Source organism: Onychostruthus taczanowskii, unplaced genomic scaffold (genome assembly GCF_017590055.1).
Source record: "Onychostruthus taczanowskii isolate IOZ18803 unplaced genomic scaffold, ASM1759005v1 scaffold20, whole genome shotgun sequence".
Taxonomy (NCBI): Eukaryota; Metazoa; Chordata; class Aves; order Passeriformes; family Passeridae; genus Onychostruthus; species Onychostruthus taczanowskii.
The window spans coordinates 14,795,884-14,935,084 of NW_024499240.1; the positions used below are offsets into that span (position 1 = coordinate 14,795,884).

Consider the following 139,201-nt stretch of genomic DNA (forward strand, 5'->3'; position numbering starts at 1 on the left):
ATTTTATGCAAATATTTACTATCACACAGTGCAATTAGAAAAGCACATTGGTTACGGTAATAACATTATACAAATAGCTTATTTGCATTCTAAATGGCAATCTGTTTTTAAATAAGAATATGTCAGAATAGAGTACAGGCAAGAGAACTAAATTTCTTACTCTAAGTTAAAATCCATTAAAGCCACACTGAATGGGCTTATATAGGTATAGCTCATAAGAGCATCTGGCTGTATAGTTATTGCAGGCTCCTTTCTAAGCAACGAGCAACAGAGCACATTGGGCTAAATTTAGTATCAAATATTTAAATTTATTTCAGCTTTTATTGCAGATCAGAGAGAAAGATATGCTTGTGATAGTGTAGTTTTCACTAAAACACAATGGAAGACCTCACAAGGACATTTGAAGCTTCAGGCCTTCAAACTATCTGTATTGTATTAGAGATGTATTTAGATTTTTTTTTATGTGAAGAAGAGTTTTTCAGTTTCTTTATTGGCTGTTTTTACTTTTTTAACTTTCCTCAGCAGCACGAGAAAATGGCTGATGCAGGGTCAGTGCAGACCTGCAAGCATCACTCAGAAGGCAACAAAAAGAATCCCCTCAGGAGCTCAGAGAGTGCATCACATTCACTTGTGTAGGCTAATATATTGATTTTTTCACATCTGGGACTGGAAATACATTTCTTGTGCTACCAGAAATGTCACCTGCAAAACCTTCACCCTGCCCTGCAGCATGGGGAGCAACTCACCTTCAGGCATGTCTCTTAATTAGTGAGAACATTACAGCATGGATCAACACTGCTCTTTTGTTTCTATCTGCCAATGTTCTAGGAGAAAAATATCTGATATAAACAACCTTTTAGGCTGTTAGACCAGACTAAGAGATCTCTTAGTGAAAGAAGAGTTTAGAACATTCAGGCTAGCATCTGTACTAAGGTTTCCCATGGAGTACAGTTAAGCTTAGTATGAGACACCCCAAGAGTGAAGAGAAACCAGCGTTAAACAGAACGATGTTTACCCTATTTGCATTGCACATATCTGACATGCAAATCCAATATTTAGAGAAGTATGTAACTGAAGCCTCTATATATTTGGCACATATAGATATTCCCCACTATCTTGTTAAACACTGAGTGCTAGCTACATATTTTTCTTCTTATAAGCAGGACTTAAATTTACAGGAGTCTACTTACAATTAGGATGCAATACCTTAATGAAAATTGCAGTGCCTTTATAATAAAAAGCTTTTCTAATATAAAAAGGGGGTAGAAAAAAAGTAACTTTTAGAACATGAGTTTTTAGTTGCTGCTCTTAACGTTACAACAGAATGCCTAAGCAGGAGGAATGTTATATCTATATATATATACACTTCAAATGAGACAAAAGTCACATTAACCTTTTTATATAGCTCATATTCTTCCTATTTTGTAATGAACCCTTTAGAAAGGTTTCCTATACTTTTAGTTTGATCTTTTATCTTTTTTATCTAAAAAAATTCTGGGAAGAAGTTCAACAAGGAATGAGAACAGCTGTTGATGCTTTCTCATTCCAGATCTGTTGCACACAGTTCACTCTCATTCAGGACTCAGATTAACCCAGTTCATTTTAAACAGGAGATAATTAAAAAAATAATAAAATTAGGCATAATAAATTACATTTCATCCAAAAGGCTCTTAAAATGCTTTATAGACTCTACACACAGATCACTCCATCAGTCACTGAAAGCAAGTACCTCTGGGATGAAATGCAACAACTGTTCCACGGGGCACGGCAGAGGAGAGGAAGTGAGGAATACCAGCACATCGAATTGCAATTGCAGGGGGAATTTAGGTAGGAAGAATGTAATTACCCCGTTTGGAGCCTGGCCAGACCACGGGGGTTAACATCTTATAAAGAGCCCTCTGAGAATTTTAACAACCCCTAGTGCTCAGGACCTTTAATTTATATTAGCCCTCAGGAGCAAGGCTAACTGCTCTGCTCAACTGGGTTTGTGCGCTGCAGGAAACGGGGAAAATCAACTTCTAGCTGTTCTCTGCTTCCACCCAACTACTAAGCAGATTAATACTACTTAGGCTGCAACTTTTCATGAAAATGCAGCAGAAGGCAACAGGAATGAAAAGTGCAGAGAATCAGAGCTGTTCTTAATTGATCTTTTTAAAGCCATAGAGGAAAAAAAAAAGTTTCCTACTCCAAAACGTGCATCCTCACACACAAAGCACTCGAGATTACCTCAGATGGTATAACAATAAATAAACATTATAAAGATATACAGGTTAGGAATACAACATCAGAAACATCTATTCCCTCGCACAAATCAGCCTCTGAGAAAGAGCATGAAAATAAAGCATGTGTACAGATCAGTTAGTTTCTTAAATGAAGGGAGCAGTTGTCATCAATTTTTCTAATATGTCTGATGCATGTACATTTTCAAGTGAAAGAAAAGGCAACAATGAACATAAGAAAGATGAGTAGGTAAAAGAAATACAAGCATGCAACTCATCTTACTTTTTTGCCACTGTTACCTTAAAGCAATTAAAAAAAAAAAAACCAACAAAGTAGACTTGCTTCCAAGCATCTTCCTCTAAAATAAACTATCAAGTGAGGCTGTAATGGAGCATGGCTTTTCACTCCCATTGAATGAAAAGCATTTGGAGCAAATTCCAAGAGACTGACAAATACTCTTTGAAATAGTTTACATTATGTATCCATACCCCACAGAAGTGTCTTATTTTTCAACTAGATTACACACAATTCAGAGTAATTTAACTTTTTTATTGTAGTCTAATGTAACGTAGTGCAGATTTTTTTACTTCATTGTTTTTAAACTTCTGAATGCCCCCAGGGTTGTATTTCCTTTGCCTTTAGCTGATTTATTTTGTTCACTTCAGACGTGGCTAATAATAAAGTATCATGGTATTCTACGTTATTTTCTCTTAAAGCCCCTTATTTGTTTTATCTTATAATGAGAAACTCCAAATCAAGCAAAGCAGAGCCCTTTGGCTTGTAAATATTCCTTGGGCACAGCAGAGATGCTGTATATCACATGGACAACACTACTGCTGCAGGAGCTTTGTGATTTATGCTAATTAGAAAAGCCACCTTGACGAACAGAAAACAAAGGGCAGAACAGTTCAGTGCTGATGCAGATTTCCAACATTAGGTTTAAGTTTCACAGGAAATACCGAAGACCAGTGGTTACAGGAATCTCACAATGCTGGTACATACCTGGGAGTCCTCGCTGGAGGAACGTCAGTCAGAGGCACAAATCATGAGTGATTTGTATCATGCAGTCTTATCCCAGACTCATCAGCTCTGTGTGCCCTGGGCAGGAGTGGAGAGCCCCTGCTTTTTTAAGAGGATTCACAAACCAGGACTTTTAAATACAGAAAAACCTTTGAAAAAGCACATCCTTCACTCTTTTCTGTAAGCCCATCATGCAAGGCTGCTCCATATCCCTGCAGCTGTAAGGGAGAACTTGCCTTGCTACAGGTGTTGATGTTCAAACAGGTCTCAGCACTGGATTGGTGTGCTCCTCTTCTCCTCGCCAATCAGCTCTGGTATGTTTCTCAAGGGTTGTTCAGGAGTCCAATATTTTTCATTGAGTCTCAAGACATGATCTCTTTTGAGTCCCTAAGAACTAGATTTTGGAAAGTATTTAGGCACATGAAACTTTTCACATGTGCTCATCCCTGGCTTCTGAGCATTTAGAAAAATTCCAGTGCTGGTTTAGAATCTGTGTCCCCTTCTTATGTTCAAAGATGACCAAACCCAAAAGTGCAAGCTTTGAAAGTCCATAAAAGGCAGAAATTTGTAACTCAAGAGCTCAGAATGTATTACAGAGCACAATCTGCTCTGAGGTCTGAGTTCATTCCATGGACATAGAAACTGATATGAATAGGTATGTTACTTTTACAGATGATATGTGTTAACTTTGACCATGTAAAGAATTGTTCTAAGTTAAAAACTAATTCCTTTTCCATATCTACAATGTCGAGATCATGTCAGCTTTTTGGCAAATAAGAGCAAAAAGTAGTGACTTGAGACGTGGATTTATCCCTTTATAACAATCACACCATGCAAATTATCACGTACATTAATTAATCTCATGTTTTCAATTTTACTTGACTAAAGTATCAAAGACCATGGAGTAATATTTGTCCTCATGATTACTAGAAATGCTGTCCCTCCAACGACCTCTAAGGAGGAGACCTGTGAGCATACACATTACTTCCAAGCTATTTGTGCCTCACCTTGAACGTAGTAAATGCTACACAAGCAAACAAAGTACTTTTCTACTTAATTACAGGCAATTACAAAATGCAGAACACTCTATGCAGACAACTCCAGGCTGGATTTAGCAGTTGTTCCAATTAGGTTCCTTTGCAGCAAACAGCTAAGTGCTCCTCTGAACATGAAATGGGTCATTAAAATAAGATATACTGAAAAATGCATCAAAACTCACTCTGGCTCAAGAGGCTTAAACTCTAGAAATACCTATGCCATCAAAACATAAGTAAAATCTTTTCCAAGCAACAACAATAAAAAAAGAGCACTTATGTGATTTGCAGGGTCAGCACTGCTAATTTATAGCAAGGCCATGGTGAACTGAGTACCCTTTTTGTATTTCTGAAAATACATGCTATCCTACAGATGCAGCACACTGTGTCACAGATGCCCAATAATTAAACAACACGGACAACTTCACGTAGTTGTTTGCTATGACCTATTGAAAAACTAACAAAACCCAGCAGTTCTTAGGCTTAATACAAGGTGCAGAAAAACAAGGACTGTATTTTGCCCCATTGGTTAAGGGGAACAAAAGTGGCCATGTATCTTAACACCTGGGAAAAGTCAGGGCATGCACAGCTGGCCGTGAGCTGGTCACACATTCCTGAGGTTACAATTACAGCTAGTGTTCTCAAACCAGCCTCACTGACAAGCAGTTGCAGATGGCCAAAATGCTTATGTATGGAAAGAGCTTTACTCAGCAAAATCTTAGAAAAATAATGTATCAATAGGAGCACTTGTATCTGTATATGGAGCACTTTCCCAGTGATGTTTTCTTCAGTTAGCCCACAGGTCATGTCATAGAAATCCCCACAAAACAGGAAAACTTTTGTGTTGCACATCATATAGATCATTTGGTACCAGCATATAATTTCCCCCTAAAGTAGTGTCCCCATGTAGTTAAAATGGGGAAACTCACATCAGTGTGTTCAGCTACCCGATTTGCCAAGAGCCAGCCACACTGCCAGTCCTCTTCCCAATGCTCCAGTTTGATGAGGGGACAAAGGGGCATCATAAGGATCATTTGTGCACACAACTTCACTCCTCTGACACTTGGGTGAACAGCTAGCAACATGGTAAAAATGAAAACATGGGGTGGGGGAAAAAGTACTGTTTTCTCTCTCTTCAGCACTGACATTTTAAAAAATACACCTACATGAAGGCTTCTCTGAGGCTTATTGAAGCAATCAGAATTCAAACATGATAAAAACTGAAAAACTACCTGCTTAGATATAAGAAGAGAAAATGAAGGTTTTTGTTGTTTGCAAAACCATCCTTACAAGACACTTCTTTAAGGATGGGGTGATCATATGATTGGATGCAATTTTTTGTGATGCTGAAAGCATGGACACAATATAAAATAAACTACAGCAGTTATTACTGTGTTAAAATACAGGAAGAAAAGGATACTGAAATTGAACATCTAAGATGCTTTTAATTAGTAGTTTTCAAGCTCCTGAAGTGTCTAGCAAAATTTATACAAGAATTGTTCTAATAAAAAATTTATAATAAAAATTATTAGACTTTGTATCAAACATGGCCAAAGCCAGCAATCAGGACAGCAACTGAAATTTCAACTAGGGCATTGGTGATTATTTGCACCACTAAGTAAAAACCTTTTTCATAAGAAAGGAAGTGCTATCTTTTCCAGAACAGAATATGCAAAAATTGCATCAAGGTATAACATTTTAATTGCAAAATGTTTTCCAATTAAAAATGCAGTAGAACAAATACACAAGAGTAGTGCTTGTGCCTGCTGCTCTCTGAGCAAGAGCCCTGTTACTGTGATTAGTACAGGGCACCACATGAACATCCTTCTGCACATGATCAGCAAGACTAAAAGGTCACTATGGTTTTAATTTACTATTTGCTATAAAACTCATCTCTTAAACTGACTTTGCATATGTTTCTCAGTTATCACGCATACCTTGAAGTCAACAAATCAGAGGTTAGATTACAAATCACTCAGAGTAAACTTGTATTAATATTCTGTCCCAAACCAGCTGAGAGTAGAGGAGACCTCTCCAAAGCTGCTGGCTGTCCATTTTATTGGGCCTTACTCTCTACTCCCTGAGACAGGGATATGTCCCTCTCTGAAGGTTAGGGAATTTTGCCAGAGTAAAGAGTACAGGACCTGACCTCTTGAACAGCAGTAGCCACATAGTTCTCTTAAAACTATGAACATTTGCACACAACAAAACCTCATTATTAAAAAGATTTAAAACAAAGTAATAAGTGTGATACTCAGTTTTGTAGGTTCCTATTTGTGAAAATCCCTAAGTCTCCTAAAAGAGAATGTGTTGTGAGGTAAATTTGAACCTGAATATTCCCTTCTGCATATTGAGCTTTTCAAAGATTATTTTATTCAGCTTGTAACTACCAGCACAAATGCTGATTCTAAATATATCTGTTGAACTCTAAATGACTTCTGTTTATAGAAATAGGACATAACAAGCTATTAAATCTTCCTTACAACAAACTGCAATGCCAAAATACTTGCTCCAGATTTCTGAGCTAGAGTTAAAAGACTTAGACTGGTAACCAGAAGAAAACTGGCAAGAGAGTTATTGCACTGTATTTTGTCATTCAAACCTTTCTTAAAATTGACTTGATTTTTATTAGTTCTGCATCCACACAGGCTTAAAAAAAATAAAGTAAAAAAAAATCTCATGGTGTTTGAAACCTTCATTATTTGATATGATTAAACAATTTAACAATGCCTTGTTGCTATAGAGCATCTAAATAAACTCAGAAGACGCAAGACACAACAATAGTGAAAAGATGCATAACTTCTGATGACTTGGATTAATAGAAAAAAATTATATTGAGAACTCCACAAGAAGTTTGCAATCAGGCAAGAATGAACTACACACACCCATTAAACATTAGGTTCATGCTCATCCTAGTAAAAATACAAGTGTACATCTGAATTGCAGCATTTGGAGCCTTCACTCTTGTAAACTCTGTATCACTCTCATGGCTGACTGAGCTGTTTCTTTAACTTCCATAACCTACAAGTGGCTGGTGCACTATTAAGCATTTTCAGATTCTACATGGAAGCTCACTAAGAGTATTAAACACTATTATTGTAAAAGGTCAGTATCCATTTTACTGCTGTTACAGTTGATGCATAATCACAGTTGCTCATTTAAAAACATAGATCAAAATTGAAATTTCAAAGCCACACTTTCTAAAGGAGCTGGCAGCATTTTCAGTTCCTCAAAGGTCATTGTAAATAAAGCATAGAAGACATGGCTCTCCTAAATGGCAATGGGATCTGGGACAACCACTTTTGGAAAATGGCATTTTGAAGCTCAGTGTGAAGCCTCAGGGAAAGGTTCTGTAACTCTCTTGTGGGAGAAGTAACTGAGTGAATTCCTCTGATGAGGGAACAGTTTTCTATAGTTTGTCTTAGTGACTATTAAATGGTTCCTGTTCTAAATTATACACACCTAAGGTATCAGGGAGCATCAGAAATGTTAACTGACTAAATAATATTTCTACTCTGTCTGCTTAAGGGAAGAATAGACCTCCAACAAAACATTCCTTTGAAATAATCTATTTACCACTAGTCTGTTTTAGCAAAGTCTAACAAGAATCACACCTAGATTTGCTGCTCACAGGTTGGAATTATTAGCCTTTCAAAAACTAATTTATATGAAAAACTGAAATTATTTCACAAAGATTTTTCCTTTCCATTCTACTGCAGTGAGATGACAGGAGTCTTAAATTTACTTAATGGACATGAGAAGGTTTATCCCTACTCCCCACTTTTGTTTTTTTAACTGAGAAAATAAACTCTCTTTCCCTTCATCAGGAACATCTCTAATTTATCTAATATAAGAAGTATCAAGCTACTAAGAAGTAAGGAAGACATTCCCTTTTAATTATTTTGTATAATTTTAGACATTTTTACCTAAGCATCTTGAAATCCTCCAAAATTAGACTGCCTGACATTAGAATTAACACAGAATCTTAGTTCTACCAATGCATTCTCATTACTGCAATGACCTGATGAGCAAACACTCACACATAAACGCTTTATAAAGCATTCCTCTGTCAAAATGCTTGCCCCTTGTGAATATAGTAATTTATCAGGCATTTCAAGTGCTGAAGCAAAAAACATCAGTGATCTAAAATATGTCAAAAATGCAATGATTCAATTAATGCTGAGTTACTCCGTGCATGAATGAACAATTTGACCTGGGCTCGAACACAGTATTTTTAATAATGCAGCTGCCATATTCGTTGGTCTGTGCATTTCCTGAAAACTAATCTGCCAAACAAGTCATACAGCATGAATCTGCTGCGCTTCCGTTCTTCGAGGGTCACTTAGCAATGCTCCACCACCGCGCGCCGGGTCACTGCAACGCTGCACGCTTCACAACACTCACGCACGCTGCGATTCCAAGATTAAGACATGCATTTTCCACTTGAAGAACTCCTACTGTCACCTCTGAGCATCTAGTGGACACTAGAGGTTTTTAGGAAACTTCAGATCAGTTTAGGCGTTAGTTTGTAAATATTTTGGAATACTTGGTTTTGTTTTCTAAGTACATTACACGATACTGTGTCTGCAGTTTTTTGGTATTTCTTTCCAAGAGACTTTCAGATTCATAGCTTCTCTTTAAAACTGAGGCAGCACAACACATTTGAAAATAAATGAACTAAAACTATTTTCACACAACCAAAAAAAAAAAAAAAGAACCTCTCCTGTACCACCTAACTGGTACTATTCCAACTGCAGTGCTTAACCTGAGTACACTCTGGGAAAGCTCCACAAATAATCAACTTCACTCGGAATTAATATAAAATATGTACTAGATTTGGCCCTCCAGAGCAATTCTCCCACCCCACCCCTTATAAATATAGCTTGTTTCATTTTAGCTGAAATTTCAAATACAGAAATAACCCTTGAATAAAACCAAAACTTTGACAGAGTAGCTCAGTCCAATGAAATTAAATAAAATTACTGATGTGGAAAAACACTTAGGCTGGGCTGATGAAAGACTACAATAACTTTGGATAAACATTTACAACTTCAGATAAAAAGATTAAAAAAGTAAGTAAATATTCTTTAACTGCAGATGACAGCAGCAGTACAGTTAATATTTAATCATGACATTATGAGAATATTCAGTAGTGGAAGAGAGGATTAATATATTGCTTTAAAACATTCCATTACTTTCTGCATCTGTTTACTGATAATAAAAGAAACAGCTGTTCTAAATGTAACATTAACAGGTGTAAACCACTCATTTGAGATTTTAAAACAATAATTCTCCTCTGTTTCCTCCTTAGCTATTCTGAAATAACATTACAAACACCCCTCCTATTAGCTTACACAATTAACTCGTAATTGTTTAACCTCTCTGCATGTCCCCAAAACGTATACATGTGGAGTTAGCTTCCTTCTCCTTTTGGGCAAAAGGCTCTGTTCTCCTGCACTGCACATCCTGAACTAATGCACCAGATGTGTCCCATAAAATGGTTGGTCACACTGTTCAGCAGCTTTCCTTTAGCAACTGTTCTATATCAAATTTACTGTAAAAAAGCATCGTAATTATGAAGTAACACTGTATCAAATTCACAGACTGAATATCTCACTATGCTCGGTTAAACTATGAATGATAATTGAGCTTGAAATTGTATATTTACTTTAAATAAGTCCTCCAAATCATCTGCAACAATGTGTGCTTAATTCGAAGCCATTAACAAAAGATTTAACATTTCCACATTTATACTCTCCATAATTTCAGATATGATACTCCATACTTACAGAGAGAGGGGAAAAAAAATAAAAGCAAGTTCTGGTAGCCTTCCATTTGCAAAATTAAATGGATGTACTTGAAGTTTCTTACAATTGCTAACCCATCCTGTTAAATGCTGGGTACAAATGAAACAAAATTCTCAAAAACCCTTCAATATTCTATTGCAGCCAAAAAAATAAATTCAGAATTATAAGTTTATTTAGCAAAAGAAACCAAACTTCAATACAAAGCCAAAAACCTGACCTGCTTTATAGAAGATAAAACAAACTCTGAAGACCAAACATTACAACCCTTTCAAAAACCTAAAAAGTTGTTTGCTAAAGTTAACTTTCATTAAAGTAATACTAGTAAGTTTGCAGAAGAAAAAAAAGGAATGAAAACCTTGAGACTAGGGAATGTTTGCTTGTATAACTAAATAAAGTGCTTGGGAATATTGCTCCTATTGATAGGTATTTAAAATATTCCATATCAGAATATGGAAATAGAGCAGTATCCGTTCTAACAAATCCCAAACTCCAAATTTTACTGTTGCCAATGACTGCTAGGTGCTCATGAAATAACATCAATGTTCCTCTGGTTTTGCTATAGTTCTCTGAACTGTACTATTCATGATGAAGGGAAAAAAGCAAACAAGAAATTCTCCAAACTCCTTCACACACACACAGGTTAACTGAAACAGAAACTTCTTTAATAAGATTCCTACTACACCCAGAAAAGACACACGTAAAAGGTGCTACCTCAATTTCATGTTCATACCCATATCTATCTGCGAGGAAAAAGAACCAGTTTTTCAGTGAGATTTTCCTCTCTTTATAAAGCCCAATTTATATTCAGCTGCTTCCTATTACAGGAATGTGCAACTTCTCAGAATGTGGGTGAAGAGGACACCTGATCTACAAACACACTACCAGAACCAAACCTGCCCCAACCAATGATACAAACGATCCTCTGAAAAATGCAAAGCTACGTACAACCAAAAGGCTTTAGAAGTTTTCCTATGAGTCTGGAAGCTCCTGACCCTCCCCTAGGGAGCACTGCTACCTGCCCTAGGCGTGTTTTAGGAAAGCAAGCACACACATCACGAGGAGCAAGGAAAGCGATATCGCTTTGACCTGCCGCGGATGCGAAGGAAGGAAGGAATGATGCTCATCCATGGTCAGCCCCAGACCTCAATTTAAGTCCAAATTGTACAAATCCGAAATGCCAGCAGAGGGCAGCGCAAATACGGGAAGTCCCTGGAGTGCCCTAGCCCGGCCACTCGTGGGGGACAAGGAGGTGGCTGCCACTCGCTGGCTCTGCGACACGCACCCACCACGCCCCACTCCGCAGCCCTTCCTCCATGGGAAGGGGTCAAGTACGGCAATATGCAACTCCACCCAACGGTACACATTTCAGGTTTTCTTCTTCTTTTTAAACAAACTGCCTGTGGAGCTGGGGACGGACTGACTGCAGGCAAAGGCAGCCTTTGCGCGCTTCCCCGAGAGCTTCGTGGGGTTGGTTCACTGTGTAGCACCCCGTGATGGTGCAATGGCAGAAGCCCTTCTCCAGAACTGCTACCTCAGGCACACCATTTATCTTCTTCCAACTTAGAAACCTAGAACTGGGGTATTTCTATTATTTAAACAAATAACAAAATGGCATCAGTGAGAACATCTCTACAAACAGAAAGTAACATTTCTTTTTGTTCACACTGAATAAAAGCAAGGAGAGACCTCCACTCTGTCCTACGTAAAGCCATCTCCCATCAGCAGAACAACAACATAACTCCCAATTTCAGCTTGCAGTCCCAACCATGAGAACTGTGGTGAGGAGACACCCAGACTTACAGCTCCAAAGCCGTGCTCCAGCAGTCACTGCTGGCACCCAGCCACACAACATCCCTCAGAGACAGAAAGCAAACTGTATGTACACGTACCTAAGAAAGAACTCCAGAGCAGCTCTGAGGTGTAGTGTCCAGCAAACACAACAAGGAAAGGAGGGAAGCCCCAGCTCACAATTGCTTAACCTGCTGCACCTGCACTTAAAATCCTGATGCTAATTTGCTTCCATAGCAACTAAACCCACCCTGGCACCTGTGAATACCATTTGCCAATAGTGTTTTGTCCTCAGTCCAGGGCCTGAATACCAATTAACACTTGTCCTCTTGATGTAGACTCAAGTGTTACAAAAGATACTCATACTGGCTTCAGTATAATTAGGATATAGCTATCTTACCTTTGGAAAAGAAGCAGCAATTATTAATCTCATCAAATACTGTATATTATACTCCAAACTGAATAAAACTGGTGCACACATTAATTTAATTTCCAACAACCTTAGTTAGGAGATAAACTTCCATTCTGCAGCTTGCTTCTGGCTTTTCTCACTGTAATGGCACCTCTCTAAACTCTCAGAATTTGTATTCCAACAAGAATAAAAATAAACAAACTATAACCTTCTGTATCCCATGCAAGGCTGGGATCCTGTTTCCCCACCAGAGCCAAGGGTCACGTCTCCTTTCTCTATCTCCATCCACCTTCTCACTTCGATTCTAAAAATTCACATCTTCTGCACTGAGTGACATTTAGAGCCAAGTGTCCAGTTTGCAAGTGACATTCTCATTTTGTACCTTGCTACCCTTAAGCTTGGAAAGATATCCTGCTTGTGTCCTCTGATCATCCTTGCTCTTTATGAAAAGGACAAACTTACTTTAATGGCATAAAGAAATAATCATAAAGGTCCCCTGCAGTGAGCAGGGACATCTTCACTAGATCGAGTTGCCTAGAGCCCCATCCCACCTGACCTTGAGTATTTCCACAGATGGGTCATCTACTGTGTGTCTGGGTAACCTGTTCTAGTGCCTTACCACCCTCATTGTAAAAAACTTCTTTCTTATATAGATCGATCCTCCTTTGGTATAAAACAATTACCTCTTGCTCTTGTTGCAACAGGCTCTGAAAAAGATAATCCTTGCCTTTCAGGTTAGAATTGATAATCCTTGCCTTTCAGGTTAGAATTGATAATCCTTGCCTTTCAGGTTAGAATTGATAATCATTGCCTTTCAGGTTAGAATTTACATGTTGTGATGTATGGCTGTGATGTGATTTCTTAAATTAGCTCACCAGTTCAGCATCAGTGATTTACACATTCAAACACTACGTTTGCTTGTCTGGTCCAACACTCCTGTCCACAAACTAACTTGCACTTGGGCCTTTCAGCAACCTTCAACCATTTACCTAGCAGCCACAGAAACACTAAAAAGCTAGGTTCTACCACCACATTTTCATAGTGCCAAGGTTTGCAAACAACAGCTGGCAATAAACAGGAATTTTCAGGTGAGCTTGAAACTTTTAAAACACACTCTTCCAGAGACAAGGCATCTGCTGTGCACAGAAGGCCTAGGAGGTAGGTTTACAGAAGTAGGCCACTACTTGAAATAGAGGAGTAAACATTGTGTTCTGGTAGAAAGAGAATGAACCAGTTTACCAAAATCAGTAGCTCTCTATATAGCAGACTATGCCCCAGTTATGCCACATTCTCCCTGAGGGAGGACAGTTTACGTTTCCCACCCCCAAACAATTTGTGTACAGCACTGCACCAATAAACATCCATGGGCACCTGATTTCAGTGCCAACCTGTGCTCCTGTGACTCACATCCATTATGCTTCAAGGGAACTTCTTGATCTGAAGTTTTTAAACTTTTGTACTGTACTTTTAAGAACCACACTTCTGTAAGTGTAGAATTTTTGGAGATTGGACACTTGGACTGTCAATACTCATTTACATGAGCTAAGAATTTCCAAATAGAAATACAACACCACAGAAATCTAACTATAATAACTGCATATGGCAATGCCATACTCAAATACTTACAGCTATCTGGCATTCCTTTGAATATTAACAGCTGAAGTCCTTAGTATAATAAATTTTGCCATGCTCTGTTGAAAGCAACTTCTAACCACTTCACATCTAAAGAATTCTGACACACTGGTATTTCTTAAACCTGCAGCAATAAGAGAAGGAGGAAACCAGTTGAGAACATTTCTTTAATAAATTTTTTAAAAAAATAGTGGTGAGTTGTTTTTCTACAGTGTTTTTTTCTGTTTTCAAATAGCATTTTTATTTAAATGAAGTCTTTAGGAGGTGAACATGTAACAATGAAAAGTCATTAAACAAAAATTTTGCACAAAACATACTGAAATTACATAGTAGTGATCAAAATTAAGCAAGAGAAGTATGACCCCAAACAAAATGTTCCATTTACTGAATAATTTCCATGGAGTTGTGCTTGTCAACTTCTGGAATATCTGTTAAGTGATGAAAAAAAGGACGACCATGAACGCAGCCTTTATTTTCCTTTCCAAGCTGTTGCTTCATCCTGTAAATTGTGTTTTGCACATCTTCTTTTGACAAATGTAAGGGCAGCTGCCGAGCTAAACGTACTGCTTCTCCCTGTGGAAAGGAAAAACAAAACCAAAACCCCAACAGTTTTTAAAGTACCACTTTTTAGCACATCAGCCTGTGGCTACCAGAAAACAGGAATTAAAAACTCACTGTTTAAAGGTCATCCTTCTCTGCTGCTAAATATTCCAAATCTCAGAAATCTAAATATAACTTTAACCATTTCTTACTGGTCAGTTCATGACATTTTTAAAATGGAGGCATGCAGTTAGCCCCCTGGTTATGTCTTTTAGCCTACTTTTTGCAAGATGCTTTGTGTTTCTTATTTCCTCTTGTCACCAGCATCAGCTGTACATATTTACCAGTTCACAAGACACATTTCACACCACAAACTTTAGAAGTATCATAAATTAATTCAAGCAGTCAGTAAGTACAATTTGAAAAATACTACAGCAAAACTTCATAGATTAATTTGTATTTACTATGGTTTATTGCATTTACTTAACACTAGAAAGCAGAAGTGACTGCTTAAAGCACCCACCCTCAAACAACTAAGGAACTTGAAAAAGTTTTGTTTCCTCCTCCAAGATGGGTCTTCCTGCCACTGACTTCTCTACTTAAGTGACGTTACCTAGACAGAAATGTATGTGGCATACAGCCTCCCTTCATACTGTACAAACCTGAGCACCATTCATAATTATTTCATCTCAATCATCTCATTTTCTTTGTGTGAGATTTTTTCCCACTCCTCCAAATGGAAAAAGGATCAGTGTGGACTGTTTAATACTCTGTAAGGCTGCTGCTTCAACCTGTGCTTTCTTCTGCATCCATCTACAGACAGCAAAAGCTGAAGACATGCTGCCTGCTTAAACATGAAATGAATGATTAAAGTTGTGATTCTGAACATGACAATGAATGGCACTCCCAGAATGGTCAAAAAATTCAGTGCTTATTTCTGAATAAGAGCTTTTATAGTTATCTGGGGTTTTTTACAAACCATTGCTGTCTCACCACTGAACTTATCCCTTCTTTAAGCTTCTTTCCTGAGTGCATGAGAGTGGTTCAGTAGTACATAACAGAATCACTTGCTGCAAAGGCAGCTCATCACCCTCATAAGACAGGGAAAGATTTGTGTAATAATGCTTAAAAGATGAAACTCATACCCTGTGTAAGTATGTGCCTAGGTCCCAGTTTGAAGTAACCCAATTCAGGAAGGTATCTTATAAATGCCCAAGTAAAAAGAGACTTTACATATACTTTGGTAACCTTTTTGAAGAGAATTGTAATTGAAGAGAATTAGTGAAACAACTAGACTGGAATTGATTACTATTGCTGTTGGTTACTCCAGCTTTAACTAGTACCACATCTATTAGTTATCTCTGAAACTTCATGCCATTATTGTCTCTGGATGCACAATTTATTTATTTGTACAGAAAACATTAACAGGAGTTACTGCCATTCTGTAGCAGTTTTGTATCCTAACATGGAGAAATGCCTTTCCAACTTGAAAAGTGTCTTACAGTGGAAACACTTTGTGAAAATCACCTTTTGGCATGTGTTATATCACACTGGGTGACTGTTTTTGGGTATATCTGATGGAAATATTTTGGTAAGGAATACACAACCCAGAGAGGACAGAGGACTCTCTTTTTCAAGAGTAACTTCTGTTTAGAACACAACGGAATTAATTAAAACACAAAGCTGAAGAAAGATTTTCAAGCTCTTTCAGGAATTATTACAAGTTTAGCTGGCTAATACTAAAAGAAAGCTTCTGTCTCACCTCCAAGTAATTTATCACTTTGAGAGGCCTACATTCATATACTTCCTTTGCATTTCTGTTAACTACTGCATTCAGAATTTCTTTCAAATCAGAAATTCCATAATATGGCAGACAATTTGCCATCCCTTCTATTTCCAGATGACTTTCTGTAGCCGAAACACCTGAAAATACAAAAACAAAACAGTATTTCATGCACTGCTTTGATTTCTATTCTATAGCAATTCACAGAAAATTAAACTGATGCAAAGTAATTTAGTACTTTAGTCCAACACAATTAGGAAACTTTTTTGTTCCTCCCTTGGAATGAAAAGCATTTATTTGCACAATGTTTCATTATGATGATGTGTGTTTATTCACATCACAAATGTCTCAGCTTACATTAATCCAAATCCTAGCTGGCACTGTTTAATGCTTAAAACATTTGCAACATTCCTGGTATTGAGCACAGCTTTAATTAAAGGTTCTGTGACTTTAATTAAACATACATAAAATTAAAGTTGAAGCTAGCAATAAAACACAATTTAGTTTGAAAAAAATTAAAACAGCGTTGGCACTATTTCCTATGTAAGTGGTTTAAACATCTGTAGAGTTCAAATGTTATCATAATAAATTTGGATTCTACTGAAATAAAAAGCAGTTTTTTCTCCTACCACATCTGAGGAAAAATTCAAACCCATAAAACTATACAGGCTCTGTGACTAACTTTATATTATCATTCAAATGGTACCACTGCTGGAGCAACACTCTGAGTAGGAATGATGAATAAAAAATTAAACAGCCTTTCTAACAGAGTATCTATTCAAGCGTTGAGGTCTGTATGATTTCCCTTCTTGTTCACACTTCAGGAAAGAAAAATTTATTGAAGTTGTTCTGGTACAGCAACTTTTTCCACTGCCAGTTAGAAGCAAGTTCTCTGGTGGCCAGGCTCACATATTCTCATTCAGACTATCCTCTCATTCATGTTGTGTGCACAGAAACCTCAGCCCAACCTGCACAGCTACCTTCCCTTTTCCTCCCCTACAAGTCTAGCAAGTATAAACTTTGACACAGATATAGAAAAACTGAATTACTAATGAAAATAAACCCACTCTCATGTAATGGTCCAGGTAGGATAAATTACCTTCAGCTCAAGCCATAAATGGTTTTTGTAAAGTCAGAAGAGCTGGAGACAAATAGATTGCTCCAAACTCTCAGAAGAGATAATTCCTGCTCGTAATCCAAAAAAAAACATGAAATATTTCAGAAGTGAGAGAAAATATATATAGATCATAAGTCAGCATGATGCACTTTCATTAGCTGGTAGAATGAAGCCGAGTTATCCATATCCAGGCACTATCTGACAGTCATTAAATAATATGATCAGGATAACTGTGCAGGTTGAAACTTTCCCTAAATATGGGTGTGTCACTGGGTAAATAATGCTCTTGGGCCTTTTTAAGCTTCATGGCATGAGATACTTTGACCAGTGGGAATCTGATATAGGGAACAGCCCCTCATACCCCCTCCCCCCAAAAAATCGCATAACCTTCTTCCAGCTATGTATTAAACACTGCTTTACATCTGAAACTTTATTTCATTTTTCACCCAGCATTGTCTTCCTTCTCTTTTTCAAGCTGCTTTTCCCTAACTGCAGCCAGGAAGCAGAGACATATTTTTATATAATACTGTAAAGCCTGTATTCAGATTCAGCTTAAAGCAAAATGTTAAATTATATGAAAGTTTCCCAGATATAAAGGTGAGAAAAGATGATGTACTATATGTGAATATTTCCCCATGGGCAAGCCTGTCAGTAAGGGACAGGAGGAAAAGATAAAATCTCTTTTTAATATCTCCTTCAGCTCTTTTCTTTTAATTTTTGTCTTATTTTTTATTTAATTACAGATTAGATTTGAGGAACTATTCCAGACCATTTGATTATGCTGCTTTCTCTCTAAAATTAAGACTTAGTCTATTTGAAAACCTTTTAATAATTAGCCCTCTATTTGCTGCACAAGACAGGACACAAAATTTTTAAAGTTTCAGGTATTTAGACATTCAGATTAAAAACGTGTATTTCCTGTGCTTTCTTGTAAAGTTATGACAGTGAGGTTCTGAATTTGCAAAACATTTCCTCATATACTCCTCAGCTTCACCAATAGCCATTGTTCCATCTGCAAATTTTGACAGCCAGATTTGACTTCACTATTTTCCTCTTCCATCTGAAAGTCAAAGTGGGCTTGAAAGTTTCACATAAGAACAAACAATACAAACCCTGGCCAAGGGAGGTTTACTTCTTTGATATTTCTGTTTGTGTGTCACTCTCCTTTTCTGCTAACATTCTTTAAACTGCAAAGTAGCCCCACTGCATGCTGATTAACAAGTATTTATCTGCAAGCCTCTGCAGGAACTCTGATATTGGCAACACTTGATGATATAAGCAGATGTCCAAGCCTCAGTGTACTTGTAAATTTTTGACAAAATATATATTAGGATTTTTGAGTATTCAAACAGCAGTTCTCAAACAGTTGCCATAGTAGTTTCTCTGAAATACTTTGCAACTTCCAAGGAAAGTGTTTCCATCAACAAATAAACTAGCTTTCAAATGAGTAAAAATGTGGATTTCTCATTGTTACAAATTTCCCCTTTCTCCTTCCAAACAAAGCATTTACAATCATCTTTGGATAATTCCTTCTTGATGGCCAGGAAAAACTGCTCCCTTCCAGCTGCCACCTGGATTAGGTGACACTATAACACTATCTCCCAGCCTATGGTCAAAATCAAACTGAAATTAAATAGCAGCATGGTTTTCCACTAGTGGATTACAAGAGCTGAGGCAGTCTATATCACCAAGAACAATGGGTTATTTACCTATTACTGCTCTTTGAGGCCTTATAAGCACATTCTTTGGACATACTCATGCTGACTACATGGGGCAGACAATTTTACCCTAAAAGCCTGCCTTGGAGCATGGCCCAAGACCCAGCATTGATACAATACCAGCTAAGGTGTGTTCCTTGGTCTCAGTTCCTCTCCAGCCAAGAATTCCCATCTCTCTCCAGGCCTTTCCCAAAGGCAGACAGATGTGCAGTGAAGGCACATATAATAAACACATCTTAAGGAGAACTGGACAGAAAGTAATCCATCTTACTTCTTGAAGTGTTCCCTGCACGTAGGGGTCACTGTGAGCAAACAAATGCCTGGCAGGTCCCAGAACACTGAGTATTAAGTAATTTGCTTTATTAAGTAAAAGCAAACAGACTGCTCTCCCAAAGGTAGCATCACTTGAAGCCTCAGTAAGGCCAGAACATGAGGGGGTGGGAGGGCAGTGGAAGACAGACTGGAGCTCAGCGTCACAGCTTTGCAAATTACAACAACTGGCACATTCCACAAAGAAACCATTGATTTTGCTTAACTGACACACTGACAGCAAGAAGTATTTTCTTGGCTATTTCACAACATGTTTTTCACTGTGAGCTATCCAGAGAAAAATCTAGTTGAAAACTCCTTAGACTGATGAGCAGTTAATATTAAGAGAAACAGGGAGACAGTATACAAAGATCTTAGCCTACCAAAAACATGAGGCAGATGGGACACTTCCAAAATCTAGGATACTCAGAACAACTCTCGCTGCAGTCATATAGAGTCTCTGAAGAAAGTAAAGGTAGATTTCCTTTCTGTCTTCTAGCAAGAACACATTCAAGAGGCAGACTTATCCTCAAATGAAACAACAGTCAAGCAAGGCCTTCAACTCCCACACTCTTACAAAAATTAACATCCAAAGGTGCATTTGTGAAAATACAGACATTTAAGGAGTTTTTCCACCAAAATGGCAGAACAAGAACAAAATTCATGGGGAACTGAGTTCTTTTCAGGAAGTAAACAGCTAATTAGACCTTTCAAAAACCTACTAGGAGTAGTGTATCTAGTGCCACACGGTGCCATGGGGTTCAGAGCAAGGCCAGTGAGAAAGAGTCTGGGTAAATTATGAAAGTAAATAAAAATCAGAACCACCCCCCTAGCTAAAAGGTATTGGCCATTAAAGAACAGAGTTGTATTTCTATGAATTCCAAGCACTGCAAAGAAATAAGATTCAATTTCTGAGTATTAATCCCAAGATTAATGCAAGATTAATGAATGAGTAATTTTTTATCCTATGAATGACACTGCCCCTAACATGTCATCCAAATAAGGAAAAATTAATATTTTCTGGGTGGGTTGTTTTTCATGTAAGAATCCATAAGAATGAAAATCTTCACTAAAAATCCCTCTGTGCCACAGGTTACCAGAACCTAAGATTCTGAACTGCAAAGAAGCATTTTTAAAAAACATCAGTTGAGATGCAAACCTAATGCAACAGAGGAATTACTGGTCACCTTCCAAATTAAGGCAGCTACTCAGGGCTTTTTTTTTTAAATAAATAAGCAAGTCTGCAAAGCACCCCAACACCCAAGAAAATATGGAATAAACCTACGGTCCTATATTTAAATTTAAATCATTATAGTGATGCCTAGAGAGGCTACCTGGAACAGAGGCTAGACAGTGTTAAAGGAATAAAGTAGGAATTTATTAAAAGACCTTCAAAGGATACACCTTGGGCAGTACAAGAGTCTGGCTGTGCCTCTACCCAAGATGGACCCAAGATAGATGACCAGCCATGAATTTACACACTTTCTAAGTTTTGGTCCATTTACATATTGGGGTTAATTGTCCAATTACAGCTTCAGGTATGAAGTCCCATTCTCGCAGATTGCTCTCCTCAATTTGCCATTGTTTACACTTTTGGGCCCAAAGCTGCAACGGTGTTCTTGGTTCTCAGGCTGGAAAACGATTGTTTAGTCTGACTAAACTGTGAGGAGAACTTGCTCACACTTTATATGAAGTTCAGAGTTACACACTAAGGCAGTACAGAATCTGAAAAATATGAAAGCTAAAACTTAAGGCATCCATAGTCATCTAGGAAACTGTCCAATTGGGGTGCACAATACCAAAGACAAGAGGTCCAGTGTTCCAAATTAGCATCTGGGTATTATGAGTAGACTTAATACATGGTAATGAGCACCAATACTCTGGGTCCTTCTCTTATTTGGTAGAAGAGTAAGTGTAGAGATTTGAACACATAATCAGTGCAACCTACTAAACTGACAGTCCTCTTAAGAAACCACCACGGGTCAAGGAAAGCCTCTTCTATGACTAAAACTTCTGAATGCCAAATTGGAGCAGCTGAATTTCCTTTGCTCTTGTTTTGGGAGGTACCTTAGAGCTATGATGGCATCACAGACTTATTTGCATAGATCAACAGAAAGGCTTGTTATTTTGCAAAAAGGAATTACTAGAAGTACCATTCGCACATTGAAATTCAAATCTTAAGAAATCAATCAATTAATCAATCAGCAAATTTATTTGAGACATAAGAGGATCTCTCTGGCAGAGAAAGTAAACTTTCTACTACAGAAAATAAAACTCTTCACTCAGGATGAAAAAGGAAGCCATGCGTATTAACAAGTGCTAGTAAGTGTCTATTAATGAGAAATCAATCAGCAGTCAGAAAGGAATATCTGTTATGACCATATCAGGGCTGAAGTCCCAGAGGAAAACCCAGAATTCTGAATATGCTGCTGCTGAATATGACCCTGACAGAGAGAAAGAGCTCATAGTTCAGTTCAGCTGAGAAACAGCAAATACGAGGACTGATCCAATTAAGCCAAAAAGCTAGGAAAAAATTAGTTACAAATGTATGCATAGAGAATGGGATTTTGGTGTGCTCCTATGGATGCTGCTAAGGAGAAACTCTCCAGTTACCATGGGTTAATGGCACATTTCCACTCCAGGACCTCTCCACAGCAAGCATCATCCACCATGCAAAGTATGAACCTCTGGATCAAAAACCTGACAATATATCCTGAAGAAACTTAACTTTTCTGAAGGAAATTCTAGTTCAACAATATGAGGATGTCTCTCTTTCAGGATGTGTCTGAATTTCAAAATCCCCACAAAACAGACACTGAATACAGACAGTGAAAAAAAGCAATGTTTCTATAGGATTGTGAAAGATGTTTTATGAAACAAACTGGTTCTTTCAGAGCTGAGAGATCCTACAGAATATTCAGGTCTGAGTGGGACAAATCACTCCTGGTATGCAGGTCCCTTTCTGTAAAGATTATACAAGAATCCATGAATTAAATAACCTTAAACTTCATAGTGAAATTCCCAGAGAAGGACACATTAGGAATGTTAAAAATTAATACCTTTGTGTCTAAAAATCAACTCTAATAAGTATTTGTAGAAGACAGTGTATTACAGGGACAAGTTTAAGAAAAATAGAGGAACTGATTAAGAAGAAATCCTTGGGTCAGTTGGAAAAAAGCCGGGAAGAAAGAAATTCCATTTGTTTGCTGCTATTTCTACCTTAATCTACAGTGCCATGCTCATTTAATTAAAAAGGCTGTAACTGCTACAATGTCATCAGCAGAAGCTTATAAAAATGACTGACAAGACTCATGAAAAATGATTTGTCTTCAGATTTTCACATTCAATTTATTCACGTCTAGTAACCAAAATTAATTAGATTTTGAGCAAACTTAGAATATCAGTAGGTAAAAAAAAAAAAAAAAGGTTGGTGAGCAAAAGTGCTAAGCCACAATCCCTCTCTCCCATACTTGCCTAAGGACCCATCACAGACCTCCTCAGCTTTTGATTTGCTTGTCTGAGTAAACCACGTAAGAGCAGCCTCTTACAGTACATGCATTATTTTCCTAATCATTCACTCCATGATTATTATCAAGATTAATATCAACACCTCTTCTACTAAGGTGTTAGTATTTATGTAGAGATTTAGTTAGTCGGAAGGAAGTTTCTGTTTTTGCTGTGCATGATCCAGTAAGGAAAACAGCTTTGGCTCTGTTCTTCACAAGAGCCAGCCTCTGAGTGAAGGAGTTGGTCTACATCCCTTTTTTGTATCTACCCTTAAAAGATCCCATATGTTACAGTACATCTGTCATCACTGTACATATGTGGGGATCTGTAACACACAAAGCTATAGCATTTCTAACAGCTCTTATGGCCAATCTTCTCCCTGAGCTGTCAGCTAGGTGCTACCCCCAAAGACGCTTGCTTTTCTTGGAATTCTGCTACAGAATTCATGACCTGCAGAACTTCCACTGTGTCACCCCTGAGTTTCCAATGCATCCCTAGAAAGCATTCTTCAGAAAGATGTAAAGACCTTTGAGCTTTCTTGATAAAGTAAAAAAGTCTTATACAAAATGCATTTTTCTGTGATCAACAGAGGTACTGAAAATATAATCCTTCAAAATGTATTCAGATCAAACTCTGAGAAAAGGTGTGGTGATCCTTTGACCATCTCTTTGCTGGCCCCTTTGGGCTCTGGGTTACAATTTTAATAGAAAAGTATGTCATTAACCAGGATCCAGCTCCTTACTGAACTACCTCAACTGCTCAGCAGTACAGGATTAGGTCAGCTAAAGCACATACTTGCAGAAGGTGCCTGGGCTCAGAAATTCCTATCAGTTTAATCTAAATTATATCAGAATGGCAATTAAGGATATGGGCATTGAGCATTTTGAGAAAAGAAGAAAGAAGTGAGGAAGACATGCATTTCAGAGCATTCTTTGAAATACTATTAAAGTCTTCTCTTCAGTCATCAGTTTCCAATACTCAGTGTTCCATGTGGAAGATTACATTCTTTGCCAAGAAATAAAATCTCAGTGTTAAGGAAACAGAATGCTAGTGCTTTAAAAGACAAGGTGATGCAGAATAACATGATCCACATTAACAATAATTTACATCATTAAATCATAGGAAGCAAGCTCCAATGCAAGTAATAGATTTTAAAACCATCATACCTTCTATCACTTTTATCTGGAATCCATTTGCTACAAGCCTTGGATCTGACAAATAACCTGATCCATGGAAACTCTGGTAATTCTTCTGCATTTTATAAAGAGCAGCCATATACTGAGATCCACCAATAAGACTGGAAAAAAAAATCCCCAAAGTGTTAAAAACCAACATCCCTTATGTGAAAATTACAAGTGTGCAAAAAACACAGAAAAAGGTATTAAGTGATAAGGAGTCACCAAGATTTTATAAAGTATTTTGGAAAAGCAATGGTTTAAAGGAATAAAATGAGAACTATTCACTTATCTTAGTGAAGGGACCAAGCTTAGGCATACAGTAATAATAATTCTATCAGCTGATTTTCTTGGAGCAAAGTCAGCTAAAGTGAAGCTGTGACAATGTGGAGCATTTAATTTTCTTCCGGGGGAGGAAATTTGTATTTGCTGCACTACCAATGAAACTGGTCAAAAATCATACTTATTTCCACTAGAATAAGACCAAATGTGCTCAGTACTTCAAGATCAATGTAAAAAACCAAAACTCCATTTTAATAGATAAATGAGTGCACAAATAAGCACAGCATTAGCAAACAGGGCCTTGCCAGAGTTCTACTGTAAATAATTACCATCTGGTGTTTCAAGTAACATACACATTTTTGCTCAATAGTACTATACCTGTCTGTTAACGCAATTGGATTGTCCAGTTTCTCTACTGGAAGCTTATGGTTCACCAACAATCTCTTACATAGCAGGGCCTCTTCCAGTCTATATGGATTCAGCAACTTGACATTTTTTTCAGAAGCAAGTATCCAGACATCAGGAAAACTCTGGCGACGGATCAGGAAAAGTTCGTGCTCATCTGAAACATTTCTCTCTCGCCTCTGAAGGTGACGTCTACAGGAACTCAGAGAAAAAGGCACCGTCACAATTTTCACAGGCTGTTCCAGTTTCCCCTTCTTTTCAATCTGATTATGAAATATCTTGTCAAGCTTCTGCTGGTCAGATGCAGAACTCTTCAGCTTGGATTTGTGTTTTTCTGCCTCCTTTGCTGGTCGGTGCATCGGCTGTGCATTGGCTTTCTTGACCTCTCTGTTGTAGCGTTCCTGGTCCTTAGTGGCTTTTATTTCATAACTTAAAGGAGAAAACAAACCAGTAGCATCAGCAGATAAAAAGCTCCAGACCCCAACCCCTAACACACTAAAGCAGAAAGAAAGGTAACCATTTCAAGAGCCAAGAACCACATCCATGGTCCATTCAAGTACCCACATCAACATGCTGCCCACTGCAATGGAGATGGTGACTGTGCCTCTATTACATCACATCTTGAACAAAAGCTGGAAATTTTCCTTCATCAAGACAGCCAGCAAAACCTCAATTACTGTAAGGGGGAGGAACTATTACTGCAAGGAATAGAGTGCACAATATAAAGATCTACAGCAAGGTTCTTTTCACCTCAGTCCCTTGTTTAATTTGCAATCAAATATCGAGTTTTGGAAGGAGTTTTTTGTCACAGGCACATCCAGCTCAATTCACAAAGCAGTTTGAGCTTCTGGAACTCTACAGCCTTCCAGGGGAGGCCATGGGGCCCGGCAGGACTTGGAGCTTGAATAATTTCCCAAGCCCCAGGTATTACTTACTTAAAAGCCTATTTGATTTCAAACGGCCTAAAATTAGCCATATGAAGTGTAAGAATAGAGGACATATATGTAAGTAATAATCAATCTTACAGATTTTTCAAAAACAGTCAATAAAAAACTACTCCTAAATGCTGTCTAAATGGTTAAAACATTACTACATACTAAACCTCTACAGCATGAATGGATTCTTAATGAGTTTATAAATGTCAGTGAGATAACTAAACTTTTATAGGTCCCAGGTTTATGCTTGTCTACTGCTTATGAATTTTACTTTTCTGAAAGCAAAGGTTGTCATTTGCTGAACTGCCTCTTTTTGCCTATATTTGATAGTCTGAATTCTAGAAGGTAATTCAAACCAGTCTAATCTTCAATTAAAACAAAACCAAAAAAAAAAGTAGTACTATCATATGTTAGTATTGAAAATAAGTATTTTAGCTGGTCATATTTATTTATTGCTACTTGCTGGAACAGTTTGATTCAATTATGTGTATGCACGCTGGAAAATTAAGGTCAACAAAAGGGTCACCATTTGCAATTAATTATGATGTGCTAGCATTCACATATGGTACCAATATTTAGTTAACTAAAAAAGTCAGCTTAAATAGTTTCTTGCAATAAATCACGTCCTAGAAAATATGGAGCAAACATTAAGATAAAAAACATCTGCTACTTTTAAAATGAATGGATGAAATCACTTGAACAGAATTTTTTTTAATCCCAAATTCATTTACAGCTTTGACCAGATCAATAAATACTTGCTTTTGAACAGACCTAACTGTAATACAGGAAAATATTTAAGTGTAGGAGAATTGAGCCTTTAGTGATGACTGATAATCCAAAATGAAAGCACTTCCAAACAAAGTCCAACTTGCCTGTCAGTTTAGGCTACCACCAGAAAAATTCTAATCTTACAAATTTTGATTGTGAGCATCTTCCAAATTCATACACATCAATATCAGCGATTTGCTCAGAATCAAAGAAAAACTGCAGATTTACAAACTATGAGGGAACACCTTTGCCTTTCTGAAAATCATTCCACAGAGGAACATATGATCAACAAGTGCTACAAGAACAGCATTTCTGTGCTTTGTGAATTAAGACTGCAAATTCAGGATCTTTTTCTAACGCTACAAAACCTAAAGCCAAGAAAATTTGCAAAACTATATGTAAGCAGAGAGTGGAAGAGTAGAACAAAGTCTAGTTTCAAAGACAGCTTTGGTTTAACTAGAAAAATGGACCAATGATAGATTCTTTCCCCCTTGCAACATAAACCCAAACAAAATAATAAGCATACTAAAAATCCCCTTTTAATATATGTCTCTCAGCCCTTATAAGACAAATAATCTGAATTTGAGTATTTGTTGCAAACTCTGACAGCAAAGACCATGCTACCTGAAAAAATATTTCTCCCAAGGTACAAATCTACTCATGAAGAATTACTGCAGAGTGCTGACAAGGTGATTTGTTAGTCCCATGACAATGTGTGTAACTTTGAACCTTTCCTACACCTTCAGGGTAACTACTCCTGCCACTGTTATGGCACTTGGAAGGATTTTTCCCACTCCTACCTGAGCCTGATATGCAGGAAACATGAAGGCCAGAAACACATGCAAGCTGTATTAAGTAAGAGCCGAGTGACTGCAAGGAATGAAATCCTTTGCAAAGCAGGGAGATATGTGATGCTGCCAGCATGGGCATGCACAGAGCTTTCCTCCTCTATTATAACCTAAAGACCATAACATTTGACATTCCGGTTGTGTAATAAATGCTGGCTTGTTTTGAAAAGGCCATCCTGTGTCACTACGAGACATCTGGTGCTTGCACTACTCCCAAAAGGGATTTAAATTAATTGAGACCCGATGGAGGGGCCACGGAGAGAAACAGAGATGCTGAAACCATGCACACCCATTGCACAAGGCAGGACTTTATCACAGAAGGATGAAGGACTGGAGCCCAGGAAATGTGGGGTTGTGCCAGCAAGGATGCATGAAGTAGAGCTGTGGCACTCGGCTCCCCTGATGTATTTACATTTGTTGTTACCTCTAGGTGGCCCAATTTATCCAGAGTACCTGGAGGCAAGACTTATGTTCTCTGCCACAAGTCCTTCTGGATTTCTGCTCTGCAGGAAAAGTTGTCTGTGTATCTCCTCCTATTTGCTATTCTCTGAGGCAATTTTAAGATCATAAATGTGGAAAGGTAAACGAAAGCTGGTATCTGTAGATACAACTAGTGGTGAATTCTTAATTTCCTTCAACAGCCATGGGATTCAATCCTACATATAAGGAAAGTATATATACACTGTGTGTAGTATATTGCATTCAGTCCAACATATAAGGAAAACTTGATTACCAGAGAGGTCTCCATCCTGAACTAATGCAAAGTTAATCTGTAGGCACACTCTTTAACATAACAGTTGTACCAGGAAAGCAACCATGAAATCTCAAAAGCTAAAGCAGAGCAAATTAAAATTTTCTGAAACAGCTGGCAGAACCTTTTGTTTCATTTCATTAAAAGCATGAATATAATTGGAGTAGATTTCTACTATTACATTAATATTTCTGCTTATGCAGAGATGGACAAAACACTTTCTCACATATATAGGTTTGTGATCATGGCATATTGCTTGCATAGTAAACTTTAAATTAGGTAAACCAGAAGCTGGGTGACAAGGTTTCACTTAAATCTGATACAGCTAACATTCAGAACAATGCAGATGTCTTATTAAAATATTTCCTTTTCTTGCAGATGGATTTCAAAAACTCAGTGACAATTCATTTTAGAAAAATATGGATTTAATTATACAGATTGTAATCCAGGAAGAGACTTGTGTCTTGTTTGAAACATTAAAATTTAGACTGTGCTATAGTCTCTGAACCAGCAATGGAACAGCTGGTTAGGGGAAAAAGTAATTCCTTGTGTCACTTGACTGGGTTTTGCAAATACAATTCTGAGGCAGCCTAGGCTGGGATACAAATGAAATTTAGAGGAATGGAATTCACCCAGTGTTCGACTACAAAAGTTCCTAAAAAATAATTCTCACTTTATAATAATAAAAGCTGAAAAACCTCTGAAGAACTCTACAGTGCCTCATCCATCACTGTGCTGGTTTTCAAGGACAGGGCATTGGGAGTGATACTGCAAAGGCTGCCCTTAGAAGTTTGTAGGATTCAAACAGTCAGTTTCTTGCCTGTTATATTAAATAACTGTTCAGCAGAACTGTCCCTAACTACTGCTGTCCCTAATCCAACTGCTGCACAGCACAGTGGCAGAAGGAGTAATTCCAATCTGCAGTGCACAACTGCACATAGCAAAACACAACAACTCTCATGTGAAACAATACCAATTCTAATCTTCAGAAGTCAAAATTCATTATATATTTTTTCATAAATAACTGGAATGTCACATGTTTTTAAAATTCATTACAAGTGACTCATTGGTAGCTTCCAGATTCAGAAGCAAGACACAGCCTGAACTTACTTCTGTTTTTCCTCTTCATTCAAATTCTTCCATTGCTCTTCAATTGTCAGCAGGATGTCATTCATGCTGGTCTTTGGATTATCATCTATCAATTTTGGACGACACTCATGTGTGAAAAATTCAAACGCAGACTTTGGTTTCTTTATTATTTTGCTATTAATTAAGTCATAAGCTGTCACACGTCCAAATTTTTCACTTATCACATTTTTTTTCTTTATGCTTTGATTTGGGCTTTGTTGTTCACTGCTTTTTTCACCAGTGTATTCATTTTGCTTATTAGTTGTCCCTCTAACTTCAGGAATCAAGACTTTAACAGGTTCCAGCTTGTCTCCCAGACTGTCTTTAAATGCACTTCCCATACTCCAGCTATCAGCAGAGATCTCAGGCAAGCCCCTAGGGACTAAGGCTTCCTCATTTTTATCTATTTTGTCAATATTATCAGAACTCAAAAGATGCTCATTGGCTTTTTTAGACTCGTGGTCCACAGGAACACTAGTATTTTGAATATCAGCCACATGCTGTCCATTCTGTTCCTCCTCACACAATAAATTTAAGGAACTGTCTGGAAAGGCATCACTCTTAGAAACCTCTCTTTTGTCCAGGCAACTGTGTACATTATCACCACTAAATGTCTGATGATTTAAGCAGATCTCTGCGTTTTTTCCTGCTTGACAGTTTTGCACATCACTGCTGAGTGAAAGGAATGAAGTATGAGCATGTAGCTCATCATTTCCAGATGGTCCCATCTCATTAACAGCCACATCTGTTTGGTCTGTTCTGTGAACAAACATGTCTTCTGAGATAACATCTGTTTTATTACTTTCACCAGGGACTGCAGCAGGTAGTGGCCCATACAGTGATTTCAACACATTTTCAACTGCAAGTAAGACAGATTCCTGGAAAAAAAAAAAAAGAAGAAAATACATACACACAAGTGCACCTGAAAATGTAAGTGCCAGATACCAAGAATATGGAACAATATGCAAAGTGCGCTCGTACTTGGAATAATCTTTAGACAAATTTGGGCAGATCATTGCATGTCAGTTGTTCACACATTCTGAAAGATTTTGAACTGGACACTTTCAGATTCAAATATTTTGTGACATGCGTTCTGCTTCACTAGTTTACTCTGATATCACAAAGGCAATTAAATGTTTTCTTTATAACTTCTTAAAGCAGGGGGGTTTGACTTCTTAAACCAGTATCATGTAAAGTTATTCCTACCTTATATGGAGTTAGAAGTTTACAGCCAAAACAGGTGCACCAGCAACATCCAATTTCATGTGGATGTGCCTGTGTAGTTACTTTCATGGTCCATGTTTCCAATTCAACTTTGCACCAAGTAACGGAAATGAGCAAGATAAAAAAGCCAAACCCCAAAAAATAGAAATAAATTTTAAAAAAAGAAAAAGAAAAGAGAGAAAAGAACCTCCAACCCTTTTTCTAATGCCAAAGGAAAACTAGATCAAATGTAAAAATGCTGTATTAATTTTCATACAAGTGACCTGTAACAGGCAGGACATTTACAAGAATAACACAGAAAAATACAGAAGGTTTTTATGAATAAGAGGATTAACATACTGGTGTGACTACCTATATTCACTTTGAATATGCACATTAATAACCACCAATGAAACCCTTCTAATTTTTGTGGCACTTAATTGAGGTCATTGATAGTATATACACATAATGACAAAATAGTACTTTGATGAGAAATCAACTCCTCTCCTGCCCACTCTCACCTTAATGGTGGTGTTTAAATAGTGATTACTTGGTTTAAATATGAAGTTAAGCATATACAGGGCCACATAACATAATTCCACTTAGCTGCTCTCACTGTAAAGCCATCTGAAACCAAAGTGGTACACGCATATAACTGACAGCATCAAAACCTTGTAAATGAACTGGGAAACTAATTTTGAACAATCCTCCAGTCAGCCTGTTCAGTACTTTTTGATCAAAACAGTGCTCTGACAAAGGCAAGCTGTCATGTAACTAAAAAAACCCCAAAACCTCCGTGACAGTGTTTATGTTTGAACATTCTGGTAGTCCCAAGGCCCTTGTCATGCTTATATAAGGATGGACGACTCAGAAACAGAACAAACCTTAATTACCTTATAATGCAGCAAAACTTGAGTTTTATCAGGTGTTATATTCACATCCACAGCAGAGGCAGGTACAGTAATACTCAAAAAGAAAACAGGATATAAACGAGTACAGTCTTTTTGTGCCACCTGACTGTAGTATTGTCGAATTAACTAGAGATAGATGTAATAAAGAGATGTCAGTAAAGGCAGTAAAATAGACAAAAACACACAGAAACAAAATCTGACATTATAAAAGCTTAACTGGTTTGCTGGTTTTGTTGGTTTTTCAAGTTAAAGAAATGCTTAAAAGGTCCTCATATTCATGTATGCCAGAATAATCACCAAAAGGCCAATTCCTGGTGGTTTCCATGCCTTTACAGCATGGAGGTAAATGTGATATATAGCCTATTTTTCATGCAGGGCACTGTATTTTTACTTTGTGTGCTGAATCCCACCTTGAAGCCAGGCTTCCCTGCTCTCGTTAAGGAGCCATCACTGTCATGGGATTCAGAGTAAGCTTTGAACTCCCAGAAGAGCCAGGCACATCATATAATAAATATATGGAGATGGATTACCTTTATTCATCATTTAACATACCAACATAAGTTCAGGGTTTACATATACAAAGCTTTGCCTGCCAATTGAAAACTATAGTTGTGTCCACTTTAAAACCTGCAGGAACACTTTGGCATGAGCATGATTTTCTTCCCTGGTGATGACAAGGATTAGGACAAGGCTGCTCCAAGTGAAGTGCTGCAAGGTTCAGTAGTGAGAGAAACCCAAGAGTATCAAATTCTGCCTACATGATGCCTAGCTGTAGCCAATACTGCTGCACTATCACTTTCATTTCTACCCAATGCACACACAAATTTAAAGGGAAAGCATGGGTGTTTGCTTGATAAGCCCACAGCTGGAAGTGGTCCAAATCAAAACTATTTTACAGAGGAATACTCTTACAACAAACGAGATAAATTTCCCTTACGGGAAATTGCACAGGTGATTTCTACAGGCTAATACAAAGACTCAGCTATTCTGGTGTCTTGCATAGAGCACCTGAAATTAATTTTGCTAAACATCCAAAAATACAACCTCCTCTCTGTGGTCTGACTGCAGCAAATGGAATAGAACTGAGGCACCAGCAGTGTCAGGCTTGTGGAAGGGCTTTCTGTTGTAAATGCTAGTATTTTCACCTGTAATACTCTTAACTATTGCATGGGGGGAAAAAAGTTGTAGATTGCTTAGGTGTCTCTGTCCTCAAAGAAATAACATTTCTATTCCTTGATTTAAAAGCTAGAGGATGTTACCTTCAGTATTTCCTTTTGAAGAACTGGACGATTATTTATAAAAATGAAACTCCTTTCTGAACTTGAAAGGCTTGTCAAAGAAGTGTCTGACTCAGCTTTTGGGAGAAATCCAGAAAGATTTATCTGCAATGATAAAACAAATACAGAGCAAAAGTCCTTTAAAGAGCCCAAAATGCTTTTTTATAAAGGTAAGATAGTGAAACAAAATTGTACAGCAGTCCAAGTCATTCAAATGTATGCACTGCTTCTCAACAGCTACAATATACAAAGATAAAGGAAGTTAGAGAAAAAAAAAATGGGCTGAGAAAGATGGGTTGGTATCTATTTCCCTTGATCAGTTTATTGACATATTTCCCATCTGGACTGCCAGTTGCAGCAGGATGCTGCCTGGAGCTGAGGCTGTGGAGAGCCAGGCCAGCAGCTCTTGGCTCGCTGACGGTGGGGTTGCCAACCTAAGCCCTGTCCAAGCCAAAGGCACAGAGTGCTGCCCAACCTGGCCAGGGCAGCAGTAACCCACCCCTACAGGGAAAGCCCAAAACACACAATCCCTCCTTCTCTATGTACAGAGCACCTTAAATAGCCTGTCACAGGGCATTTATTCAGGGCACCTAAATTTACCTACGCCACCTGTATCCAAATCATCTGACTCTCAAGAGTGCTGAGCACCCACGATTCACAGGCTGCAGCAGAACCTGTGAGCACAGCACTGCCAGGGAGCCTTGGAAACAGCACATGATTTGTGTACCTAACATGAACTCCAAGTTTTAAGATTTTTCTGCTGTGATTCTTTTAACAGGTTTTTCGGGTCAAAATAAGGCCAATGACTTGTGCTGCTTGTCCCATCTCTTCCCCCTCTCCCTCACTAAGGAACTTTGAAACTGTTGGATGGATTTCAAATCAATCTGATAAAGAAGCAGAAATCCCAAAGATGTATTTCCACAATTCCTGTGATAACTGACAGCTGTTTGGAGAGAACAGCCTCAAGATAATGACATTACTGAAGAAAAGGCAATTGTAACTTTTCAAAAGCCAGGGACAGCAGCATGCAAGAACTGACATCCTGGGCAGCCCACATCCTGCCCCACACATTGCCCTTCTACACCTGCCCAAACTAACAGGTGAAAGAACACTGGGGTAGCATGAGGATTTGGAGATATGAGAAAGTCTGGAACATGTTCTGGTAGCAGGGTGGATCACTGAACACAGAAATGAGTCCTCATAAGCTGTGCTTTTGGCAGAACCCCTTGTATTTGCTAAAATCCAAATTATCATGCATTTGAAATGGAATTTAAGATCCACGGGACTTGGCCTATCCTTCCCATTCATCTACGTCACGCAGCTATCTGCTCATGTGCTCCCTTATTCCCTCTTGACCTTGTACCAAGCATTCTGTGCTAAAGCTGGCGTGTTCTGGTCAGCAACGTCGCAAAGAACCAAACACCACTGGTCAAATTAAAGAGGTGTCAAGTATCTGTTGGATGATTATCAGAAAACAACATGCAGCACTTTGAGATTTTATTCTGCAACTTTAGCACATCCTCCCTCAATGTTCCTTCTCTGCGCTTCAAGCTTTTTTTCCAATTCACAAATATTTGTACAAGTCATTCACTTCCAACAATATTTTTATATACAGAAAACATTAAAGCAAAACTGAAAGTCTCTAAATAACTCATTTAACAAGTTGCCAGATTTAGAAATGGCTGACTGCTGTTACTATTTACAGCCATGTAGAATATCAGTATGCTCATTAAAAGTTATCTACAATTTATAAAACTAGTCTTAGTAGAATTTTCATATATGAAAGTGTATGAAGTATGAAGACAAAATTACAGAGACTGGAAAATATTAATGAAACTTTTATTTCATACTAGATCAACTGTTTTCAAAATTAACACTATAATAAAAACCACAACTTCTATAAGCATTAAAATATATCTGTGACAGGTGGACAGAAGAATGCCTTTCTTTTATACTTATCTTTCTCCCAGTGGCACATATAGCTGCTAAACTTAACCTTCATAGGAAAAGACTACACTAGGGAAATCTTCTGTGTGAAAGTTTTCAGCCCCAATGAATCTATAGCCATTTACAAGACTGGGAATCTGAAAAGTTTAAAAAGTCGTTTTGGTTCTTTATTTTCTTGGGTTTATTTTTATTTTACACATAGCTCCTGAGTTTGCATGCTTCAAAGTTAATTTGAAATGTGTTCCTGTTTCATTCAGTGCCCATAATGGAGATGTTTTCAAGAAGGCAAGTATTTAAAATCCCTGGATCACTTGTTTAAGTTTTAAACTCTGCAGTAAGGAACAGCAAGATTAGTTTTGTCTTCAGAGTAGACTTTGCAGCAAAGGAGCATGAAGCTACACAATGAAATAGGAGTTAAAAGAATGAAAGAGCTGCCCTCTGGTCTGTGTAGCAAACGAGAGACAGACTGAATGGGAAGGAAAAAAAGCAGTGTATGCCTTGCCCTTAAATACCTGTTCCAATACCTGCACACAAGGGAGGAAAAAATGATTACACAGGCAACTTCACTCTGTCAGTCCATAGTGTTTGGCTGCCTAGTTTAGAAATGTCCAGTTTCTGAACGTCAACATTATGCATGGATCACTTCTACACCTATAAATGATGCACATGGTATTTTACACACTATTTAGAGACAGAGAGAGAGATGGAATGTTCCCCAACTTCTATTCAAGGAATATGGATGCCTCACGATATAGCAGAGAAGTAATGTGAGAACCTAAGTGCCTCCTCCAAGCTAGTCCCTTCTAAATACCCCCTTATCTTCCCTTTGGAGCCCTCTGCACTTGTCCTGGGGGCACATCCAAGCTACGTTCAGGTAAGAATAGCTCTGGATGCTCAGTTCAGACATAAACAACTAAGACTTTGTAACGTACAAGAAGTGACTTTGCTTTGTTCCCCCTCATTCTACTGCATGTATAAAAGCACTCTGGCAAACTCAAGATTTAAGTCTGAATAATGCTATTAAACTGCATATATAAACAGTGAGACTTTAAAGTCTGAATAATATTAAGCACCATGCTGAATGCAGCATTGGTAAGTTGTGTCTAAGAGCCATTGTGACTTTACAGTGATTCATGTCGTCCTGTCAAGTATTACTATGTGATACAGGAAAATGCAGCTTAGAAGGTTCCAAGGTAGCAAGATGCCCCTTTAATAAAAAATTTCTCCAACACAAATGGAAGTAGAGTAAAATTTTTTTGAAAACATTAGACAAAGGAGGGTATCATAGGGAATTCGCTCATTATCAGAAGGGGAAAAAGAAGCCAAGAACACAGAATTTTTTGAAAACCAGAAAGTGTTTAGTTGAAATACATGTTTGGTGGAAGTTTTGCATAACTTGCCCTTCTAAGTATGTGTTTCTTTCACTGCTCAGGTGCACCCACTGAAACTGAGTGAATACTCTTCAGAGTACAAGGCTAAGAGGCCATGAAGATGAGAACCATCTAAATGCTTAGATATTAATGAGAGCACAACCTGCCTGTGGGCCAGGAATCCCAACTGAGACAGCTCTGAGCAATCAGCAATTCTGCATTTGTCATCACAACTGTTTTTACTGCCATTTGATCAGTGCCACATGAGTCCTGACGAGGTGATTCTTGGAGTGGATTTTCAATCACCAAACCAATTAATTTTACGGAGAGGACAGTAATAGAATCAAATGCATTAATCAGATGTCAATCTGGAAACACACCTTCTTTTTCGAAGTCTCTTTGTTTTTGAATGTTTCTTTAGCTCTCTTCATTGACAGACCTGAAGTGAATTTGGGAGAAGGAAGTTAAAACTCACCTCAGGATATTCGCAGCAGTGTTGAAAAGGTACCATACTGCTCATAACGGCTGTTCCCAGAACCGACATACAGGCCATTTTGTGATCTGATACCCTGGTCTTCTGCCAAGTAACTGCCTGAAACAAATGGCACAGAGTCAAATTTTTGACATTATATTTGTTGAACTCATGTCATGTCTATGAACATGCATATGCAACTGCACACACACTGTATATGTAACATTCTGTACCTTGACCCTCTGAAAATCACAACTTCCAGTGTGAACAGACTCGATATGGTACCTTTTGACACGTGCTCTCATACTGCATTACTTATTTAGCCACACAGCAATTGGAAAACTAAGCAAAGCTTGTATTCATGCATATTTTGTGGCTATTCTGGACTTCTGTACCTGAGGGCAACTGTTAAAACCAAGTCGATACAAATATTACTTCTCCTCTTAGATATACAGCAGTGGGATTTGTGCTTTTCCTGAGCAGTTAAAGTGAGGGTTTATGACAGGTCTTTCACAGGCTGGTCAATATTTGAAGGTGGGCACTGCAATGCTTGAGTTACTTATAGCAAAGATCTTGTTTCAACAGAAATCAGGTTATTAGCTGTCCATCCATAGCTCTCACCTGGATACTCTAGGTCTATGATAAGTCTGCCATTCAGAAAGAAAAGCAGTTTCTAAGGAACCGTATATTAGGAAAACAGTTATTTGTCTAATGAAAACTTTTACAAGTTAGAAGGGTGAAGGACCAACTGCTGTATTAGCTACATGTCTTGAAATGTAATTACAAAGGCTTAATAAATACAGTACGGCAATATGAACTGCAACTTGCAACAGAAGTTACTTGTCAAGTCCACTTATGCATACAGAAGGTATTACTTACTTTTGGGAGGTGAAATTTTGTCTATCACTAATGAGAAGTCCTATGCCAAATAGTCACAAATTTAATTCTGAATCTGTTGACTTTCTTTGCTGTGTATCAAAAACAAAAACATTATCCTTGGTTGGTTTTCTGCTTCTAGGCAACTGAGGCTGCTACACTCAGGTCCACTTCATTTTTGTCACTGTTAGTTGCCTGAGTGTGTTCAATGTTTTCCTTTAAATACAAAAGGAAAAATAATGCAGCATGTTGTATTTTAAATTGGATGTTACAGTGCTGTTGAAATTTATACTTTCAGTAGGTACTAGGTGTCCAATAAATTCAAAATGAGTTCACAGTATTCAAGTACAGGCTATTAAGTGAAAGGATGGTGAGAGAGCAAAAAATACACAAGCACCCATCTCAAGAAATGCTATACATAGCCTTAAAATTCCACCTGTCCAGTGGAATATTTGCTGGCCTTCAGGGGTGAATTCCACAGAAGAACACAGTTCTCCTGGAACACGATATTCCCTTCCTACAGGACAGGTGGAATTGTAAAGCTTTGAGACTGTTGACCCTAAACTATTTCCCAAATCTTTACTTTTCCAGTTCTACTACATTCTACAGCATTTTTGAAGTGGGGCTTTTTAGTCCTGCCTGAATATAATTCATCTCATAGAGAGCAGCCTGACAGCCCTTTGTACATGCTGGACCACAGCCTGGTTATTCTACAGTGAGGTGAACCCCTCAAACATAACACACAACCTACACTGAGGAGGCAGCAAACAGAAAAAGGGGAGAAGGAGAAATGAGTAAGGAGAGCCACGGGTTGGGTGTCCACAGCTCTGGCAGGGAGTCCCCCCATGCTCCAGAGCAGGCAGAGGTGAAGGACAGCCCAGGGCTGCCTCAGCCTCTCTCCTCTACACCTGCTCTAAGCCTCCTCAAAGACATTCTGGAGTGATGAAAGAATCTGTCCTCTTCTTTATAGCTCCTCTTATAAAACATATCCTGTACTGCTTCTATTTTAAAATTGATTACTTAAAATGGAAACAGAAAGTGCCAAGTGATTTTTTTCTTTACTGGATGTATTTTAAATTAAATGCATGTGATCAAACTGAGAAAGGCACTTGTTACATGACTAATATAAACATCATGCTGTTTATTTTCGGGTATCCTAGTGTGATGCTGCAGGTACAGATATAAATCTTAGCTGCTGATTAATACAAGGTTATTACACAGCTTGACCTGCTAGAATGGCTGATACTCAGAACTTTGAAAAGATCATTTGATTAAGGTGGTTTTAACAAAGCTGTGGAAAACGAGAATTTATTAAATACAAACTTGCTAAAAGTAGATACTGTAATAGGCTCAGATTAGTTTTTTAAATAGTCATATATTCACCAGATGTTCAGTACTAAAGACAGAATTTTAGGAAATAGTTACCACTGTAGGTTAAATTAAAGCCACAAACTAAAGAGGCCACACAACTCCTAAATTTCTATACTATATAAAGACAGAATAGAGCCTGTATTCATTTCTAGCCCGACTAAACATTATGAAGCAAAAACATAGCAAGAGATGGTAATTTACAGAAAATTATTTTTCTATATTCCCCAGATGTATCAACAGGCACTAATAAAATCAGAGAAACAATGCCTGTTCCATTTAATTTATTTTGGAAAGTGTTGCCATGAGGTTCTGCATTACCCTATTTTTTTAACCTTGCTTATACCCTTTAGTTTAGCTAAAAATACACCCCTCTTACACACCCCCCATATTTTTTTTTCTAGGTCATATAAAGCGGGTGTCTAGGATGAGCCAAGGAAGAATCTGACTCTAGTCAGTATGATGACGCTGCAGAAACAGCCTACTCAAAGATATATTATTACATATAGCCCATCTTAGATTCTGCAAGAGCTAGCCAAATATATTCCACCTCTCTGTTTCATTGAAGGGGATTGCACGATCCAGATCTTACAAAATGTCCTAATGCATATACAATCTATTGCACATATGCAGAGGATAATGATGTGTGCGTTTGTGTGTACCTATTCCTCCACCCCATGCAGCCCTAGGACACAGGCATACTTTTGTGGAGGGTGACAATGTACACTCCAACATACATGAGTGTATGACTCCACACACACAGAGACTAGGCAGCTGTTATTTCAGGATGAACACGTATAGTGCAGGAGGATTCCTAGAAAAATGTGTAAAGTGTGGAGAAAGAGCGTGCAACCTCTTCCCACTGGGGTCCCTGCTATACAGGACTGGAGAGAATTAAGAGCTGCTCAGGATTTGTTTCTTCAAAGACCTCAAGGAAGAACAGAGGAAAAAAAAAAAGCAGTTGCTCTGCATCCCTAACTGTCCTTTGTATTTTAGAATTTCTACCAGCAGCTACAGTGATTTGCAATCCCAGATAAAAGGAAAATCTTAATGAGAGCTGGGACCAGATGCTGTTTCCAACTGTGGCTACTTCAGCACAATTATGATGCCATGAGTTAAACAGACTCATTCCATTTACCTTATTACTACATAATGGCAGTGCACTTAAAGTAGACTTTTAGTACCCAAACCACACCTATTTTCCTTATTTCATGACAGTCATGTTACTCATGTTACCTGTAATAAGGTTTGGGGGTGTAAAAGTCCAGTTGGGCAAGCAGTCGTACATAAGCTGTGGGCTGGTAATGTAACTTGAGTTAGCTCTTTAAAAGAAAACTGCATTTCACAGTCTCTCTAGTTTTGTGCTACATGCTTCAAAAATCATATCACCCTGGCATCTGAGATCTCACTGCAGATTACTCTTTGGGCCAGCATGTTCCTTAGTTTCTGACTTAAAACCTTATTAGGTTTCAATTGGAAGCATTGCTGTCTACCTGTTAAGAGAGTACACAAACAGGAACACAACCAGGCAGCAATATCCTAAGACTGAATTGAGCCCAAGGGAAACAAAACCACATCCTCCAATACTGTATCTACAACCTCTTCATCTTAATGATGCACAGAGACCCAGTTCCAAGGTCTGACATTCTCTGCAGTGGAAGAAAACCCATCTGCTAAAATCAAAACTGATCAATGTGAAGTCCTCACCACATTCTTTAGAATGCCAGCCTTGAGAAGCGCTGCTGTTTTTCGGCTCCACGCCTTAACTGGTGTCCTGTTTTAAAACCAGTGGTAAGTTACCTTACCAAAAGAAAACCCTTACATAAACTTCCCTTGAAAACAGAAATCACAAAAATGTTTCAATTTAGCTTATAAAAATATTAAGCAACTAATCAATTATTTTCCTAGATATTTTATATTCACCCCTAAGGAATCAGTTGCCCCCTCCATTTTTATGTGATGCTGGGATAATAACCAGTGGAGATACGCAGTACAGAAACTCAAAGCACCATTTTTCCCCTCTTAACATGCAGCTACATACCTGTCTATCCCATGGCACTGCATATTAGAGCTATCAAGGGGATTTGTTGAAAGACAGTCATGTTCCATATCACTGTTCATTCCACAAATTCCAGTGTATTCCTTACTCAGATTTCCCTTTTATGACATGAGAGCACTCTCTCAGCAAAAAGACTTTCTTGAGTATGACAGTGGAGAAATGCTTGGATTTGGAAGTTAGGAGAGGAGCTAACAGATACAAGGAAGCAAGGATCTTCATCTGGTAACACTGTCTTCAAAGCCTTTCAAGAATTCCAAAGACTACTGAGAGTCATATGCTTTTTTGATTGCTTTAATCACACATGTTCAGCCATGGGTGTTCAGAGAACCTGATCTCTTATGACCAGGTAACCCACCTAGTGGATGAGGGGAAGGCTGCAATGTAACCTTAACTTCAGTAAAATCCTGGACACCGTCTCCCATAGCATTCTCCTGGAGAAACTGAAAGCCCATGGCTTGGACAGGCGCAATCTTTTTGGATGCACTCTCTCTGGATGGCCAAGCCTAGAGAGTGGTGGTGAATGAATGAAATGCAGTTGGCAGCTGGTCACTACTGGTGTTCTCCAGGGCTCAGTATCAGGGCTAGAGCTGTTTAACATCTTTTCCAATTATCTGGAGAAGGGGACTGAGTGCACTCTCAGCCAGTTTGCAGGCAACATCAAGTTGGGTGGGAGTGCTGATCTGCTGGAGGGTAGAAAGGCTCTGCAGAGGTATCTGAACTGGCTGAATTTTTGGGCCCAGGCCAATGGTGGCCCCAGATGAAGTGCCAGGTCTTGAACTTGGATCACAAGAACCCCCTGCAGCACTACAGGCTGGGGGAAGAGTGGCTATTAAAGTGCCCACTGGAAAAGGACCTGGGGGGGCTGGTTGACTGCAGCTGAACATAAGCCAGCGTGTGGCCAAGACCAATGGCATGCTGCCCTCTGTCAGGAACAGTGTAGCCAGCAGGACCAGCGCAGTGATTGTCTTTCCCTACTCAGCACTGGTGAGGCCACACCCCATGTCCTCTGTGCACTCTTGGGCCCCTAATTACCAAAAAGACACGGAGTTGCTGGAGTGTGTCCAGAGAAGCTACAACACAAGTGTGAAGAGGAGAGCCTGAGGGAGCTGGGGTGTTTAGCCTGGAGAAAAGGAGGCTCAGAAGTGATCTTATTGCTCACTACCTCACAGGAAGTCATAGCCAGGTAGAGGTCAGGCTCTTCTCCCAGGCAAGCAGCAACAGGACAAGGGGAAATGGCCTCAAGGTGCACCAGGGAGGTCCAGGTTAGGTGTTATGAAAAATTTCTTCACTGCAAGTGATTAGGTATTGGAACAGGCTCCCCTGAAAAGTGGTAGAGTCCCTGTCCCTGGGCATGTTCAAACACTGAGCAGATGTGGCACTTCACAATATGGTTTAGTGGGCATGGTGGTATTTGGTCAAAGGTTGGACCTGATGCTCTTGGAGGTCTTTTTCAACCTTAATGATTCTCAGGTTCTATGAAAAGGTTCTTTCCCCCAGAGGGTGGCTGGGCATTGAAAGAGACTCTCCATGGCAGTGGTCATAGCACCAAGCATGACAGAGTTCCAGAAGTATCTGCACAACACTCTCAGGCACATGGTGGGATTCTTGGGGCATCCTGTGCAGGGCCAGCAGTTGGACTCAATGATCCCTGTGGGTCCCTTCCAACTCAAGATATTCTAAGATTCTATTAATTCCATTTCCCTAGCAGGAGGAAAGAATAAATAAATAAAGCCTCCTAAACAATCAAACTACTTTCAAAACCCACTTTCCAATCTAAAACTGTGATTCAGAAAACATACATCACAGTGAATTCTATTTAAACAAAGGGAGGTTTAAAAGCCTTTTGTAAAACAGCAGTTAACAAAAATCACATATATAACAGTGACAAAGCACATTGCTAAAGAAGAGGGAAAATGCAGCTTTAGAAACATCCTTTTTTCCATTTACCTTTTTAAGCCGATAGTGTGAGTGCAAAAGCCTTGCAAAAGCACATCTCAGATTCTGCAACACACGCTGCATATGTGAAACAGTAATTGTTTTGAGATTTGACATATACTGTGCTGTCATTTGTAAAAAGTGATGGATGAGAAACTGGAAACCTCAAGGAATTAGTAATAGGATATAAAGCATTTCACCTCTGGGTCACCAGTTCAAATTCAACCAGGTTGGTAGTGACCAAAAGTAGTTACCATCTGGCAGCTGTTCTCTGGCTGATGTAAATTGAGTTGAGGGTCTCAGCGCATTTCCTAGTGGACAGGTGTCCTCAGCACAAAAAAACACCATAATTAACTCTCTGTTTGGCTTTCTCAGCAAAGCCACTGAACAACAAATAGAAGCAAAGACTGAGCTGTATTCCAGGTTAGAATGGAAGCATGTTGGCTGCAGAACACTGCATTCTTAATTGTAATTCCTCTTTATATATTTTAAGACACACAGATTAGGGAGGGATTTAATTCATCATCATTACATTAAACAGAGTAGCCTTTCCAACTCAAGATAGAGTTTATGTGCTGCTATTTCTGCTCAATTCAGATTTATTTTCAACATGCAGCTACAGCAGAGTCTGGAAGCACAATGAACGAATGCAAATAATACTGACATTATTAAAAATGGTAAATTTACCCTAACAAACTCAATCTCAAAAAATCCACACTTATTACAAAGACAGGGACACAGAAAAAAACCCTGGATTTGGATTATCTCATAAAAACTGTTGGCTAAGATTATGCAACTTTGGAAAATAGAGGAGACTTACTGTAAAGAAAAGATAAAGATGGCATCCTTTAAGTCAACACCACCAATGAAAGAGGTTTTGGGGAAGACTACTACCCACAGTTACTACAAGACTTTTCAAATGGACTTTGCATCTGAAAGTTCTGACTCATGACTCTCTTAAGAAACAAACAAGAAACAGTTTTAGGCAGAACTGCGTGTGACCAAGCTTCAAATGTTATGTGTGAAAAACACTGGAAAAAAAATTCACTTATGCCAAGCTTTCCTCAACAGGAACTGGAAAATTTACTGAGCCTACTTATGGCCCATCCGGACTTTGCAGAAGACATGGGACCACTTGTGCACAATATGACCTGCTGATAGGCACCATGTGAACCATCTGTTGCTGAAATTTTTTTGGATCTACTATATCTAATATTGTTAAAATAGGTATAGTTACTGGATGCCCTCGCTCATTTCGGCATTTGTGGAATAAAGGCAACTGAAACAGAATTAAAGCATTCCATATCAACAGTCTTACAAAACACTGATGAAATACCCTTCTATTTCTTCAACATCAGTGGTTTATAGAGACTGAGCTGAGGGCTACTGGTATTAAACAGAGAAGAGTGTGAAAACTGCAGTTTTTAGAGAAGAGCTGGAACTACTAAAAGCTGTGTTTTACCACCTTGGGTAAAACAAAGCCAGAGCTCACAGGTTGCTAGAACACAGTATTTGGGGCTGAAAGGTTTGAGGCAGTTTAAGCAGTAGCTGACTTTGAAATGTTCTTAACACGCCTTCAGATAACATTAACTTTAAATAAACTTGCTGAATACTCATGTAAATTATTTCCATTTGGCTGTCTCATTATTCAATATGCTTTCAAGGAACATGGTGATGAAAGAAGAAAAATACCTCTTTCTAACATAACCATACTGGCAAGAGGATCAACATTATCAGTATTCAAAGAATGTCTTGGCAGGATAAACCTTCATAAAAAGAAAGAGCACTAGCTAATCCAAGTTGTCAAAATAGCAATAGTACCTCAAGGGTTGATCTGCAAAGTGATTCATTATTTATTGCTAATACAAACAAAACATTCTGAGCAGAAAGAGCAATTGAGCGTTTCCTATCTTGGAAAGTCACTGATGGAGAGTCCACAATAAATAAATCTGAGGAGAAATAGAGAGTATCTATTTTCTTACCCACTAAAAATCAACCAAAGGCTGGAAGAGAAATCAAACAATCATCTGATTTTTCCTCTGTGAAGAACCACACTTAACAGCAATCAATATTTTCCAAACTAACACAGACATAAAATGTAGGAAGAAGAAAAAATTCGTGGAAATTTCATTCAAAAGCATGACACACACCTTTTGAAAAAACTCAGATATGGTGGAAATTCAACATGCAATGTAGCATACATCCTAAAACCATCTATACTTCAACAGCTCAGTAAGAGCCCTGACTTGCCAAAATAAGTTTCTGCTGGAATTCATCAGGCAACCATTTTCAGATGTCTAACCTCAGATACTTTATGGCAGCTTCAGCCTTACTACATTCTTCCCCAGTAAAGCCATGGCTATGCTTTCACAGACTCACAGAATAGTTTGGGTTGACAGGGACCTTGCAGATCATCTGGTTCCAACCCCCCAGCCATTGGCATGTTTCTCAAGACCAGTTGCTCAAACCCCATCCAACCTACCATTCTCCTTCATATAAAATACAGGACTTTAAAAACTGGGGGATTTGGTTTTTCTGGGGGAGGGTTGTTTTTAGTTTTGTTTTCTTGTGTGGCTTTTTAAAAAAAAGTATCGGTTTTGTAATTTATTTAGAAAACTTCCTTGAAATACATTTTCATTTACACTTTTTTCATTTATTATCTTTTCTAGTTTTTCAGTTCATCTTTCCTTGTCTCCTCCTGTAATAGCTCATCTCTGCTATCTTCTTGCCCTTTTAAGCCCAGGAACCTGATTGTACCTCAACGTGTATTATCTTCCATTGCAACACAAAGTACTGGTTCAGCCTCAAGAATTTGGGATTCTAAGAAGTCCTCTGAATAACTGCATATACAATTTGCCTTTTAAATGAACACATTATCTATGAGCTACATAAAAAAAAAGCTATTCTAAGAAGTTGATTCTTTCTCCTAGTACATTTCTAACAAAAATATAACTAACACACAAACAAATAAAATCACCGAGAACACTATTCAGCAGAGTATTACTATAGCACAAATATTCTCTAGTGTCTATATGAAAAAAACACTTTCCTGATCCAAATTAGCTATTGTAATGACAACAATATTTAGCATATAAAGGCAAAAGAAATAAAGAATATTCACATTCTGTGATAAGGTAAAACAAATTCACCATTGACCTAGTGCAAGTTACCACACACTGGAAAAGCAGAATTTCAAATATTTTAAAAGATGTGATACAAGAGGTAACTTTTTATTTTGCACAGAATGCCAACGGCAGTCGAAAGACAGGAATCTGAATAGAAATTTTATGAAGTTCAGTTCAGTTTTTAACTTTCAGACTATTTTAAAGCATCTCCACATGCACAGAGACAGACTATACTTTCTGTCTACTTGGGCCTTAAATTTTCCTGTCTCAGCAGTGGCTACTGAGCGACCTCTTGTGATGAAATGTTTGAGCACTTTCTCGCTTCTTTTCCTCTTTTTAAAAAATAAATTAAACAAACAAAAGACTGACAGTGCAAAATGAAAAATACAAAAAAACCAGCATCATTTTTATCATTACAATGAATTAAACTTTTTTACCCATTCATATAATCCCTAAAATTAGGTATTGAAGAATGTACCTCTGAAGCTAATAAGTGAGGTTCAAAAAAAAAAACCAATGTGCAATGGCAACTATCATGCCACCCTCCACACCCTTTCTGCAGGAAGTGTTGGGAAAAATACAGGTAATCACCTTCTTGGACCTTACTGCCACTGTATTATAATAAGCAGAGAAAAAAACACCCCAAGATACTCAATATCTGATCAAGGGGATGAAATCAAAATATTATAAAGAAAATAGCATTTGTGACTTGCTGAAGAAGGCAAAAACAAACCACCAAGACGACAAAATTAGTTTTATTGACCACCATCAGTATTGTGAATCACTGGTAGATATGTCAAGGAGCTCAATACAGTCTTGGAGGCAGACCCTGCCAAGATGTCTGGTTTCAAATTCTCAGTGATCTCAATGAAGTAAGACTACAAGTAGCTACTCTTTCTCAGCCTTGAAATACTAATTCTGTAGCCAGCTTTAGATTTTTACAGTATCTACACAGTGATATTTAAAAATACACACATAAATACAATCAAAGCATGTTAAATGAGTCCAGAAGTGGAAGGGAAATCTGTTGTCATTTCAGAAAAGCACACAGTGCCTTTTCCTACTCCCACTGCAAAGGAACTGAAGTGTGAATGTTTGATTGATGGGGTAACCGATCAAGTCTCAATGAGCATGACAAATATCAACAAACAGCATTATTTTAGAACAGAAACAGAATTACTGAGGGATCTGGCCACGAGATGTCACTCTCTACTTTGTGGCAACTTGGAAGCTCATTAGCACAGCCTCTCCCTCAGAGGTGTAAAAAGCCAGGGTACAGCCAATGACATCTGTTATGTTAAATTTGGGTCAGGCTAAGATGAACTGCTCAACATGTCATTTCTGTAGCTGTGATGTAGAATTACCATTCAGCATGCAGTGAAGTTGAAGTAATCTCCAAGTAACCTCTGCATTCATCCTCCCAAGTTTAATCAAGAGCAATTAGCTCAACTAAATGTTCTTGTTATAACATGTTACTGTTCTTACACCAACGACACAAATAATTTTGAACTTTCCAGCCTTTTAAAATAAAACCATGGTCATGTACTGAGCTCTTATGACTCAGAATACAGCAAGCTGCCTGTATGAGCTATAGCTTCTATCCAGGTAGACTGTCTAAAATAGTAAGTTTTGCAAGTTCTTTCAGGTGGCTTTGGTTAACTCTTTATCAGGCCCTGCAGTCTCATAAGGTCTCACTTTGTTTGCAAAACACCACCACCATCTTTATTAACCACTAGCATGTAAAATGATTTTTATACTTCACATATCTAGCCAGGTATCTCTTACAAAAGACCAAAAATACCTGAGCCTGAGTTTTAGGAGCTTAACATCAAAATCTGTAGCCATTATAAATATTCACCTATGAAAGGAGAAAGTAAGTGGAAGTCCAAAACAAAGCTACGATGAAAGAAAAATCTTAAGAATCAAAGACTTTGTATAAGTATTACATGAATTGCATGGATTCATCAGAAACTGATCCTTAAGACAGCTGAAAGAAAAAAAACCCTCATTATTACCTTATTGTGTGTTAATGTGATCCTCAGGTCTGGCTTTATGATACCATACGCTGTCAGTAGATCTTGGACTTTTTTCAGTTCTTCCTTACATTTTCTATTTGTTGAGTAAAACTGCTTTCTTACAGGAAGATTCTTAAACAAATTTAGGACTGTTACTGTAGTACCTGCAAGAAGGTGATAAAAAATAAAGTAGAAATTACACTGAAAGCAAATCACTGACGGGATATTGAGGAAATTATTTTTACATAAACATACATGTTTGTATGCTGCTGCACTAAATCAGGTTATTAGCATGAGAAGTAACATACCAAATTAGCAGTCATTTCCCCCAAAAAGGCATCTCAAGACTTTTGATTCTTCTCCTTTATTTAGAGTTATGAATGCAGCATTAAGCTTTCTTTCCTACACACTAACAACAGCAACAACCAGCACTAAATAAAGCTGAAGATTGTCTCAATGCATAAGTTAGCCTTCATTAGCAAAATAATTAATTAACAGACTAGAATCTAATCACACATATCTGGAGGCAAAGGAACATTGTGCTTCATTAAGGGCCTTCACAAGCACCTGCTTTAGGGTAGTACCTGAAGCCAAATACCTCTGCTCAAGGTACAGTACACAGCAGGAGGAGGAATATTCATCTACCAACATAAACACATAAATTCCTAGCCCATAAGGATATTGCAAAGCATTAGATATGTCAGAGAACTCAACAATTTCAATGAAAGACAAGGCATTGCAACCTGCAGGTGTTCTGGCTGTGGAAAACACTGTACAGGCTAAATCTTAAAAAGAATCCTTAGTAAAAATTAGGTACACACCCTTCCAGCAGGTTAGAAAGAACTGTGACTTTGCCTGGTCCTACAGCCACTCTGCTTCCAGCAATTCCTACGTATGGCAGCAGGGCAGCTCTTCCTCCTTTAAGCAAGGATTTTGCTACATACTTACTTTGGTCCTGAAGAAATCTCTCATATACAGACTTGGACCATTTAATTTTTACAGGTTTTATTTCCACTGTCAGCTTGAAGAAGTGAGTCAGAGAAGGAGAAACTAGTTTATAATTACAATCTAGAACAACTTCCAAGACGTATCATTTCTTACACTATGACAACACATTCTCAGCTGACAGACACAAGGCAAGAAACGTTTACAGCTGCAAAGATTTCATACTCAGCCTTTAAGTACCCAACAGGTATTTCAACATCAGCTAGAACCTCAGAGAAACATAAAATACACCTGTCACCTTGCAACACCAGAACAGTGATAGCCTACCTTGCCCAAGATGGGAAGGCTTTTTAGAGGTTACACGTCCATTGCTATCCAGAGCATACTGAATGCTGAAATCATCTGCAGCTGTCTTTGTTGTGACCAAAACCTGAAGAGAGTGATGTTAAAAAAGCCTACGTTAATCAGGGATAGACAAAGTTCAGAATCAGCTCAGATAAACTTTGCTACCACACTCACCACACCACTCTGTTACTTTAGTCACCACAATTACATTAAATTACTTTATAAAATTTTTCTTGAACAGGTATTTCTTACAGGCACAGAAACATTCAGCATTATTCTGCATGTTTCCTGCCATTGAAATAAAAGCATTTCTATCATGCTGATTCACAAAGCACAGCAATTCCTGCTACCTACAACACACACTGCTCTATTTTCTATTCTAGCACAGATTAAATAAACTTTATCAATTGACAGTTCTGCATTTTTAACCTCTGTGAGACAAACACACTACGACAACTTAAATTCATTTAAGATTCCACTAACTTAAAGACTACTCTCAAACAATATATTTTCTTTCCACACCTAAACATATCTGGCAATCAGTCACAGCAAGTTTTGTAAGCTGTTAAGGTAATTCACAGATTGCTTTAGCAAGAGCAGTCATAAATCAGAGTTCAGTTACCAACATTGTGAATAACAGAACCACTGCCCTTTAATCCCCTGGAAGACAAAGTTTAACACACATACAGAGTTTCAGGATATTTTGGTTTATTTTAGTGTCTCTCATGAATCATTCAGCATTCAGTCATGCCCCTGGAGAGAAAAACAATAATCGATTAACTGGGAATTACAGTATTGCAGACCTACTTAAGGGCCAATAGCAAAGTACCTTCAAACTGAAATTTCAGGGGGCAGTTTGGGTAGGCAGAACACAATTAATGCCAGGAGTGTTAATTAACATAATTACTGATACAAGGAGTAATACTTATTAAAGCACTTCATACACTCAGGCCACCTCCCATCTCTTATGAAATGTACCACAGAGCTGATTAGAAGCTCTGAACAGATGGCATTCTGCTCTGAGAGCTCATTAGAAGGAACCAATGATTGAGGTCTGTCATCATCTATCAAAACACCAACACTTTTGAAAGCATCTTTGGAAATCTCCATGCAAATACACAACCCACTCCTGCTTAGTGCAAGGTGAATGCAGCCCAAGGTACCAAGGAGTGAAGCTGTACCATCATCTCTCCTGACCTCAGCAGCTGATCTCTCCTGACCTCAGACAGGCATTGGTATCTTCCTGCATGACCTAGTCCTCAGCAGACTTGCACTTAAAACTTGACCTTGGTGCAGCATGAATTCAGAAAGGGAGAGCACAAGAGATCTGGCAGATGCTGTGCCTTTATCAGCCTGAACACTTTTCAGATTGTTTTGAACAAACGTATTTACTTTTAGCCAACAAGTTAAGTAGCAAATGTCAGTACACTGCCAATCCTCTTAATACAAACATATGGCTCAGACTCATAGACAGGTCAGGTAGCAGGTTCCTGTTTACTCACAGGGACAAAGTTTGTGCAATTGCAGTCACATACATGTCAAAGAGCAATAAGGAGCCCAGCAAGATCCCATGACTGCTGATCAGCTAGATAACAAGGCAGAAATCACTACTGGAATGGTGGCTATGTGGGCCATCAGTCCCCTGAAATTACTTCTCCTGGCCATCACCTGCTGCTCCTTTCTTGGTCTACCCTAATTCAAGCAGCCAAGCCAGCCATCCTCTTTGACATGATACTCCCTGACACAAAAGGAAAGAGAATACAACACAATCTGTCTGTTACCTCTTATGACTGAGCAAAATAAACAGAGCACTGCTGTGACCTGTGTGACAGAAAGGCAGGACTGACACAAACAAGAAATTTGTATGACATGGCTTCTGGGGCTAGGGAGAAAAGCAGCATACACAAGCATATTCCTGGCAAGTCGCTGAAACATTTAAACTCTTTGCACAGAATAAAACTTCCCTCAACACAGACAGGCAACAAATATCATAACACAAAGGCTACACATTTATTGCAAGTGCTCACTTCTGATATGCTGCAAATCGATCCCAAAGCTTCCCCACGGAAACCGTACGTTGTCAGCCTTTCGAGGTCCTCAGAAGAGCTGATTTTTGAGGTGTAGTGTTTAACTGCCATAACTGGGACATCATCAACCTTGATTCCACTGCCATTGTCTCTTACTTCTATTTTGCTAAACCCGTAATTCTCCTTAAAAAAGAACAAAACACAAAGGAGCAGCAAAACAACCGAATTAATTAAGATGTAATTTTGAAGCAGATAAAGTTACAGCTTCTATCTATCCATACAGAAGTGGAAGTCTTACTTGTTTGGAGGAACTGAGCAACCATTAAATGTATTTGTTTAAGGAAAAAAAAGAAAAGGAAAAATACACCATGTTAGGATAACAGCGATGGTTTCTCTAATTAAATAACATAATTTATCTCCTGTGATTCAGAAACAGCAAAACATAAGCTCAAAAGGAAACCTGTAACTGGAAAGCTGAAGATTTTTTTTGTTTCTTCACCTCTCTTACCTACTTGGTATAAATTTTTTTGAAATCCCTTGAATGCAGCTCTGCATCCAGTGAATTCAGTAGACCCTCACTTCACACCATTTTCAGTTTCAGTTTTGATTGATTCCAAGTTCAATACACAGAAGCTGAAATTCTAATGAGGGGCAAGACATGAATTGTAAGAGTAATAAAAAGCTTGTAAAGAGATACACTATTTTACAAAAAGAAGTAAAGGTTCCCAGAGGCTCTTTTAAAACAGCCTTCAGGGAAGCAAAGTTCAATTTTTGTGATTTAGCTCTACATACATGCAATGCATATTTTACTGAATTCCAGTTTAAATATGTCATTCCAGTAAGCACCAGCATAAATAGGGTAAAATTCTGAAACCAGATATTTACAACAGTTAAATAAAAGATGAAATTTAGGTTCTGTAACATCTTAAACAAGTGCAGGAAAAAATTATTCTTTCTAGCTACATTACAGCCTGCACAAGTGAGCAGCACCAGGAGGAACCACAAGGAAGGAGGAGAAAGCAATCAGAGCTGCAGGATCACTAACTAAGCTTCTTCCACAGAAGCAAGACTGGCTCTTTGAAAAGATTGTGATGCAACACACCAAAAATGTGCTGTAGTGTGTAATACATCTAGGTGACCTTACAACTAGTTTTGCTAAGAAAGATTATCTTAAAACAGTGGCTGCCATCACTGATGCTGGACAGAACATGTGGTGGTTGATTAAAGCAGGTTGAAAGCAGGTTGATTAAACAGAGCAGACTTTGCTGTCCTACCTGGGCCTATCCTGAAAACAGTTAAGAAAAATTATAATGCACTCACAAGGTTATTTCTTGAAGTAAAAAAAAAAGGATGCAATCAAAAACAAAAGAAAGGTATCTAAAGAAACTGTCTGCATTCACACATAATCTGATTTAGGAAACATCAAAAGCCTCAGAGGTAGGCTCAGAACCACAATACACAAAAAACAACAGAAATATGGGTACATTTCCCTTTCTGGTTTAATGAATGGTGCAAAAGCTGTCTTCAGGTGAAAAACCATGCTTTTGCTCATGTTTGAGTCAACTTCCTACTGGGCAGCAAAACAGAACTAAGCAATACACCTCAACTGAGCACAAAAACACATAAGGAAATAGAGGCAGGAAACCCTCTACCCTGCTGCTGTATGTGCTAATGAAAGGTTTGAGAATTTTACAATGAACCCCTATTTTCCATTCTAATTTTTACTTTCTGACCAGTTAGTTGTTTAAGAAAAGTAAGATTTATCTTGAATCAAAATGTTACATAAACGATTCTTTCTCTTCTAATATTATTAATTTTTACTTGTGCATGTTTTAGGTAAATGTTATGTAAATATGCTTAACCTTTGTATTTTGTAACACCTTCCTTCATGAGCTGAATCTTACCAAGGTTATGAGCCCATGAAATGTTTCAGTTGCTCTGCCAGGTCACTGATGCCAGTCAGTATGATTCAGCTTTGGTACACAGTGCAAAGATGCCAAATAACATCACCTATGGCCAATCAAGACTGAAACACCAGCCAAAGCTTCCCACTACACTTTACCACTGCCATGACTCTTATCTGAAACCCATTCCATAATCAGGTTAATTCCTGTCTGTCTGTCTGTCAGAAAGGAACTGTTATCTTTGTTCAGGCAAATTGGATAAATTATGTCCTCCTATTCCATCTGAAAAAGATTGAAACAATGAAAATGTTGCAATTTCAGGCAAAACCCATCAAGCTGTAAAATGGAATTTCAAAGTTTCTCTTCTCTGTTATGCTTCTGAACTAATCCAGAATTAATGTGGTCATTGACCTTTATTACATGGTCAGAGTTATTTTAATTTCCCATTAAAAATACCAGAAAAAAAATCCATTGTTTTACAATATTACTGTCTAGATTTGTACAGAGTGCAGGTTTTCTCTTCTCCTCTATTACCCACAGAAGAACAATCATCAAATTTCTTTTAATTGCTGACAACGTGCATAAAGCCACGTTTGTTTGTTTGGAATTACAGTGTTTTGGATTGGGCTGGACTGACACAAGTATGCAAGAGTAGTGCAGATGACTCATGCACTGAAACTGGTTAAAAATGCTCTTTTTCACTGATTTGGGACAAAGCTGGTTACTGTGCTGTGAAACCCACACTAGTTAGAGGGCTCTCTCTTCTGCAAGGTTTGTTCCAACCGTTCTGGAACATTCCAAAACCTTTCTGTTCACTTCTTGCAGTTACTGATCAGCTCCCAGGATCTGATCCCAATACCCTTTACCCCCACAACTGTGTACACACTACTCACTTTGGAGTTACTCAAGAAGCAAGATACTCTGAAATCTAAATATTGAGAAGACATAGATTATGAGAGACCACAGCAAAGACAGAACATCTTCAGCTCACTCAAAGCAGTAACAAACATGTTCCTTGGCATCTACAGGAAAGCATTCTCAGATGGAACATCTCCAGACTCATTCAGAAAATATAGCAGACATGGTCAAATAAATAAGGAGAAACTGAACTGCCCCTCCTAGTTAAGAGCATTTTGTCTAAGATTTAATTCAAGAATATCCTAAGCATTCACTGTTATTTGCAGAAAGGAAATTGGATCCAATTCTGAATACATACATTTACACAGGATACAGCAGCAGGAGACACTGCTACTATACAGCTGCTGACAAAACACTGCAAAAGCAGACATAGGACAGCAAGAGGAACTGACCAGTTATCCATTTCAACCAATTTGTTGGGAAAAAAAAAGTCAGATTCTTTATAAAAAGTAGTATTTTCAACTGTCAGAAACTATCCCTGAATGACATGTCAACTTTTTTGAACAGCTTTTAAAGAGTTAGAAATAGCCAGAGTTCACCATGCTAATTAGAGATAGGGTGGTGATTTGTATTACAAAAACATATTTTGTTTTGAATGGCCATCAACCTTTTCCACTGTCTCCATTTTTGCCTTTCCTACAATACTTTGTAATGAGAATTAAATATGTCAGCCTAACAGCAAACCTAAGTCCAACAACTTTTAAAACATTTAAAACAGGCTATTAGTCAGAAAACAAATTTTAAGTGGGAAAAGGAAGATTAAGAAAGCTGACAGCTTTTTTTCCCCACGATACACTCAGAAGCACAAATATACCTTACTGTTTCAGAGCAGAGCCTCAAAAACACAAATGGCAACTAATTTTGTACCATTTTTACTTGAGATAAAAATATATACATATAATTATATAATAATCATTGCCATTCCCCAAATCACAATAGCCTAAAAACCACATTTGCAGAGGAACAATTTTCTTGGCATCTTATTTTATATCAAATTCTTTCTGAGAGGAAGACTTACCAGTTTAATATCAATGCCTGTAGCACTGGCATCCAAGGAATTTTCTATCAGCTCCTTCACCACGCTGACAACTGAAGTAATCACCTGAGAACTTGAAAGGAGCCGAATTGTCTCTCCAGGCAGCTGTTTCATGGTGGAAAGATTCAGCTGCACAGAAAAATAACAGGAAAAGAATGTAAAAGGAACACTACAATTACACATTTCTAAGAAACTGTTTCACAGGAACTCTTAAATGCAGAAAACCACAGGATTATGGCTGGAAAGTGAAATTTTCAAGTTACAGTAGGACCCAGCTTCCTCAACAGGTGTTGGGAGAGAAATAGGAAGGCAACACACTGGTGCTGAGGAAAAGCCATGTTCAATAGCAATGGGATCTTCTGGCAAAAATAAAAACCAAACCCCAAAAATTTCTCCATTAGAGTTTTGCCTCTCTGATCTGATGTACTATGTGCCCTCAGGCAGGTCATTTTACTTCTATGTCTCTCTATCACTCACTTGAAAATGAAGATGCTTTATAAACCAGTGGAAATTTCATTTTTTAATTATTGGAAATATCAAGGATTATAAAATTATTGCTATATTACAGAGACACTCTCCCATGAAGAGACTGTACACTGATCTGTGAATTTTAGCATGCATTTCTGTTTAAGTACCTACATTAACACAAACAGCCAAGCCCCAGGAAAACGATTTTGCTGATCCTTGTAGCTTGTCACAAAAGAATTCAACCACAATTTTATATGCATATGAGAGAGGCAGGGGGATGGTTCAGACAGGTTTCTTCTCCTCTCTGGTTTATGTTATATAATGCTCTTTACACTGAAAGGCAAACAGTCCTGGCATTCTCATTGATTCAGTCCAAGGTATCTGCTGAGGAACACAGACTGCACACTCAGCACCTGTCCCAAGGATATGAGCACACGTGGAGGAATGGAACAAGCACAGATTTCCTCCTGACACAGCCAGGTCCTGGTGAGGGACTGCAGCCAACACCCCTAAGCACCACCACTGCCCTGCAGGGTGTATGCAGCTGATACAACAATTACAGGACATTTCTCTGCCTCAACATCCTTCCAAAGACAGCTACTCTTTAAACATAAAAGACAAAGTAAAAATGTGGTTACTTGGCTTTGGTGGGGGGGCAGGGGGAGGAAGTACAGTGCTATGAAGTACAAGCAGCACTGAAACTTTTCTAGGAACAGCTACGAAGGGGGTTTGTCTTTATTATTGTTATTTACATTGCAAAGGAAGTTTGCCTTTCAAATGTGGTGAAAGGATCCGATGAATGGTTTTTCCACCAACTGGAAAACAAGAGGAGCAGGAGAAAAGGTGAAGATATTAATATAATATACACGTGTTCAGAGAGGCAGGTTTTGAGGCATTCAGGCACTGCACTGTACAGGACTCCTGTGTCAAGTGCTTCATGATTTACTCATGGGAGTAAATCAGATGGGAGCTGGATTTCTCTCCATCAAAAGACACTGACTAAGATATGGGAGGATGTTAGAACAGAACGGCTGCAGACCTCAAAGACAAATTTTCTATGAGGTGTGACTGATGCAGGCAGCTTGGGAGAGGAATCAGCTCCTGGCCGTGTGGAGTCCCCAGCTCTGGGCCCCAGCTGAGGGACGCAATGCTGGCCACATCTCGGGAACACCTCTTGGGAGGTACAAAGGGACCTCTGGGATGTCTTACTCATGGAAAGGCACCCAGCCTACGATGCCTTTTAGCTAAGAGACACGCATGCCAGCTCAAGCCACCCTACTACTGTAACTCTTCACGGACCAGAGGCGTTACAGCTGTGCTCCGTGGCAAACCGCAGCATTTTCTGCGTGGGAGCTCCATCACTGACCTAACCCTCTACAGCAAGTCCGACATGCCAACAACTGCGGTTCTACACATCCTCAACTAAACCGGGAATAAAATCTCCCTAAATTTCGCGGTTCCGGCCCCAAAGACGTCTGGAGCCACACCAAGAACCCCGCCCCCCCCTCCGAGCACCGCCTTTCTCAGGGGCCCTCCCTCAGCACGCACTGAGGCATTTCTTCGGTTTACGAGACGAAAAAACGGGCGAAAAGCTGCAGATAAACCCTACGGGCCCTCTAGTTTACCCCAAACCACAGAGCCGTCCGCAGTTCCCGGTTCTCGCTACGAGAGGCGGGGCGCCGCTCCCCGGGGCCTGCCCGGCCTCTGCCCAGGGCCGCCCCGGCCCAGCCGCCCGCGGGAAACGGCGCCCGGGCCCCGGCGCGGCCTCAGCGAGGCAGCGGCACTTCCCTCCCGCTCCCGTTCCCGTTCCCGCCCCGCGGCTGCGCTACCTGCGCGCCCGCCCCGCGCCCGTGGGCGGTGCGGACGGCCCGGCCCGGCCCCTCCGCTCTCCTCCAGACCGGCCCTGCCCACGGACACCTCGGGCTCTACCTGCGGCCGGCGCCCGACGCTCCGCTCCGGCTCCTCGGCGGCCGCGGGGCTGCGGAAAGGTGGGGCCGCGGCGGGGGGAGGAGGGACGGGCGGCCGGGGCCGCCTGCGCGCCGGGGCCGGGGAGAAGGCCACGGGCACGGGCGGCCTGTGGCAGCGGCGGGGCCGGGGCGGCGGCAGAGGAGCGGGGCCGGCAGGGGAGCAGGGATGGCAGAGGAAACGCGGCGGTGCAGCGAGCTGCCCCTCGGAGCGGGCTGGCATCGTGGCGTGGAATGGGAAGGGATGGTGGGTCACGTCAAGATGTCTGTCTAGGTGCTGGCTCGGCGGGTGCTGCATCCCGGGGAGAGAGGAACAGCCTCGCGTCGCCCGTCGCAGGTAATGTGTGCCCTGCAAGTGCACGGCTTGGAATGCTTTGCCACAGGTACTGGGTAAGGTCGGCAGTGCCCCGGTTCGGGTTCAGGTTCAGCGGAGCGTTTTTAGTCTACTGCTGTTCGTATTGCAGAATATTCGGGTATTTTGTATTTATTTTATACTCTCTACCTAAGTAAGTGTGAGAAACAAACTTCCTACCGAAAGCAAGCTTGCTTTTGGTGGTTAAACAGTGCTTTTGTATTCTGATTCAGATGATTGCTAAAAAATCCACTTCATCCTGCTCCCATAAATGAATATCTGTAGTCACAGAGATCATGTGAGTTTGAAATAAGCAATAGTTTAGGGTTTTTCTCAAATTATCCTTACAAATTTTACTGCAATAGGACGAGAGTGGCACTGTAGGTAAGTTCTGTCAATTTCCTGGTTATATCAGCATGTGAAATTATCCTGTGTGTCTCTGCATGTGTCTGTTACTTAGAAAACTTTTGAACCTTTTCTTGAATTTCAGCCAGATTTAGAAGGTGAAAATATCTGTCTGGAAACTAATAGATGGGGAGTGGAGGAAATCTGCACTTGCTTCAAGAAAAAGAGGCGTACATTACTCCTTCATTGCTCTTTCTAGAAGTAGATGGCTGTGCAGTTGGTATATGCAGAATTGTTCACTAACCCTTGCGTGAACAAGAAAGAGGAGGAAGATTGTCTGATGTGGGAAGTGGAAAAGAGCTTTGGATATTGTCATGGATGGTGAAACTTAATACAGAGGATAAAAGTTATTAGCTTGGTTTCTTACAGCTTTGCAACTTTAGCTTCTGACATCACAGCTTACTGTTTTTTTTTAAATATCCCTTCTGTAGCAGGCTTGTGAGTTTTATTTGTTCAGACTTGTTTTAAACAAATGGTTGCCAACTGTCCCTTTGTACTGATTTCTCTATAAACCATAGCTTAAAGATCTTGAGGTACATCCTGCTTTATGTGCTGTGTTCTCTCCAGACCTGCTTCTTTAAAGCAGCTTTTTCCCAGATTTGAAAATTGCATGTTAAGTACTCCTCTGTAACAGCGGTCTCAGTCTTCAAACAGATCTGTTTTATAGGGTAAAAATGAACGTAGGAGTTGCCCACAGCGAGGTAAATCCCAACACTCGAGTGATGAACAGCCGTGGAATGTGGCTGACATACGCGCTGGGAGTCGGCATGCTGCACATTGTCCTGCTCAGCATTCCCTTCTTTAGTGTCCCTGTCGCCTGGACTTTAACAAATGTCATTCACAACCTGGTGAGTACCCTCTCTTGGAGCAGCATTTGAATAGTGGTTGTTCATAAGTATTTATTTTCAGTAGCAAGGGAAGAGGAAAGTAGCCAGTCTGTATGGACAATGAAATCCTGCTATCCAAAATACCACCTCTCCTTGGCCTGTCCACAAAGGATTGGCTGTTTTGGGGAGGAGGAGTGACACACAGCCACTTTCAGTTTAACCATGAAAGACATGAAATATTCTTTATGTAGTTATGTATTCTTTTAAATGGCGTTTCATTAGGCTGGAAGGTTGCAGACATAAAATCATTATGCTAACCAACTTGAACAGTGCTCTGTGAAAGGGAGCTGTGTTGAATCTATAAACTACCACATTTTTAATTCTTGGACACTATCTACTAATTTTTCCACATAAATCTAACATTTAGTATCCCAAAATGTTTAATTTTAGCAGCCTACCTATTTTCTTTAAGAGAAATGCTTGTCTTCTATTTCTTCTAGTTTTAATGCTGGCCAAGCTACATAACTCAGAGTGACTTCAGCATACAATGTTGTCACCATACAGGACATTAGAGAAATCTTGCTTGAAAGCAGTGGGAAAAACTGAACTACTTTGACCTCAGCCCTGAAACCATTTGTTATTCAGTGGGTTGTGACTTGCATGATGACTTTTGTATGCAAAAGATTCTGTGAGCTGCTTTCTGCTCCTCTCCCCAGGATACTATCATTTTCCTGTAACCACTTAAAGCAGTGCAGCTATCTATATTGGTCCTGCCATGCTTAGAGAAAAGAGGGACATAACCCAGCAATTTAGATTATACTTGAGGTTTGCTAGCTCAGCTTTCTAACATTGCCTGCAAAGAAGACTTGACAAAAAGATAGCTCCTTCCTTATGTAGGAAAATGATAGTTCACTGAGGATGGGTAATTATCCTCTTGAATGTAAAGTTTTAATTTTCATTTGAGCTTTTTGGTTTTGTAGATAGGTTTAAAACTACTGGTGGAATTGTAACTGTCATTAGAGCGTTTTGTGTGTTATCTTTGACAGCATCAGACATGTCTGACTTCAGAAGATGTTGGCAGAGACAAGTATTACTAAATATTTCCCACATGCCTTACTGAACTCATTGCAAGTAGCTGTAATGACAACAGGGATGAGAGCATGCACTGGCAAGTAGTTTTGTAGTGGAACACAAGGAGATGAGTATAAATTGCACTGTTGGCTATTTCAGAATTTAAATGGCACTTCTTTTGGAAACAAATCCTGAAATGGTTTGACAAGAAAAAAAAAATCTTGGATTTCCACTAATGGAAAACTCTTAGCTAACCTTGAAAGCATTTTTGATTGTTCTTTCTGCAAGTACCACTGGGAAATAAAATGTGGAGTAAGCATTTGGATCGGTCCTAAAAGTGTCTTTATGGTTATTAAAATAGACGCTGCAAATGTCATGAATCAAAAAATTAATTAAACAAATCAGTTGTCCTAGGTTCACAGGGCTCTGGTCTGGAGGCTGTTCCAAAAAAAAGTGGAAGGAGACATGAAGTGATTTGCTGAGATTTCACCTCCATTAAAAGAATTTGGAAGAAATGTGATTTTTTTTCCTATATAAAGCTTTCTTATGAAAATTTTTGTATGTGCATAGAAAGAGAAAGAAATCTTTGATATTGTCTCATAGAGACTCTTCCCTGGAGTTGGTGTGCTCTCTTTGCTAGAAAACAAGTGTTCTTTAAAACTGGAAGAAGGTGTACTCTCCTGTTGGAAACCAAGAGGCCCAAATTGGTCTTTCAGAACAAACCATATGTTCCCATCAAACAGGAACAGTCACAAGGAAAGTCCAGCATGTGTAAGGAGAAGCAGCAAAGAGGTGGACAGATGGTATTCAGCAGAATGCTTAGTCAGTTTCTAAGGATTTGAAGCTGGCAAGGGGCTGAGAAAGCTTTCAGGAATTGGTGTGATATTGTCAGTGTTTGCAGGTAGTTTTTTGCTTTATGCACACTCTACTACCGCTCTGTTAACACTGTGCTAGGAAGGTGGTGATACAAATCATCAGCCCCACACTTGTTACAGTGCTTGTTAAAATTCTCTTGAATTCAAGGAACCTTTGCCTGCTAGTGTAGACAGCAAGGGAGTGGATTTGATGTCACTCAGACTTGGGCTTTAATTCTGACTCTGCACAGTCTCAGGCAAATCACTTCTTGTCTCTTCCTTCCTCTTCAATAATTTGAGATTACAGGCTAGCAGCTCTTCTGGGTGAGAATTCACTCAATCTTTTTTTTTTTTTTTTTAAATTTTATGATGCATTGAACACTGTAACAATTATTTAAAAATATTACTAAAAGTGCCTCTATATTCACTTTTTGTTTTCCCCAGGGAATGTATGTGTTTTTGCATGCAGTAAAAGGAACTCCTTTTGAAACACCTGATCAGGGGAAAGCTAGGCTACTAACACACTGGGAACAACTGGATTATGGAGTACAATTCACATCTTCAAGGAAGTTCTTCACAATCTCTCCTATAATTCTGTGAGTTCAAAACTGTGTTATAGATAAATTGACACATAAAGCCGTTATTTCAAAAGCTGCAACATAATGGGTTGCAATTTACAGTCTAAAAGCATTTTCTGTCTTTTTTTCTTGTTTGTTTATTTCTACATCACAGCTATAGGGAGCATTTATTTACAGGCTATGTAATCAACAGTCTTCTGCTTTTGACACTCCACATACTGAAGTCAAAGTTTGTAAACAGTTATTAATGGGGCAGGTTTTAAGATTAGGAAGTGTTGTGTGGAAAACTTACTGTTAACTCTTGAATTTCTTTAAGAGATTGTGAAGTCATAAATATTGAAAATCTAAACTAATTGCTTTTGTGACAGCATTTATTAACCATTTTGCAACTTGTGAGCTAGAAATGTGTCACTCCTCAGTGGATGGGATCTGGTGTCAGTTTTGCTTTGTACATATTGTCTTCTATTTACACTATGCAAATGGTGCAGGAATTCTATACACCTGTCTCTGTTGACAAAAGTGTGGTTGTGTAACTAAGAAAAATCAGATACATATTTAATATCCTACTCCAAAAGTCTTTCTGTTTGTCCCTGAAGAAAATTTATGTGTCCACTTATGTGGCAGAGTGAGAGGGGAGGGAAGATCCTGCATGATGTGTAGAAAGTTGGCTCATAAAGGACAGAAACTGAGAAAATACATATAACTCCTCAGGGTGGGGAGAAGTGCTGGAAGAAAAACTAAGGGTTGCTTTTTAGCACCTTGCGGGGTATGGGAAGAAGAGACTTAGACCATATTTTTGTTGTAGATACTCTAGAGCCTCAGGTAAGATATTTAATACAGATGCAGATATTAACCAGTAAAATCTTACTAATCACTAAAGCACTTCTTTCAGCTATGCTTTGTATGTGTTTTAGACAAGGCTGCCACCAGCTAAGCTTGCTCCCTTTTCTCCTGCAGTTACTTCCTGACGAGTTTCTATACAAAGTATGATCCCACACACTTTATCCTCAACACAGCCTCTCTCCTGACCGTGCTTATCCCCAAGCTGCCACAGTTGCATGGGGTTCGAATCTTTGGCATCAATAAATACTGAGCAGAAGGTTCAACACTGGCTGCCCCTGACATGGCTACTGCTGCTCCCCAGGTGAAGGAAACGAGTAGTCTGCTGTGCTGAGTAGCTCATCATAGCTGGGGAGAGATGCTTTTACGTCTGAGATACAATTCCTGCTTCCTGCAGCATTGTCTGGGATGAAAATCGACTTTGAAAGAAGATGCCTTCAGATACTTCAATGTGCATTGGAAATGTGTGGAAGATTTTCATGAAGAACTGGGCAGGCCCAGCTCTAAAGCCTAATCCCCACTAAGACTGTACGTGTGGCTGATGCAAGTGGCTTGTAAGGAAGGTTAAAGCAACAGCTGAAATGCAGAGCAGAGTTTCACAAATACCCATCATCCATAATGCAGCTGGTAACTTTACATATAAATCCAGAATCCTCGATGCCAAGGACTGGTGAGGCCACATTCTTAGATTAAGAGAAATTAGGTAGTTTCTGCTGTAATGGATTGTAAGTGGTTGTGCTTGTTTTTGTAAAAGTTTGTCCCACAGTAAGTACTGTGACAGCAAGCATAAATTGATGGTATAATTCCTGCCTTCTCTGTTCTTGTGATTTGTTTTTAAATTTTTTTTTTTTTTTTTGGTCACAATAACTGAACAAAGTCCTTAACTGCCAGCTCAGGGGAGTTCCATATCAACTCAAGAGCTCTGTTTATGAACGGTTTTGCAAGTTGCCACTGTTGTGTTTCTTTCATTTTGCTTACCAGGATACTGACTTTTCTACGTGTAAGTGGGACATCCTGAAAAATTGCAGTTTCTTTTTAGGTGTGAATTTTTGACTGTTTTATCTGATACTCACTGATGGGTTATTTTTCAGTAGCTGAGAGGCCTGTGAGGTGGTGGGGAAAGGTTTGCTGCTGTCGTAGAAGGTGTTCTGTTACAGAGCAAGTGTCTGAACACGGAAGCTGTGTAGGTTGTAAGCTAGAATAGAAGCTGAACTAGAAGTAGGTGAGTAGGCAAATCACATGGACTAACTATGCTTTTGCAGAAAAAGGTATAGATAACTTGCATGTCTTGGAAATGTGGAGGAATGCTGTGTTTTAGGGGTACTGTGTAGTATGGGGTAATTTGTATATTATCAGCTCTGGAAATAGAGTGAAGGAGGTACATCTGCTGCTCTGAGCACTTATTTCTCTGTCGTGGAAAAAGGATGAATTCTGAAGTCTGCTGTGTGTTTGCCAGCCCAAACCAGCTCAGATTTAACGGAAGACTCCATTTAAGACTTGATTTACATCTTGGTTGCAGTGGCAGCCAGTGAGCTGGAAAAAAAAAAAAATTAAAAATATCAAAAGACAAGCCTACAGTGGTGTACTTATTTTTTTTTTCAACAGCAATTTTCTGGCTATTCCCTTTATCGATAAAGATGCCGTTAAGAAAAGGGCAATGAGTTACGATTTTTTTTTTTAGCAATTGGGAGTAATTAGTTCTGTTTGTTGCTTGCATAGAAAGCGGTAACTGCATGATTTATAAAGAATGGACATCCCAAGGCTTTGACAGTCGCTGTCGAGGGGCAGGGACTGCAAGACACGGCCCGAACTTGGTGTCCGCAGCTCCGGGGGCCGCGGTGCCTGGCGCTTGCGGAGGAGTGCCCGCTCTCGGCACGGCGGCTGCGCCGGCCCGGAGCACCGCCCGCGTCCCCGGCGGGGCGGAGCCGGGCCCGGGACGGGGCGGGCGAGAGCCGGGGGTAGCGACAGATCGCGACACGGGGACGACGCGAGTGCCCCGCGACTCGGGCGGGGCGGGACGGGACCGGGGGGTTCCGGCCGCGGCTCCCCGTGCCCGCGGCCGGAGGATCCGCGGAGCGGGGCCGAGCCCGTGGCGCGGCGGAGCGGCCAGGCTTGCCCTGCTCTGCCCTGCCCGCACGGCAGCGCTCCTGCTGCGGGCCACAGGCGCGCTGGCACCTCCCGTAGGGCTGCGAGAGCGCCGCCACCAAGCGCACTGAGGAGCTGTCTTCACACGTCATTCAGGTAAAACAGGACCTTCCCTCCCAGATGTTTTTGCTTAGGGTTTTAAATCTCGTATGTGGCCATTCATGACTTTAAAAGCCCTTCAGAAAATCGGAGCAGAACACGTGCTTGAAAACCCTCCACTAATAATCAACTATACCGTTCTTTTCTAGACATAACCACCAGGTAGATTATAAACAATGAACAGCATTGCCAAAAGCGTTTTGCAGTCGGCGAAGCACGGCCGAGCTGCGTGGCTGAGGAGCAGCTCTGCTCACTCTGGGAAGCAGCGTTTTCACAGGCTGGTCTTGGGAATAGAGACGAGCTGTGACGACACTGGAGCTGCTGTGGTGGATGAAGCTGGCTGTGTTCTGGGAGAAGCACTGCACTGTCAGAAGGAAGTTCATTTACAGTAAGAACAGACTTCTCTTAAGGCTTCTCCTTTAATAACGATTTTACTGTTATTGTTACTTATAGTATCACCCATATACAAGTCTTCCCTGCCCCATAAAACTCAGTAAGTGGTGGGTAGGTGTGAAGATGTATCACTGTGGCCTCAACACATACTGCCTGAGATAGTACTAAGGGGGAGGAAATAAATGTATTTAACAAGTTTTCTCCAGTATTTTGTTTCGAAGAGAGACAGATTACTTCTCTGGCTTGAATAAAAGATGAAATCATTGCTACTGTTAAAATTACCAAATGTCTTGACTTTTAAAAAGGAAAATCAAATATTAGCATTGGTGATTTAAGAACATCAGCTGACAAGTGAGGGGTTGTGAATATTAAGTTACATTGTTTTGGAACAGTGTTGAGATACATTTAAAAAGCATCTGTACCAAAAAAAAAGGCAAGTTACATCTTTTTCTGGCTTTCCACTGATAATTACGCTCCCTTCAGTGCCCTTGACACTAAACAAGGCATTTGATAATGCACTAAGGAAACAGGCAGGATACAACAAGGTTAAGAGGTGCCTGAAAACTATTTTTATGGCATTCTATCTGTTATAAACTACCCATGCATTGCAATTCCTTGGTTTTACTAGATCAGGAGGAATAATTCCCGTGGTGGCACAGCAGCTTCACAGAGAAAACATCGACCAAGTGGTTCAAGAGGCCCTTAGTGCCAGCGGCGTTTCTGTGGCCGAGCTTGCGGCTGTGGCGACCACAGTGAAACCCGGGCTCGCTCTGAGCCTGGGCGTGGGGCTGCAGTACAGCCGCAGCTTGGTCAGCAGGCACCAGAAGCCCTTCATCCCCATCCATCACATGGAGGCTCACGCACTGACCATCAGGCTCACACATCCCCTGGAATTTCCCTTCTTAGTTCTCCTAATCTCTGGAGGCCACTGTCTCTTGGCAGTAGCACAGGGTGTTTCAGATTTCCTCCTGCTTGGACAGTCCATCGACATCGCACCGGGTGACATGCTGGATAAGGTAATGTTTCCTTTCCTTACCTTTCTTTAGTTGTCCTCTTCTTTTTATTGCATTTATACTACATAATGGTAGTAATGTCATCAGCCTGAGGACAGCAATTCAATGCGATACAAGTTTTACGTAACTCTTTTTCTATTTTGAAATGCTGTAGATTTAAGGTATGAAAGACTGTTAAAAATGTACACAAAGCATCAATTGTAACGTATGCACATTAATTATATTTTAGCAAATAGGCAACGTAACCAAAACTGGTGTTGGGTTTTTCATTGACACTGATTATACAAAGAAGTTGTATAGAGGTATTTTACAGAGGTATTATTATGCTGTCAGGTTTAAAACAATGTGTGTTAAAGCATGTCTTACTAATTTTAGCTTTTGGAGTTTGAAAAGCATGGTTTGGCCTTGACAATCTTAAGTTTTCTGGGTCCCTAAGTACAGTTTGTAAAATTGTTCACTTATGGCTTTGTTCTCAGCACTGTTTTTAAACAGTATTTGTGCTTATTAATTAAAAAATGGGGGGAGTGCATGGAATCATAAAGGGGATTTTGAAAAGTTGAAACCAGTTTTGTTTCTGTCTATCTGGTAATACACTATGACAAACGGTATGTTTCCTATAGCTTAAAAATGGAGTAATTAATACTTCCTGCAAAATTTGTTGAACCTTGTTTGCCCAGATTGTTCTAGAATTGCATTTCTAAATACTCCAAGAAAAAAAAAATATCCTGCTGGGCTGATGTTATGTCTTACCCTTACCATGCCCTGTTTGTAATTTCACATTGGATTGGATGTTTTGGTGTCACATTTTACTCCATGGACTGCAGTACAGTGATGCCGTTCCAGGAGGAACTGATTCCAAGTCTGTTGTTTGTCATCTCCTTAGGTGGCACGAAGACTGTCCCTAAGAAAACACCCGGAGTGCCACAGCATGGCTGGGGGGAAGGCCATAGAGCACTTGGCTCAGTCTGGGAACCAGGAACTGCTCACCCTCCGACTGCCCATGCAGCAGTATCGGAACTGCGACTTCTCTTTCGCCGGCCTTCAAAACCTTGTCTATAATGCCATTGTACAGAAAGAAAAAGAAGAAGGTATTTTTAGGCAGTCAGGTACAAACTGAGCTGTTGATGACCTACACTCAGGAGCCCCCTTTGATGATATACTTTTATAGGTATTCAGGAAGGTGAGATCCTGTCCTGTGTTAAGGATGTTGCTGCTGCTGTACAGCACGCAGTGGCTGTTCATATTATCCAGAGGACGTACCGAGCCATGCTCTTCTGCATCAAAAACAGCATATTACCATCAAAAAATGCCACTTTGGTGGGTATACTTTTTTTTTCCTTTCTATATCTGTCTCTATAACATCATTTGAAGATGCAGATGCCTTGTTGTACGTGCTACCTACCATCAAAAAATGCCACTTTGGTGGGTATACTTTTTTTTTTCCTTTTTATATCTGACTCTATAACATCATTTGATGATGCAGATGCCTTGTTGTACATGCCTTGTTTGACATATGAGGAAGATCTCAGTATGTATTATATTGTTAAAATACAAACAATATTAAAGTAATGGTCATAATAAATATTTAGCTGGGTTTTAAGCTAGAGATTTTCTAACCATCTAATCTAACCTTCCATAACAACTTGCCCTTGTGCTGCCCAATACTTGATGGCTGTTCTAGTTACAGTAGAACCATAGACTGGTTTAGCTTGGAAAGGACCTTAAAATTATCCAGTTCCAACCCTCCTGCCGTGGGCAGGGACACCTTCCATTAGACAGATGTTCTTCAGGAATGTATTTTTCCATAATAAGCTCCCTTAGCATACTCTTTTCTGGCATGTTTTAATCTTAAATGCAGCATTTATTGCTGTCTTCGGAACTTCAACTGATAACCCTTTTCTAAACACGATGCTAGTTGTGTGACCCATAAGTATTTTTGAGTTAATGCCTTTTTTTCTTCTTGAAATGCTGTCAGGTTGTATCAGGAGGAGTTGCAAGTAATCAGTATTACCGAAAAGTTCTACAGAATCTGGCAGATGCAAATGATTTTGCTTTACTGTGTCCTCCTCCAAGGCTCTGCACTGACAATGGCGTTATGATTGCATGGTAAGAGTTGTTTAACACATACAGGAGCACAAGCAAAGCTGACATGAGAGTCAAGAAGCTCTTTTTGTGCTGACTGAAGGATGTGTGGGTACGCAGAGTTGTGACGCACGTTTTTATGTAACTGCTTTGTTGCTCAGGAATGGCATTGAGAGGTTACGTGCAGGGCTGGGGGTCCTTGACAGTGCTGCTGGCATCCGCTACGAGCCAAGGTAAGGCGCTGCTCATTCCCAGGCTCTGTCCTCACTGCGGGCTGTGAAAGGGGAGCAGGTCACATGAAAAAGAGGCACAAGCTGCTGAGGAGTCTCTCTGCAGCACATAGAAATTTTAAAAGTTACCTTCCAAGGCAGTTTTAAATACAAATGATCATTTATGTTGGTTTTGGCTCAGAAACTTAATTTATCATACATCGTAACAGTTCTGTGTGTTTTCCTGCCATGATTGTGTAGATGTTAGGCTTAAGGCCAAACAAAATGTGGATATCTCAAAAGTACCAACTAGTCTTAAACTTTGGATTTTTTTCAGTTTTTTTCCCTTTCCAGAAAAACAGACTTGGATGGTCTCAATACAAAAATAAAAATTGTATTACAGTTTTCACCTGAAAAATTATAAAATACTCTACTTCAAAAATAATTTGCTGTATATATTTCAATGAATAAAAAAAACTAAGTTATTTGCTGTAGACAATGCATTATTTAAGATTATCATAGGAGTTACCTGTGAATCTCTAGTGTTTTGTATTCATCAGCAGGACCTAAAATGAATTATCAACTAAAATCAGAATCTAAATACAAAAACAGTCCCAGAAGAGGGCTTTGAAATCACAACTCTTTTTCTAGAGTTTGGAATGGCTACAAATGCAAATCTTTCTTCATTGCAAAGATATTTCCAGGTACTTCTTGAGATAGCCTATTTTAATGGTGACAAGTCTTAGAAGGGCAGGGAATGTACTGAAATATTTTGACTCTTGTGCTAATTGTAAAAAAAGGTCTGTGAAGCTGTACATCTGTGTGATATGGCACTGACCATGTTCATTTTTAACAAATACATAATTTTGTTTTCTAGAGCTCCCCTGGGAATTGACATTTCAAAAAGAGTTGAAGAAGATTCCATCAAAGTGCCAAAATTAAAAGAGATACGATGTTTGGCATCTTAAAAAGTAACTTAATAAAATAAATAGATAATAAAAACTGTTTCAATGCTATTATGGTTAGGGTCAATACTTGGATTACAAGCATTGAAAAACATCTGTCAGAGAAACAAATGCTGTGTTGTTATCACCAGAGTGATTCTGGTTACTATTCCAAATTAAGCATTCTCAGTATTAAAACAAAGTTAAAAGAGCAGGATGCATTCATAGTGAGTTCCTTGTACATGTACAACTCTGATTATTAATAATTATGCCCAAGTGTGTAAAAAAACCCAGACCAAAAATTCTAAGAAAACTTGATTTACTGACTCTGTGTATAGAATAAATGCAACATCTCCAGCTACAGCTCTATAATTCATCTACTGAAAGTAACTTCAGCCTGCTGCATGTGTCAGATGCTTTTTCACTGTTGCTCTCCAGTTTTGCAATCCGAGATCCAAACTGTACTGCCCTTTTTGGCAAAACAGTTGAGGCTGTCAGGCCCAGCTCCTTGGCTGCAAGGCGCAGAATCAATTTCTCTCCGATTCCTCGAGGTAAAGTCAAATCAGCTTTTTCTGAGACAGGCAGAGAATTGAGGAATGAGACAACATCTTCATCAAGAAAAGGAAACCTGAAAGAGAGATTTGCGTGGGGAAAGACCCTTTAAAAATTCCATAGGAATAATCTTGGTTTTCCCCTTAACCACATGCAAAGACCGTGTGAAACTACAGTGTAGCTTCAAAACCAAAAGATTTACACACCAAATGCTGGTATCATTCTGAATTTCAGGCATTCACACCTAATCATGTGCATGGTTAAGGAGCACTGCACATCCACCACTGCAACTGTTTCTTGTGCTGAACTGAAAACATGCAACTAAGAACAGATTTGGAAAAATACCGGCACAAAGATCACATGAGAAAACCTTTCATGCACCTGAGTGGCCTCTGCTCCTGTACAACACCTAAGGAATTTTTTTCAAGTTGTAGAGGAAGTAGGCACAAATAAAAAGATTCTTCAACTCTTCAGACTTAACAGCCATGAAATGTGGTGGATGTTGACTATGCTTTACTGCAGGGATAGGAATACACAGCTCCTGTTACACTCATTCTCCAGAGACACTCCCCAAAGGTCCATACCAGAACACTTCAAAGTTCTGCAAAAGACTGTTTAGCTTAAAAAGATAGAACCAGCTAGAATTTGCCTATTTCAACATCTGTTGCTTCTTACAACTTTGAGATGGAAATCAAGTTGCTAAATTTCCTTAAGTAAACTCTTCCACAATATACTACCGACGACTTTTTTAAAAAACAAAACCAAAAACTGCAGAACACAGTACACATTAACAAAACTGCAGCAGAACTAGAGACAGTAAAACTAGAGACAATAAAACACATAGAATTTTCAATTAAGAATTTTTAGGGGTGTTAAAAAAACTACATCTAACCAGCAAAACCAGTTTTGCTCTGTGTTAAAACAGTAATACCTGGCTTCTTTTCCATGATCACCGATGATCCTGTCATCTCTACCAAGATTTCGAGAAGAAATGCGCCCTAACTCCATTCCAAGCTCTTTATTAAGACCCTCTAAACCATCTTTTGTGAAGCAAACACGATGTCGAGAATACCCAGCAAGCTGCTCATCTGCTCCAATTCCAGTAAGCACAACCTGAGGAAACAGAATATAAGAACTCTTAGTATCTATGCAAGTTAGTATGAAACAGACCTTAAAGGTTTAACTACATCTTAAGGAGAAAAATTTTAATACACATCTTCTAAAGATATTAGCTATCAGAATGGGCTGTGCCTTACACATTTACAAAGCCTGAAACAATTCCCAGTACAGTCACTGGTAACTTAAATTATCAGACCTTAAAGTACACACAAACATTGGTAGTGGAGCAAGGAAAACACATCAAAACAATGCCATGTGTATCACGAATACACCAGTATATTTGAAGAATGTCTTTGTTAGTTTCTATAATAAGCAGCATTTGTTAAACACAAGCCTTTAAAAATTAGTGCCAAAGACTGTGTCATATGTTGTAGTTACCTGAATGTACACCCAGAGTACTATTCATTTACCAGCTACTGAGTTAGTAACAACTACTCAAAGTAAAAATGGCTTACACTACTCAGTAAAGCACAGTAAAATGTTTTATCAAGAGAAAAAACACTATTACATCTGACCCATTACTGTGCCTTCAACAGCTGAAATTAAACATTTCCTTCTTCCCTACACAAACCATCAGGAACAGAGATGTGAGAAATCAGAATAAAAAATGATAGATGGTGGTTATTTGTTTCCATTGGATATTACTGCATATCCAAGTTCACTGAAAAGCCATGCATATTACATGACAAAAGAATTGACTGTGATTTTTTACTCTAGAATCACACAAATATTATAATTATAGAATATTCTACATTCTGACATTGAATTTCAGAAGCCTTATGAACAGCAAAAATCCCTGCTGGTTTCTAAATCAACAAAACTGTTTTTACATTCAGAAGTCAAACACTAGGCAGAAAACTTTTTTACTCTAGAATCACACAAATATTATAATTATAGAATATTCTAATTCTAACAGTGAATTTCAGAAGCCTTATGAGTAGCAAAAATCCCAGCTGGTTTCTGAATCAACAAAACTGGTTTTGCATTCAGAAGTCTAGGCAGAAAATAAAACAAAACAGTACCTTTGCAGGACTTTTATATGGTTTCAGTTCTCCTTGGTTACTAATGAAGCCCTCTCCCCTGGAAGCAAACCAAATTGCACAGCCAATGCTGTCATCCAAGACTGTATCCAGTGGATAGATTAAATAATTAATACGCTGTTTTCTCATTTTTTTCAATTCCTCTAGTGTAACATTAATTTCCACAAAGTTCCAGGTTCTTGAAGGGTTAATGGCTTCTAATTCCTTCAGTCCTGCCCTACCAGTGATTCTGTCAGGAACATCAAAGCAAGATGAATGAATACCAGGGTCAGCAGCAAGATCTCGACAGCTTTCTTGAGGACAAAGCAAATCAAGCTGGACTTCATGGCCGGGATGTCTTTTAGTGGTACCCCTGTGCTTAGCTTGCTCTTTCATCATGAAAGCTACATTAAGAAGATCAATTGGTTCTTCCAAAGGCACATGTTTATCAGCCAGGGCTGCAATAACCATAGAATCAATGCCACCAGAAAAGAGCACTGCAATATGTGCTTTCTTATGGGACAGGCTTGGAATTTCACTTGTTACCTGATCTGGATCTCTAAAGAGACACAGAACTCGTCTCTTGACTGCTTCATTTAAAACATCAATAAACTGACAGGCTAATTTTTTCTTGTGCTCCTCTGCAAGAAATTCTTGAAGGGTTTCTACAGAAACCACACAGTTAATGTTGCTAAAATTAGAGCCTGGACATGCACCTGAAGCTTTAGAAACTGTTTTATTTAAGGGGATAACTGGTGCTCTAAGACACAGCTTTGATTCATTCACCACGAGATGCACGTGATTTGGTAAATCTTTTGACACTTGGTCAAGAACATTAATGCATGTCTCTTCTACTGCTTTCTCTCTGCAGCTGTACTTCCATGGAAACAATGTTAAAGACAAAGACTTAGTTGCTGCACAAGCTTTGAGATCAATTTTGAAAATTCCAGATGCTGGGACTTCTTGCCATTGGTTGCCTGATTCAGAACAACCACTTACAGATGTGAGGCAGAAAGCACTGTCAACCTCATTACCGAACTGCCAAAGCAAACTACGACGACCAAAGTAATCTCTGCCAAACCATAAACTGTGTCTGGGTGCTTCATAATAAATAAAAGACCAGGGACCCTGGAGTGATGAGAAGAGTGACAGAATGTCCATTTCACTGCTGCATAAAGCCAGATGATGAAACATTACTTCAGTGTCATTCTCTAGATTTCCTACATGCACTCCACTGAAAATTTCTCCATTCCAAAGAAAAACATTGTTACTGGCATCTTCCAGAGGCTGAGGAGTCACCAGTCCCCTCAAGTGAAGTACATGGCCTGAAAACAGACATTCGTAAGAGAGATCAGGCACAGTTTTTATCAACTGTTGGCTGCTGTCTGGTCCTCTTCTTCTCAGATGGCAGAGGATGTCTTCACTGAGGAAATGATGAACCGCACGCTGGCTGCACAAGGTAACAATACAGCAAATACCACACATTGCAACGGGGAATTCGCATCAACTACTTCTTGATTTTAGTCTTTTCGGAATTTTCCAGCTCCTGATGCTCCTTCTTTAATTCATCTAATGTGTCTGTGTAAGAGAAAATTACACAAATAATCAGTTTCATAAACAGGAAAGTTTATGCGTAGGTAAGTTTAAGTGTTTATCTACAGAATTACTAATTGCAGCCACTTGTTCAATTAAAGTGATAAACATAAAACACTAATTAAGCAAAGAGCTAGTTTGTGTTCCATCATTACTAACACAAGCTATGCTTTATTCTGAAAAATCATATTTGTATAATCAAAGAGGAATATGCTGTAGCATATTCTTCTTTGATTATACAAAGATGATTTTTCAGAAGAAAGCCACAGTGCATTAGGGGAGTGGCCAACTCCTGCCTATATAATCAGTATGACTTCAACATTTGTAGTAAGAAAAGGGAACTGACAATAAAAATGGCAATGGTATTAACCCAAATCAAAGCAAAGAGAAGCAGCAATTATTCACTCCAGAAAATGAAATTTATACTTCTAAATTTATACTCTTCTAATGCTTGTTCCATCATCACCTCTATTATCCATTCTCCTATTAGTTTGCATTGGAGAAATTTTCAGTTTGCACAGCTGAAATTTTCTCATTTTAATATACCTTTGAAATCAGCTCCAAATACAGCTTTTAAACTTTAACTATTTGAGATACTTTTACACTGCAAACTTACTTTTGCACTGAGACAGCATTTCCGTCCGGTCTGCAAGGAAGAATATGTTGCTGTTGGGTTGCTGCTTATAAACCTTCTGTAAAACAAAACCCACACTGTATGAAGTCAAAGCAGCAGATTCTGGAACCACACTGCAGCAGAAGCTGGTGTGGGTCCAAAGAGACACTGCTGGTATAAAAGTGAAGGGGTAAGTTCTGCCCTGTGAACACCAGCATTCTAATGCTGTACCATCAGAAGCATTTAATGCTCAACCTGAGACAATTTTGAATTTCTCTTTTCCTCATCCACAAGGGATCACGTTCTATTTTAAACAAATGCACAGAAAAAGTAAGAATACATCATGAACCCTTGTGATCAACTCAAACATCTTAATGAAATAACACAAATAAAACATAAAAACCCCAAAAAACCCCAACACTGCCCAAGTATACATAATCAAATAATTTGTAAAACAAATTATTCTGAGCACAGCAGACCACATGTTTATTAAAATCTGGATTACAACAAATTAAAGACAGCATGCTCTGATTTTGTTGCCCTTCTTGTCTCTATGTTTATTTCTCTGCTAAAATGAAACAGTTAAAAGCAAATTTGTAAAACCTTACCCGGTTCTTCTTCAAATTAGAAAGCTCATCAACTACAACCTTCTGCTCTTTAATCTGAAAGACAAAAGATTCATTTGAATTTAGTGATAAAAACAAGGCATCATATTATAATCCCAGTGGTGAGCATGTCTACTGATACTTTAAGACAGCAACATGCATGTATAGCTGCTGTTCTCCACATGAAGCACTGAAGACAGAGTAAGTATAAAAGTTACATACTTAATTTCTCTAGAAACACCTATTTTGCATGCATTGGTATTTCTCCTCCCATCAAAAGCCTCTGGGAAGCCAGAGTAGCTATAGATATTTATAATCAGAGAGCACTTTTTTTCCTCCTTAGAAGAGAACATGTACACAAATAATACAACATCAAATAACTTGTAAAAAATAGCATAATATCAAGAATACACTTTATAATCACAGGTATGCTCCGGATTCAAAATGAAATTAATGAAATCCAAATACTCTCATACTCTAGAACTGTATTAGGAGCAATGGGAGCCTTTCTATTGCTCTGGATTTTTACATTAACTTCCTTAGTGGGAGTTACCACTGTTCTGCACTGACAGATGTGGCAGATATTCCCATTTTCTTTTACAATGGCAGCTGTGAACGCTGATAAGTAATCAGAAGGACTGTTGCAAAGCCAAAATCTGAAAAAAAAATCTGTCCAGTGGGCACACTGTTTTTTCTTAGAAGCAAACAACATGGGTTTCCCTGCTCTTCCTTTGTGTCTCCTGAAACTGGTGCAACAGTAGGAAGCTGCCACAGAGTGAGGTCAGCCAAACTGAATCTGGCCACACTGAAAGTGCAACTTTTCCAGCAGCTCCATCAATCTCTTGTATCTACACACCAACAAGGCAAAGCAGCAGAGCCATCCTCTGCTAGGGACTAAACCAGCCACTTAGGCACAACAGAAGTGACAAGCTGTAGCTCTGTGATGTCCCAGCTTTGCAGCTTCCAGGCAATCAAAACCATCACTGTCTCTATACGTGGCCCTGCAGAACTATTTTTTTAATATAATCACATAATGTTAAGGGGTTGCAAGGGACTTTAAAGATCATCTAGTCCCAACTGCCCCCTCCCGTGGGCAGGGACACATCCCACTAGACCTGGCTGCTGCAGGCTTTATCCAACCTGGCCTTGAACACTTCCAGGGTTGGGGCATCCACAGCTGCTCAGGGCAACATGTGAGTGCCTCACCATTCTCACAGCAAAGAATTTCTGCCTAGTATCTGCTCTCTTTCAATTTGTATACATTACTCCTTGTCCTATCATTACAGCTCCTGACAAATAGCCCCTTTTTGGCTTCCCTGTAGGCCCTGTTGGAATACTGACAGGTTACTATGAGTTTTTTTGGGGTGAAAGTTCCACAGGGCTTGGCAGATTGCATACTGAACAAAGCTGTGGGCACCACGGAGGAGGGAGCAGATAAATGGGGAGCACCAGCCTCTATGGCTGAAATTTCTTGGGACATTTTGGACACATAAAGCTGAACTAGGTACTAGAAAGAGAAGCAGGTGAGGGTACTTGGTTTGTGCAGCCTGGAGGAGACTGAGGGGAGATCTCACAGCATTCTACAAGTTCCTTAGGAGGGGAAGTGGAGGGGCAGACACTGATCTCCTCTCCCTGGCGAGCAGTGGCAGTACCACAGGAAACGGCCTAGAGCTGCGTCAGGAGATGTTCAGATTGGATACCAGGAAAAGGTTCTTCACCCAGAGGGTGATTAGGCATTGAACTCCCCAGGGAAAGTGGTCACAGCACCAGCCTTACAGAGCTCACACAGCTTTTGGATAACGTGCTCAGGCACACGCTGCGATTCTTGGGGTGTCCTGCGCAGCGCGGGAGTTAGACTCGACCATTGGACGTCTCTTGAAACTCAAGATACTCTGTGAGAAAAACCTCACTGCGTCTCACTTGACATTTCACGCTCCGTTTGAAGCGGTAAGACCCAAAATACCAATCTGACAAGGGAGCTATCAGCGAGGCAACACGGGCTCGCTAAACGCAGGCCGCTCTCAGGCCCCGAGGGCGCAGCCCCGGGCACAGGAGCCCCGGTCCCTGACAGCACCCGCCCTCCTCTTCCTCACGCTGCTCGCACCCCCGGTGACAGGCTCCGGGGCCACCCGCGCCTCGGCCCGGAGCCCGGCACAGGGCCCCGCGGGGCCGCCTCCGCTCACCCGGCGGCTCAGCTCCTCCTTGTGGCGCAGCGCCGCGCTCTCCCCATCCTCCTGCCGCGGCGGGCGGCCCGACATGGCCGCGGCGGGCACGGCGCGCTCCCACCCGACAGCGGCGACAGCCCCGCTCCCGACACACAGCCGACCAAACCAATCGCGCCAGGGCGCATGCGCGACCAGGCGGGGCCGCGCAGAACACCACCAATCAGCAGGCGCGGCCGAGCGCGCGCCTGACGGGGCGCCAATCGGCAGGCGCGGCCGAGCGCGCGCCGGGAGGCGCGAATCCTGAGGGGGGCTCGCGCCCCCGGCCGGGGGAAGGCGGGACTGCGCTCCTGGGAACTGACAGGGCGCCGGGACCGGCCCAAGGTGGAGAAGATGTTTGGAACGAGGCTTGGAAATTGTGCTCTTTGTGGACTATGTCCGCTTGGTGTGGTGTGACCCCGGGCTGCTGTCGGGCTCTCAAGCCCCTTTGAGCGGTTTGCTTAAAGGTACTCCAGAAGAGTTATGAATCATACACTATTTACAGACATTAGGGTCATATGTTTCCTTGTGTCCATTATTAGGACATGTTTCTACAAGAAAGATAGAGAGGGAGTTTTTAGAGGGCCATGTAGTGACAGGACAAGGGGGAATGGGCTCAAACTGACCGAGGGCAGGTTTAGGTTAGATACTTGATGGAAATTGCTTACCCAGAGGATGTGAGACACACACAGGTTGCCCAGAGAACCTGTGGCAGCTCCATCCTTGCAAGTGTTCAAGGCCAGCTTGCACAGGGCTCTGAGACACCTGGTCTAGTCCCTGCCCATGGCAGGGGGTTGAAAGAAGATAATCTTTAAGGTCCCTTCCTACCCAAAGCATTCCAGGATTCTATGGTTTTATTATTATACAAGATGGATGTTTAAGACCGTCCACCTAAGATTATCTTAACATTTCTTTGTCTCTTCCATTCTACTATAGGTATGTCACAGTGATGCATATGTCTACCTGTCTTAATAAATGCAAAATTGTCTCATTTATATCCCTTTCCTTCTTTTTAAACATTGTATAATTATTCTCAACACTCAAGAGTAATCCAAACTTACAGACTGCTACCAATTGCTCAGTTGTAGGATTTTATGAGATTTCTATCCCATTTGTGGTACTGACTGCAATGCAAATATAGTTCAAATCTTCATGAACCATTTGAAATATTTGCAACTTTAGTAAGAGAGGCAGGAGTGTTGACTTTTTTTGATTTAATCTCACATAATCATACATATTATATATTTTGATAATTCTTAGAGTTTGTGAGCAAGATTGCACCTTGCTTGTATCCATGAGCTTGGTTGGAATGTCTGTGACGTTGATCAAAATTTTTGTCAGCACCATAGGAAGAACAAGGATTTTGGCTCCTAGTACAAGGACGAAGAAAGACAATTTGGCTGTAAGAATATTTGGCAATACACTTGCAAAAGTTGTGCTTATTTGCTTTTAACAGAGAGAGAAACTGAGGTTACACTTGCCTGAAAGGTCAGCCTTGCTCTTCCCTCCACCTTTAAGCACACACTTGTGCCTCCAGCCCTGCCTGTGGGGCTGTGTGGAGGGACAGGTGAGGGGGCTGATCTGTTTTTCTCAGCAGTGCCCAGTGCTGCTGTGATTCTGGCAGTCCCAAAGCACAGCAGCTGAAGCTGCTGGGGAGTTGTTGCCCAGGGGTTGGAGTGGTTCTGGGGCTTGTCCTTTGACTTCTAGAAGAAATACACATATCTGGGTCACACAGATCAGCTTTGGTGCTATTGCTCAGTGTGCTTTGTAGTTTGTCACTGTTGTTCTGGTGAGTAATGTGTTTAATCTGAGTAACTCCCAACCCTCTGCTGCCCAGGTTTTATTTGTTCTTCATATGTTACAAAGGTTGATGATCAAGTAACCCAGTAGTCAAAGTATAATTCCTGTACTGATTATCCCTTTCATGTTCAGTAATAAATGCAGTTAATGTTTATTAATCAAAACCCCATCACTCAGTGCTATTGACTGTTTCAGAAGAGTGATGATAATGGTTTTGAGGCATAATAGCAAATGTGGAATGGTTTTAACTTCTGGTCTTACCGCAAACTGATGATTCTTCCACCGATATGGAGTGGGCTTTCAACAGTTCCTTTTAAAATGAATGAATTCCTGTGACAAGATCACTCCTGAAATTACAGTGATACCCACAATAAGAGCTGCTGTGTTTGCAGCTCAGCAAAGGAGAAGGTTGGCACCTTTTCACTCCCTGTGCAGGGCAGTGCCGTCTCCATTCAAGCTCCTTTCAGGGCTGCTGCAGTTCTGGTGTTGCAGTGTGCCTGCACTTTTATTCCTGAGAGCTGGGGAGGGCACTTAGAGCTCATCTGGCTGGCAGCTGACTGGGAAATGTCATTCAGTGACACATCTCTGGTCATTCTGCTTGTGTCTGTGCACCACCTCTGGTGCTCTAAACTATTCTTCTTTTACTAGCATAAAACTATTTCTGGATGTTAATAATGCCTGACACAATGTTAATAAAGTATCAAAGAGTACTTCAGTCTTTTAAAGCCCTCACCATTTCAATATCTGACATCTTTAAAAATATAAAAAATAGCACAAATTACCCAACAAGTCATGTAAACAGCTAAAACCCAGAAATAGTTACTGATACCAGAAAATCTTTGAAGTTGTCATAACCTGTTAGCAAATGCATGGCCAGAACAGTAACCTTTAAATAACCAAGCTGAAGCTCCAAAATGCTGCTGTTAAAACCACACTGAAGAGGTGAGGCCATCCTTGTGACAACACTGTCAAGTCTTGAAGACCTCTGTTCGTGATGTTGGCAGCACATTTGTGTCAGAGAATTTTCCAGCTGTGAGAGGCACAGGGTAGGGCTGATACTGCCTTGGAGGCTTAGCAGCCTCAGAGTTTCCCTGGTTTTTGCTTTGGGCTGGAAATCCACATGTACTCACTTCTGTATATCTCAGCTGATGCTTGGAAACATGTTAAGCCATCACGATCAGTTGTGGGTTCAAGTCTGAGGGTCAGCTGGAAGTGACTGTACTCTGAGGAAACTCGTCATGCTTTAGAAGAACGGGTCACGGAGGCCCTTGGAGGGGAATGGCGCCAGGACTATTGTAGCTCTAATGTTGGCCACAAGGGAGCAAGCCGAAACTGTGCTGGCTGCTCAGAGACAGTCAAGGAAAGAGCGGGGCCAGCCATGTAAGACAGGTGGGTGAGGTCTCGAAAAGGAGAGAGCACAGCCAGAGGGTATTGCATTTATGTGGGTTTTTGTCTGTTTTGGAACATCCTGAGTTCTGATCCTGGGTTGTTTTTTATTCAGATATTCTATCGTCATAATCCACATAAGTAGATTCTGAGATGCAGCATCAATCTCTGTGTTAATTTCACAGTTGAACCTACATTTTAATAATTTGCTAATTTATACCGGTCTAAGAAAATTTAAATTGTTGAAATTCGTTGAGTTTGTTTTGTGGCAATCCTGCTGCTAATTTGTCTGAGACATCAGGATTTGCAGGGAGTTAGGTTAATTTACACAGCCAAGGATCTGGATATATACATTGGAATCTAGGCAAAGTTGTGGTTTGTTTCCTTAGGTTAAGTACTTAGATTATCAATGACACAAGAAACCTTGCAAAGCCTATAATCATTCTACTCAAAAAGTTCTGTCACTGCAAGTAAAACAAGAAATCTGAACACTTTTATGGTCTTGAAGTACAGTCAGCTTTTTCAGCACTTCTGACACACTGTTAAAGCAATCTCAGAACTTGTGTGCACAAAAATTCTGTGTAGTTCACAAGTATTATTACTGGGCTTTTTATAATTGATTTTCTAATTAAAAGCAGAATTTCATCACCTTCACATGGAAGATTTTAAGGCTATTGTCAAAATAGCTGAGAACTATCATCACTCTCATTAGTTTTTACAATCTGATTTCTTACCTCAAAGCTTCTGAAAGTGCTGAACTGAACGGCTTATTTGTAAAATACTCCTAGCAGTCTTTCATCTGATGATTTAAGTAAGAGAGGATTTAAAAATAGACTTTTCCAAGTTCACTCTGTTCTTGGGTGTAAAGCTGAAGTAGCTCTATGAGAGCCTTTCTCAAGGTCTTATGTTGCTGTAGTTGAGAAGACAGTTTGATTGAAGTAGCTCTATGAGAGCCTTTCTCAAGGTCTTATGTTGCTGTAGTTAAGACAGTTTGACCTTTAATTTTCATTATTTTTCCCTCCTTAGTGCAGAACAATTTGTTGTGTACTTTGTTAGACTTTAGAAGAGAGTTAAGTTCATGTTAGTGCTAGTTTCACTTAGAAATGCAGAACAAGAAGATTTGGGTTTGTGTGTTTCAGAGCAGTCCCTCACATGCTCTGAATAACTAGTGCACAGGTTTACTGTAGTAACTACTTTGAATAGGGGATCAGAGTCCCAGATGCACATTTTGAGCAGTGGAATGTTCAGGGATCTTAAAAAATCAAGTGCTGTGTCTTACAAAACAAACATTTTGTTTGCAGTATGAAGATGGGAGCCTGGTGCCTGGATGCTGGAAGCTCTTCTGTTGGTGCCACCAAAGAGCAGGCATATGAGAGGCTTAAAACTGCTCAGGAACTTTGGATAGACCTCATTTGGATTATCTTGGATTGGGCATCTTGATATAAAATCAAATTAGTGCTAATATTTCTGCCTAATGAGAAAAGGAGAAGAGAACTGCACCAAAAACTCTGAGTGAAGAGTCAAGAAGTCACTCAAGTGAAGATTTACTGCCCAGTAAGTCTGCTTTTTGGAAGCTGCTTAGGAAGTCTGGAGAAGACTGGAGGGATAATTATGGCCTTGCTTCTCTTTCCTGTTGGGAGTGCCTCCATGACAGTAAGTACTGTGTTGAATACTACATACAACTGATATTTTCTGGAAGATAAAACCCAGAGATTAGATTGTTTTGGAGGAGTAGGCAGGCCTGAGCAGGATGGGCTGAAGGCATGGAAGAGGCAGCCTCCTTTCGCTCCCATGATATGGGTCTCCTGGAATCAGGAGATTGGTAATTTTGGCTGAGATAGGTTACAGCTCCATAAAGCACAACAGACACCTAAGTGAGAGCTTGGGCAGAACAGAACATGTCTGAGCAGGCTGGAGAAAGGGGGAAATGCATAATACCTTTGTTAGGCTCTCTGAGGCAAGAGGGAAGGTAAGGATGCTTGCTCTAAGATGCCCAGTTGGATTAGGATCTTGCCTAGGTTATTTTATTAAATGTGTAGCTCTCATGTGCTTTTTGTGCCTTTGTTCTTACTGTCACATACATTTGGACTTAGCTCCTACCACTGGGCAAATAGAGCCACTAGAGAGATTTTTTTTTTCCAGGTTTGGAGGTGGGAGTTACTTGAAAGGAAACTTTTTTTTTTTTTTTCCAGGTTTGGCGGTAGGAGTTACTTGAAAGGAAACACTAAAGTTTTCAAATTCTAATGCGCCAGAGGCCATGTTATCAAACAGCTTGTTGGCCTTCATTTATTTTAAAACTGCATTCTTTCTGTCTTAGGCTGTGCTGAGGCCCTCCCATTTATGCCATTACCCACTGTCCTTATTCCTCTCCTGTTTTGTTTTTATTTTTCTTCTCTCTAATAGAAGTTTTGGTACAAATCAGAAGTTTTGGTGCCTGCACACATGGCAAAACAACCTGGGATCCAAAGAAACCGAAACCTTAGTAGAACTTTCAGTCTTGAGGGTTGTACTTGTTCACCATAGTGCTTTCAGGTCCTTAGAACTCAAAATGCCTGACTGAGATCCGTGAATACAGAGAGGAAATCTAAGCCAAAGCTGTGTGAGTTGGCAGTGTGAGAAGCAGAACTTGGAGGTCCTGGCTTTTATTCATGTTCCTCTTATGAACATTAGTATTTCAATGTTTAAATTACTATTTCCATATTCAAAATTGGGCTGTTTTTGCTTTATGAAGTCACAGTCAGAAAGCTACTCATGGCAGAAATATTCACTGCACTGAATGACAAATGAGTATCTACTTTAATTTTATCACAGTTTTTATATTGACTGCTTTAAACCTCCATCCTTGCTTGGCAACCTAGACCTTTCATCTCAGTAGCTGGAAAGAAAATATCCTGACCAAGTTCTCATGGGGCAGCAGACTAAGCATTACAGCTTGGTGACCTCTGACAGAAAAGCTCACAGAAAAGAGTTCGTGAAACATTTATTTTGGGTTATCACAGAACAAAACATTTCTATTTGTCATGTTGTCATAAAATTTAAAAAGGCAAAATTCCCTGTTTGCAAGTTGCTGTGCCTTAAGCTTTACAATGATTATCATCTTATTAAAGTCTAAACATCACTGAGATATAACTGTTTTCCCCAAATACTCTCCTGTGAAACAGCATCACTGATCCTATACTGTTTCCCACTTAAACACAGTTTTTGGAGTAACTGCAGCTGTTGCAATCAAGGAAGAAGGGCCTATGGCAGTACAAAAGGGCAAGCTGAAAGGTGCCTCACTACTGTGAGGGGTAAGAATCTCAAGTTTTAGGTAGTGTTAATAGCTCTCAAAAGATTTCCTTCTCTTTCAAGGTGGAGCCACTAGAACAGAGAAACCAGCAAGGAAAATGCTGATGGGCTTTGAATGTTTGCCATATCTGTATCTGCTACAGTTACTTAAAATGCAGTAATGCTCTCTGCATGCCTGGTATTTTCAGTGCTGATTTTTAAAATGTTAATTCATCATTTGGAGCAAGAATAACCACAAGGGAGGGAGAGGTATCATTGCATAATTCCTGGTATGTATTTTATTTGTTGAATATTTAGTGAAACCTTGCCCATGACTCTGAATTTAACTGCAATTTAGGTAATAGAATTAAGGTCTTTCTGCTACTGACATACATTATCACATGTGAGAGAGGTAGCCTATATAAATCATACAATTTTGTAACACTGAGCATTTGAGTAACATCCTTTTTATTAATAATCTGACATTTCTTTAAAGAAAGGTGCTGGTATTTAACACGCCAGAAATCAGTACAGTAGCTGTCTGGAAAACAAAACAACCCCAAACTAGCACTAGATGCTTGGAAATGAATATCTCAGCCTACACACAATGTAAGTTCAGTTAATACTGTTAAAGCAAACTTTTAAAACCTTTTTACAAGGTTGTAAATATGACAGTGTCAGTGTAACTTGACAGACTTACTGAGAAGTAGTGACCTTGATTAGCAGTGAAAGTCAGAAATAAAAATACTGAATTTAGAATAAACAAGCTTTGCCAAATTTTGCTTGTAGGTTGCTTAGAGGTCTCAGTAGGTTGAAGTGACAGTCCTGTCAGCATCAGTTTACATGGCATAAAGGAGGAAAATTTAGAGTGGCCATTAGCAAAGTGGTAAAATTGCTAGCAACATGGGCAAGATGTGACTACATTTGATTCTCTCCAGACCAGAACAGAGAGGCATGACAATAAATTGTAATGAAGGAACATTCATTTCTGGAATTATTCCAGTCCAGTCCAAAAGGATGAAAGTCCTCCCTAAAGAAGGGAAAACAGGCAACTATTTTTTACTTCCTTTGTATCTTCTTAGACTCCTCTGCTGTTTCCACCTTCAATGAAATCTTGAAAAATTATTATCCAGGAGATAATGCATTGGTCCAATCCTCTTATGGGCAGTGTTCAGAGCTCAAAAGACAATTCAGAATTTAAAGCAACTTTTAAACACAGAGTATGGTTAAGATTTGACTGCAGGGGTTCTTGAGTTCTCTGTCCCAGTAGGAAAAAACCCTGAGCCCCTAAACAGTAATGTCACAAGCTGTGCTTGGCTTAATGGTAAGCAGAGTTAAAGTGATAAATAAATCTGATACAACTGTTCTAGAATTTATACAGTAATCAGCACAATTAAAGCAGAGCAGGTTTGGCCAACACCTCCTGAAAAGGCCCCATAGTCCTTGCAACTATCAGATTTACCCTATTACTTACACAGCTACTGCAGAGATTACATTAAGTTATCTGATTAAAAATGGTATTAACTAGAAGGAGGTCATGATCTCTTTAAAATCAGAGGAAGACAATAATTGCTCTTTTTTTTTTTTTAATTTTGCTTTTTATCTGGAGTATTTAATAGACTTTTAATCCTCTGTATAGTATGTCCACTGCATACAGCCTATATTGTTTGCTACTGAAATGGGTGCAACAGCTCCTCAGCTGCACATAGAGGCATTGGAAGTATTTTGGCTAAGAAATGAAGGCTTTAGCATTCAGTTACTGTTCATGTAACTTACACTTATTTGTTTACTGTGTTTTCCACAAAGTGTTGCCAGGAGACTTTGCCAGGCTTATTTTCAATCATGCACTAAACTAGACTCCAGCAGACTGTATGCTTCCTCCATCAGTGCTCTGCCTTTTTCTTTTTAATAAAACAACTAACACCCTGGAGAATAAAATATATTATTTGAATAGCTGAAAAACTGGAAAATTTTCTTCAGAGATGACACTGGGAAATGCAATGCATTTCTTGTTCTGAGTAAGAATGATAAAAAAGGATTTTTTTTTACTCTAGTATTTAGTATTTTAAACTGTAATAAAGTCATTATCATCTTATTATAGAAGAACCTGGATATGTGATCTGCATCTTGCTTGTTTATATGAATAGTACTCTGCAAAGCTAAATTCTGCTGCTTTTCTCTTGTAGATAATTGTAGATAATGGTTTAGGTGGTGAAAAACTATTTGGGTTATTGCATTCTCCTTGCAGGGAATTTAAGCAGCAGAGTCTTGAACATCTTGCTGCTGGAGGATTTTCATTAGATTTAGTCAAATTTCAGGTCTCATCTATATAAATTTAACTGTGGAGGTTTGTGAATACAGAAATACAAGTTTATATATATATGCACATAAATCTACTGTATTAAATAATCCTAGATATTCTATTTATTGTTAGTAGCATTTCTTTATATTGTAGAATTCTATGTTTCATATGTATTTATGTTGTCAAATAAGGGCAAATATAGAAGACAGATGATATTAAGCAGTTAAAAACCCCTGAAAATAATAAAAAAACCACAAAGAATTTTAAATAGCTTTATACCTTAAGAGATGGTGTTCTTGCTCCACATCTGATCTGTCTTGCCTGCTGATACACAATTCTTTCTTGATGACCTTTGAGGATGCCAGATGCTGTTTTGAAAAGGATTTTTAAGTCATCATGGATAACTCAAATAATATTTTTTCAAGTTTACAGAAGTCATTAAAACCTAAACTCAGGTGAGTTAACACTTGGACAAAATTAAAATTTGTACAAACAGAACTGCAAAGGAGGAAATTTCACATGCAATAAATCAGACCTAAATATGCATCTGATACCACTGCAGTTTGCTATTTTCTTTCAGGCACTACTCCACTCCAAAACCATGCAGGATATCTTAGTATGTATCCTGGCAAGCATATTTGGTACTAAATGTATACCTCAATATATTATCTTGACAGTATAGTCATTGCTCAAGCTGCTTTTAGATTTTCAGACTGAAGGTATTTTTCTTTGACTAGGCTGCATCATGCACGTAGCTGATGAAGAAAGCTGAACACTTCACTCTAGTTACTGAACAATTCAGTTTCTAGCCTTTGCAGAGTTTGAGTGTGTCTCATATTCTGATGCTGAGGACAAAGCTGAGGAGACTGAGGGTAAAGGTTTTGTGTTCCAGCATGTAGATAGGGAAGTGGAGGAAGAGAAGGTTTGTAGTATTCAGCCTCTTCCCAGCAAAGCTTCTAATGACAGGTTGCACCATCTATTCTGCCTGCATATCTAACCCTCTGCAGAACAAAAATGAGGAAATACTTGCTAGATAATTGGCAAGATGTTTGCTAACAGTGTTGACAGTAGTTATCTTTCTGATCTGACACTTCACTGATACTGTGTGTTTGACGTGTGGGAGAATTATTTACAACTCTGTCAGAACTGGAAAAATGGTTGAAAGAGACATCCAAATAGTAGAGATTGTTGCCTCTTTTAAATTTAATTTTATAACACAAAAAACACTGAGTGGTGGGGTTTTAATATATTTAGAACTGAAAATATTTATGTCACCCATGATTGATGAAATGTAATGCCACAGAAATTCCTAGTTTTGAAATGCTGATTTTTTAAAATACACTAGTTTTCTGAGCACTAATGGTATTTTTTTTGTCATAGAGTACAGATAAATAAGGAGAATGAAATCTCATGCTTCAATAATTGCTGGAAGGGAATTAATTTAAGTCCCTAAGTCTCCTGTAGTTGTGTGTGTAACAGGAACATGAGTTGCACAGCTACTGAAATCTGCTCTGTAGTACCGGCTGTTGCAGGTCAGGCCAGAATGTCAGGAACTTAGGTGAATCTGATAGATCTTATACTGCAGGATCAAATGTTCCTGTTAAGAAGTGAACAGCAACAGCAAAAAGGCAGAGTATCTTGCACTGTGCTCACTACTGCTGGCTGTTCAGTATTCAGGCAATTGCACAAATGCCAGTGTAGTCTCACCTGTCTTGTGTCAGAAGATAGGCAGCTGGCAATGCTAAGCTTTGGTTATCATCTTCACTTTTGAGGCTTTCACTGTGCTAATTAGCATGACTAATTAAAAATAACTGGATTCCCCGAGGTTTGTTGCATTTGCTTTTTAGCATTAGAACATTGTTTTTCCACAGAAGCATTTACTAGAGTTTTCCTGAGATACAACTGCAGGGCATTCTGCTTAGACATTAACACAATTAATTTTTCATGGTTTTTCTAACTAGTTCATCTTTAAAAGTAAGATTTTGCAATATATCTGTATCTAGTAAATAGGTCTTTTTGAAAGGGGCTATTTATTATATATCTGTCAAATTCTGATTTTTCAGAACAGAGCTCTGCATAGCAAAATTATTTAGCAGCATTTTATTGTTTAATTCTTTATGGTTTGTTTTTCATCAGTGTACTGTGTGTTTGGATCAAGTAGCTCTCACTGCCTGTGGAGCATCTTCTGTTTGACCCAATAGGTGAAATATTTCTGGTAAACTCAGTTAGCTCTGATTAATTCATGTTCCACGTGTTACTGTGATTTGGTGTTAGACTGTACTTTCAGTTCTTCATATTTGAAAGTCATTAAGATACTTCCTGCTTGACTTCAGTGCCGTTGTTTCATGTGTTTATTTGCTTATTGTTTAATTGTAAAATAAAACTGTACTTCTGAGAATATTTAAAAGTCATCACCCACTCTGCACTAGGTATGAAGTAATCTCCATTTCCTGGCCTTAATTGTTGCATAACACTGCGATGCACAGCGGTGGAACAGCGGCAACATCCTGACTGAAAATTCTGCATTATGTCTGAGGAGGGAGTGTGGTGTAATCAGGCCAATATTCTGTCCTTGAGCACCCTGCAGTGTCTGCAGAATTATACAAAACATGCCAACTTCAGACAGGAAGGATTATTCATTGGAGGAAATTTCCTGGGTAACCCGGCCAGATGTAGAGTGGTCATTATGAAAGGCTCTTGCTAGGCAGTATCTTTATCTAACAAACTGTTTTCCTGCAAACAGAGATTTGATGAAAGATCAGAGTGCCACACCTTGAGCATAGGTGTGGGAAGAACATTTATCATTGTTTGGTTTGGAACCCAAATGACGTTGGTGATTTTTAATTTGCTGAGGTGATGAGCAGCCTGACCTCCATCTCAGAGGGCACAAAGACATACCTCAAAATTAATAAAAATCTTTATCATGGAGTGTCTTGCTGTCCTTTTCTATTTCCCTTATGATTTAATGCCTTCTTCCACAGCTGTTGCTCTCATTTTGATTCCCTGTGGTTCTCAGGGTGCAAAATATACAGCCATGTACTCCAATTACTGATAGTTATGTTTTGTTGATTATTTTGGCAGGAATGCTTGTGCAGCTGCTTCTTTTTTTTTTTCACAAAACATCTCTGGGGACTGAAATCTTTGTTCTGATGACAGTGAGAATGTTTTCAGCTTGTACAGAAGTCAGGTGGTTCTCCTAAAAGCACTGCACTAGAGAATTTTAGCCTACAGAATTTAAATACACCAACTGCGAGACTGTTCATAACATGGCCATCCTCTAATGCTTTATCATTCCTGAACAAAGGTGAGGGGTTAAGTTTTTAGCACAGCATCATCTTCCTTGGCTCTTATTCTCCTCACAATGCCACAGTCCATACTGTATGAACAGTGAAAAAAACCCCAAAAAAACAAACAACCAAAACAGATAGTTTTGCCTCCTTAGCAGAATAAAAAATTCCAAGGTGCCACTATTGGATGAACCAGGAACAGATATAGGTGATATTTGGCAACTGGGAGCATTAATTAATTTCTCAGATGAGATAAAAGAAGATGCAGATGATGACAGAGAAGCAGTGGAACAGGTTGTTCAGGGAGATTTTGCAGTCTCCAGCCTTGGAACTGGATAAAGCTTTGAGCAACCTGATCTCATAGCTGACTTTGCTTGGCAGCAGAATGGGGAAAAGACCTTCCAAGCTCTTTTCCAATATGAATTGTCCTAGTATTGAAATTTTTTTGAGATCATGAAAAGCTTGAAAGGGTCTAGCATCTCACAAGGTCCACAAAACCTGCCACGGTGTAGCCTAATGTTTACCAGCAAGATCTTCCTTTAATCCATGACCCCTCTTTCCAATGAGCCTGCTCACATCTCCTGCTTCTGTGAGATGACCGTGTGGAATGCTAGTTAAACCCCATTTCCCTTATTTACTCATCTGCCATGGACTCCAATACAAAGATTATACTTATCAGTTGGCCCCAAGGCTGCAACAAAAAATCTGTTTGACTGCTCTGAAGTTATAGTGGAGAGAGAGAACAAGGACAGTGTGTACCATATTAATTTTATTTGCAGTATACCTTATTTTCTTCTGCATGCTTAACTACCGAAATTTAATTCCTTACTTCTTCCACGCTGACAATACTAGTGAGATCAATTAATCTGTTTTTCTTCCTTTCATGCTTTTATCACACTGCTTGCTTCGACCTGGTCAGTGAAGCCACTTCCATTGTTCTGCTCCAGCCATTCTTTAATTTCCATGTTTTTCTAATACCTAAAATAAATGGCTTGCATCTTGCATTTCAGATGTTACTGTTACTCACTCCACATTCCCTATTGTCCCCTCTGATCCTGCAGCTGAGCTTTGCTGTATGACCGCACAGTCACTGCTCTAACAGCTGCACTTCATCCCACAATCCCTGTGCAGATTGCCCACCAAAAAGCTGTTGCATATCAGAAAGCACACTGCAAACGCCTGCAAGGCATGCAGTGGGGAGAGGGCTCTGAAGAACCTTCAGGGAAAGTGATGTCTGACTAAACTTAGCACCTCTTTACTCATTACACAAGAATCTTCTTTCCTTGGGGAACTACAGTGAGGTCAGACACACTGCATATTAGCTGGTCAGTCGTTTTTTGGTTACTATATATATATATACACTGACCCAGCAGGTCAGGAAAAATACAGTGGTAGCCCCAATACTTTGTCCATGTGCTCTGTGTCCTGAGGAGCAGCAATACTCTGGACAGTGTGCAAACATATGTTTTAGGTGTTACCAGTGTGACAAATCATGATATGTCAATCCTGCAAACTGCCCAGACTGCCTGCAAACTTTTTTTTTTTCTTGCTTGGATTTTAGGAAGGGCTCAGCATTCTGCCACAAAGGAACTTGACTGGTACACTGAGGGAGCAGCTCATTTTTAGTACAATAGATCTGTAAATTGAATTACATATTTTCTGTAAAACCAATTCCCAACAAATAGCCAACATTAGTCAGTTGATAAAGTATCATCTGCTTATAATGGTCATTAATTTAATATCACCCTGCTCACCATAACATCACTGTTCCCTCGCTCCTGCTCCCTGGCCTCTCTGCAGAGATAAACTTCATTAAGTATGCATGTGGTGGAACTAATTAGCAAACTAGTTGAGTGCTGTCTCCATTTTCAAGTTTTCAGAATACTTGACTGACACTCATTAATTCAACATCTTGTGATACATAGAATAATCATCATTCTATAGATGAGAAAATTAGAGGACGTAAAACTAGACATGCCTGCGTATGGCAGTGCTCTGAATTTACTGTGCAGGACACTATTCATCCACAAATTTTAGAAGACTTCAGAAAATCTCCCTCTTTTTATAGCACAGGGAATTAAGACAAAAAATGCACTTGTTTGGAAAGACACAAAAACCCCCTTGTGATAGAACAAAAAGTAGGCTGATCAGTGGATTCTCACTCTGCAGACACTGAGCTGCTGATAAAACTTAAAGGAAAGTATGACAAGCTATTGATACGTTTTTCCTGGGGTTGGGAGCTTGTGCAGCATGAGTTCAGCATTGCTACCAGTAGGTTTGGCAGTATAAACCTTACCATGAGCTTTCTGAGCCTGTACCCTATTTCCCTAGGCAAGCTCTGTAGCTGCTGCTCAACTCCATGGTGACAGATTGGAGAGAGAGACAGCATTATAGATACCCCCTGCATCAGTGACAAGACCCCCAGGTAGAGGAATCCAAGATTACTGGGATTACTGGTTAGCACACTGCTATATAATTTCATTTTGGTATCAGCAGGGAGAAAGCAAGCAGTGAATTATCAGTGCTTCCATCCAGCTTTCAGTTAAGCCAGTTAAGCCACAAAAATATTCTTGTTTTTCTTTCATGTTCACATGTGAAGATTTAGATGCAATGTCACTTTCTGCAACTTCTCAAGCCATGTTATATGTGCTGTTCTTCAAAAGTAGCAATTGTGTTCTATAGTTTGGAGATGCAGCCTGTATTTTTTTAAACTTGCTGTTATTTTTTGTTAAATAAGTACAACTTGCTGTAGTTTTTTTTACAAAACCTTTATGTGTCCTTGGTTGTGTTCCCATCTAAACATCTTGCAGAGATGTAAAATTATTTTTCACCGTCTTGCCTTGAACTACAAATGTATTAAGCTATAGAAGTAAACTTTGTCTCAGAATTTAATAATATTTTGGCCTTTCATCAGGCTTTCTAGTTCTTCTTAGAATTAAAATATGGCTTATTCACTGATTATGTAGAGCAGAAACAGAAGTGGACTAGTCACTTAATTAATGTGGCATATCTGGTATTTCATGTACTAATTCACACTGAAAAACTGACTTTTCTATTCTTGTATTAGATCATGATAGTATACTTTAGTCAGTGGCAATACCTGACCAAACACAGCAAATCTTAATTTTCAACAAACTAAAAATGTAGTTCAAAATATTTATGAAATAATTTGTTTGAATAATTTAGAAATTAACTTTATTTCAGGATGGCTAATGAGTTTTCTCAAGTGAGCTTTCTTCTGTTACGCAACACTACCAAATTAGGTCAAGTTGTGATTTCGTAGATAGTTGAATCTATAAAACCTGACACACAAAACCTTAAGTAGACTCACAGAAAAGACAGGCATATTAAATTGGATGGAAATTGCCGTTGATTTATGGCACCCATAAAACACTAGTGGCCTAACAGATAAGACTGTTTTGCCTTCCTGAAAGACTTCAGTCTTGAGCAGAGGACCTGTTAGGGAAAGTCAGACTGTGGTGATTTTTATGAATATATTTAGTAATACAAAATTTTAACAAACAACAGTTTAGTTTGATGCTAAGGTAGGAAAAAACTCTTAAAAATGGTCCTAATTTCAGAGAGCTGGTGATCAATGCTAAATATATTTGCCATATATATGCTAATTGACAGTCCCCTGTATATTATTTACACTTGGAATCTAATCTGACTATCAGTTGGGCACATGATCAGCTGATAAATAGTTGTACCCATATGATTTACTTGAATCAAACATTAACTAAACACAGAGTATAATAATAGGTGAAAATAGGTAGAGAAGGGAGTAGATGGCAATAACAAATGGCAATTTCTTGCTTGCTTTCCCTAAGCATAGACTGTTCTTCATGCAACGGAATGAACAAATCAGCTCAATGCCCTCCTGCTGTGAATTTGGCCTTTCATCTTCAAAGTACTTTCCAAACATTTATTAATGATCTTTACAGCAGTCCGTAAGGCTAATAGATAAATAGAGCCTTCCTAGGAGAAACTGAAACGCGAAGGTGGAGCCATTGGTTGGCCGCGTGGTGAGTCAGCACGGAATCTAAGATCAAAATCCAGAAGGGCCCGGCACCCGCGCTCTTGGTCACTCGCTGCCTTTAGTCTCTTTCGTGGTCTTGTCTTCCTGGGTGCCAAAGATTTGATTTTTTTTGTTTTGCTGGCTTTCTTCCCGTTTGCCTTCTGCTTCCTGCAGGCCTCACTGGAGATCAGATCATGTGCAAATTGGCAGGTACAGTTTTCATTTTTCTTTCTTCCCTCATCCTTCCTACTTAAGTAAATGCCCCCTTATGCCCTATCCTTGGACTGTGCGTTTTAGAGAAAGTAATAAGCCTTGAATTGACTGAATCTTGCATTCATTAATTTGACATATGAGAACATAATGATGTAATTTTTCTAATTAAATGGCTGTACCTAAAAAATCACAAGAATGGATCTCATGTCTTGAATCAATTAATGAAAAACTTCTTTTGATGGTTTTCTATAAATGTCCAAGTCTATGTTCCTATACAAAATGTGAAGGATTTCAACTATTTTATTCCAAACAGTGTTTTCCACAGCCTATAGCCATGTATTTAACTATATAAGGAGTAATGATTGTGAAGACAGGCATGTTCTCTTGGACAATTTGGGATGATTCTTACCTTCTTGGTCAGTACCTTATCCAGTTACAGCTACAATTCACTGCCAGAGCAGAAGCTCATATATTATAGAGGCCTCATTTTCTTCTTTCAGACTGCCTCCTAAAAACCAGTCAGGTTCCCCACTAAGAGTCCATCCAAAGGTTCTCTTGGCTCCAAGGTATCATCCTGGAGACAGTTGACCAAACTCAGACCATAGAAATTGCTACCAAGTGATAGTGTTTCAAATGGTTGTGTGGAGGAGTTTCCACTGGAAAATGATGGACACAAAGACTGAAGTAGATTTGGGAAAACTGAAGTTGGCTCTCAATCTCCCTGGACCTGTGTGGTTCCCTGTAGCTGCTGTAAAACCTAGTGCAGAAGTGCTGCTGAGTCTCAGTGTAGAAAGATTGACAAAGTCATCTGAGAAAAGACAAAAGTGTGCCATACTAATAAGAAACACGTGCTGTCCTAAAGTTACAAAAACCTCAGTAAGGTTATTACAGAGTAGGAATTTGATCTGTTTTTCTAAGTTTAGACATCTTTTACCATCTGAGATGACAGAGGCTATCCTGTCTGCCACTCAATTAATACACCTTAGAGCTCAGTTCTCTTACAGGACCTATGTTGTAGTTGCCATTTGGGTGTTTTACTTTCACATGATCTCTTGAGTTACATGCCTCTGTTTGGCAACTTATTTGGACCCTACATAACATGTAGTCACTGTGAAGTTTTTAATCTAAATTAATCACTGTCTTGAAACTTGTTATGGACAAAGCATAAACAAAACACTTGTTTTGCAAGGGGAGGTATGAAATCGATTGCTGGCAATAAGAATGTGGTCAAAACAGAAAGACTACAGAAGAAAGGAATTCACAAATGAAAAACCTGTGCTCCTCAGGATGGATGTGAATATTGTGTAAATAGACATTAGTTAGAGGTTTAATTGTGACAACGTTGTCTCTCATAATTATAGGTTACAACAACTCTTCTGTTTGCTCTCAAGGTTAAACACATCACAACAATGCTTCTGACCATCCAGAATTGCACCTTCACTTAAGAAACATCCTCTGCCTGTTTATCCTTTATAATTTCCCAACCACTTTGGAGCCCTATACTTAATTGACTTTGGCATGGATTCTCATCCTGAAAACACTTGGAAGCACGTGCATAATTAATGTTTGAGTATTTCTACTGAATACAGTAATAGGCAGTTATGTGTTTTAAAGGACTGAAGACATAATTAGTGAGCAGCCCACAGATTTAAAAGACTTCTTGAAATTTACCTTGAAAAGCAACTTAAGTCAACCTCTTCTGCAGTGAAGCAAGAGCCCTCCTTCAACCCCAGCTGAGGTCAGAAAAAAAAAAAACAACAATGTACTGTATTGAGACAATTTTAAATGCTTTGATCTTGCCATTGTTTTATGTTTTCTGTGTGTGAACCCACATGGTGTAGTTTAAGAATTTAGCTATTATACATCTGCTCTTTGCAGTAGCAGTAATACACAGTCTTCTTCAGATTTTTTTCCTTCTCCAGCTGTTTTAAGTTGTTTGAAAATATTTTCCCTTTTTCCTGACATTACTATGTCAGGAAAGGATTTTTCTTACCTCAAGACTCACATGCCAGGCTTCATATGACCAGGACCCTATGATGTTGGTAACTTACCATATCAGTTCCTTTAATTTATTAATGATCATTTCATCCATTTGGGAGTGCTAGCCATAATAATAGGGTGGAGAAGTATTAGATAACAGCAAGTTATCAGTCATATGTGTGTTTTCTTGTTAGCTGATTAAGGGTACTGAGTAGATTTGTGCTTAAGATATTTTAAAAAATAAGAGCTCTGCAGAAACAGGTAAGCCATGTTTCCAGCTCTGCTAGAACAGTGTTTGCACAGATCTGAAACTGAGGACTAAAACCTCCTCTGGGGCCAAAGGTTTTGAAAAACTTTCTGAGGCAGAGGAGCTTATGTCCTGTCCCTGAGACACTACATAAATATATTTCTGCTAGCAGATTCCACATTCCATTTTGGACGTTGCAGGGTCTCCCTGGCAGTATCTCCGGAATATGATTCAAGCCCTGGGTGTCATTAATGAAACAGAGAGAGTGCTTGCTGTGGTATTGTCTTAACTTTCACTTCAGATTAGTTAGAAACTTAACAAAACAATATTAATATGAATGTTCTTATTAGAGCCCTTATAAAAGACATTCAGAACAAACTGAATTTTTCAGGCTTCGGGGTTTTTAAAAATTTTTAAATTGATTATTATGCTTGCCACCCTTAAAGAAAATAGCCTGAAGGTGGACAAAGCTTTTCGTGGGAACAGCTTTCCCTGGCTGTAAGCTGAAGTTTGCTGTGTTAGTGAAGGCATATGCCATCAGTGACAAGAAGGTATCTGATTGAGTCTGATGGGTAAACTGTTCTTTGAAAGCTAAGGTTAGGATTTATGAGAATTGATGGCTAAGTAATTGTAGAATGATGACTAAGTACTAGATTATTATGTTGTCATTATTATTGTAAATAATCAATATAGCACTAACATCAAAGGGTTATGGTAATGACATTGCAAAGGGAAAAAGACTGGCTTATTATTCTTAATAAGATATGGCAACTTAGTTAATCACTGTCTAACATCAAATACAGGCAGGTGGTAGTATGAGATTTTTCTGGTACTCAGAACTGTGTGTCAGACTCATTTCTGCAGGTTTTACTAAAGATGTATTTGGCTCAGTGTCATGCCCCAGTGCAGAGCCCTGCTCACACAGGTTGCTGTATATGGGTGAAGGGCTCTACCTGCAAGATTGATGGCTACACAACTGATGGATGTTGAGGTGCATGTTATTTGCATAACTCCAGAACAGTTCAAATAAATGATTTTGTTTGTTGGCATATGCTTACTTCAGCACGTCATTCTAAGTACATCTTGTACTTTGTGCTTTACCTTCCAAAAAATTGCTTTCAAGTTGTGGCTGGTTTGAACATAACTGTATCTTGGTCTCCAAAGACAAACATGTTTTTATAAAGACTGTTCTGGAGACACCCAGAAACAGAAATTGATAGTGCAACTGAAGCTCTTCCCTTTTCCTGCTGTGGGATCGCTGATACTACAGGTTGTTCCGTTCAAGCTAGTGGCAGGTCAAAAGGAACTTGTATTCCCTGATTCACTTCTATTCCAAGAAGATTTTCAGCACTGTCTTAAATCTAGAAATGTTTTTGTTTGGTATTTATTTCATTGAAATCAATGGGAACTAAACATGTGCCCGAAGTTAAAAATGTGTTTTAAGTATTTTCTTGGCATAGAATCTGAATAGAACATTGCAGAAAGGTGAACAGGAATATCAAAATCTGACTGTCTTAAAGAGGCCAACCATAACCTCCAACAGGAGTTATTTAAGAGAAGGATACCTTTTACTTCTAACAGTTTGGGTTTTTTTTAAGGGATACAAATGCTGTCTGACTTGCTTTCATATTTGATTTTATCGTATGTATCAAAATTCCTTAACAATGAATTAAGGAATAAAGGCAAAATTCATAGGTATTAGAAGGCCATGGGAAAAATAACAAATCCCAGCTTTTTCATATTGCATACTAAAATACACACAGGAAACAAAATACTGTTTATTAAGCATTCTTTCATTGTTTAGTAAGAGAACAATGACACCCGATAGGAGACAAACTGCAGTAAGTTTTAATGAAGAAAACAAACCAAATGAGCTTGAATTGCAGATAGGCTGTTATCTTACCCTCCAGACTCATTTCAGTCCCTTCCTCAACACAGTGTTCCAGTTCAAGTAAAGAATTCCCTCTCTTGAGAGTGAATGTGCAGTATGATATAGGCACTTTGCAGAAATGTTACTCTTGACATTTGGGTGCAAAACATCCACTTGTCCCTAAGTAGATGTGATGACTTCTTTTCTTTTAATTACTTTTTTCTCATTTGGTACAAGATGTTTTCTTTATTTGAGTTTAGGGTGCAGGGTTTTCTTATGATTGGGAAGGATTGGACAAAAGGAGTCTCTTCTTGAAACCAGTTGTCCTATAACATATGGCATAACACGTAAGGTATGATTTTAAGTTGTTTTGGTCACTAGTCAGGCTATCACTTATCAGTTACAAATGTTTTGCCTACTTATGTGAACACAGAGCCGGTTCAGCTCCCTGAGCTAGAGTTATGTATACGCTAGATAACTCTAGCTTCTCCAAACAACCCTCTGAATTCTGAATTTGCTGGAGGTTCTGGATGGTTTTCTCTCAAGAGTTTGTCACAGGAGTCTAGCTCTGGTCCTGAAAATAATGATTGTTTGAGGTTAAAACAACTGATCTGTCATCTAGCCCTGAGAGACAGGAGCTTTGAAGTCTGAATGAAACTAATCCCATAAGAGCATCCCACTGTGGATCCTAGAGAAAGTGGGAAGGAGTAGATGCTTAGTTAATGACCATTAGTTGGTATAGATGTTCAAACTGCTAACATGTAAGTGACATGAACAGGTCTGGAGTAAAACCTGGCAGACTTTTCTATCCCACCTCTGCTTGTTTCCCTGTGCAAGAGCATTGCAAACTTGGAGTGTCAGCTGATACAGAGATGGGAGTAGAATGTGTGGCATTATGAGCAGCAGAGCCACAGCTTCCCATGCCTAAGTCATAGCAGGGGGCAGTGCAGTAGAGCCTTCTGAGCTTCACCCTTCAAAAGACACAGATTATATATATTCTTTGCAGTTTTGCTTGGCTTTGTGTGAGCTGAATGAATAAAAAACCACTTTGCACACCAAGAGGTGTGTCTTAATGAAGAATGGCAACGGCATGATAATTAAACTTCATGAAACCTCTCAGCTGAGTGTAAGATCCGAGTGTGCATGAGGTCTCTCACTGTGATTCATGCCTCTTTGGTTAAACCATGATGACAATTGTGAGTATTATTTGGCAAAATTGCTATTGTTCTACATTCAGCAGCTCTATTACAAGCACACTGCTTAAAGAAGCTGCCACTGATGTGGGCAGTTGTTTAAAGCCAAAATACATCCTCTCTTATTTTTTAAGCTATGTCTTTCCTGGCAGTGTATCTTTGACTATTACTGACATCATAGTTATGAACTTACCAATAATGAAAATATTTTCAGTTGTTTACATCTTATAGTTTAATTGTTGCCCTTGTTGCCAGAAAAATTAAATATGAGGGGTTTTTTTTCTAGACAGCTGTCATATTAGAAATACTTTGAAGAATGCCTTTTGAATGAATTTTTAAAATTTAAATCAGAACCTTTAAAAATCTTAAAACTAGTTTAGTATTTATATTTCTTCATTCAAATAATAACTAGGGAAATTATATTAGTAATATATTTTTAAGAAAGCTTGTGGAATTTATCCACTGAAAAAAACTATAGCTAGGAAGACTATAACATAAATATGTCTTGTTAATTCAAATGTCCATGTTCGTTCTGCCAGTGACCATTAGTCAGGTCTGGTCTCAAATTCATGGCTGATGTGCCATGCCATTGTGTAAATTGTTGCTGCAAGACTGCTGAGTTGGGGGTGTACCAAGTAAAACTGGCAACTCCTCCTGTACAACTTCCAGCTATTAAACATCCTAAATACATCAGAAATCTGTTAGTGTTGTGAAAAGACTCTGCTGAGCCAGTCAACCTGAAAAAAGACCTGCATCTTTAAAAATATACTTACAGGAGCTTCACAAAGCAATCTGATAAAATTTGGATTTAGTGAAGTATTTATAAAATATTTGAGGCTTTTTTTTAGCAGCATCTTAGATGTAAAAATCAAAGTGCTGAAGCTATTGTATTATGCTGGACATCAGTATTGTAAGAGAAAAAAACCTGAGCACAGACTTACTTTAATAAGCATGTTGGGAAGATCATCAGCAAAGTGGTGTCAAATTTTGGAGAAAAACTATGAATTTCCCCTACCTGCCAATTCCCCTGCTTTTGGAAACACCTCACAAATCAGCCATGGCCTTTTAGCTATATGTCTAACTCCTCTTGACATTCAGCAGGGAAATTGTTAGAAAAGGGTATAACATACATGCCTGTGGATGTAAGACATTCTGGCTGGTGCCTGCTGGCAGCAAGTACCCTGTGTCATTGTGTGTGCGACTCTGGTGTGGCTGGGACTCGTGTGACCTGCAGTGGACAAGCTGCAGGGTTTATCTGCACCGTGCAGTCCTGTGCATCACCCCCTGTGCACTGAGGACAGGCTGACCTCACTGCACACATGATACAGCCTCCCCTGACGTCCCCTAGAGCAGCATTCCAGACTCACACTGTGCTCACTCAGTGTCCTACTGGACAGGGCACACTTTCTTCCATGCGAGAAATCCCAGAGACATACAGAAACCAAAGGATGCTGTCCATGTTTTCTTTGTCTCTTGGCATAGCTTAAATATCACCCAAACCCAATTAATTACCAGTAGAAAACATTGCCGAGATGATGATTTCACCTATATAATCCAATGCCCTTGTAGAAAGTTCAGCTAACACTCAATCAGAAATGATTATTTAAACTCTAATTCTAGAGAACTAGAAACTAGAGAGCACATCGTTGTCTAGTAACAAAAAAAGGTCTAACCAGCAGTACTGTGCTGGTGTTACTGGATGAACTGCTGCTGTATCACATATATGTATGTATGCATTATGTACCTGACAGACCAGATCAGACTCCATCAATCCAGCAACCAAACCACAGCAGTGGCCACAAGTGCCACCAGAGACAGGGCTGGAAAAGATGTGAGTCCAATGGGATAGTCTGCAATGGAGCAGGGCAGGCATCTGTCACACAGAGCTCCTCCAGATTGTGCTGCCTTCCTGCTGAGATACAAGTGACAGCCAGGGCTTAGACCCGAGTTCATCTCTGTGTCTACCTGTGGAATACACTGCCCTTGTCAGTAGAAGTGCAAGAACTGACAGTTAAGGGAATTAAAACCACTAAATATCAGTTTTGATATGCTGTAGGGCTTTTATTTAACATGGGATAATACTGAAATTGTTAAGGTTTAGGAAAAGTAATTATCTTTTTAGCTGTTAGTAAAGAAGAGTTACAGTTTAAGCAGTAAGGCTGTATAAGAAAAACCATCAAGAAAATTTACTCTGCTTTTGATGCCAATCTGAGAAAAGATTTTCTGCAAAATTTTAAGGAATATATCATAAGAAGAAACACGTAACTCACCTAACATAACCAATCCCATTAAAATAGCAATTTTAGGCTTCCTATGTTTATATTGAATTTTATTTCTGAATTATTTTTTCCCAAGGTATAGTTCCCATTATGCAAAGTATAATCCATGATTCATGCATAGAAAGTCATCTAATTAATGTAAGAATACTTTGAACAAGATCACAGGAGTAGCAACACCAGGACAGGTTATTGGTCTGTTATGTCAGGCATTTGCTTCTGGGGTGGCCTATATACTTGGGGGGAAAAAAACCAACCAACCAAAAAAAAAAATCCAAATAAAAAAACCCCACAATCCAAACCAAAAGCAATTTTACACACAGAGGAGAGAACTTCACAGTATTACAGAAGGAAAATATAATCTCAGCTCTGGCAGCCAAGAACAATCATTATGATTTCAGCCGCACAAGGACAGATAATTCTTAAATATTTTCATAGTATCATGAAAAAGATCTAGCTTATTTGACCATTTGACATTTTGACCGTTTCTTTATTTATATAAACATGCAGTTTTTTTGTGGTGGTCAAGACCAAATGTAGGTCACATAGTGTGCAAAACAAGTATTTATGGTAGGAACTGGGATGCTTCATCCGAAGCAGAGAGCCTGAGTCAGCAGCAACTGGGTCAAATCTACATCTTCATTAGAATAGAAAATCTATTTCAATTAAATAGCTTAAATTTTGGTGCCCTGTTTAGGTTTTTTTTTCTTGGAAGCTCAGAACTGAGAGCACTGTCCTTGGCAGTGTTTCAGCCGCAGGACTGAGGCGCTTGGCGCTTCTCTTGCAACCTCAGCTTCTTGAATCTGCATATTCAAGCACGTCACCTTTTTTAAGATGCCAGAAAACAAAAAGACAACAGCAGAGAGCCGAGCCAGAGGCAGCACTAGGGGCCCGCGGCACGGAAAGCCGCGCTCACGGCTGCCGGGGCGCCACCCGCGGTGCCCGGGAGCCGAGGCCGCGGCACCGGGCGCTGCCCGCCCGGGAGCCCCTCCTGCTCCGCCGGGCACCGGCGGTGGCGGGGCCGGGGCCGCCCCCGGGGCGGGCCGGGCGGAGGCGGTGCCGCCGCCGCGTACAAAAGGCGCTGCGCCGCCGCTTCCCAGCCCGAGGCTTTCGGCGGCTCTGAGTACCGAGCCGGGCGTCGAGCGGCGCTCGGCCCCTCCGCGGCGGAGCGTCCCCGCCGTCCGCGGCGCATAAGGCCAAGGCTTTCCGACTTCAGCTACAGTGCTAGCTAAGTCGGGGAAGGCAACACGGAGCGAAGCCGCGTGTCCCCCCTCTTCTCTCGGCAGCGGCGGAGCGGGCCGGCATGGCGCGGGCAGCGGAGCCGGAGGGCCGGCGGCGCGGCGGTCAGTGCGGACGGGCCGCCTCCCGAGCGGCTCCCGGGCGCGGAGCGGGCGCGGGTGACCGGGCGGGGCTGCCCGCGGGTGGGGGGCACCAAATCGCGCCGTGTCCCGGTGGCGCCTCCGCTCTCAGAACGGTGTCCACGGCCGCGAGCTGTGCCTGCTGTACCGAAATGCGGTGGATGTGGCCGCATTTGCTTTAGCATCTGTTTCTTATTTCTCATTTAGGATCTGTGATTGCCTATTTTACGTCTGCAAAGTTTCTTCTTTATCTTGGACATGCACTGTCCACTTGGGTAAGTAAAATACTGGCCTGGTAGAAGTAGGATTTTATTAATCTGGCTATGATTTACCTGAGCTTTATTGATGCTTTGCAAAAATCTTTACAAATTAGCACACCACCGTAGAGGTCTTGTTACAACACCTTGCTGTTAAGAGTTCAAAATCTTTACAAGATATGTTGCAGTAGGTTTAGTTTTAGTGCAGAGTAGTGCAGTCCCAAAAGTCCCAAATTTTTGGTGGGACTGGTTCTGACTTTTTAATGTTTTTTAATAACTATAGACCCAGTGAGACTCCTTATAGAGGAGCAGAATGAGAGACAGCCCATTGCAGCATTTTATATAAAGGACTCATATTTACTAATGGGAAATGCTCAGTGTTTACAATGAACTCAGTACTACCACTCACTAGCTAACTTGTTGACAGCATCGGGTGTTGTCCTCTGTAAAATCACTTGCCTCCTGAAATGATTTCCTTCTGTGCTAATATAACTTACTATACCAGATTTACTCACTTAAAGAATACTAAAAAGAAGCTACCTTAAGATATGCACTAAAAATAGACAGTCTGATTCTGTTCCACAGAATAAAATTAAGAATATGTGTGTATTTTAGCACAATCTTAAGTCTCCATACAATGGCTTGGTTCAAAAATAAATGGAAGGTTTCCCCCCACTTTCTGTGTTCTGTGTGTTGGAACATTGGGGTTGGTTTGATGTATGTGTTGAACGAATGGCTGATCTCCAGTTACAACAGCTCATGCCTGACTCCGGGGCTTCTTGCTTTCGCTAACCTGAAAGGTCGTACTGATGTTTCTCTTAATGAAAGAAGTCTTTGAGTGGTATCAAATGTTTGTTTAAACAAATGCAATATTATGGCAGTTTTTAGTATTAAAAAGCAGCAAGCCAAACTGCTCCTTCAGAGGTCAGGGCTTATTGCCTGCTGCAGTTTTTGTCAGTCATGCCCACAACGTGCCTCACTGGCAATTTGGCCAGCCCTGCTTACTCCTCTCTGACCAGTGAGTGCTTCACAGCTCTGTGGGGGGCTTGTTCTGAGTCCCTGACTGAAGGTGGCAAAGCAGAGTTAGATAGACTACAGGATGTGTCTTTAGCAATATTCATGTAACCTGGTCAGGTCCTGTTGGGTTTTGTGCTGAAAAGCTTGACTCAAAAAAAACCGCAACCAAATCTGCTCAAATAACAGAAGTTATTCTGCATTAGCTTATTTTGACAGAACTGAGTGTGGGACTTCACCTTTTGTATCTCCTAAGCTTTGGTGTTCCTGTAATGTGCAGGTTTTTGCTACCAGAAGCAGAATACCTGAATCTTCGGAGCACGAAGTAGTAGATCATCTTTGTTTTAGAATGGCTCTGTATACAACACAAAACCCAAGAGAAATGGGGTTTTGCTGTAATTGAGAGCTGATTAAGTTTGTGTTACTATGCCATTCCCAAATGCCAAGAGAAGCTGTAAATTATTAAACATGTCACATCTCCAGAAATGTTCAGACTTCAACAAAGTCTAGACTCTGTTGGGCCCTTGCTCAGTCAAGTATTTGAATGTGTGCCTGGCCTCAGGGATCTTAATAGTCTGGCCAGCAATGCTGCACTGGAGTCTCAGACCTTATGCTGTTGCTGTGTATCCTCAGCAATAAAGAGGGAGCAGCATGGAACTGGCTTCACCTTGTTGGTGTCGGGTCTAATGTTTGCCAGGAGTTCAGCTGATTGCAACTTCCCAGCCTTATCTGTGCTCCTCAGGAGGCTGTCAGTAGGTGGTAGCCTGGCTATTCCTCACCTTGTTGGCTTCAGTTCTGACATGGATTGTATACATTCAGTATAAGGTAATTATAAGGGCAGTTATAATTACAGAAGGGGAGGAGCTGTCTTTAAAAGGATAGTGATACTGAACAGCTGTAGCTATTTACAAGTGTTCAAAACACTACATTTTGAGACATTTTAAAGTGGGACTAAGTGTATGTAATCAAGGATCTGCCTGTTTCTGAAAACAATATTTGTTGTTCAGATTTCAGTAGCTCTTAGCTTGAAATGACATACCTGCTACAAAGCTCTGCGACTCACTAATATTGTTCTTCTCCTTTATCTATTCTTTGATTTTTAATTCTTGAAAGGAAATCATACTTTCTGGTTGTAACAGCTGTGGTTTCCCCAAAAATTTTCTCTGTGGGTTGACCTGATCAAAATACTCTGGGTAAATGTGTTGGATCCAGTTGAACAATGTTCACAGGCTCTCAGATAAGTGTACAGCAAAACCATGATATCTTTGGAGTCAGAGGAACCTTTTCATGAGTTTGAAGTGCGATTCAGTTTTTCACTCCAACAGTAGTGACTGGCACTGACTTGCATATGCATAGGTTTTTTTCAAAAAATGCCTTCATTTTGTCACACTCCAGTAACTGAAACATCTGTGCATAAAGAAAAAACCCAAACTTAATATAAAAGTATTTTTCAGATAATTTTTCTAGCTCAATAAACAGTTATCTGGGTTAATTCACCTGCAGGTATTTTAAGTCAAATTTTATAAAGTAGCATCTCAGGTCATATTAAGTGAAAGCTGGAATCAGGAAATTATATGCCTGTGGATTCATTGCTGGGATATTTTATATATATTTCTACTAACTAACCTCAGAATGTAAGTGGAACAGATTTATAGAAGGCTTTAGGTGTCTCTTAAGTGAAAAATTGTTTATGATATATAAGAGGAGACACAAGATGATCATGCTTATAGTAGCATTTGTCATTGGATTTAGTTAAAAAAAGTTGCAAAATACCCTGGGGTTTTTATTCGAAAACATGGACTTTTTCTTTCCGTGATTGGAGTATAGTTTTTTGCAGCCTGTGTTTAAGGAAACAAGTATCAAAGTTTACATGTTACAATGTTTGCAGAAAACTCCAGTGAACTCAAATAACATTAAAAGGCAAGTGCTTTTTGTGTCTATAATATACTGAGGGCTAATCACACTTTGCAGTTATTTTGACCCTCCAAATAGTATGGTTTTTTTGTAGCTTTTGATTGCTGTGTTACATGGTAAGTTAGATGTGGCTGGCTTTTATTTTTAAAAGTTCTTTTATGTTACACCTCCTCCAGCCCTTCTGAATATTTGAGGTCCTTAGAAATTTGTACTCTTTGCTGTATCACATAGCAACTATTTGCTTAAGATAAGGCAACAGAAGAAAACAGTTTCATGTTTGGTTTGTAGGAGACTAATGTTAGGGACCCTTATTAAACAACCTGTGTGCCCCAGAGTGGTATGAATGATTTCTATTCATCTGGGTTTTTTACTGATTACAGAAAGGATTTTCTGTCATGTAATGCTGCAATATGTTCAAAAGTTAAGTGAGATGTGACAAAAAAACCTCCATGTATTTATTAGCAAACCTAAGCATGTTTTGAATAGAATGAAAATGACTTCACTTGGATGTGTTTAACAATTTGGGCATCCTTTTTGTACCTGTAGCAAGTGGTTATCAGGACGTGAATGTGTTTTATTTTAAGCACTAGGTTAAATTAGCAATAGGCTGAACAGCAGTGAGTTTACAGCAGGTTAAATGAGATATCCTGTTCTAACTCCTCTGAGTAATATGCCAGTGCTGAACACTAAAAACAGCTGAAGTCCATTGATTTTTAGAAACTTCAGTTAACATTTACCTATATCTGTCCAGAATTGTATGATGGCTTGTTTCCACTTGACTCACTCTTGTGTTGTAAAGCTGCAGTTAAGCTTTGATCATCTAAGAGCAAGCTGCTGCCTTGAAAAGTTATTTAAGTAGTGATGGTAAATCTGTTGTTAATATTTGATCTGTGCCGGGGAATTTGTGTAAGCTTTTTGAAGCTTGTTGGATGTGGCTGGTGACAGACTTTGTCCAGTAATATACTAATAGAAAATATCTTGGATTTTTGGATTTGTGGTATTACAAACTGTAATGATCCACTTGATTAGGATAGATGATCTTAATGACACTGGGATAAAATCAATGGTGACAGGATGTATCAATCAATGAACCTCCTAAGAAACCAACAACCACAAAAACCCCTCACCACCTCTGTACATGTGACAAACCTCTATTTTAGTCCAGACTTTTGACAGAGCTTTAGTAAAATAGTGAACCTGTGTACCTCTAAAGAGCAACCAGTAATGTTGTGTATGTTCTCTACTCTTAAGGGAGATCGTATGTGGCATTTTGCTGTGTCTGTGTTCCTGGTTGAACTTTATGGAAACAGCTTGCTCCTGACTGCGGTCTATGGCCTGGTCGTGGCGGGATCAGTGCTTCTCCTGGGAGCCCTTATTGGAGACTGGGTGGACAAGAACTCCAGGCTCAAAGGTTAGATGCCTAGAGCAGGTTATTTACCTTCCAAATTCATGTTAAAAAGGTGAAGCTGACAGAGCCCAATATGAGAATGGGGCTTGCTCATCTCTTCTAAGAAGGGCAGATGGTCTCAGAGTGGTGATGGTTATACAGAGATACTCAAAGGCAAGAGGAAAACAGTTTTAAGTGATGATGTGTTTGTTACTCAGGCTAAAAACCCCTGTGATGTGTATGGAAACACTGAAGGTAAAAACTGTGTAACTTTAAGGCCTACAAACCAAATCCTGTTTACATAAAACATTAACATACACTTGTATTTTTGTTGTCTTTTGTCTGGATACAAAAACGTTTCACTTAAGTTTAAACATACTGCATTTGTATTAAGCATATTGTATATATGCCCTAGTCTGTTTTAAAAATAAAATGGGATCAAGTTCTTCAAATGGATTTTTACTTTCCAAAAATTTTCAAAATAGTATTCCTTCCATGGTAGGTTGGAGATGAATTTTAGAGGCTTGAGCTAGGTTTTTGCTACTTGAAACATACTGTCAACATTTAAACAGGGACTTAGATTGAGAGAAGACCTACTCTGAGTGCAAATCAAGAGCTACAATGTTACATTAGACATTAGTTTGTTTCTCTAAGACAATGGAAGACTCAGAATTTACTGTAAAGTATACTTTTGCCACTTATGTTTTGGGGGAGAGTAGGGAAACAAGGATATTTAATAAATCTGTGTGTTCCTTAATTATGTCCACCTTAAAGCTATGGTTAGCTCATTCTTATCTTCATAACTGTTGCTCTCTGTTTGGTTTAAAACAGTGGCTCAGACATCCTTGATTGTGCAGAATTCATCTGTCATCCTGTGTGGTGTTATCCTGATGATTATCTTCTTGTTTAAGACACAGCTCTTGACATTATACCACGGATGGCTTCTTGTGAGTGCTTCAACTTGTTAATAAGAAATTAATTTGTGAAGAAACTTTGGGAGGCATGGGAGATGGATAAATTTTTATCTTCATCTTTAATTCTTTAATCTGTACAGACGTTTCTGGGAGCCAAAACTGGCAAATGAACTGCACTTGTTAGGTAAATAGAGATGATGATTGTTTTCTGCCAGGAATTGTAGACTTGATCTTGTTTTGTGAAGAATAATGCTGAAATGTATGGAATCAAATATAGAAGTCTTTTCTGCTTGTGTAGAAAGTGGAGATGTCTATCAGTTTTCTCACATTATAACTCTTTCCCCTCATCTCTCTAGACATTGTGCTATATCCTGGTTATCACAATAGCAAATATTGCCAATTTGGCCAGCACTGCCACAGCGATCACAATTCAGAGGGACTGGATTGTTGTGGTTGCAGGGGAAGACAGAAGCAAACTGGCAGGTGAAATATATTGCCTTTATAATACCTTGCATGTCTTACTTTCCAAGCTTGATTTTATTTTTGTTTTAAGACTAGAGTTTTACAGAGATCAGTGCATCTTTGAATTCCAGATATTATGAGAAAACGTCAAGTAAAATGGCAGCCTTTGTTTTGCTCTTCCTTGCTCTGGACTACAGCTGCTGAGATCACAAATTACTGTTGTGATTACAATTCAGTTAGGCATCCCCAAACTTGTTTTGCCCTCCTCTTAGTCCTGCTGCAGCTCTGTTAGGAAAACTAGTCTTGCTGAACAAGCCAAGTGTTGCAATACTTTATTTTTAGGTCCCTGGAATGAAACGGAGAGAACTCTTGCGTAACTGGGCTCCTCTCATAGGGATCAAAGAAAGATGCATGAGAATGGAGTCCAGAACAGTTAAGTGGGTATATTAGGAAATTGCCACTAGGTAATACTGTGCATACAGGCACATTTGAAACATTGCATTTCTCTAGCATTAGATGTCTAACTCAGAGCTATGAGCTTTCCTTCTGTTGGAATTGGAAGCTCTGCTTTCCTTTGACAGTGGGTACTTTTGAGCATAGACTACAGACAAAATACTTCCTAGGCAAAAGATTATGTTTTTTCTTCTCCCTCTGTGCTCTGCACTTGGACAGTGGCATTGGTACTACAAGGAGAGAGAATTAATTTCCATTTATATCCTATTGCGGCTTGGTAGTCATGAGACTTCTTGGATGTGAGAGATTGGGACTCCCACTGAGGATGCACGAGGCAAGTTACACCTAAGGGTGTATAACAGTCTTTGGCTGTGCTGCTCCTCTGATTGTAACAGAGTGTGGGAAGCAGCATTCTTTGTCATGAGTTTGGTCAGGCTGTATGGGCTCTGAATGAACCCCATAAGGGGACTTAAGCCCTCTCAGATAGAGGAACTGATACTGAACTGCAAACAAGGCACAGAGCAGTTTAACATTACCCAGACCTCTATAGCTCACCTCTATAGTTGAGATACCTTCAGGCTTAGACAGCATTTCAGCTTCTGGGCTCTAATTTTGTATAAAGCTGCCTGAATTGCCCATGAAGTTCAGAGTCCTTTTGGAAATTTCAATCCTGTATTCCATATTTTTACTTGATGTTTATCTCCAATGAGCGAATGTTATTTACCCATTTCATCCAGGAAAGGCTAATTCTTAGATGCATTAAGTGTCATACTTTTATTTCCCAGTCTACAAATTGTCCTCAATCATTTATTTTGACCTTGCAGTGCCTTTCTAGGTCATGCCTTTTGTAGAGTAGCAATACAGGTGAACTTTCTTTACACATGTGAATCACAGGTAGAAAAATAGCAGCTATCTGTAAAAGTCTTAGGTTAATGAGAACTATTAAAACTTTGTGTCAGATCTTACTCAGCAAATCATCTCCCCCCTCCCTGTCCCACATAGACACAGGAGATAAAGTACAGACCACACCTGCAGAGTGCTGCTGCCTGGGAGTCAGTCCTGCCTCTTGACTGCTTCATGAGCTCAGGCACAATTGTATGACCACTTACAATTTGTACTGAGAAATCAGGCAAGAGCTTTCTTATGACTTCTCTTATGACTTGATTGAGAATAAAAACCACTGGATTAAGCAGCTTTGTTCAACAGATTTATCTGAAGCATCCCTTCCAGGCTGAACAGGCTTGTTTTCGGTGTAACCATGCTGTGACCTGGAGACTATTGAAACTTCTTAATTTTTTTTTTTACACGTTAAGTGCTGACACTGACTTTGCAGCAAATACTGTTGTCCATCTTTGCATTGTTTCCTCTCCTCAAAAAAACATCTTAGTTATACAAGTCAGTGGAATAGGGAAATAAAAAATTAACTTCTCCTTTGTTGCCCTTGATTAGTTTTCCTACTCATTCTTTGTACCTTTTCTGAGTGGAATTATAGCTCAACCCAAAAAAAGGTTAGTTGTTGGAATTTTTAAAGCCAAATATTATGCAAGTATCTCCCTTAACTATTTGGCTGAGGGTTAACTAGGTTAACTTTGAATTGACTTTGAAATTGAGTAATCCAAATGTTTCTTTGAGGACTAATTCTCTACAGATTCAATAAAGCAGTTTCATACTGATGTAGAATTTCACTTGGCCTTCACAAGCTCTAGTTTTACAGTAGGACTCTAAAAGGGCCTCATGTGTGAAACCACTGCCTAGCAATTTGTAGGAGTGGAAGAATGGCACTATTAATTGGAAGCTTACAGGAACCCAGATGGTTTAATGACAGTAAAGTAGATAAGATTGAGGGTGAGGCATTCCCTAGCAGCGAATGAAAGATGCATTTGTGCTGAGAATGGGTTGCTTGTTTTGACTGTAAACATCAAAGGACCAGAAAGGAGTGAGGACTTTGCTCAGTAAGATCTAAGGATGCCTACAGCTGCCATCAACCAATGTGACTTCACAAGGAAATGTAAAAGCCATTTCAAAGTTCTGCTGCTATCACAGTGGTTCTTTGGCCACCAGTTATTAGAAGTGAATGGAGGAGGCTAAGAAATACGTGTTCCAATGCTGGGAGATAGATTATGATCTTCCCAAGAAACATTTCCACCTTCTGAGATTCCTGAAGCTGTAGCTTTGAGTGTTACAGGGCTAGAGCTCAGAGTCCACAGTATCAGTGCTGTGTAAAAGTGATCTCATGATGAGCAGTTTTACCTGATCTCACGATGAACAGGACTATGCTGCCACTGTAAACCCAGCATGCTAAACCTGGGAGACCTTATGCAGCCAAAACTGGCAGGAGTAGGGTTTTGGCTTACAAACACCTTGGTTGATTGCAGTGAACTTAAATATTGAAACAGTCTGAAGGTCCCTCTAGTTCATTCTGGAACCAGTTGCAATTGGAGCAAGACTTGTAGCTTTACCTTCATACATGTGCAATTCAATTATGTCAATGAATATTTCACTGTAAGTGTTCACCAGTAATTTCATCATCAAATAATTTCTGACAGATATGAATGCCACAATAAGAAGAATTGATCAGCTGACCAATATCTTGGCCCCAATGGCTGTTGGTCAGATAATGACATTTGGCTCCCCCATGATTGGCTGTGGATTCATTTCTGGCTGGAATCTGATGTCAATGTGTGTGGAATATCTGCTGCTCTGGAAGGTTTATCAGAAAACCCCTACTCTGGCTCACAAATCTGCAAAAGTGGAAGCATCGGAACTGAAACAGCTGAATGTAAAGAAAGGTATTGAAAACACATAAATGTAACTGTTCAAATTCACTGCATGTTCATTGCATCAGTCAAGCCAAATGTTGACTTTTGTCTTCCACAGGCACTGCTTTGAGGCTAAATAGCTTTCTACTCCTAGCTTGCAGATTTCAGGTTTGGGGTATAGATACCAGAGACTCTAATCTAAGCAACACCACTTTGTGCAGCTTTTTGAGGAATTCCATAAAATGCAGACAAACAATGAATTGTCTTCTCTTTGTTAACCCTTAGAGTAAGTCTGTCTTGTAACTTCAGGCTGATCATCAGGAATACTCCTGTCCATCTATACTATAGCTGATAAGCTGGACTAGGCCCTTGGCTCTGTAGTGTCTACAGCCTCTGTAAGACTACTCCTTGCTAACTCATCTCTGCTTACACACAGTACTAACAGGCTTTCAGGAGATTCTAGAATAGATGGTCATACTTCTATTCTGGCATGATGGTATGATTTTTACATGCTCCAGGAAATGGTGGAGAAAAAAATAAACACTTTTGGCCCTCAGCTCTGCTTCCTTGGCCAAGCAGTACAAGTGGGATTTGCAATGTAGATGACTGTGGCTATTACTATAAGTAACACTAAAATTAATATTAAAGTGACTTTAGATAGACTCAGTATCAGAAATTTAAATTCAGAAGCAGACGTTTTATTGTGAAGTAGTAGAAATGTCAGCTGCTGAAATACTAAGCTCAAGTGTTTCCCCATTTTTAAGGTAGTAGTATATGAATACTACCGAAAGCTCATGTTATGGCCCCCCAGCTGTAATATAGGTGATGGGGTTTTGTTTGGATTTTGTTATTGGGTATTTTAGGGTTTTTTTGAAATATGAAGAATTCCTGGGTTTTGTTTAAATGCTAACAAACAATCTTGTCTCAATATATGGTGTTAGAAAGCTGCTGTTAAAACTACTGAAGAGATCTATCCTCCCAGCCATCAGATCCATGGTGGTAACAGCTGTTCCAGTGAGCTGTTGGACCAGGCTGATGGCAGTTGGGTATTGGAGAACAAGAGAGTGTAGAATGCTCCCCAGCTTTGGAACCGGCTCTGAAATCCTTCTGAGGAATGAAGCATTTAGCCAATGTCAATATGTAGGAAACACTTACTAATCTTTGCTGTTGCAGTGTTCTGATGTTGTTAGAAGACTTCTGCTTTTAAAAGTTGCTGAAGTGCTTCATGCGTCTCACTTGCTGTATGTGGAGTTAGTTCGGAACTTAATAGTGTAAAAGCACTGCTCAGGCACCCAGACATTTGTGGAATTTCTATCCTCCTTACTAGAGTAAATGGCGCTGTGATTTTTGGATGTTTGTTTATGATCAGTGGAAGTGCCTTTTTCCTTTATTGCAGTACAAATGGACTTGTACAAATGCATAGGTTTTTGGTTTGTTTGGGGTTTCTCTAAGTCAAGCTTTGAAAGCTTTTGACTCTGGACAGGCTTCAGCCTTGACATGAGATACTGACAGATGTTTAAGTATGCCCTTTTTTCAGTCAGTGCTTTTAAGCATACAAAGCTGTATTAAAATGCCAACTGACGCTAGCATTCGTTAAGCAAATAATTTCTCTGTGGAGCTGGAGCATTCAGTCACAAGTCTAGAAGCAGGCAGTGCTTTTTCCTATCACTGTTTAATTAATTAAACTGATAGGGATAAACTTTACTTGATCTTACTCCCCAGGTAGGATTTAAGAGTGCTTTAAGTGCTTTTAATTTAGGTAATTAAGAGAGCTTGGCAGTGGAGTTTGACTGATGCACGTCTGCAGTAGCGAGCTTATGGCAAACAGTCATCTGTTGCTTTACACCGTGATTTTGCAGGCAGGAGTGTATCTGACAGCTGCATTTCTGTTTACAGAGAGTGACATGAAGCCTGCTGAAGGAGTGCAGTTAATTATTGAGAAAGATGTAGTTGGCTTTGAGCCCCAGCAGGAGAAGGAAGTCGGCTGCGCTGCCCGGATTGCCGAACCTTTCATAACCTTCCGGGACGGATGGGTTGCGTACTACAACCAGCCAGTGTTCCTTGCGGGCATGGGCCTTGCATTTCTCTATATGACTGTCCTGGGATTCGATTGTATCACTACAGGCTATGCATACACTCAGGGACTGAGTGGCTCCGTGCTAAGCCTCCTCATGGGTGCCTCAGCAGTCACTGGAATCCTGGGAACAGTAGCTTTCACTTGGCTTCGGCGCAAATGTGGCCTCATTCGCACGGGCCTTATTTCTGGAGTTGCTCAGTTTGCTTGTCTGATCTTATGTGCCATCTCTGTGTTTATGCCTGGAAGTCCTATGGATTTGACTGTTTCTCCATTTGCTGACATCAGTGCCAGGCTGTTTGAAAATGAGCCATTGCCTACTATAGCATCTCCAGAACCTGAAATGATTTTTGCAACTGGAATGCCCAACTTGTTAAACGGGTCTATTGCTCCTGCTAACAGTGACCCAGAGATGAGTCCTGAGCCCGTGCCTTTAATCTCTGTTAGTCTCCTGTTTGCAGGAGTCATTGCTGCTAGAGTTGGTAAGTATTACATCTCTATTACAATTTGGTTTAATATCTGCTTTTAAGTCTAAAAAAATTAGTTACTGTGCCTGTCAATTAAATACAATTGATTTTAGCAGTAGAGGCAATAACTGGAATGTTATATCTTGTTTCTGGGGCTAGTTGATTGTACTTCACATAAAAATGAAATCATCCTGCAATAATATCACTAGTACAAAGACTGCAGTGCTAACTCCATGTATATTTTATGTCACTAATGGAGAAAAGTTACCACATTTGGAGATGATTATAATGTATTTTTTGGAAAGCTTATCTCTAAATTATTTTTGTTCACAACCCAACCAAGTGAAACCACTTGTTACTAGGAAACAGCACCAAACACATCTGCTGTGAAAACCTTCACATTTCAGAGTTTACTAAATTAATCAATTTATTTAAATTGTCTTGGTGTTTAGAAGGGAAGCTTTGATTTGGATGACAGCTTAAGTTTTTGAGGTATTGTTGGTTAGCATAATATTAGTATCTGTCAACAGAATAGGCAGTCAAATATAGAAATGTAATGAACAGCAGTGGTCATCTGTAGAATCATTATCTTTAATTTCTGCAGTTTTTGCTGAATTCTGGAGGAATAAAATACTTAATTCACATGTATTTAAGTTTTTTTGCAAGATAAGCTTTTAAAGCTGAGTCATGAATAGACTAAACCAGTATGGAAGTCAATGTCACACATCTGAAATTATTGTGTATTCTGCATAGTTTAAAAGATGTTTGGTGGTTTTTTGTGCAGAACTTTAGTGATTGCACCTAGCATGAATACACTCTAAATTGCTGTAAGCCAGCTATTTAAACAAGGAAAGGATGAGTAAAACATTGGCTCAATAGTCATGATGAAATAGGATGTGATGGGCAACTTCATGTGTCAAGTTAATTTATGTATTGTTTAGTGAAATTTTTTGTAAAAGGAATGTAAATTGCTCTTGACTGTGAGTGTGAAATGAGTTCTAGTCAACAAATGGATGTCTTGTGCTGTGCATTTTTGGTAGAAGTGAGTGCCTGGAAGGATGAATTGAATTATGCCAGTGATGTGTTTGCCATGGGAAGCCCAGCAGTATGGATAACTGTTTTCTCTCTCCATAGGCCTTTGGTCCTTTGATTTGACTGTCACACAGTTACTCCAAGAAAACGTCATAGAATCTGAAAGAGGCATCATAAACGGTGTCCAAAACTCCATGAATTATCTTCTTGACTTGCTGCACTTCATCATGGTCATCTTGGCCCCAAACCCTGAAGCTTTTGGCTTATTGGTGCTTATTTCTGTGTCTTTTGTTGCAATGGGCCACATAATGTACTTCAGATTTGCCCAAAAAAGCTTGGGAAAACAACTTTTTGTTTGTCACACTCCTGATCCCAAAGCAGCCCCTGACAGTTCACCACCTGGTAATACATCTACTGTCTGAAAGGATCCACTTCTCTTTACTAACTTTGCTTCACAAATACCATGGTTAAGCACATATACTTCCTTTTATGACCCTGTTTGAGGTGTTTCTCTAGAGTTGAATGCATAACTTAGCTCTTTGGGGAAGCCCATGAGACAAAATTCATCTTGTAGTGACCCTGTAAATGTTTCCTGTTTGGCAGAGTATAGCCGGGATGGTTCTTGACAGCTGCAGTATCAAAGGTTCCCCACTAGTCTGGTGTTTGATCACAAAAAATACTGTTCAAGTTCCATGGGTGGCCCCCACAGTGTGGTTAAGTGGTTATACATACTCAATTTACCATGTATTTTGAACAATTCTTGTGTCCATTGAGTAAAATGTAGTCTTGACCTTCTTTTTAGTTACTTCAGAATCACTTTTTATACAGTATTTGATTGTTTGGAGTTTTTCTCCAATATTCCTTTACTATGAACAGTTCTGCTCACCTTTATTCTTAAACTGGTATAAACATCCTCTCTAAACATTGGACTTAGAGGGGACCCACAAGGACCACCAAACTCACAATATTCTATGATCCTTTTTGGATTCTTCTAATAAACAGACTTTTTTTCCCCAAAACCTTTATAGTATTTTATGTTTTGGTTTAACTTTATGGAAACACCTTTGCAGGTTTTTTGCATGTTTCCTTACAAATTAGAATACTGTTAGGTACAAGATATTGTATTACACTTTTGTTGCACTTCTTAGAGTAAAACAGCCTCATTTAGCAGAAGCTATTGATGTACTATTACAAAGCATGGCTTTTAAATTGCAAATGGCAGGTTTGCTCGGGTTTAATGTAGCAGAAAGTGCTAAGGTCAGGAGTACTGGTACAGAAAGATAAATTCTAGTGCTAACTTAGTTTTTGCCTCAGAGTACAAGCAGCTTTAGTTAATTTTCCAATATATCAGGCTTTAATGGGGTTTCTGAAAACAATTGCATTTAGAAATACTTAATATTTCATGCAAAAGGTGGATTACTTGCATTTATCTGATGTGTATGTGAATTTTGACTTTGTTCTAAAATACTGCTAAACCAATGAGATGATGGATTGAGAGGCCCTCAAAAGCAACTTCAGAGCAATGAAAGTGATACATCCCCTCTGTTCAATAAGTTCTTGCATTTTTTTTGTTAGTTTTGTTGGGTTTTTTTTACCCTGCATGTGAACTAACACAGTATTTCCATAGTCATTAACCCAATGTGCACTTTTGTGGAAGCTATGCACTTTGCTTTCTCAGTAGAGTTGAACCTGGTGGTGTTCTGAGTTTTCTTATGGCTTGGCAGTCTGACTTCTAAATTTAATTACTGGTAAAATATTTGTTTGCAGAATAAGTAGTATGTGAAAACATAATGTCAGCAACTTGTCAAAAGTATCCTCTGTAACTTTTAAGGGTTTTTTTAATTTTAGGTTCTGTCCTTGACAGTCATGTATGTTGCCAGACTCAACCCTGGAATGTAAGTGTGTGAACTCCATTGAAATTAAAGGCGTTACACCAGGGCTGAATCAAGGCCAGTCATCACAAATTTTGTAACAATTACATTATCCATCAAAGTATGTAAAGAACCTCTAGTGGCTTTAGTCTCAGATACAGTGTTTTGTAAGAGGTGTGAAATGGAATGACTGGGAATCCAGTATAAAACCAATGCACTTGTAGCCCATAGTTTTCAATAACTGGATGTAATGATTTTTCTCCTCTAATGGACCAAACCTAATAATTACTCTATGTTGCTGAAAGCTTCTCAGGGATGTTTTCACTAGGTTTATAAGTGTTTATACTTTGACCAAGCATTTGGGTTTTGTTTTGATATAATAAAGTAAAATATGTAATTTAGAGTAGGTTTAAAATTTGTGACTCAATCCTGAGTGTAACTTAAGGGAATTTTGCCATCAGCAGAATTTGTCAGAAGACAAATAAAACAAGCTTATCTAGATTTGTAGAGTAAATATGTCCAAAGGATAGCTTTATGTGGTATATGATAATTACACTTGTAACTAAAATAGCTCTGATTTGCCAAATATATTTTCTCATGTGTATATAATTTAAATTGGGACCAGATTTTAATTTTGTTAAATATAAATAAATGTAGTCCAAATGTCAGTGAATGCCTCTACACTGCACTTTGAAAAACATCTGAATGCCACTGTATACCTTGGACTCATTGGCCATCAGGGAAACAAAGCTGAAAATGCAGCTTTTTTTTTTGTGCTGTCTGCAGTGCACAGAACCCAGGGTGCCTCAAATGTAATGCTGTAGCACTAAGCACCAGCCATCCCAGAGAGGATGTATTTCTCAAGTCTAGAAAGCTCCAAAAACATGATAGAGCTGGGAGCATGCCATGTTCCTGCCTGTTTCCGAAGGCTTTTTTTTTTTTTTTGCCCTTTCTCCAAGAACAATTTAGTCTTGTTTAATTTGAGCAGCAATTTGTTTCATAAATAGTTCCACTAGATAGTGCAGTACTATTAGGAGAGGACTGGAGCTTTGAATTTGGTAAACATGATGTGGTTAGGATTCATATGTGCACATCACAGCTGGAAGGCAAGACAATCCTAAAACAGAAAAGTGAATGCTAGTTTGAAGAGGAACAAGGAGGCTTAAATTAGAAAACTTGTGTGTATTGGTCTGCATTGGATGTCAAAAAAATGTATGCTGCTTGAGCACAGCCTGTTTGTGTGTGAGTCCAAGATGTGTGCACACACCTGTACTCAGTAGTGCTTTGAAGCAGTGTGGAGCCTGAAGTCTTACTTAGCAGGACTTTCATTAAGTAAGCATTTTTGGCCTTGTATTTATTTATTTTTTTTTAAAAAATGTCCAAATTGGATGAAAACTGCCCTTAAAAATGTACGCGCTAGAAATCAATCTTACCAGAATATTTTATTATACAACCTTATGCTGGACATAGTATTGATTTATGTATTACTGTTGTTAAAGCTAATTAATAAATTTGCATAAAAACTTATTTGTCTTGTATTTTTCAGTTTGTGGGTATCTGGGTATGCTACACTTAATATGGATCATTTGTAGAAAGCTTTTTTTGTGTGATGGGCTGAAACTGCCATGAAGCACAAACAAAGAGTATTGAGGAGGAAGCAAATAACAAATGTCAGAATCTTTCAATTATCTTGTTACTCTTTGGTGAATTGATTTTTATTTACCATCCACAGTGCTAAGTTAATAGATGAAGTTCTTGCAACCTCAGCCTGGATCTTGCATTTGGCAATAGAACAGTTTTGTGTCTTGGCCTGCTGAGCAACAGAAAGCAAATTATTTTACTTTGCCATGTATCTTTACCATACTGAACTTGGGATGATGGCCTTCTGTAGCAGCAACCTATAGGTGAGAGCTCTGGGGATAGGTGTGGTCAAAGTTTAGTAGTCAAGTACTTTTGAATACTAAAACCAGAATGTTTCCTATAGGACTGCTTCTGGCTTTGTGTATTTAGGATATGTATGCACAAAGGATTGACCTTTACAAGGATGTTGCATTGGTTCACTAGGAGCTCTCTGAACTCATTCCTCTTTGAACTAAGATCTTCCTAGAAACAGACCTCTATGGTTGTTTGCCTTCTTCACTGCCACTTAAAATTTTGACAAGTGTTAGAATACTGATTTGAAAATGTAGGCATACATATCCACCCATGTAAATATGAAAGTACAGAGAAAAATATTTGTGAATGATATTGTGTAGTTAATAGGTAAAGAATGTAGTTTATAAGTCCCTTCACAATTTACTATTTGATGGTTTCACTGCTTTTTTTTGTGTTGTTTTTTTTTTTTTTTCCCACTCAGTTGTAAACATTTTGCCAAGTTCTGTGGTTTTTAAGCCCCTGAGGAATTCACTGCTCAGCAACCAAAGGTAAAATGATTGGAGATACCTACCACTGTTTGCTTGTTGCACTACTTGGCTTACCAGGTAGTTGAGATGTCAGCCCTGCCTGTGGAGGGCAAAGTATATTCTATATTCTGTATTGTATTCCTCTCTGAAATATTTAACTTCCTTTGTTTTCAAAAGTGTTTTCATAAAGTGAGCACTGATAATGGGGTATGAAAGTTGAATCTTCTTAAATGAAAAACAGTGAACTCAGACCCTTCATTTTAAACTGTTTTGTTTATTTGTTGAGAAATCTAACTCAGAAATTCCAAAGAAGTAACTAGGTTCATATCTAGTAATTTTAAAATACTACAGTCCCTTCTGTATTTGCTTCTGTAACAGAAGGTGGATTCCTAGGTGGATGTCCTAGGAATCAGAGTAAAGACTGTTTCTGCTAGGGAAGAGTGCAACTAGTGGGCGTAGCTTTTCTGAATCTAGCACTCTGGAGGTTGTAATGCCTGTCTGTCTGCCTCAAGGCTGGCCTACTTTCAGATTCTCCAGGAACATATTGTGCTCTACTCTGCATTCATGTCCTTCTCAAGTACTTAGGATTAGAGAAGTTAGTAGTAAGTGTTAGAGTAATAGTTCTATTTTGTCTTGCCCTCTGTAGTTACACATTTTCTTTTCTGCTTGTGGGTGCTTTAACTTCATGGTATAATAAAAAGTAGTTTATTCCTGGAATAAGACTATGCCTTCAGCTTCTGCTTTTAAAAAGACACCATTTTGCTTCTCTGAAAGGCAAAAAAAACTGAACAAGGATATTTGCTTAAAGGCTTGCAGGCAGTATGGACAAAGTGCAGGCTGCTCAATAATGCTTTTAAAAATACTTCAGCTTGTCCTTGTGTGGGTCAATATTTCTTTCTAGTTAAACTTTATTTCTCTTGTGGTCACAAGGGAAGCATGCAACTCTGTGCATTTTACTCTTGGTGTAGGGTGATGGAGCAATGTGTTTTCACACATGCAGAGGTAAGAGTTCTTAATCCTTCGTATAACATGGAAGGGAAGTTAGTTACATTTACAAACTCTGAGTCCCTTTGTTTGGCTGATAAGGGAAAGAGAAGGTACAGTAGATATCTAAGCATAACCCATTAAGATCAAGAAACTCCACCCACAACAGCAAAACACGTGTTAAAGAGTGGCTCAGAAAATATCCCAACTTTTTCATGGTAAGTGATCGTTCATGTCAGGAGGGAGGGAGACAATATAACAAGATATTCCCAGTGCCAGCGGACTCGAGTCTGATGTGAGTCCTGCCTTGAGCAGCACCACCAGCGAAGCGTGGGTTTGTTTCTCTCTCTGCGTGTCCTGGCCCGTGCCAGCTGCAGTAGCTGTAGCTCCTGCCCCTGCCTTGTGTCATCCTGTCCCTTCCGCGAGGTGGTCCCGCAGCGCTGCCCCTCCCCTGGTCTATGGGCAGGGCAGAGCGGGTCCGTGCTCCCACCCTGGGCAGTCACACAGAGCAGAGCGGGTCCGTGCTCCCACCCTGGGCCTGGGCAGTCACACAGAGCAGAGCGGGTCCGTGCTCCCACCCTGGTGATGGGCAGTCACACAGAGCAGAGCGGGTCCGTGCTCCCACCCTGGTGCTGGGCAGTCACACAGAGCAGAGCGGGTCCGTGCTCCCACCCTGGTGCTGGGCAGTCACACAGAGCAGAGCGGGTCCGTGCTCCCACCCTGGTGATGGGCAGTCACACAGAGCAGAGCGGGTCCGTGCTCCCATCCTGGGGAGTGACACAGAGCAGAGCGGGCCCGTGCTCCCACCCTGGGCAGTCCCACAGAGCAGAGCGGGCCCGTGCTCCCACCCTGGTCCTGGGCAGTCACACATGGCAGAGCGGGTCCGTGCTCCCTGCTCCCATCCTGGGGAGTCACACAGAGCAGAGCGGGTCCGTGCTCCCATCCCGGGCACTGCCACGTGTACGCGGGGCCCGTGAGCGCTCCGGGGGAGGGATGGACCAGCTGACAGGACAAACAGCACCTGCCAGGCCTATGCTCTGCCAAAGACCTTGGGGAACCCAAACAGTCCCAGGCTTCTGCTCTGCCTACCTGCTGAAGTCAGACTTTGAGACCTTTCTCTTTCATCACATTTGGATGGAATTAACCAAGTGGTTCAAAAGCTGTTTGTCAGGAAGTGAAGGAGGTGGCAGAGAGCAGTGTGATTGAGTAAGTTCTGTGTCCTTGGAAAAAAGTGGGTAAAAATATGTCCTGTCTGAAATGTCAGTATGTCTGTTGCCAACAGTACGCTGTAACAACCTGATGAAGTAGTGCAGAAAAAAATAAGATGAAATTCAGTGCAAGGCTCTACATTTAGGCACAACCAACTGACTCCCCAAATACTGGGTAGGGAATGCCTACAGCGTCCCCAGTTGTGGAAAGTAATAGTGAGGTTATAGCATAACAAAGAGAAAACATAGGTACATGTGAAAAATAAATGGAAATGGGATCTGTAGCGTGCATGCTTCATTAGTTGAATCATACAGGATGCTATTCTCTTTGAAATTGAAAAAAATGGAGACTTGCATCCAATTTTTCCTTTGTATATGTCTTGAATAGCAGTGATAACCAAAGAGAAGCCAGAACAGTGTAACAGCTGCAGTCAGAGCTCTGGGAAGTGCTGAGTAAAGCACTCTGGGGAACCCTGCTTGAGCAAGGAGGCTGGACCAAGGGACTTCTAGGGGTCCCAACCTTACCCAACCATTACCCCGGTAATTCTGTGAAATGAGTGAAATAATTCAGGACATTTAGAGACTGAGGTGAAGTGCTAACCATACCTGCCTGTGTAAAAGAGGATGGAAATAATGAGTAATCTTGCTCAAGAAGATGAGCATTAGCCAAGTCAGATTACAGCATACTTGAAACTCTGCAAGGTGTGGTGTTTCCAGTCCTGAATCTTCAAGAGCTGGTACCATTCTTCCCCAGCTCTGTTTTTATCCAATTGCATGTGATGCATTTCTGCAGTTCTTGCAGTTCAGTGTTTCCTCTAGTACTGCTGCTGAGGCAGTGGACTATTCTTACTGTTCGCCTTCAGTTTATAAGCAATTTCTGGATTTGCTATTAAAAGTACTTCTGCAGGTTTAGTAAAATGTTTGGGAAACTTTTCAAGAATTCAAGGGTAGTTTTTTAGTACTGTCAAAACTTCACAATTACCACAAGCGCTAATACAGCAAATCTTCACTGTTTCTCAGAATGTTCACATAATATTCCTGTGCAGAGCCTGCCAGCATTTGATGTGTACATCTCCTGTCCAGCCTCCTTCTTTGGGCTCCTTTAGCTGTTGATACCCTGCTGACTTAGGTAAGAGCTGCAGCTCTTGGAGAATTGGGATAGTGTATTTTTTGGGCTAGCCTCTAGAAAAGCACAGTTTGGTTCTCAGGCAGCTGAAAAAGTAAATGCCATGTGTGAATTCCTTAATTTCTGTGAGCTTCCTTCCACTGGCAGGCCACATCACATGTAAGAGCTGACAGGGAGTTATACAAATATGTGGTCTGTCCAGCTTGGAAAGAGGGAGGAGGAGAAGTCCATGTTAGAAATATTTGTTCAGCTGCTATTGGTGTAAGGCCAGTCCAAGTTACTGTTTACAGTATGAAGTGTGATGCAGTCCATTTATCTTCTAAAGATAACCAATCAAGATAAAGAATCCATTCTTTGGGACAGTTTTGGCTTTATTTGCTTGACTGCAATATACTATTCCCTGTCATCCTGTACTGAACTTGGCATTGTTTAGCCATGCCTGATGGGAGCAAACTGTGACACAGCTGGGGACCAAAGAGACACCAAGAAGCCCATCCAGGCTGTGGAGCTTCCTTAGGGGCTGTCCAAGCACAGACATGGCTGCTTTGCACAAACCCACTGCAAATTTCACAATTTTCACTCCACAGATACCTTGAGCATAATCTCAAGGTATCTGTGGAGTGAATGGATGGCATGAAACTCTCCTACAGCCCCTGCACACAGTGAGGCTCTTGGAATACAAAGAGCTCTTGGAGGGAGACATACAAAATAGCTCTGGTAGTGTATGCCCATCAAAGGAATGTAAAAAAAATAAAAAAAATTAAATGCTTCTCCAGGGAGAAAGGTTTTGTATAAGAACAACTCCTGAATGTCTTTTGAAAAGTTTCTTCCCCCTCTGGAATACTGAGAAACTTTGTATGTGTTGGGAAGCCTCTATTTACTTCATTTTAAGACAATGTTTCTCTTATATCTTACTGTAAAACCATTTTTTTCTTGCATCCATAAAGGAGCTTTAACTATAATTTTAATGTCTTTTCTATCCAAGGATAGCCTTGTCAGGGATTTTCAGTTGTCAAAGAAGTAGAGTCATGCTTTGGCTTTTTTGTTTCCTTTTTTTTTTGTTGTTTGTTTGTTTGTTCTGATTAGTGCCTGATGCTGGCAGATGCCAATCGCCTCCATGCAAAATTCACAGTAGCTACAAAAGAACAAAATACATCTCATCACCTTCAAGTCCTTCCCCTGAACATGTGTCATTAGGCTCATCTTAGCCAAAAGAGAGAAAAGAAACTGTTCTCCCACTGTTTGTTTCCTCTATTTTCTTTATTTTTTTTTATGACTGTGTGGACACAAGGAGGAACAGCCTTTGTGAATAGCAAAATCAGACCTGAGGAAGCTTAGTCTTTGGTTTCACACCAAAGGCAACCATGTTAGAAAAGAAGAGAGATTTTCCTTTTCTTAAGGTGATTGCTTAGGTATTTTCTCCCTCTACAAATAATGAATTCTTATCCAGTTCTGCTTTGCTAACAGAGGATAAATTTTCAGTAAGGAAATGGTAACATGGCTTATTTACTTGGATTTTTAGTACAGGTTACCAGTTGAAGTTCAGGGCTATATAGGAATATACAGTTTTGTTCTATCTCTTTAGCTGTGATAAAATCTAAATGCTGTCTTAGCTAAATGGAACAGAGCAAAGAGAAGAGACCAAGGCTGACAGCTGGATGTTTGGCAGAAAGCTGTAACTTCAGGCTGATTTTGTACTTCTTTTTCATGTTGCCTCCACTGTCTAGTTGGCATTTCCCACTTGGTCCCAGAGGACAGAGATTAGATCAGTGTCAGAGCATGGAAACAGAAGTGCTAGAAGATCATGTGAGTAACCTCAGCACTTTCTGGCAAATCCTCTCAAATGTCACAAAGGATTTGAAGCACAGGTCAGCATTCTCCTCAACCCTCGCCACATTCCTCCACATCCACAGAGCTCCACACCATGGAGCTGTGCCTGTGTGCTCAGGATAGGTGCTGATTTCTCAGTCTGTACATTTCCAGTGCGTCACGTATTTGCTGAAGATAACTTTGTATTCAGTGACAAATTTAACACCAGAAAAGAGGGATAAAGAGGGCAGCCAGCTGGGGGCACCCAGCAGGGTTCTCAGTGGTTTTCATGGACTGCTCTTGTGACCTAGTGTCAAACATGGTGGCCAAGGCTACAGCAACGTTTATTTCTGTAGTTCACTTAAGGTGTGCAGCATTTCTTGGGATCATACTTCAGCATAACTTGAGGTAATTCTGTGGAGATCTCCGTACACTATTACAAATTCCAAGAACATTCACATTGGGAGAAGACAACAAGCAAACGTTGTACTGAATTAACAAAAATACATAGTCAGAGAATGATTATTACCATTTTGGTCTTCTATTTCTCTTTATTAAAAGACAAAATCAGTAACAAAAAATTAAAAATCTAATCCTCTTTGCTAATACTTCAGAATTGGAGGATATTAGTATGCTTTCCTGCTTCTTGTTAGATACATTAAAAATTATTTAGTAATTATATATTGCTGCTTGTGAAGACTGTTACTGGGTAAAAGTTTAAGCAACAAAATAGTGAGGAATATCTCATTTCAGTACCTCCCTTCAGTCAGTATCAATTGTACTGTATTAATTCCTACAGTGCATTTTTATTCAGCTAACTTTGCTTACATCTGCGAATAACACTGTTAATAAAGAGGGAAAGACCAGTTTCTCAAGACCATCCTGAGGAAGTGATACAAGGCATTATTAGATGTGCTTGAGGATGACTCAGTGATTCTTAAGTTACATCATGCTAAACAAATTATGCCAGAAGTTTGGCTACAATCACAAACCAACAGGATGGGGAAAGTAAGCCAGTCCTGGAGGCTGAAGTACAAGCATTAGTTTGAAGTGAGCAAGACAGTTCTGGCTGGGTTTCACAGAGAAGCAAAGTAAGACTGATAAAAAGAGAGGCATGGGAGACTGGGATGATAAAAGGAAGAAGGAAGTGCAGCAGCCCAGCAGGAGTGTGTGACACAGGACATGCTGCAGATTAAGGATTACTGGTTTCATGGGATTACCTCTCCTTTACTCATTTAAATCGCTGCACCCTTCAGACCTTCAATTTATTCCATGAACATTCCCATCTTTCCCTGGTCCCTTACTCTGAAGCGTCACTTGGTCCCCTGCAGTAAATTGCCTCTAGATCCTCCTGCTGCCTCTGAAGTCACCTTGTCTGAGAGAGTTGTGTACCATCCTACTGACACTGACTGAAAGCTAATTGTTACAGGTTGGTTGTGTCTCAGGCTCAGTGACTGCAGGGCATCACCATTTCTGGATTATGAACATCTCAGTTACTTGCTGTTGAAATCTAAAAGACTAAGATCACAAAGCAAAATGTGTTTGGGGATTTCAGCAGAAAGAGCACCCTGTCAAGCAGAGACTAAGAGGAATTACCTAGTTAGAGCTGTGCTGAAGAGTTCAATGAGTTACTCATGAACTTGTGAGAAATACATAGCACCAAGTTAACTGTGATTATCATGTGTTGAGGGTTCATTCTGTATAGCAGAAATATGTGGCACAGAGTACCTATAACCCCCTATGCCATGTGAATACAGCAGCTTTGCTAAAGCAGCAAATTAACTCAGCCTGTCTCTTCAGCAGACCCCATGTGCCCAGCCTGCCACAAGATCCAGTTCCGTAAAGGAAACTCTGGAAACACCACCCTCTGCTTTCTGAGTGAACTGCCCTCCCACTATTGTGAGCTGGGCCACCCACTATTCCTGCTTAGAGATTATTTTGCTTTTCAAAGACGGATTTTATTTGCAAGAAAATTTACATAATGTTAGGTAAGTTACAGATAAAGTGCAAGAGCTGCAACTTCAAGTCACTGTGGCACCACAGATGTTTTTCTTACCCTTCCTGTATTAAAAAAGGCATGAGAACATTTCTTTATGTGATACCCAAACTCTTGGGTAAAGGTAACAGAGCAGACGGTTAAAGGGTAATACAATTTCTGTTTTTCTTAAAAACACAAAGATGTTTGAAATGATCAGATACTACGTGGATGGCAGTCAGCCACTGTGGAGAGGTTAAGTCAGCCAGAGAGGTGGGAAGTAGCACTCTCAAACTGAGAAAATATTTCTTCCCTTCTTATTCTGCCCTCTACAATTTTGCGTTGCCTATCCCCTGGCACTTCTGATGAGAAGCTGCTCTACCTGACTTATTCCTTCCCTTATCTCTATCCCTATCCTTAGCAGTCCCAGGGTGAGGCTGACAGCAGGGGCCACAGTGAGGGGCCCTGCACACTGGCACAGGAGCAGGAAACAAGGTGGCACTTGTGCTGCTGGAAGAGAGGTGTCCAGCCACCTCAAACAGATGTGTCCAAGTCCAGCCCAGCAGCCTGCACGGCACCCTTGCTGCTGATAAACCCAGGACTTCAGTCTAGGGCTCTGTCACACCAGGCCAGCAGGAATAAGGGAGAGGTGATGAGGCACACAGAGAAGCTCAGAAGGCAACTCTTGTCTGTCCTTTCACCTAGGTGATGCTGAAGGCCAGGAAACACAGTAATTACAAAGCCTCTTAGAGAACATAATTAACTCCAGCTGGAGCTTTTCAACTCAACTTTTTAAAACCCTTCCCTCCTCATTAAGGGCATTAAGCAGTCACTTTTTCCTAGATCTCAGAGAGAATAATTTTCCTCATATTAATGCAGTCTTTAAATGACCAAGAAATGTTCTTTTCTCCCCTTAGTTCTAAGAAATAACGTACAGATCATGTACTGAAAAAATCAGTCTCATCAGGGAGGAGTCTCACAGCTGGGAGATGAGTGACATCTGCTACCCATCAATTCTAGGTAAGAAGGCACACCTGTTCTGAGGTGTGTTAAATGCAGAGAGTTCACAGAATGCTTTGAAAAGGTTTTGGGAACTTTCTGTTAAAAGCTGATATTGTGAAAGGGAGAATTACTGTAAGAGAAAACATATTTGCTATTCTCTTAAGGAGACAGAAAAGATAAGAGAATGCTTTATCATCCTTTGTGACTAGCAGCTAATCAGCAGGTTGGAACAATAGGGAACATTAATAGCTTGTATGTGCTTTGCCAAATGCAATGCTATTTTTGGTATGAGTCTGAGGGCATGATTCAGCAGTTTCTTAGCCAGCAAGTAGTTCAGACCTATCTCAAGAGTATTTTAAGACTCATGGTATCACATGTTTCTTAGTAATGGTTTTCCTTTCTTCCTTTATCTGTGGTTATATAGTAATTCCATTAATGCATCACTCATTAGTCAGTATGGGAAAACATTGGGTTATACAATATAGTGAGAGAACTCAGTCAAATGGATACTAAAGTGATCACTAAAGGTGTTCCTGCTGTATAGAATTATCTGTGGCACTCTTTAACAAACTTTAATTCTTGTTAGATGTTTAATTTGAATTAAAGATACCTGAAATCCATGAAATATAACCATGGCAGGGTCGATTCTGAACCATATTCGTTTTACTAACTTTGCCATCTCAGTGGTCACTGGCTCATAGCATGTGAAGGACCATCCCTGGGAAGAATCCTGATTTGGTGTTGCACTGGGGGAAAACCCTTTGGCCTCCTTGCTACAGAAGCCTGCTTGTTCCATAACTCAGCTTTCCTGGTTTCTTCACAGTTTTCAGGCAACAGGGTAAAAAAATCTGATGCCCCTTGGCATGTTCACCCCATTCCTTGGGGCATGGAGAGGAAAGGAGCCTGTATGGGCAACTTCCAGTATCTGTGAAATCAAACATGTTCCTGTGGAAAAACATTTCATGGTATTTCCTCTGCAGGGAGGGGCTGAGAATGAGAGGTGGAAAGAATCTGACCTGATAGTGCAGTGCTCGCTGAAAAGGTGAAAAATAATCAGCACAGGTCTCAGTGGAGGGTGGGATTCCTGTTGTTCACGTGGGAGTCAGGCACCAAAATGCCTTTGCAGCTTCAGTCCATGATCTGGAACTAATGTGAAGCGTCCATTAGTCAGAACAAGATATTGATTCAGTGACTGAGCTGGGGAAAAGAGACTTTTGGCTAGGTGAAAAACATCCCAAACACATGGCTCTACTCAGTCTCAAGCACTTAGATGTTGGCAAGACCAACAAAAATTAACAACAGAAGAACACATGCTCCAAAATGTATTTTTGGGAAAGACAAAATACTGAGCCTTATACAAAGTTATCTCTAATAAAGAGTAACTCTGCAAAGCAGAACATTAAAATGTTATGAAATGTCAGACCCCAGACAACTTAGTTGCTTGTTTCTCTTTACTACAGTGAAGAGGAAAATCTGTGTATTTTGTTTGAAGCTGTTCTGTAATTTAAACCAAATTCCCACCAAAACTTCCTTACTGCAATAGCCCCAGCCCACTCATTTGTATTTTAGAGGGGTAAAAGGTTTATGAAAATGAAGTGGAAAAAATGAGTGTTATGTCACATCAAGGCACCAGAATAGCAACAAACCAAGAAAATTTTTAACAAAATAAAACTCTTCTAAGAATACATAAGTTGTCCTTTAGTAAAGGTAACAAGAAAATGGCTGTTGAAGGTTTGGGGGCTCCCATGTTCCCTTAGCTGTTCATGAGCAAGATTAAAAAACTTCACCAGTGAAATACAAATATGGGACATGTCATGTGAGGTTTTCTCTTGTGTGTTTCTGACAAATCAGGGCTCTTTAGGTTAAGAGATGAATAAATCCACCCTGTCAGGCAATATGTGGTGTGTGTGGGAAGTCTTTTTGAGAAGGTATGTTAAAAGTATTCTGTAGTAGCTGGGTACCAGAGTGAAAGCTGACCTCTGACTACAGGCTTAGCACGGTATGAATTAGTTACTTACAATGAAAGCTTTTTTCCCCCTGGATTCCCACAGAGCTAGCAGTTCTGTAAGCAAGTAAAGCCAAATGAAAATATGAAAGCTGTGCAGACCTCTGGCCTTGTCAGCCACTATGTAAGGCAAAGTTCAGCTCGCTGCTCTCCATCTCCTGCCTGACATTCTTGGCAGGCAGGACAAAGCTTTCCTCCTACCACTGCTGGAGCTCTGCCACAGCTGTGTTGAACATCTCCCTGCTTTAGGCTCTGAGAAGCTGATGGAGGACATTTGACATTGTATCCAAATCTTTTTTTAATGGGGAAAAAAAACTACAACTGTGCTCTCAAAACTGCTGTGTTTGCTCCTTGAGAAATTCTTTAAGCATTGAAATTTGTCTGGAAGCTTCAAACACTTCAAACAGGTCCTTCAATTATACAGAAACACTGATTAAAGTAATTATTTTACAGTATCTTGCAGTGGTTTCAGATTCTTTTAGCAAAGGTGCTCAGGAAATTCCTAGGTGGTGACAGCCTTTTTAATCTCCTTGTAAAGAAGTCCCTTACCAACACACACTGTGCTTCTGGATGGAGATGTGCCTTGCTTTTACCTGCTTTAGCTTTTTTCTTCAGTGTGAAACATCCTGTTACTCAAACTGTACATGCCAGTGGTTCTGGATGCCTGCAAAATCAAACACCCTTTGGTGTAAGCACTGAAATCACTTCACTTGGATGTGGTGTAAACACGTTAAACAGTGTTTAATGAACATGGGGGAAAATCTGTACATGATCTTCCAGCATTTCAAAGATTAAAAAAATATTGCCTTTACCACTTGACTTCATTTTTGGATTCTGAAAATGTTTATTATTAGAATTAGAAGTATATAAACTTAAAGGTTGAACACTGCAAACGTGGTAAGTCTATTGATTTGAGGCCTAAATCTTGATTTTTTTCAAGTAAACTTTCATTTTAAACTATTGCATCAAGCACTTTATACAGATTCCCTGCATGGACTATTACCTTTAGGTGGGAGAAGGAACTAAAATCCTTGTGTGTCTTACTGGTAAAGTTTTATCAGTATGACAATTACAGCTGAGCACAGAGTAGCAGTCCACTTTTCTGACTGCAGATTACAAATTCTTCTCACAGGATCAGGAAATGTGTGCTTTCTATTCTCAGACAGGTTTATTACCACTAATACATATTTTGAATTGCATTAAGTATCACAAACCTGAATTCTTATTATCATGTCACAAAACTGCTCTTACAGAACACAATAAAGTATCACCTTAAGTAGGAAGCAATTTGTTGCTTTGAGGTAAAATAGTTATAATCTGCTTGCTAGGATTTTAATATTTGTTGCAAGTTCATTTTCTAGAAGTTTATTCTTATTTTCAATCACTAGAATGATTTAAGCTTTGTGGCACTCCAACTCAAATGATGAATTCTCCCTTTGCCTGTAACAGTGCTCCTTATTGGCTCTGTTTCCTGAGTTAAACAAAAGCCAGGAAAGCTGCACAATTTGAGAGACTGGCTCCTTATTGGCTCTGTTTCCTGAGTTAAACAAAAGCCAGGAAAACGGCACAGTTTAAGTTGAGAGACTTCAAGTGAAAAATCTAAGTTTTCTAAACAGTCTGGGTCCTGTTCACTGGCTGATGTGTAGGAGTGGACACAAGAAAAATTTTCTGCAATAACCAATACTGTAAAAGAAGCTCTCATGTTTTGAGAACAAATTGTTGTTTTTCGTCATCCTTTGCAGAAAAACAACAGAAAATTGTTGGATTCTGGTAACTTCTACCTAAAAACTACTACCAAGGTAGAAATTTCAGCTGTCCTGCCCTCAAAAAGAGTGAATACAAAGGCCCTCTATGAACTGGGAGCCAGCCACCTTTAAAGGTTACTTTGAAATTCAGACCTGCTGGACATCTTTATCTTGATATCCAAGCTTGAGCTTTTTTCTCCCCTGAATTTCCACATAAGAGGTAGCACTTTAAAGGGGTTTGTTAAGAAATGTCTCAGAGCTCCTGCCCACACCATCCCCATTTCCCCTCCATTCTCCCTGGCACACTGCACCTCTAAACACAGTGTGACACAGGCTCAGTCCTGTCTTAGCGACTATGACTGGAAAAGCTTAAGCTAATTTTGAAAGAAAATCAGTGGTCTTGACTATACTTTGTTAGGCTTTGAATACTAATTTACTGACAAAGTAGTGGAAATACTTCCTTAAAGAGAGATGCAGGGCCCACTAAAACATTTCTGTGCACATTGAAAAGATGTGGTTATGAGGTCAGCAATGTAAAACACCATCAGTGTGCCAGGTCAATGCTTAATTTACACAGTGAGCTTCAGCCATGAAATAAATGTCTTCCATGCAGCCACTGATAAGGAAGATGGTGCTGGAGAGCAGATTAATCTGCTTTTTCCAAGGCTGGGAATAGCAAGTCTGCATTAGCCACTGAACAGCCTGCTCCAGTGCCCATACAGCATCAGGAGAGTCTACTGTGCCTTTTATGTGAGGATCTTTCAACTCCAAAACATCAGTTCTGAGTGAACCAGAAAATCTATCTGGTGCCCTTTACCTCAGGGTCACTTGTTAGAACATGTTCTTTCTGTCCTTAGAAAGAAAAACTCATGTTTTTCAGATATTGCAAACATAATTATGCTGATACTTGTACTTGGAGAGTTTCATTTCCTTGAAATCCTTCTCTTTCCCCTGTCCTTGGAAAAACAGAAATGCAATTAGGAACTTGAACTGCTCTCCATTGGCTATTTATGGAAAGTTGGCACATTCCTCACATGATCTCTATTTTTGCCCTTGAAAAGAACTAATGCACTCTTTCACCTTGCGTGTAGTCTAGAATGAACCCCTACCTCTTGTTTGCACTCTTTCAGAGGAATCACTTTTTTTCCTAAGAGAACCTTAAAAATTAAAGCCAAACCAGACCAACTTAAAAGGGAAGGTCAATATTTAATGAGTCATAAATATGAATAATATTAGTTTCAAGTAACTTCAGATTCTAGGATAAGAAGAGATTCTCAAATGAAATTTTGATTAAAAATTTATTTTGTAGAAATGGTATTTTGGGCCAAAAGTAATTTTTACATGATGCAGACGCTTGCCAGAATGGCAGGGATGGCAGGCAGCAACTGTGGAATGGCTGTGGATTGCCAAGAGGCTCTGAGCAAGAGGATGTTGCAAAGATGTTTGGACACTTTGAGAGGTGAGTGGTGTAAAATGAACTAGAACAGCACAAAAATCCAGTGAGGTATGTAAAATCCTATTCTGTTTGCCTACAAAGCTGTAAGAACAAATTTTCTTACCTGTCATCTGCTAAATTTAGGCCTTTTCTCTGCCTTTTGGTGTATGGAAGTTATTTTTCACTCAATTTGTTTTACTACAGCATCAGAAATGCAATTTTTTTTCATTACTCCTGAAAATACCTGTGCCTCTGCAAACAGGGAATGTGGGTTTCTCAGGTGAGTCTGGTGGTTCTCTCTGGTGAAGACCTCCATGTTCAGAGGGAAATGGGTTATGCTTGATCAGCTTTTGCACTTTAGTACCCAAACCACAATAAGTGCACTGTGCATAAAGGTGCAACCTCGTGTAAGCATATACTCTACAAGTGCAAAAAAATTTGATATTTTAGAAGGGAAGTTCCTTCAAAAAGGAAACCTTTGCTGTAAATAGTCTATTTTAATTGCACTAAACTCAGGTTTTGATCTTTCTGATTCTAGCAATAAGCATGCTCTATGATTTGCCCCTGGGAGCAAGCAGATTCATTGTGCTCATGACATGTAAAAATATACAAGAAATAATACTTCTGAGGTTTCACATCCTTTCACAGTGTAATCAGAAGACCCAGGAGTAGATGTCTGAGCAACGATAGGAGTGCAGTGGAGTCATATGTTTCCCATGGAAATCATTTGTGACTTCCCTCTCTTTACTGCCACACATCTTCAAAGCACAAAACCAGCTTGTATTTTAAGCAGAACAATTATTTGCTTTACATCAAAGTTTTATGTAGCTGTTAATTCAAGCTGGATTTCAAAGGAGTGAAGTTAAGGGAGGTCTCTGTAACACATGGGTGGTGATGTGTTTTCTGTTCCTGGTACACTTTCTATTGATAGATCTTGACATACTTTACAAACATTAATAATTCAGCTGCTTGCCAGAAAGAAAAGATGGTTTGCTGTTTCAGAAGAAGAATTATTGCCAATTCCTTCTTCTTTTGCAGGGAATTGTAAAAGCAGACATCTCTACACCTAAATTGCTGTGTAATTGCAGTGTGATTATGGTCTGATGTATCTCCAAGTGTTTCAGTTGAAGTGTCTGGGTGATCTAATCCTACATTTTTTACTTTTGCCTCTCAGGACCCTTTTTGCTGCTTGTTTTGTTCCTATGAGTCAGTTTTGAAAAAAAACCCCCAAGCCTGTTGTCTTTTATTTAATGGACTAAACTGCTGTCTGAACAGGTTGTTTGCCATTCCCCTTATGATACAATTAGAATACTTGGAAAATTAATTAAAAGTAAAAATGGGATTACTCATACTAAAAAAATCAATATTTTTACTGTAAAACTCTATCAACAGAGACAGCTCTTGAATGTAGATAACCCAAAGTTTTTGACCCACATGTTAGACAATTTGCTTCTTCCTCAAAAGTATAGTTCAGTGTTAACTAGTACAAAAATGGGGACTGTAATATTATTTTATTTGTGCTGGTTGGATCATAGAACAGCTGGAAGCCTTGTCTGGGACCCCTTGCTGTAACTGTGTGCAGTTTGTCACTGTGGTGACAGTGGCCCTCCTGTACTGTGGGACTCTTAGTTCTGTCTGTGAAATTGCTGTTTCTGCACATTATTTGCAGAAGGCTGGTTGTGAACATTTTGCTTTTGGAATTCATGCTCCATCCAAAATTCGTATGAAGTGACTGTTTTTGCTTTGTGGAAAGATTAAATTTCTGTAATGAATTTACACTAAACCACCGGTTTGATCCCTTGTGTCTGTACTCCTTTCTGGAAGCTGTTTGCCTCCCTAGGACAAGTGCAGCTGGTTTTCAGTGTTACATTTGCCTTTTATAAAGGGCTCTTTAGACTTGATGGTTTTTAAATGGAATTAGGTCCTGAATATATCCAAGAACAAAACTAAGGCAAAAATAATTTTCTTCTATACTCCTTGTGGTCAGGAGCTGAGGCAGCAGAAGTGTTTTGCTGTCCAGGCCACTGTTACACCAGTAACAGGCAGATCAGGGCTATCAGCTCTCACAGATAAATAACTTTGTCTTCCTGCTTGTGTGACTGAGATGGGCAAAGGCTCCTCTCAGAACAGGGAATTCTCTCTCCTCAGCCCCAAACCTCCATCTCAGGTAAAATCCCAGTCAGGACCAACAAATGAAGATTTCTTTTTAGCATCTACCTCTTTGTAACTCAGTGCTGTTAACATTTCTATTTTATAGTTTTACTTTAAACATCCATGTTTTCTTTTTGTACTTACAGATTCTTGATTCTGTAGCAAGATCAATTTCTTTCCAGGCCAAGAGAGGTGTTTAGAGAAGAGAAATAAAAGTGGAGTCTCTAAGTAGTCCAGTTTAAACACTGTGCTTCCTTCTGTCTTCAATTGCCTTAGACATCTCTGCCTGCCTTCAGACTGACTTGTTTTTTCAGACTAAAAGACTTGCTGGGGTCAAATGCAAGGGGAATAACAAATTTTCCATTAACCCCATTGCACAGTCCAGTTCTCCCAGGTGTCACTCCTCAGTGGCTCTATCTGAGGGCTAATTTCCACAGTAAGGGACAGAAAAATTTGAACATTTAAATTGTTTCTAACAACTAGAGCCCAGTGGAAATCATCATTCCCTTATTCTCCTTCACTGGTGGACAGGGTGAATTTGCATGCTCTGCCTTTTTTTTTTTTTTTTTCCTTTTTTTTCTCTTTCAGAATGGGTTTTGGGTCAGGATGGCTACATGGTGTTGCTGAGGGCAGGAGAGCTAATTCCACACCCAGCCCTATGAAATACATGTTGTCCCATGAAGAAAGCCAGCTCTGGGGAGCTGGAGGAAGGAAATACTTTTCCTGTTTTGTATTGGCCTCAGACACTCTCAAGCTACTTTTGTGATTAATTTAGCCAAGTGCAGTTTGAGACATGTATATGTTGTTAATCTCTGAATGTCTTTCATCTTTGGAATTCAAACATGGTGGAAGATCCTTGGTACAGGTACATTTTTTAAATTTAAAAAAGTATATTTTTTCCTTAGTCATACAGTTACCACACATCACAAATTGAAGATAAAAAACACTCAGTAAAATGCCCACTTCATGCTTTCTGTCACTTATTTTACACTGGTTTGTTTTTTTTTAAGTTGATTTTATCCTAGACAAAAGTTGCTTTTATAGACTGCTCCTGCAGGATGAGGCCACATGGCACAAGGTGTGCTTTGTAGGAAGTAAATCATTAAGGGCTGTCTGTGTTTCTTGTTGTGGTCCTTTCTGTGGCTCCAGAGGCCTTTGTGGGAGTATATTCCACTGAAATAACAGAGCCATCCCTTACTTTAACTGCTGTGATTAATTCTTTAGCAAAATAATTAAATAAGTGAGGTAAGAAAACTTAATGGAAAAACTGAAGAAAAATCCATGTCAAAATGGGACAGGGGAGCACTAAAATGAAGACTGCACATTACTCAATAGTTGTTTTGCTTTTTGTGGTTTGTCAAACTGTCCTTTCCCTGCACAAGTGAGGATTGCTAAGCATGAAAGATCCTCTTTTCTAAGCAATCCAAGCCACAGCTTCTGTGCTGTGTCAGCTTTCTCACCACTTTAGGTACTGCTGGCAGCTGTGACTGGTTCAATGACCACGAGTAATGGTTAAGGAATAAAAATGACCCTGAAATCATATGATTTTGATCTGGAGAATATGTTCTTAGAATTAAGGCAAAGTTTGGCATGTTGTTTAGCTTTCATTTACTAAAAGACAAGGTATTTCACATGGCAAAATATGAATTTAAAAGCCATGTGTGAGAAATTAAAAACTGGAAAAGATTAAATGAAACTGCATTGGTATACTTTCCACAGCAACATTATTGTCCCATGCAAGATCAGCATTCTCAGTAGTTATGGATCATGATTTTACCTTTAGTCTTTGGGATATATGGCCTCAAAACTGTCTCATTTTATATGACAATTTGAATCTACCACTCTTTATCTACTATGGAAGGTTTTGATTATTAATTTGGATTGTTTTAGTTTCTGCAGAAGTGGAAGCAAACCCTATGTATTTAAACACCACCAGTGTGCTTGGAGGCACTGCTACTCTTTCAAGCACTGGTGCCTCCAGCTGGATATGCAGTAAGAGGTCTTTGTAACCCAGTAGAAGATTTTCCTAATCCTTTACATTCATACAGAACAGCTTTTTTTTTTTTTTCCTCTATATTTTTTAAAAGGCTGTAGGTTTAAAAGCTTTTCAACCATATGATACACAGAACAAGTTTCTTAACATGATCCTTAATTCTCCAGCAGAGAATCCTTAAGTTGTGTGGTAACGCAGATAGTTACTCAAATAATCCCAGGAAACAAGTCTTTAGTAAGTCTCTAACACAGGCTAAGGCTTTTCAAGGAGTTGGGGTTTTTTTCCCAATTGTTCATAATTTATGATTCATTAATTCCCTGACCACTGAAATATTGCAGTGACATCTTGTGCCAACTTCCCTAAGGAAGCAGAAAGTTTATATCAAACCATACATTATTTCAATGCCATGGAGCAAGAGTCCTCATCCTTTTGGTGGCAGCCTCCCTTTCAGGTTTGTGGATGTGTGATATCATTTCTCTCTTAGAATTGAAAGGTTTGAACCTCCCTGCCTTTACAAGCCTCAGCTCCTTGTCAGGAGCGCCTGCAGCAGACAACAGCTCCTGCTGTGTTGGGAAATGTGTGTGTAACTTGGAGACAGTGCAGCCCAGGGACATGAGGTGACCTATAGCTGCCATAACCTATACCTGCCATGACTCTGAGAAAGCTCCATCCCATATGCTTGCAGAGAGAGGGACATGTTTATCATGGAAAATGTAAGAAGGCATCTAGAGAATATGCACTGGTATTCCAAAGCTGTAAAGTCTTCTAAGCCACGCAACCTTAGCAGATATAAAGTGCAAATATAATTACATGCCTGATTACCTTGGGCTGTTATTACATGCTACAGGCATGAACCAAGGAAGATCAAGTTGCTGTTTGTTCAGCTGAGGCTTTTTCTCTGCACAAGGGTCCTCTCTGCCCAGCTTCTCCATCTGATTGACCTCATGGGCTTCAGCAGTATTTGTTTGTAGTCTTGGATGTGGCTGTAGGCACAGGCAGCTGAACTGCTGTCCAATTAGCTTTTCTTTTGGTAGATCTAGGAGCTCAGGTCTTTGGGGAGACAAAGAATATCATCAAGTTTTATACACCAGTAGCATCTGCTTCATCTTTTGGAACCCCTTCACCTTATGTGGTGTTGGAAAACCAGAAGCTGGTTGAGCAGCTGTGGTGCCTACCTTGTTGACATGAAATTTCTGTCTCCTCTCCTACCCTCTGAAAGGATCTAGAAGTCTCTGATTTTTGCAGATGTGTATGTAAGTAATTTCTAATGCATCTGAATTGTCCCAGTAAATTGAATTAGACTAACTTTCTGTGCTTGAACTCATGCATTGAGTCTTATAATTTGTAGCTTTAGTGCTATTGAAGTTCTGAACACAGAGAGACTGAGAAAAATCCAGATCTTACTTGGACTAGTAAAAATCAATGCACTAAAACTGCATCTGGTATTGTAGGAACAACATGTCTGGCAAAGTGAACATTTTCTCTGACTGGATTTGGTTAATTAACAGTGTCCTTGCTCTGCTGCTCTACCTTCCCTGCACATGCAGCTTTATGTAGGCACAGTCAGGGCTTGATCTGGGGGCAGATATTTAGTGCACTGAACTACCATTATTGCAAGCTAACTTTGATTAGATTTGCCTCTTTTTATCCTTTTAAGTAGTACTGTCCGCCCTATTGTTTTAGAAAAATTAAACTAAGGAAATAAGAAATTTTCTGTGTACATCATCTGGTTCTGATTACCCACTTTATTTTCTGAATAGCAGTGGAACTTATTCAGCACATCAGTGTACAATCCACAAATGTGGTATTAATTAGTGAGGTACATGCTTTGGACTTGGCTGCCACCAGCTCAGTGGTTTCTGAGCATGTTGATGCATTGCAGAGAGTTCCTGATTTCTATGGCTGCCTCCCAGCTGGGAGTTGATATTGCTTAAACTAAAGACAGGGCAAAATACTGAAGGAAATACATTCTTTGCTATGGAACATCACCCTCTATTGTATTTATGGGGTGCTCAAAGGATCATTTTACATTGATTATGATTTCTGCAGAAAAAACTCAGAAATAATTAGCTCAAGTATTATAGGAATATAGTTTAATTACAGGTATGAAATTTAGTGTAAATAAAGAGCAGACAGTTTTCTAGTAATGTCTTAGTAGATAAATTAAAAACCAAACAGTCCCAAAAGTTGTGTTTCCTCTTTCAAAGTAACCAGCTGCTTTCAGAGGGCAGCAATAGATACCATTGAAAGAATTGAATGGAACAAGTGGCTAGAAAAATCTGTCCAGGCAGTAATATCTGTCAGCACAAGAGTGATACTTGAGAAAGAAAGAAATTCTTTCCTGTTTTATGGAATATACCATTGACATGTCAAATTCCTTCAAAGGGGTACTACATGTATCTAAAATGAGTTCTACCTTCCCCTTTTTTCATTTCCCCTGGTTGAGGACAGCCCTGGTACTGTACTGCATGAGTGATGGGTGCTGTGTTTCCTTCCCAGGGTTCTGGGAGCTCTGGCCAGCCCTGCAGAGCTTCCCTAAGCTCTCAGGTTGGTCTGGCCATTGCCTCTGAAGAGAACATGCTGTAAATCCCAGCATCCTCTCTCACACCTGTAAATCCCAACATCCTCTCTCCTACCTGTAAATCCCAACATCCTTTCTCCCACCTGTAAATCCCAACACCCACTCCCACACCTGTGGGATGTGTCA

General features: G+C 39.6%; 6 protein-coding genes across 9 annotated transcripts; 3 read left to right on the forward strand and 3 right to left on the reverse strand.

Moving 5' to 3' along the window:
* Positions 1–14,066: 14,066 nt before the first annotated feature.
* Positions 14,067–57,346, reverse strand: PMS1 (PMS1 homolog 1, mismatch repair system component). Of its 3 annotated transcripts, none has more exons than XM_041403389.1 (13): positions 57,310–57,346; positions 54,895–55,041; positions 51,055–51,237; positions 49,010–49,112; positions 47,738–47,901; positions 36,363–36,479; positions 32,553–32,675; positions 31,276–31,419; positions 29,162–30,057; positions 24,723–25,178; positions 24,054–24,184; positions 16,216–16,376; positions 14,067–14,486 (listed from the first exon to the last, which is right to left on the reverse strand). In XM_041403389.1, the coding sequence occupies exons 2-13, from the start codon at positions 55,024–55,026 to the stop codon at positions 14,295–14,297; spliced, it is 2,802 nt and encodes a 933-aa protein (XP_041259323.1). In that variant the 5' UTR covers positions 55,027–55,041; positions 57,310–57,346; the 3' UTR covers positions 14,067–14,294. The 3 variants fall into 3 exon arrangements, with proteins under 3 accessions (XP_041259323.1, XP_041259322.1, XP_041259324.1); XM_041403388.1 differs by having other exon boundaries at positions 57,210–57,344; XM_041403390.1 differs by lacking the exon at positions 57,310–57,346 and adding an exon at positions 57,006–57,134.
* Positions 57,108–63,841, forward strand: ORMDL1 (ORMDL sphingolipid biosynthesis regulator 1). 2 transcript variants are annotated; one of them, XM_041403392.1, is made up of 6 exons: positions 57,108–57,368; positions 57,619–57,681; positions 58,062–58,080; positions 58,768–58,949; positions 61,298–61,449; positions 62,389–63,841. In XM_041403392.1, exons 4-6 carry the CDS (start codon positions 58,776–58,778, stop codon positions 62,522–62,524), a joined length of 462 nt encoding a protein of 153 aa, XP_041259326.1. In that variant the 5' UTR covers positions 57,108–57,368; positions 57,619–57,681; positions 58,062–58,080; positions 58,768–58,775; the 3' UTR covers positions 62,525–63,841. The 2 variants fall into 2 exon arrangements, with proteins under 2 accessions (XP_041259326.1, XP_041259327.1); XM_041403393.1 differs by lacking the exon at positions 58,062–58,080 and having other exon boundaries at positions 58,769–58,949.
* Positions 63,842–64,223: 382 nt separating this feature from the next.
* On the forward strand, positions 64,224–69,368 carry OSGEPL1 (O-sialoglycoprotein endopeptidase like 1). Its single transcript, XM_041403395.1, has 8 exons — positions 64,224–64,512; positions 64,665–64,903; positions 65,537–65,924; positions 66,805–67,009; positions 67,090–67,238; positions 67,897–68,027; positions 68,165–68,236; positions 69,090–69,368. The coding sequence occupies exons 2-8, from the start codon at positions 64,692–64,694 to the stop codon at positions 69,178–69,180; spliced, it is 1,248 nt and encodes a 415-aa protein (XP_041259329.1). The 5' UTR covers positions 64,224–64,512; positions 64,665–64,691; the 3' UTR covers positions 69,181–69,368.
* Positions 69,369–69,458: 90 nt separating this feature from the next.
* ASNSD1 (asparagine synthetase domain containing 1) lies at positions 69,459–73,331 on the reverse strand. Its single transcript, XM_041403394.1, has 3 exons — positions 71,850–73,331; positions 70,640–70,821; positions 69,459–69,784 (listed from the first exon to the last, which is right to left on the reverse strand). Exons 1-3 carry the CDS (start codon positions 73,329–73,331, stop codon positions 69,523–69,525), a joined length of 1,926 nt encoding a protein of 641 aa, XP_041259328.1. The 3' UTR covers positions 69,459–69,522.
* Positions 73,286–76,991, reverse strand: ASDURF (ASNSD1 upstream open reading frame). The gene is made up of 4 exons (XM_041403396.1): positions 76,841–76,991; positions 74,661–74,714; positions 74,056–74,131; positions 73,286–73,424 (listed from the first exon to the last, which is right to left on the reverse strand). The coding sequence occupies exons 1-4, from the start codon at positions 76,913–76,915 to the stop codon at positions 73,354–73,356; spliced, it is 276 nt and encodes a 91-aa protein (XP_041259330.1). The 5' UTR covers positions 76,916–76,991; the 3' UTR covers positions 73,286–73,353.
* A 24,815-nt stretch (positions 76,992–101,806) lies between these two features.
* On the forward strand, positions 101,807–118,186 carry SLC40A1 (solute carrier family 40 member 1). The gene is made up of 8 exons (XM_041403264.1): positions 101,807–102,040; positions 102,263–102,330; positions 106,492–106,651; positions 107,459–107,574; positions 107,898–108,024; positions 111,003–111,245; positions 113,112–113,771; positions 114,891–118,186. The coding sequence occupies exons 1-8, from the start codon at positions 102,001–102,003 to the stop codon at positions 115,208–115,210; spliced, it is 1,734 nt and encodes a 577-aa protein (XP_041259198.1). The 5' UTR covers positions 101,807–102,000; the 3' UTR covers positions 115,211–118,186.
* Positions 118,187–139,201: the final 21,015 nt, after the last annotated feature.

Bases quoted from the DNA above. Each gene is read 5' to 3' on its own strand.
- SLC40A1 (XM_041403264.1), top strand. From the start codon at position 102,001: ATGGCGCGGGCAGCGGAGCCGGAGGGCCGGCGGCGCGGCG. The intron at 102,041-102,262 runs GTCAGTGCGGAC...TTTCTCATTTAG, and splicing joins GGAGGGCCGGCGGCGCGGCG to GATCTGTGATTGCCTATTTT. The intron at 113,772-114,890 runs GTAAGTATTACA...CTCTCTCCATAG, and splicing joins AGTCATTGCTGCTAGAGTTG to GCCTTTGGTCCTTTGATTTG.
- PMS1 (XM_041403389.1), bottom strand. From the start codon at position 55,026: ATGAAACAGCTGCCTGGAGAGACAATTCGGCTCCTTTCAAGTTCTCAG. The intron at 32,676-36,362 runs GTGAGTTTTAAC...TTATCATTGCAG, and splicing joins ACTGCTGCGAATATCCTGAG to ATAAATCTTTCTGGATTTCT. The intron at 30,058-31,275 runs GTAATTAAGGTT...TTTTTTTTCCAG, and splicing joins AAGTTTTGCTGCATTATAAG to GAATCTGTCTTACTTGCAGT.
- ASNSD1 (XM_041403394.1), bottom strand. From the start codon at position 73,331: ATGTGTGGTATTTGCTGTATTGTTACCTTGTGCAGCCAGCGTGCGGTT. The intron at 70,822-71,849 runs GTACTGTTTTGT...CTGTTTCCTCAG, and splicing joins CATATAAAAGTCCTGCAAAG to GTTGTGCTTACTGGAATTGG. The intron at 69,785-70,639 runs GTATTACTGTTT...TCTCTCTTTCAG, and splicing joins GATCATGGAAAAGAAGCCAG to GTTTCCTTTTCTTGATGAAG.
- ORMDL1 (XM_041403392.1), top strand. From the start codon at position 58,776: ATGAACGTAGGAGTTGCCCACAGCGAGGTAAATCCCAACACTCGAGTG. The intron at 58,950-61,297 runs GTGAGTACCCTC...TGTTTTCCCCAG, and splicing joins CAAATGTCATTCACAACCTG to GGAATGTATGTGTTTTTGCA. The intron at 61,450-62,388 runs GTGAGTTCAAAA...TTTCTCCTGCAG, and splicing joins ACAATCTCTCCTATAATTCT to TTACTTCCTGACGAGTTTCT.
- OSGEPL1 (XM_041403395.1), top strand. From the start codon at position 64,692: ATGAACAGCATTGCCAAAAGCGTTTTGCAGTCGGCGAAGCACGGCCGA. The intron at 64,904-65,536 runs GTAAGAACAGAC...TGGTTTTACTAG, and splicing joins CAGAAGGAAGTTCATTTACA to ATCAGGAGGAATAATTCCCG. The intron at 68,028-68,164 runs GTAAGAGTTGTT...TTTGTTGCTCAG, and splicing joins AATGGCGTTATGATTGCATG to GAATGGCATTGAGAGGTTAC.
- ASDURF (XM_041403396.1), bottom strand. From the start codon at position 76,915: ATGTCGGGCCGCCCGCCGCGGCAGGAGGATGGGGAGAGCGCGGCGCTG. The intron at 74,715-76,840 runs GTGAGCGGAGGC...TTTGTCTTTCAG, and splicing joins AGGAGGAGCTGAGCCGCCGG to ATTAAAGAGCAGAAGGTTGT. The intron at 73,425-74,055 runs GTAAGTTTGCAG...TCTCTTACACAG, and splicing joins AATGCTGTCTCAGTGCAAAA to ACACATTAGATGAATTAAAG.